At 45.0% G+C, this 137,500-nt stretch overlaps 1 protein-coding gene and 1 long non-coding RNA gene across 2 annotated transcripts; both read left to right on the top strand.

Annotated features, from left to right (window-relative positions):
* The first annotated feature begins 9,186 nt into the window (after positions 1-9,186).
* LOC120041967 lies at positions 9,187-23,433 on the top strand. Its single transcript, XR_005475996.1, has 3 exons — positions 9,187-9,370; positions 19,985-20,130; positions 21,928-23,433. It is a non-coding gene; the product is annotated as an uncharacterized LOC120041967 (long non-coding RNA).
* Positions 23,434-50,764: 27,331 nt separating this feature from the next.
* On the top strand, positions 50,765-101,744 carry LOC120041966 (alpha/beta hydrolase domain-containing protein 17C). The gene is made up of 3 exons (XM_038986841.1): positions 50,765-51,633; positions 85,978-86,157; positions 96,476-101,744. Exons 1-3 carry the CDS (start codon positions 51,149-51,151, stop codon positions 96,693-96,695), a joined length of 885 nt encoding a protein of 294 aa, XP_038842769.1. The 5' UTR covers positions 50,765-51,148; the 3' UTR covers positions 96,696-101,744.
* The last annotated feature ends 35,756 nt before the right edge of the window (positions 101,745-137,500 follow it).

Here is a 137,500-nt window from a genome sequence, read left to right on the forward strand (position 1 = left end):
CTCTGCTAGTCTAGTACAACACACACTCTCTCTGCTAGTCTAGTACAACACACACGTCTCTCTGCTAGTCTAGTACAACACACCACGTCTCTCTGCTAGTCTAGTACAACACACACGTCTCTCTGCTAGTCTAGTACAAACACACGTCTCTCTGCTAGTCTAGTACAACACACACGTCTCTCTGCTAGTCTAGTACAACACACACGTCTCTCTGCTAGTCTAGTACAACACACACGTCTCTCTGCTAGTCTAGTACAACACACACGTCTCTCTGCTAGTCTAGTACAACACACACGTCTCTCTGCTAGTCTAGTACAACACACACGTCTCTCTGCTAGTCTAGTACAACACACACGTCTCTCTGCTAGTCTAGTACAACACACACGTCTCTCTGCTAGTCTAGTACAACACACACGTCTCTCTGCTAGTCTAGTACAAACACACGTCTCTCTGCTAGTCTAGTACAACACACACGTCTCTCTGCTAGTCTAGTACAAACACACACGTCTCTCTGCTAGTCTAGTACAACACACACGTCTCTCTGCTAGTCTAGTACAACACACACGTCTCTCTGCTAGTCTAGTACAACACACACGTCTCTCTGCTAGTCTAGTACAACACACACGTCTCTCTGCTAGTCTAGTACAACACACACGTCTCTCTGCTAGTCTAGTACAACACACACGTCTCTCTGCTAGTCTAGTACAACACACACGTCTCTCTGCTAGTCTAGTACAACACACACGTCTCTCTGCTAGTCTAGTACAACACACACGTCTCTCTGCTAGTCTAGTACAAACACACACGTCTCTCTGCTAGTCTAGTACAACACACACGTCTCTCTGCTAGTCTAGTACAACACACACGTCTCTCTGCTAGTCCTAGTACAACACACACGTCTCTCTGCTAGTCTAGTAAAACACACACGTCTCTCTGCTAGTCTAGTACAACACACACGTCTCTCTGCTAGTCTAGTACAACACACACGTCTCTCTGCTAGTCTAGTACAACACACACGTCTCTCTGCTAGTCTAGTACAACACACACGTCTCTCTGCTAGTCTAGTACAACACACACGTCTCTCTGCTAGTCTAGTAAAACACGCACGTCTCTCTGCTAGTCTAGTACAACACGCACGTCTCTCTGCTAGTCTAGTAAAACACGCACGTCTCTCTGCTAGTCTAGTAAAACACGCACGTGTCTCTGCTAGTCTAGTACAACTCACACGTCTCTGCTAGTCTAGTACAACACGCACGTCTCTCTGCTAGTCTAGTAAAACACGCACGTCTCTCTGCTAGTCTAGTACAACACGCACGTCTCTCTGCTAGTCTAGTACAACACGCACGTCTCTCTGCTAGTCTAGTAAAACACGCACGTCTCTCTGCTAGTCTAGTAAAACACGCACGTCTCTCTGCTAGTCTAGTAAACACACACGTCTCTCTGCTAGTCTAGTAAAACACCACGTCTCTCTGCTAGTCTAGTACAACACGCACGTCTCTCTGCTAGTCTAGTAAAACACGCACGTCTCTCTGCTAGTCTAGTAAAACACACACGTCTCTGCTAGTCTAGTAAAACACGCACGTCTCTCTGCTAGTCTAGTAAAACACACACGTCTCTGCTAGTCTAGTAAAACACGCACGTCTCTCTGCTAGTCTAGTAAAACACGCACGTCTCTCTGCTAGTCTAGTAAAACACGCACGTCTCTCTGCTAGTCTAGTAAAACACACACGTCTCTGCTAGTCTAGTAAAACACGCACGTCTCTCTGCTAGTCTAGTAAAACACGCACGTCTCTCTGCTAGTCTAGTACAACACGCACGTCTCTCTGCTAGTCTAGTACAACACGCACGTCTCTCTGCTAGTCTAGTACAACACACACGTCTCTGCTAGTCTAGTTAAACACACACGTCTCTGCTAGTCTAGTACAACACACACGTCTCTCTGCTAGTCTAGTACAACACACACGTCTCTGCTAGTCTAGTAAAACACACACGTCTCTCTGCTAGTCTAGTTAAACACACACGTCTCTCTGCTATCTAGTACAACACACACGTCTCTCTGCTAGTCTAGTACAACACACACGTCTCTCTGCTAGTCTAGTACAACACACACGTCTCTCTGCTAGTCTAGTACAACACGCACGTCTCTCTGCTAGTCTAGTAAAACACACGTCTCTCTGCTAGTCTAGTACAACACACACGTCTCTCTGCTAGTCTAGTAAAACACACGTCTCTCTGCTAGTCTAGTTAAACACACACGTCTCTGCTAGTCTAGTACAACACACACGTCTCTCTGCTAGTTTAGTACAACACACACGTCTCTGCTAGTCTAGTAAAACACACACGTCTCTCTGCTAGTCTAGTTAAACACACACGTCTCTCTGCTAGTCTAGTAAAACACACACGTCTCTCTGCTAGTCTAGTAAAACACACACGTCTCTCTGCTAGTCTAGTACAACACACACGTCTCTCTGCTATCTAGTACAACACACACGTCTCTCTGCTAGTCTAGTACAACACACACGTCTCTCTGCTAGTCTAGTACAACACACACGTCTCTCTGCTAGTCTAGTACAACACACACGTCTCTCTGCTAGTCTAGTACAACACACACGTCTCTCTGCTAGTCTAGTACAACACACACGTCTCTCTGCTAGTCTAGTACAACACACACGTCTCTCTGCTAGTCTAGTACAACACACACGTCTCTCTGCTAGTCTAGTACAACACACACGTCTCTCTGCTAGTCTAGTACAACACACACGTCTCTCTGCTAGTCTAGTACAACACACACGTCTCTCTGCTAGTCTAGTACAACACACACGTCTCTCTGCTAGTCTAGTACAACACACACGTCTCTCTGCTAGTCTAGTACAACACACACGTCTCTCTGCTAGTCTAGTACAACACACACGTCTCTCTGCTAGTCTAGTACAACACACACGTCTCTCTGCTAGTCTAGTACAACACACACGTCTCTCTGCTAGTCTAGTACAACACACACGTCTCTCTGCTAGTCTAGTAAAACACACACGTCTCTCTGCTAGTCTAGTACAACACACACGTCTCTCTGCTAGTCTAGTACAACACACACGTCTCTCTGCTAGTCTAGTACAACACACACGTCTCTCTGCTAGTCTAGTACAACACACACGTCTCTCTGCTAGTCTAGTACAACACACACGTCTCTCTGCTAGTCTAGTACAACACACACGTCTCTCTGCTAGTCTAGTACAACACACACGTCTCTCTGCTAGTCTAGTACAACACACACGTCTCTCTGCTAGTCTAGTACAACACACACGTCTCTCTGCTAGTCTAGTACAACACACACGTCTCTCTGCTAGTCTAGTACAACACACACGTCTCTCTGCTAGTCTAGTACAACACACACGTCTCTCTGCTAGTCTAGTACAACACACACGTCTCTCTGCTAGTCTAGTACAACACACACGTCTCTCTGCTAGTCTAGTACAACACACACGTCTCTCTGCTAGTCTAGTACAACACACACGTCTCTCTGCTAGTCTAGTACAACACACACGTCTCTCTGCTAGTCTAGTACAACACACACGTCTCTCTGCTAGTCTAGTACAACACACACGTCTCTCTGCTAGTCTAGTACAACACACACGTCTCTCTGCTAGTCTAGTTAAACACGCACGTCTCTCTGCTAGTCTAGTAAAACACGCACGTCTCTCTGCTAGTCTAGTACAACACGCACGTCTCTCTGCTAGTCTAGTTAAACACGCACGTCTCTCTGCTAGTCTAGTAAAACACGCACGTCTCTCTGCTAGTCTAGTACAACACGCACGTCTCTCTGCTAGTCTAGTAAAACACGCACGTCTCTCTGCTAGTCTAGTAAAACACGCACGTCTCTCTGCTAGTCTAGTACAACACGCACGTCTCTCTGCTAGTCTAGTAAAACACGCACGTCTCTCTGCTAGTCTAGTAAAACACGCACGTCTCTCTGCTAGTCTAGTACAACACGCACGTCTCTCTGCTAGTCTAGTACAACACGCACGTCTCTCTGCTAGTCTAGTACAACACGCACGTCTCTCTGCTAGTCTAGTAAAACACGCACGTCTCTGCTAGTCTAGTACAACACACACGTCTCTCTGCTAGTCTAGTACAACACACACGTCTCTCTGCTAGTCTAGTACAACACACACGTCTCTCTGCTAGTCTAGTACAACACACACGTCTCTGCTAGTCTAGTACAACACACACGTCTCTCTGCTAGTCTAGTTAAACACACACGTCTCTGCTAGTCTAGTACAACACACACGTCTCTCTGCTAGTTTAGTACAACACACACGTCTCTGCTAGTCTAGTAAAACACACACGTCTCTCTGCTAGTCTAGTTAAACACACACGTCTCTCTGCTATCTAGTACAACACACACGTCTCTCTGCTAGTCTAGTACAACACACACGTCTCTCTGCTAGTCTAGTTAAACACACACGTCTCTCTGCTAGTCTAGTACAACACACACGTCTCTCTGCTAGTCTAGTACAACACACACGTCTCTCTGCTAGTCTAGTACAACACACACGTCTCTCTGCTAGTCTAGTACAACACACACGTCTCTGCTAGTCTAGTACAACACACACGTCTCTCTGCTATCTAGTACAACACACACGTCTCTCTGCTAGTCTAGTACAACACACACGTCTCTCTGCTAGTCTAGTAAAACACACACGTCTCTCTGCTAGTCTAGTTAAACACACACGTCTCTCTGCTAGTCTAGTTAAACACACACGTCTCTGCTAGTCTAGTACAACACACACGTCTCTCTGCTAGTCTAGTACAACACACACGTCTCTCTGCTAGTCTAGTACAACACACACGTCTCTCTGCTAGTCTAGTACAACTCACACGTCTCTCTGCTAGTCTAGTAAAACACACACGTCTCTCTGCTAGTCTAGTACAACACACACGTCTCTCTGCTAGTCTAGTACAACACACACGTCTCTGCTAGTCTAGTTAAACACACACGTCTCTGCTAGTCTAGTAAAACACACACGTCTCTCTGCTAGTCTAGTACAACACACACGTCTCTCTGCTAGTCTAGTACAACACACACGTCTCTGCTAGTCTAGTTAAACACACACGTCTCTGCTAGTCTAGTTAAACACACACGTCTCTCTGCTAGTCTAGTACAACACACACGTCTCTCTGCTAGTCTAGTAAAACACACACGTCTCTCTGCTAGTCTAGTACAACACACACGTCTCTCTGCTAGTCTAGTACAACACACACGTCTCTCTGCTATCTAGTACAACACACACGTCTCTGCTAGTCTAGTACAACACACACGTCTCTCTGCTAGTCTAGTACAACACACACGTCTCTGCTAGTCTAGTAAAACACACACGTCTCTCTGCTAGTCTAGTTAAACACACACGTCTCTCTGCTATCTAGTACAACACACACGTCTCTCTGCTAGTCTAGTACAACACACACGTCTCTCTGCTAGTCTAGTAAAACACACACGTCTCTCTGCTAGTCTAGTACAACACGCACGTCTCTCTGCTAGTCTAGTACAACACGCACGTCTCTCTGCTAGTCTAGTAAAACACGCACGTCTCTGCTAGTCTAGTAAAACACGCACGTCTCTGCTAGTCTAGTAAAACACGCACGTCTCTGCTAGTCTAGTAAAACACGCACGTCTCTCTGCTAGTCTAGTAAAACACACACGTCTCTCTGCTAGTCTAGTAAAACACACACTTCTCTCTGCTAGTCTAGTTAAACACACACGTCTCTCTGCTAGTCTAGTTAAACACACACGTCTCTCTGCTAGTCTAGTAAAACACACACGTCTCTCTGCTAGTCTAGTAAAACACACACGTCTCTCTGCTAGTCTAGTTAAACACACACGTCTCTCTGCTAGTCTAGTAAAACACACACGTCTCTCTGCTAGTCTAGTACAACACACACGTCTCTCTGCTAGTCTAGTAAAACACACACGTCTCTCTGCTAGTCTAGTACAACACACACGTCTCTGCTAGTCTAGTAAAACACACACGTCTCTCTGCTAGTCTAGTAAAACACACACGTCTCTCTGCTAGTCTAGTACAACACACACGTCTCTCTGCTAGTCTAGTTAAACACACACGTCTCTCTGCTAGTCTAGTAAAACACACACGTCTCTCTGCTAGTCTAGTAAAACACACACGTCTCTCTGCTAGTCTAGTAAAACACACACGTCTCTCTGCTAGTCTAGTAAAACACACACGTCTCTCTGCTAGTCTAGTAAAACACACACGTCTCTCTGCTAGTCTAGTACAACACACACGTCTCTCTGCTATCTAGTACAACACACACGTCTCTCTGCTATCTAGTACAACACACACGTCTCTCTGCTAGTCTAGTAAAACACACACGTCTCTCTGCTAGTCTAGTAAAACACACACGTCTCTCTGCTAGTCTAGTAAAACACACACGTCTCTCTGCTAGTCTAGTAAAACACACACGTCTCTCTGCTAGTCTAGTAAAACACGCACGTCTCTCTGCTAGTCTAGTAAAACACACACGTCTCTCTGCTAGTCTAGTAAAACACACACGTCTCTGCTAGTCTAGTAAAACACACACGTCTCTCTGCTAGTCTAGTAAAACACACACGTCTCTCTGCTAGTCTAGTAAAACACACACGTCTCTGCTAGTCTAGTAAAACACACACGTCTCTCTGCTAGTCTAGTACAACACACACGTCTCTCTGCTAGTCTAGTACAACACACACGTCTCTCTGCTAGTCTAGTACAACACACACGTCTCTCTGCTAGTCTAGTACAACACACACGTCTCTCTGCTAGTCTAGTACAACACACACGTCTCTCTGCTAGTCTAGTACAACACACGTCTCTCTGCTAGTCTAGTACAACACACACGTCTCTCTGCTAGTCTAGTACAACACACACGTCTCTCTGCTAGTCTAGTACAACACACGTCTCTCTGCTAGTCTAGTACAACACACACGTCTCTCTGCTAGTCTAGTACAACACACACGTCTCTCTGCTAGTCTAGTACAACACACACGTCTCTCTGCTAGTCTAGTAAAACACACGTCTCTCTGCTAGTCTAGTAAACACACACGTCTCTGCTAGTCTAGTAAAACACACACGTCTCTCTGCTAGTCTAGTAAAACACACACGTCTCTGCTAGTCTAGTAAAACACACACGTCTCTCTGCTAGTCTAGTTAAACACACACGTCTCTCTGCTAGTCTAGTACAACACACACGTCTCTCTGCTAGTCTAGTACAACACACACGTCTCTCTGCTAGTCTAGTACAACACACACGTCTCTCTGCTAGTCTAGTAAAACACACACGTCTCTCTGCTAGTCTAGTACAACACACACGTCTCTCTGCTAGTCTAGTAAAACACACACGTCTCTCTGCTAGTCTAGTACAACACACACGTCTCTCTGCTAGTCTAGTACAACACACACGTCTCTCTGCTAGTCTAGTACAACACACACGTCTCTCTGCTAGTCTAGTAAAACACACACGTCTCTCTGCTAGTCTAGTAAAACACACACGTCTCTCTGCTAGTCTAGTTAAACACACACGTCTCTCTGCTAGTCTAGTACAACACACACGTCTCTCTGCTATCTAGTACAACACACACGTCTCTCTGCTAGTCTAGTACAACACACACGTCTCTCTGCTAGTCTAGTAAAACACACACGTCTCTCTGCTAGTCTAGTTAAACACACACGTCTCTCTGCTAGTCTAGTACAACACACACGTCTCTCTGCTAGTCTAGTACAACACACACGTCTCTCTGCTAGTCTAGTACAACACACACGTCTCTCTGCTAGTCTAGTACAACACACACGTCTCTCTGCTAGTCTAGTACAACACACACGTCTCTCTGCTAGTCTAGTACAACACACACGTCTCTCTGCTAGTCTAGTACAACACACACGTCTCTCTGCTAGTCTAGTACAACACACACGTCTCTCTGCTAGTCTAGTACAACACACACGTCTCTCTGCTAGTCTAGTACAACACACACGTCTCTCTGCTAGTCTAGTACAACACACACGTCTCTCTGCTAGTCTAGTACAACACACACGTCTCTCTGCTAGTCTAGTACAACACACACGTCTCTCTGCTAGTCTAGTACAACACACACGTCTCTCTGCTAGTCTAGTACAACACACACGTCTCTCTGCTAGTCTAGTACAACACACACGTCTCTCTGCTAGTCTAGTACAACACACACGTCTCTCTGCTAGTCTAGTACAACACACACGTCTCTCTGCTAGTCTAGTACAACACACACGTCTCTCTGCTAGTCTAGTACAACACACACGTCTCTCTGCTAGTCTAGTACAACACACACGTCTCTCTGCTAGTCTAGTACAACACACACGTCTCTCTGCTAGTCTAGTACAACACACACGTCTCTCTGCTAGTCTAGTACAACACACACGTCTCTCTGCTAGTCTAGTACAACACACACGTCTCTCTGCTAGTCTAGTACAACACACACGTCTCTCTGCTAGTCTAGTACAACACACACGTCTCTCTGCTAGTCTAGTACAACACACACGTCTCTCTGCTAGTCTAGTACAACACACACGTCTCTCTGCTAGTCTAGTACAACACACACGTCTCTCTGCTAGTCTAGTAAAACACACACGTCTCTCTGCTAGTCTAGTACAACACACACGTCTCTCTGCTAGTCTAGTACAACACACACGTCTCTCTGCTAGTCTAGTACAACACACACGTCTCTCTGCTAGTCTAGTACAACACACACGTCTCTCTGCTAGTCTAGTAAAACACACACGTCTCTCTGCTAGTCTAGTTAAACACACACGTCTCTCTGCTAGTCTAGTTAAACACACACGTCTCTCTGCTAGTCTAGTAAAACACACACGTCTCTCTGCTAGTCTAGTAAAACACACACGTCTCTCTGCTAGTCTAGTAAAACACACACGTCTCTCTGCTAGTCTAGTAAAACACACACGTCTCTCTGCTAGTCTAGTACAACACACACGTCTCTCTGCTAGTCTAGTAAAACACACACGTCTCTCTGCTAGTCTAGTAAAACACACACGTCTCTCTGCTAGTCTAGTAAAACACACACGTCTCTCTGCTAGTCTAGTAAAACACACACGTCTCTCTGCTAGTCTAGTACAACACATACGTCTCTCTGCTAGTCTAGTAAAACACACACTCTAAACTATTTTTCCTTCTCTCCCTATCCAGTCCACTAAGGCCCAGTCCAGTCCGTTTGGGATAGGCTCCGGCCACAGTTACCAAGGAGACCCATCTTCCTATAGCCCCCTGTCCTCCCCGGCCACCTCATCGCCCAGCGGCAACGCCTACTCTGGACTGGCCAACCGGAGCACGGCGTTCGGTAAGCACCAGCCAATCACAGCAAAGCATTCCATCAAAAAGATGTTCGTCTCATTCTCTTCCAGGATTTATCCAATCATGTTTGATCAGTGATAACATCAAAGGGTGTGTGTACACATACTCCGGAATGCTGGCCTTCTAGGCAGAGTTGCAAAGAAAAAGCCATATCTCAGACTGGCCAATAAAAATAAAAGATTAAGATGGGCAATACAGACACTGCACAGAGAATCTCTGCCTAGAAGGCCAGCATCCCGGAGTCGCCTCTTCACTTTTGACATTGAGACTGGTGTTTTGCAGGTACTATTTAATGAAGCTGCCAGTTGAGGACCTGTGAGGCGTCTGTTTCTCAAACTAGACACTCTAATGTACTTGTCCTCTTGCTCAGTTGTGCACCGGGGCCTCCCACTCATCTTTCTACTCTGGTTAGAGACAGTTTGCGCTGTTCTGTGAAGGGAGTAGTACACAGCGTTGTACGAGATCTTCAGTTTCTTGGTAATTTCTCACATGGAATAGCCTTTATTTCTCAGAACAAGAATAGACTGACGAGTTTCAGAATGAAGGTCCTTTGTTTCTGGTAATTTTGAGCCTGTAATCGAACCCACAAATGCTGATGCTCCAGATACTCAACTAGTCTAAAGAAGGCCAGTTTTATTGCTTCTATAATAAGAACTACAGTTTTCAGCTGTGCTAACACAATTGCAAGGGTTTTCTAATGATCAATTAGCCTTTTAAAATGATAAACTTGGATTAGCTAACACAACGTGGCATTGGAACACAGGAGTGATGGTTGCTGATAATGGGCCTCTGTACGCCGATGTAGATATTCCATAAAATAATCTGCCGTTTCCAGCTACAATAGTAATTTACAACATTAACAATGTCTACACTGTATTTCGGATCAATTTGATGTTATTTTAATGGACCAAAAAATGTGCTTTTCTTTCAAAAACAAATACATTTCTAAGTGACCCCAAACATTTTAAATACTGTTTATATATATACTGTTTATACCCTGCTAGGTTTTCAAAATTCCAGTAATGTTCCGTACATTCCCAAGTTTTCCAGAAATCCTGGTTGGATGATTCCCGGATTTCCTGCTCATTACCTCTTGATTCCAGGAACCTTCCAATCGGGATTTCTGGAAACCTTGGGATTTTGGGGAAAGTTACTTAACCAAACCTGGGTCCTAACTTACAAACCTGGGTCCTAACTTACAAACCTGGGTCCTAACTTACAAACCTGGGTCCTAACTTACAAACCTGGGTCCTAACTTACAAACCAAACCTACAGGTTTTGGTGCAGACTTTGTTCCTGCCAAGCACTTGCTCACCTGACTCTTCTCTGATGAGTTGAGCCCAGAGCCTGGGACAGCCTGTATCTTTCATGATTGGCCACTTGGGATCATGTTGAGGCTTTCACAGTGTTCTCTTGAAAAAGCCTGAAAATAGTAGGAATTGGAAATGTCTGTTCTTGTCCTCATAGCCTGTGTCTGTGTGGTAGAGGCTTGGTTGAACGTACGTGCGTGCGTGCGTGCGTGCGTGCGTGCGTGCGTGCGTGCGTGTGTTACATCTGGTGAAAGGCATGTTTTTTCTACTTGTCAGGTGTCGGCCCGTATCATCAAACTGTCTACGTTCTTCTATAGTGACATACCAGCTTACCTCTTAACATTCTGTTTGACATTCTAACATCCCTGTGGGACAACAGTGGGTCTTCATTAATGTGCCATGTTTCTCTCCTCTTAACGCTTCACTGGCTAAATCTGCTATACGTATATTTAACATCCACACACACCACGTTTAACACACACACACACCACGTTTAACACACACACCACGTTTAACACATCCACCACATTTAACACACACACACCACGTTTAACACATCCACACACACCACGTTTAACCTCTCTTTTACTTGTTGTAAATCCAGCCACAGTGTCCGATTTCAAAAAGGCTTTACGACGAAAGCAAACCAAACGATTATGTTAGGTGAGTGCCTATTCACAGAATAACACAGCCATTTTTCCAGCTAAAGAGAGGATTCACAAAAAGCAGAAATATAGATACAATTAATCACTAACCTTTGATGATCTTCATCAGATGACACTCATAGGACTTCATGTTACACAATACATGTATGTTTTGTTCGGTAAAGTTCATATTTATATCCAAAAATCTGAGTTTACATTGGCGCGTTACGTTCAGTAGTTCCAAAACATCCGGTGATTTTGCAGAGAGCCACATCAATTTACAGAAATACTCATTATAAATGTTGATGAAAATACAAGTGTTATGCATGGAACTTTAGATGCACTTCTCCTTAATGCAACCGCTGTGTCAGATTTCAAAAAAGCTTTACGGAAAAAGCAAACCATGCAATAATCTGAGGTCGGCGCTCAGAGCCCAATCAAGACAAAAATATATCCGCCATATTGTGGAGTCAACAGAAGTCAGAAATAGCATTATAAATATTCACTTACCTTTGATGATCTTCATCAGAATGCACTCCCAGGAATCCCAGTTCCACAATAAATGTTTGTTTTGTTCGATAAAGTCCATAATTTATGTCCAAATACCTCCTTTTGTTAGCGCGTTTAGTACACAAACTCAGGAGGTGCGGGCAAGTCCAGGCGAAAGTTCAGACGAAAAGTCATATTACAGTTCGCAGAAACATGTCAAACGAAGTATAGAATCAATCTTTAGGATGTTTTTATCATAAATCTTCAATAATGTTTCAACCGGAGAATTCCTTTGTCTGTAGAAATGCAATGGAACGCAGCTAACTCTCACTGAGCTCGTGGCACTCTGCCAGACCCCTGACTCAAACAGCTCTCATTCCCCCCTCCTTTACTGTAGAAGCATCAAACAAGGTTCTAAAGACTGTTGACATTTAGTGCAATATGACCCCATAGACACTGTATATTCGATAGGCAATTACTTGAAACACTACAAACCTCAGATTTCCCACTTCCTGGATGGATTTTTTTCTCAGGTTTTTGTCTGCCATATGAGTTCTGTTATACTCACAGACATCATTCAAACAGTTTTAGAAACTTCAGAGTGTTTTCTATCCAAATCTACTAATAATATGCATATCTTAGCTTCTGGGCCTGAGGAGCAGGCAGTTTACTCTGGGCACCTTATTCATCCAAGCTACTCAATACTGCCCCCAGCCATAAGAAGTTAACACATCCACACACACCACGTTTAACATATCCACACACACCATGTTTAACACACACACACACACACACACAACCTTTAACACATCCACACACACCACGTTTAACACATCCACACACACCACGTTTAACACACACACAGCCATTACCCCTTTTACCCCATGACTTCAGATCGGGTGAGAGGATCCCAGGCACGCCAAATGAGGTTACCCAAACATGTGTGTACACACACACACACACACACACACACAGGAATGTGAAAACATTGTGAACATATCCTTTAGGGTGATTTTAGAAGTGAAGTGTTGACAGTACAGTGTACGTCCATGTCTTTTGGGATATGTTATGTAAAGTAAGATCATGTTTTAGCAATGTACCATCTCCACAAAGGAAACCTGATAACATACCTAAACCTCTCCATGTGGGCTGTGCACTGACTATCTCTGTTGGACTAGTCATTCATAGGGTAGAGGTTAAAGGTCAAAGCTAAATGTACTATGTGCTGGGGTTGCCTTGCAGTCCAACCAAGCGGAATGGAATCCACACCAGATATTCAGCAGCTACAGGGGGAAAGCAGAGTGTTTTTGATGACAGATGTTGCTGTCGTTACATATGAGATATTAAAAATGGAAAAGAACAGACGGCAGCACTTTCATAACCCTCTCCCCCTCAGTCGTCCAGAATCTGTCCAGGCTATAATTTACTGTTGGAGCAGAACATCTAGCTTGTGCATTTAAATACTGTATTAGAATGTATTAGTAGTAGTGACACATCTCAGGGCGTCATAGATCTCTCTGTCCTCTCTGTCTCTCTCCCTATTTCTCTGTCCTCCCTCTTTCTCTCTCCCTCTTTCTCCTCCCTCTTTCTCACTCTCCTGTCTTTTTCTTAATCTCTCTCAGCTGGGGGGAATGGGTGTCTGGTCTAGCCATGACCATCTGATGAGCTTTTAATGGACAATCATTACACTAATGGACTAGTTCTCTATCCTTCTGTCTCTTTCTGTCTTTCTAACACACATACTCTCCCTTTGTCCTTCTGTCTCTTTATTTCTCTCTCTCCTCCGGGCTAGTCTTGGTGCAGAGACAGAGGTGAGGAGAGATATATTAAGAAATAGAAGTGAATTACAGCCGATCTGTTTCTCAGCACTTCTCATTTCCTCTGTCGTTGTGTGTTTTGTCATTTCCCTTTATTGTTGCGTTTGTTTACTTTGTCAGTCATTTACCGATTTGTTTCCATTCTATAAACAAACAATCATCCCTCTGCTCACCTGACTAATCGTTCCTCTCCTCCTTTATTTCTGCTCGCGTTCCTCCCTCCCCCCTCATTATTTACGGCAATAAGCTGTCAAGGTTCCGTGTGCTGAGGAGTGTGTTTATGATCATCTCTCTCAGCAGCAGGATATGCGTTATGCTAGGGGATATATTGTAGAGATTATCAATCTGCCTCTGTTTAATGTGGAGACCCCCCACCCACCCACCTCTCTCTCTCTCTCTCTCACACACACACACACACACACACACACACAGAGAACTCATAGCTCTGAAATCATCCCCCTACAGGGTGTCATGCAGTGTGTTAGTGCACCAGACAGTATTTGTCTCCCTGTGTGTCTGTCTGTCTGTCTGGCTCAGTATGTGTCTGTCTGTAGAGAGGAGAGAGGAAATGAAGTGGAACGACTGCTGCTGTGTTTCTCACTTGTGAGAGTGTGTGAGGTCATCACAGTGGGACACAGTCAGGCTGCTCGTCAATGCTCTGTGTGTGAGGTCATCACAGTGGGACACAGCCGCTCCTCAAAGCTCTGTCTGTGAGGTCATCACAGTGGGACACAGCCACTCCTCAATGCTCTGGGTGAGGTCATCACAGTGGGACACAGCCCCTCAATGCTCTGTGTGAGGTCATCAAAGTGGGACACAGCCAGGCCGCTCCTCAATGCTCTGTGTGTGAGGTCATCACAGTGGGACACAGCCAGGCCGCTCCTCAATGCTCTGTGTGTGAGGTCATCACAGTGGGAAACAGCCAGGCTGCTCCTCAATGCTCTGTGTGAGGTCATCACAGTGGGACACAGCCCCTCAATGCTCTGTGTGAGGTCATCAAAGTGGGACACAGCCAGGCCGCTCCTCAATGCTCTGTGTGTGAGGTCATCACAGTGGGACACAGCCAGGCCGCTCCTCAATGCTCTGTGTGTGAGGTCATCACAGTGGGAAACAGCCAGGCTGCTCCTCAATGCTCTGTGTGAGGTCATCACAGTGGGACACAGCCCCTCAATGCTCTATGTGTGAGGTCATCAAAGTGGGACACAGCCAGGCCACTCCTCAATGCTCTGTGTGTGAGGTCATCACAGTGGGACACAGCCAGGCCGCTCCTCAATGCTCTGTGTGTGAGGTCATCACAGTGGGAAACAGCCAGGCTGCTCCTCAATGCTCTGTGTGAGGTCATCACAGTGGGACACAGCCAGACTTCTCCTCAATGCTCTGTGTGTGAGGTCATCACAGTGGGACACAGTCGGGCCGCTCCTCAATGCTCTGTGTGTGAGGTCATCACAGTGGGACACAGCCGCTCCTCAAAGCTCTGTGTGTGAGGTCATCACAGTGGGACACAGCCGCTCCTCAATGCTCTATGTGAGAGGTCATCACAGTGGGACACAGCCGCTCCTCAATGCTCTGTGTGAGCTCATCACAGTGGGACACAGCCTCTCCTCAATGCTCTGTGTGTGAGGTCATCACAGTGGGACACAGCCAGGCCGCTCCTCAATGCTCTTTGTGTGAGGTCATCACAGTGGGACACAGCCAGGCCGCTCCTCAATGCTCTGTGTGTGAGGTCATCCCAGTGGGACACAGCCAGGCCGCTCCTCAATGCTCTGTGTGTGAGGTCATCACAGTGGGACACAGTCGGGCCGCTCCTCAATGCTCTGTGTGTGAGGTCATCACAGTGGGACACAGTCGGGCCGCTCCTCAATGCTCTGTGTGTGAGGTCATCACAGTGGGACACAGCCGCTCCTCAAAGCTCTGTGTGTGAGGTCATCACAGTGGGACACAGCCGCTCCTCAATGCTCTATGTGAGAGGTCATCACAGTGGGACACAGGCAGACTTCTCCTCAATGCTCTGTGTGTGAGGTCATCACAGTGGGACACAGCCAGGCCGCTCCTCAATGCTCTGTGTGTGAGGTCATCACAGTGGGACACAGTCAGGCCGCTCCTCAATGCTCTGTGTGTGAGGTCATCACAGTGGGACACAGCCGCTCCTCAAAGCTCTGTGTGTGAGGTCATCACAGTGGGACACAGCCGCTCCTCAATGCTCTATGTGAGAGGTCATCACAGTGGGACACAGCCGCTCCTCAATGCTCTGTGTGAGAGGTCATCACAGTGGGACACAGCCTCTCCTCAATGCTCTGTGTGTGAGGTCATCACAGTGGGACACAGCCAGGCCGCTCCTCAATGCTCTGTATGTGAGGTCATCACAGTGGGACACATATCTCACTGTCTTTAATATTCCAGCTTGGAGGAACATGTAACTTAGATATCTCACTGTCTTTAATATTACAGCTTGGAGGAACATGTAACTTAGAAATCTCACTGTCTTTAATATTACAGCTTGGAGGAACATGTAACTTAGATATCTCACTGTCTTTAATATTACAGCTTGGAGGAACATGTAACTTAGAAATCTCACTGTCTTTAATATTACAGCTTGGAGGAACATGTAACTTAGAAATCTCACTGTCTTTAATATTACAGCTTGGAGGAACATGTAACTTAGATATCTCACTGTCTTTAATATTACAGCTTGGAGGAACATGTAACTTAGATATCTCACTGTCTTTAATATTCCAGCTTGGAGGAACATGTAACTTAGATATCTCACTGTCTTTAATATTCCAGCTTGGAGGAACATGTAACTTAGATATCTCACTGTCTTTAATATTCCAGCTTGGAGGAACATGTAACTTAGATATCTCACTGTCTTTAATATTCCAGCTTGGAGGAACATGTAACTTAGAAATCTCACTGTCTTTAATATTACAGCTTGGAGGAACATGTAATTTAGAAATCTCACTGTCTTTAATATTCCAGCTTGGAGGAACATGTAACTTAGATATCTCACTGTCTTTAATATTCCATCTTGGAGGAACATGTAATTTAGAAATCTCACTGTCTTTAATATTCCAGCTTGGAGGAACATGTAACTTAGATATCTCACTGTCTTTAATATTACAGCTTGGAGGAACATGTAACTTAGAAATCTCACTGTCTTTAATATTCCATCTTGGAGGAACATGTAACTTCGATATCTCACTGTCTTTAATATTCCATCTTGGAGGAACATGTAATTTAGAAATCTCACTGTCTTTAATATTCCAGCTTGGAGGAACATGTAACTTAGATATCTCACTGTCTTTAATATTCCAGCTTGGAGGAACATGTAACTTAGATATCTCACTGTCTTTAATATTCCAGCTTGGAGGAACATGTAATTTAGATATCTCACTGTCTTTAATATTCCAGCTTGGAGGAACATGTAACTTAGATATCTCACTGTCTTTAATATTCCAGCTTGGAGGAACATGTAACTTAGATATCTCACTGTCTTTAATATTCCAGCTTGGAGGAACATGTAGTTTACATGCCCCCAATACATCATACCACATACCTCAGTTTATTACCCAGTATGAGTTCTGCCTGTGGATTATTCCTGATGTGTGGCCCAGATGGCACCCTATTCCCTATATAGTGCACTTTATAGGGCTCTGGTCAAAAGTAGAGCACTATATACAGTTGAAGTCAGAAGTTTACATACACCTTAGCTAAATACATTTAAACTCAGTTTTTCACAATTCCTGACATTTAATCTTAGTAAAAATTCCCTGTCTTAGGTCAGTTAGGACCACCCCTTTATTTTAAGAATGTGAAATGTCAGATGCTCTGTAGAGAGAATTATTTATTTCAGGTTTTATTTCTTTCATCACATTCCCACTGGGTCAGAAGTTTTAAATTGTTTAACTTGGGTCAAACGTTTTGGGTAGCCTTCCACAAGCTTCCCACGATAAGTTGGGTGAATTTTGGCCCATTCCTCCTGACAGAGCTGGTGTAAATGAGTCAGGTTTGTAGGCCTCCTTGCTCACACACGCTTTTTCAGTTCTGCCCACACATTTTCTATGGGATTGAGGTGAGGGCTTTGTGATGGCCACTCCAATACCTTGACTTTGTTGTCCTTAAGCCATTTTGCAACAACTTTTGAAGTATGCTTGGGGTCATTGTCCATTTGGAAGACCCATTTGTGACCAAACTTTAACTTCCTGACTGATATCTTGAGATGTTACTTCAATATATCCACATCATTTTCCTCCCTCATGATGCCATTTATTTTGTGAAGTGCACCAGTCCCTCCTGCAGCAAAGCATCCCCACAACATGATGCTGCCACCCCCATGCTTCACAGTTGGGATGGTGTTCTTTGGCTTGCAAGCCTCCCCCGTTTTCTTCCAAAAAATGGCCAAAGAGTTCTATTTTTGTTTGATCAGACCAGAGGACATTTCTCCAAAAAGTACGATCTTTGTCCCCATGTGCAGTTGCAAATCGTGGTCTGACTTTTTTAATGGCGGTTTTGGAGCAGTGGCTTCTTCCTTGCTGAGCGGCCTTTCAGGTTATGTCGATATAGGACTCGTTTTACTGTGGATATAGATACTTTTGTACCTGTTTCCTCCAGCATTTTCACAAGGCCCTATGCTGTTGTTCTGGGATTGATTTGCACTTTTCGCACCAAAGTACGTTCATCTCTAGGAGACAGAACGCATCTCCTTCCTGAGCGGTGTGACGGCTGCGTGGTCCCATGGTGTTTAAACGTGCGTACTATTGTTTGTACAGATGAACGTGGTACTTTCAGTCGTTTGGAAATTGTTCCCAAGGATGAACCAGACTTGTGGAGGTCTACAATTTTTTTCCTGAGGTCTTGGCTGATTTCTTTTGATTTTCCCGTGATGTCAAGCAAAGAGGCACTGAGTTTGAAGGTAGGCCTTGAAATACATTCACAGGTACACCTCCAATAGGCTAATTGACATCATTTGAATCTATCAGAAGCTTCTAAAGCCATGACAATTTTCTGGAATTTTACAAGCTGTTTAAAGGCACAGTCAACTTAGTGTATGTAAACTTCTGACCCACTAGAATTGTGTTACAGTGAATTATATGTGACAATGTGTATGTAAACAATTGTTGGAAAAATTACTTGTCATGCACAAAGTAGATGTCCTGACCGACTTGCCAAAACTATAGTTTGTTAACAAGAAATGTATGGAGGGGTTGAAAAATTAGATTTCATGACTCCAAGTGTATGTAAACTTCTGACTTCAACTGTGTACTAGGGTCCCAATAGGGAGGCCCAGCTAGGTCTGTGTCTTTGTGCAGTGGTTGGACTGGAGACTGGTGCTGTATCACTTCATGGTGATTCTACAGTCACAGTATTGTCCGTTAGGAACACCTACGTGAAATATCAGACACCTTGGGTACACTCATCAAATCAATACATTTATGAGTAGGATGTCTTCCTCGTTACAATGGCTCTGACACATTAGTGGTACAGAAACACACCCCAAACACTGATTTCTATTTGATAAATGACATGTCTCTCTAGGAAGCCAACAGCGCGTGGCTCCCTCTCTGCTCCTCTCAGATAAGGATTTATTGACTATTCATGTCAAGACTTCAAAGCTGTTTATGACGTCAGCAAGATAAAACATTGGTTTTACAGCCTTACTAGCTACTGCATAACTTTCCCCTGTCGTGGTATGTAAGTGTTTTATGGGATAGGGAGGTGTGTGTGTGTGTGTGTGTGTGTGTGTGTGTGTGTGTGTGTGTGTGTGTGTGTGTGTGTGTGTGTAGTACATGTCCACATACATGAATGCAGACCTGCATGTTGGTGCTGGCATCCAGCTCTCCAGAAACATTCCTAACAGCAGCTCTAACCTCTCCCCTGAGGGAATATGTATTATTCCCTATATAGTGCACTACTTTTGATCAGGGCTGTCTATATATAGCACTATATAGGGGACAGGGTTCCATTTGGCATGTAGACATGTATTAGTGTTGGTCCTGTAGGGAACAGAGATGACGATATCCTATCTGAACACCAAGGGTGGTGAAGGGTCACCTCACACTAACACAATGTGTTGCTGACTGCTCACTGTGTCTCTCCTCCTCCCCCCGTCCTCCCTCTCTTCTTTCTCCTCCTCCCCCCCCTCCCTCTCTTCTTTCTCCTCCTCCCTCCCCTCCCTCTCTTCTTTCTCCTCCTCCCTCTCTTCTTTCTCCTCCTCCCCCTCCCTCCTCCCTCTCCCCTCCTCCCTCTCTTCTTTCTCCTCCTCCCCTCCCTCTCCCTCCCTCTTCTTTCTCCTCCTCCCTCTCCCCCCTCTCCCTCTTCTTTCTCCTCCTCCCTCTCTCTCTAGATGTGTCAGGAGAGGGCAGTCAGAGTGGGGGTCAGTTCCAGGGTCGGCCCAGTGAGGTCTGGTCCCAATGGCAGAACCAGCACCATGGCCAGCAGGGAGGAGAGCCACACTCACACCCCAACCCCTCCCAGACAGAGGTGTTCCAGGTAAGAGACACGCCCTAACCCCTCCCAGACAGAGGTGTTCCGGGTAATACAGACACACGCCCTAACCCCTCCCAGACAGAGGTGTTCCAGGTAATACAGAGACACACCCTAACCCCTCCCAGACAGAGGTGTTCCAGTTAAGAGACACACCCTAACCCCTCCCAGACAGAGGTGTTCCAGTTAAGAGACGCGCCCTAACCCCTCCCAGACAGAGGTGTTCCAGGTAAGAGACACGCCCTAACCCCTCCCAGACAGAGGTGTTCCAGGTAATACAGAGACACACCCTAACTCCTCCCAGACAGGTGTTCCAGTTAAGAGACACACCCTAACCCCTCCCAGACAGAGGTGTTCCAGGTAATACAGAGACACACCCTAACCCCTCCCAGACAGAGGTGTTCCAGGTAATACAGAGACACGTCCTAACCCCTCCCAGACAGAGGTGTTCCAGGTAATACATAGACACGTCCTAACCCCTCCCAGACAGAGGTGTTCCAGTTAAGAGACACGCCCTAACCCCTCCCAGACAGAGGTGTTCCAGGTAATACAGAGACACACCCTAACCCCTCCCAGACAGAGGTGTTCCGGTTAATACAGAGACACACCCTAACCCCTCCCAGACAGAGGTGTTCCAGTTAATACAGAGACACACCCTAACCCCTCCCAGACAGAGGTGTTCCAGGTAATAGAGACACGTCCTAACCCCTCCCAGACAGAGGTGTTCCAGGTAATACAGAGACACGTCCTAACCCCTCCCAGACAGAGGTGTTCCAGTTAAGAGACACACCCTAACCCCTCCCAGACAGTGGTGTTCCAGGTAATACATAGACACGTCCTAACCCCTCCCAGACAGAGGTGTTCCAGGTAATACAGAGACACACCCTAACCCCTCCCAGACAGAGGTGTTCCGGTTAATACAGAGACACACCCTAACCCCTCCCAGACAGAGGTGTTCCAGTTAATACAGAGACACACCCTAACCCCTCCCAGACAGAGGTGTTCCAGGTAATAGAGACACGTCCTAACCCCTCCCAGACAGAGGTGTTCCAGGTAATAGAGACACGTCCTAACCCCTCCCAGACAGAGGTGTTCCAGGTAATACAGAGACACGTCCTAACCCCTCCCAGACAGAGGTGTTCCAGTTAAGAGACACACCCTAACCCCTCCCAGACAGTGGTGTTCCAGGTAATACATAGACACGTCCTAACCCCTCCCAGACAGAGGTGTTCCAGGTAACAGACACACCCTAACTCCTCCCAGACAGCGGTGTTCCAGGTAATAGAGACACGTCCTAACCCCTCCCAGACAGAGGTGTTCCAGGTAATACAGAGACACGTCCTAACCCCTCCCAGACAGAGGTGTTCCAGTTAAGAGACACACCCTAACCCCTCCCAGACAGTGGTGTTCCAGGTAATACATAGACACGTCCTAACCCCTCCCAGACAGAGGTGTTCCAGGTAACAGAGACACACCCTAACCCCTCCCAGACAGAGGTGTTCCAGTTAATAGAGAGACACACCCTAACCCCTCCCAGACAGGTGTTCCAGGTAACACAGAGAGACACTAACTCTTCCAGGTATCATGCACACCAATCCCAAGCTCCAATATCCTACAGTAATCCATGTGTGTGGGAGGCGGGACGAGAGGTCACCTTGGACGCACTGGGCTTCAATGGCTGATTTCCTCTCCTTCCCTGGCCTGAGCCCAGTGTACACAGTGCTGTCTGATATGGCTCCACATGAAAGTCTGTGTCCCTGATCCTGACCTTTCCTCTCTCCCTCCCCGTCTGTCTCTCTGTAGGACATGTTGCCGATGGCAGGAGACCCAACACAAGGAACAGCCAACTACAACATTGAAGACTTTGCTGATCTGGGCATGTTCCCTCCCTTCTCCGAGTAGAACCCTTTAACGTTCTATCAATGGAACACTGCTCTGTTCTTCCACTAGAACCCTCTGATAGTGGAAAAGAACACAATGTGCTGGTTCCTTCATGGCTCCCCAACCTCACACACACCCTTTATCACACACACACTTTATCACACAGTGAATGTCCAGATGCACCCTCTCATAAACACTCTGACACCTCTTTCCTTTACGAGAAGAGAGTTGCTTCTATACAAGACTGGGACATTGCTAGTGGTGTACTGACCTTTTCCTTTGTAATAATGTCTTCATTCACTTAAATGATGCCTGTTCTTTTAACAAAGGCTTGTCAATTTAAAGGTGCAATCTGTAACGTTAATTTCCCCTAGTGGCATCTTGAAGTACTACAAAATATGCCAAGAAGCAGTAAAAAATACAAAGCCTAGAAAATTCACCAGTGCAGATCCCCCCCCCGCATTCCGTTTGCAAACAATTGCAGAGGCAGGCAGCACTTTTGGGGGGCAAACAAAAATTACAGATTGCACCTTTTAAGCTGCCAATATCCACTTTGCACTCCATTTGAAGTCTACTCTGCCAAACTGCTCCGGGCCAAGAGACACTCACCACGCTGATCAATGTTGGTACCATCGATACGTATTATCATACAGTATGTCACTGCTGCTCCTCCCTCAGTATTACATTAAGCTTTATGCTGTAAATTATACCTATATGTAGTGATGTTCATAACACCTAGATAAAACCTATGGAAGTCTAGAAGGATTCTGTGTAGAAAAAATACAAATAAAGATTTCACTCACCGGCAAAAGTCGCTAAGCTACAATGCTTAAGTGCACTTCATCGAAGCTAACCGCTAAAACTCACCAGCTTGCTAAAAAGGGAAAAACCGCCATACCGCCAAAGCAACGCAGTACAGTATATATACTAGTTTAGTGTATCCTTGTGGCTCTCGCTACTTTATAACTTTATTATATTATTCTCTTTTCTGATTATTAACAGAGACTGAATTCTACTTTATAGCGAGGGAACTTTTACATGATAGATTGTGTACCGTGTCTCTGGTTAATGACTGATGGGACAGAATGATAGATTGTGTACTGTGTCTCTGGTTAATGACTGATGGGACAGAATCTACAACTGGAATCCTTTTGCTAAAAAAAATCTAAAAATGTATGTTTTTGTAAATAATGTGATTTTTATGTTGACTCGTTACTTTTACACAGTATACGTTGTTTTTTGTGTAGGTTTAATCAATGTGTGCAATGTGAGTACATATTTAACTATCGGTATTTAGTTTAGTCTTAATTGTACATTGAGTTTAAGGAACCTGTATAAAATTGTGTAAATGTTACCCATTATTTTTGTTTAACACATTTTTGTGCTTGTGAAAATAAATGTTTATTGGTTACGTGGCTTCTAATCAAAGAAGTGTTTCCGGGCAGATTTTTGTGTCATGGAATATAGTGTATAAATAATAAACACAAAACCATAAAGTGCAAGAAGAACATTGGAGAACACAGAGGAAACATGGTTTTATTTCTAATTGTTCCAGACAAGTAATAGTGTGCCATTGTTTGAGACACATCCTTGTCCGGTGTTTTTGTAATGGAGACAATCTCCAATCTAGTCTAAAGATTAGATTTACCAAGGGATATTTTAGGTCTGTCTCTACTGTAGGTTTCCATTTCTTGTCAAAACATATAGTCATGAGAAGATGTGTGTGTGTTTATCACTCATTCATTGGAGTCCTCCCGAGCCCTGTCCTAGTGCCAGTAGCAACAGTGTGCCCTTCCTTTCTGGGAGGAATCAGGGTGGACGTGAGGGAGGTGCTGAGTTGGGATCTCTCCCATAGTTCACAGTCTGAAGGTGTGTGTGCTTGAGTACTTACTTGTGTGTGGTGATTTCACAGGCATCTCCCTCTGTCTTTCCACACTATCACTTCACACAAGACAAGATGGGTGTGTGTCTGTTTTACTTTAGGTGGATGTGGTGGACTTACCAGGACATCTGCAGAAAGAACATCAAAATGGCTGTTTCAATAGTAAAATGGCTACCTCTTCCTTTCTCTTTCACGAACACACTGAGATGACTAGATATGAGGCAAAAAAAATAAACTTTTAAACAATGCTGAACTTGAAAAAGGAAGTGACACAGTAAGAAAACCTTTTAATAACCATAAGGTTACTCGAATCCCCAAAGCTGACAAGGAAAAAATCTGTCGTTCTGCCCCTGAACAAGGCAGTTAACCCACTGTTCCTAGGCCGTCACTGTAAATAAGAATTTGTTCTTAACTGACTTGCCTAGTTAAAAAGGTTAAATAAATAAAAAACAATTAAAATGACCAAAAATGCAGTTTACCTTATGCAGAAAGAATGTGTACACCCCTGCCTTTACCATCACCTACAATGGCTAAAATGTGGATCTGGTGCACGAATACAGGTGCAAATGATTAGGAAATCATTAGAGAGTACCTTGGGAGTGTACAGCCTTCCATAAAGATTAGAAACTTGGTTTGGTCTTAACCATATGGGTGTATGGTAACACATCAGCCAAGATCAAAAGACCTCAGAGGCCCTCCGAAGAAAGATTACTGATGACCATGAGTCTGGGAGGGTTTACAAATCCATTTCCAAGCATTTCGAAGTACATCGTTCCACTGTCCGACAGATCATCTACAAATGGAGATAATTCCAGACCACTGGCAACCTACCTGGTACAGGTCGTCCCACCAAATTCAGCCCAAGAGCTGACCCGAAAGATCCTCATAGAAGTCTCTAAGAACCACAGGGTAACATCAAGGGATCTACAGGCCTCTCTTGACACAATGTCAAAGTGCATGAGTCAACTGTCAGAAAGAGACTGCACAAACTTGCCCTACATGGGAGGTCAGGAAGGAAGAAGTCTGCTCTCAAAATAGAATATCAAGACCAGAGTGACGTTTGCCAGACGACACCTGGGTAAAGACCAAAACTACTGGAACAATGTGCTCTGGACAGATGAGTCAAAGGTGGAGTTGTTTGGCCGCAATTCCAGACGCCATCTTTGGCGAAAACAAAACACTGCCTTTGAACAGAAGAACCTCATACCAACCGTAAAGCATGGAGGCGGTGGAATTATGGTTTATGGCTGCTTTTCTGCCTGAGGGCCTGGCCAACTTGCCATCATTTAGTCAACCATAAATTCCATATTGTACCTGAGAATTCTTGAGGAGAATGTGAGGCCATCTGTCAAGAAGCTGAAGCGAACATGAATCTTGCAACAGAACAATGATCCAAAACACACAAGCAAAGCTACAACAGAATGGCTCAACAAGAACAAATGGAGGGTTATGGAATGGCCGAGTCAAAGCCCAGATCTGAATCCTGACGAAATGCTGTGGGGGAACTTGAAGCGGGACGTGCATGCAAGAAATCCCTCGAACATGACACTGTTAAAGCAGTACTGTAAAGAAGAGTGGGGAAAAATCCTCCCAGTCGATATAAGAGACTGATAGACAGTTACAAGAAACGGCTACATTGAAGTTATTTCAGCCAACACCAGCTATTGAAGCTAGGGGTTTACTTTAAAAAAAAAAACTTATTTAAGATATTTTTTTTAATGAATAAATGATTGCAAAGTATAATCTTTCAGTTAAATTAGGTTAAATTATCTTTATCTGTCAGTGTTGAAGTGAAGATTACATATCCATCTGTCCAAATACAAATACTTTCCAGGGGCTGTACTTATTTTCCCTGCTGTATTTAGAGTTTGTCAGCTTTACGAACGCATGCGATGCTAGGGTCCTGCGTCCACCATAGTTGCCGAAACTTTGCTTGAAAGAATGGTCTGAGAGGAAAATATTGGAGATGGCACACTGAAAAGGGTTTCAGTGTGAGCGGGTTTTATGGGAGGATTCAATAACACTTCACAGGAGATGGATGTGTGTGTTTTCAGGTGGCTCTAGTGTATTTAACCTACTTGGACCTTGTTCTCCTGACACCAGTGTAACTACTCTACTGAATCTGGTTGCTTTCAAAATACACATCCTGACATGTTACTGTACAGCTTGAATGATAGACCCTAGTGTGAAGACAGTGGAACCTTTTGCTCGTTGTGAACAAGCTAGCTTGCTAACGTCATGTACAATGTGTGTCTTGCAAATCGTATCCTAAAGGTGATATTTTCAGGTCTTTTGAAAGCAAAATGTATTTTGGAGAACTGTCACAAACACCAGGGAACCGCAACAGGGTACTGAATTTATATGTGAAAATGACCTCGAGGGTCTGGAGAGACAAATTTGTGACATACAGTGATTTCAAGGTATTCATATCCCTTGACTTATTCAAGCAATCAATCACATTTATTTATAAATCCCTTTTTAAATCAGCATGTCACAAAGTGCTATACAGAAACCCTGCCTAAAACCCCAAACAGCAAGCAATGCAGATGTAGAAGCACGGTGACTAGGAAAAACTCCCTAGGAAGAAACCTAGAGAGGAACCCGACTCGGAGGGTTGGCCAGTCCTCTTCTAGCTGTGCCGGGTGGAGATTATAAGAGTACATGGCCATTTAAGGCAGATTGTTCTTCAAGATGTTCAAATGTTCATAGATGACCAGCAGGGTCAAATAATAATCACAGTGGTTGTAGAGGGTGCAACAGGTCAGTACCTCAGGAGTAAATGTCAGTTGGCTTTTCATAGCCACGCATTCAGAGGTCGAGACAGCAGGTGCGGGAGAGAAAGTCAAACAGCAGGTCCGGGACAAGGTAGCACATCTGGTGAACAGGTCAGGGTTCCCTAGCTGCAGGCAGAACAGTTGAAACTGGAGCAGCAGCACAACCAGGTGAACTGGGGACAGCCAGGAGTCATCAGACCAGGTAGTCCTGAGGCATGATCCTAGGGCTCAGGTCCTCCGGGAGGGGAGGGAGAGAGGGAGAATTAGAGGGAGCATACTTAAATTCACACAGGACACCAGATAAGCCAGGAGAATTACACCAGATATAACAGACTGACCCTAGCCCCCCGGCACAGACTATTGCAGCATAGATTCTGAGATGGGTGGGTCAGGGGACACTGTCGCCCCGTCCGACGATACCCCCGGACAGGGCCAACCAGGCAGGATATAACCCCACCCACTTTGCCAAAGCACAGCCCCCACACCACTAGAGGGATATCTTCAACCACCATCAAACCATCATGGTCACCTAATCATCCCCAGCCTCTCCCCTGTAACTATTCCCCAGGTCGTTGCTGTAAATGAGAACGTGTTCTCAGTCAACTTACCTGGTAAAATAACGGTAAAATAAAAATAAACTTACTACCCTGAGACGAGGCTGAGTATAGCCTATGAAGATCTCCACCGCGCGAGTCCGAGGGGGCGCAAAACCGGACTCAACCCACTCAAGTGACGCACCCCTCCTAGAGATGACATGGAAGAGCACTAGTAAGCCAGTGACTCAGCCCCTGTAATAGGGTCAGAGGCAGAGAATCCCAGTGGAGGGACAGGACAGCAAGGGCAGTTCGTCGCTCCAGTGTGTTGCCGTTCACCTTCGCACCCCTGGGCCAGACTACACTCAATCATAGGACCTACTGAAGAGATGAGTCTTCGGTAAAGACTTAAACATTGAGACTAAGTCTACATCTCTCACATGGATAGGCCGATCATTCCATAAAAATTGAGCTCTATAGGAGAAAGCCCTGCCTCCAGCTGTTTGCTCGGAAATTCTGTTTGCTAATTCCACATTTTACAGCCTGAATTCAAAATGGATTATATTTATTTTCCTCACCCATCTACACACAATACCCCATAATGACAAAGTGAAAACATGTTTTTAGAAATGTTTACACATTTATTGAAAATTAAATACAGAAATATGTTATTTACATAAGTATTCCAAACCCAGAGTCAATACATGTTAGAATCACCTTTGGCAGCGATTACAGCTGTGAGTCTTTCTGGGTAAATCATTTTAAACACTATTATTGTACACAGTAAGTACATGCAACTTACGTTAACCAAATGACTCTTGAACGTATTTAGGCTTGACATTACTAAGGGGTTGAATACTTAGACTCTAGACATTTCAGCTTTATTTTGTATTAATTTGTAAAAATGTCTAAAAACATAATTCGACTGACATTAGGGGGTATTGTGTGTAGACCAGTGACAAATCTTAATTGAATCCATTTTAAATTCAGGCTGTAACACCACAAAATGTGTAATAAGTCCAGGGGTAGCCTAGTGGTTAGAGCGTTGGGCCAGTAACCGAAAGGTTGCTAGATTGAATCCCTGAGCTGACAAGGTAAACATCTGTTGTTCTGCCTCTGAACAAGGCAGTTAACCCACTGTTCCTAGGCCGTCATTGTAAATTAGAATGTGTTGTTAACTGACTTGTCTAGTTAAATAAAGGTTAAAGATAAATACTTGCTGAGGGAAGTGTAGCTGCACTGTCCTGACTTATCTGGGGCCTCTTCCCTAGGAAGCCCTGCAATGGTGGCTTGAGTGCAGGATACAAGATGGAAGGCTCCTTTTCTTCAGTCCAGGCCTCCAGGGCCGGACAAATCATTGACTTGAATGGGGATGTTCTATTCCTTCTATTTATATGCATGTAATCCTATCAAATAGGCGAAATCCGGATAGATAACTTCTGAAAAACTGGGCCCAGGTCATCAGAAATACTGCTGAGTTGCATCTTTCTCTCTGTTCAGAGAGTAATTCAAACCTGGCACATCAAGTGGGTGGAATCTTCCACCCACCATTATGAAATTAACTAGCAGGGAGGGGGGGAAGAAAAGCAGTGAAGGCCTGTAACACCAGGCTGGGGTTAACCGTGAGGTTAGCATTAACTCTGAGGGATCCAGGTAGATCCTCACTGAGATTGCAATATCACAGTGTCCGCGGTTCTAGATGACTACATTGGCCACGTTCCAGGCTGACTACATTGCAGACGCATGCCAGATCTCACAACGACTGGATAGGTGTTTAACATATCAGCTAACCACATCATGTGATATAGCAATCTGATTCCCAACTGCGCAGTCTGACGTGGCACACAACCATTGTTGATGCAATGCATGTAGTTGGCCTGGAACGTGATCAATACAAACTGAAATCCATGGGCATGACCGTGGTCACGTTCCAGGCTGATTATTGTAGTCATGTTGCACGCAGAAACCAATGGTTGTGTGCCACGTCATCAACTGTGCAGTCAAGCATCAGATTGCTATAGCATACCATGTGGTTAGCTGATACAGTATGTTTAACACCTATCAAGGCGTTGTGAAATCTGGCAGCCGACTGCAATGTAGTCAGCCTGGAACGTGGTCAATAGAGTAGGCCTATCAAAATACAAAGACAATTGATGCAGATAAGGGATATACACAACAAAAAAAAAAGTGCAGTGGGCTAATTAACCATGCTCTGGTGCTGAGTAATGTTTCCTGAGACCTGAAGACTTGCGTTAGCCCGTTGAGCTAACACAGCCATCGGGGCGCTAACACAGCCATCGGGGCGCTAACACAGTCATCGGGGCGCTAACACAGTCATCGGGGAGCTAACACAGTCATCGGGGCGCTAACACAATCATCGGGGCACTAACACAGCCATCGGGGAGCTAACACAGTCATCGGGGCGCTAACACAGCCATCGGGGAGCTAACACAGTCATCGGGGAGCTGACAGAGTTATTGGGGCGCTAACACAGCCATCGGGGAACTAACACAGCCATCGGGGAGCTAACACAGTCATTGGGGCGCTAACACAGTCATTGGGGCGCTAACACAGTCATCGGGGAACTAACACAGCCATCGGGGAGCTAACACAGTCATCGGGGAACTAACACAGCCATCGGGGAGCTAACACAGCCATCGGGGAACTAACACAGCCATCGGGGAGCTAACACAGTCATCGGGGAGCTGACAGAGTTATTGGGGCGCTAACACAGCCATCGGGGAGCTAACACAGCCATCGGGGAGCTAACACAGCCATCGGGGAGCTAACACAGTCATCGGGGCGCTAACACAGCCATCGGGGCGCTAACACAGCCATCGGGGCGCTAACACAGTCATCGGGGCGCTAACACAGCCATCGGGGCGCTAACACAGCCATCGGGGAGCTAACACAGTCATCGGGGCGCTAACACAGTCATCGGGGAGCTAACACAGCCATCGGGGCGCTAACACAGCCATCGGGGAACTAACACAGCCATCGGGGCGCTAACACAGTCATCGGGGAGCTGACAGAGTTATCGGGGAGCTAACACAGCCATCAGGGAGCTAACACAGCCATCGGGAGCTAACACAGCCATCGGGGAGCTAACACAGCCATCGGGAGCTGACAGAGTTATTGGGGCGCTAACACAGTCATCGGGGAGCTAACACAGTCTTGTGTCTCTCAGGAGACCTGTGTTTGAACCCTAGTCTTTCACACTTCAATGAGAATTTTACATTGAAAGGGCTTTTTTGTCCAGGACTAAGCTCAATCTGTATCCGGGAAACCAGACCAAAGTGTATTGTTAATTAGAGTGTGTGGAATGTGTGACCTCCAAAGCACAGCCGAAGCAACACGATTCCCCAAGTAAACAGGTTGTTGGTGTTTTGGAGTTTGTTGTCGTTGTCCGTGCAGAAGAGCGTGATTCAAGCCTGTCAGCACACAGACGCAAAACCCAGCCCTGGCAAACACGGCAGATTTCACACACACACACCACGGCGGATTCCAAATCTCATCTCAGTGGTGATTGCAGGGCCTGGAGCAGAGAGCTGTGTGAACGACATGCCTTTCTAAAGCACAGCATTAAGAATACTTCAGCATGACTCTTTCAAATAAACACCAGGCTACCAGCTATGAGGTTATGACAATCAGGCATGATAGACTGTGGTAGACGCCAGACAAACACCAGTGCATGTAGCTACAGAAAGACCACGCCCCTAGTTAGTTATCTCTCTCAGAAATGTTTCAGAGCTTAGCAGATGTCAGATAGGTATTTACAGGCTAATCTTAGTGCGTGTCATGTCAGGTAGGAATGCAGGCCAGGAGAGCCATTTATAATTGACTACCTGTACATTCAAGACCTCGTAAATAGATTCTGGAGAGGTGTTACCAAGTGAGCTTGCCAGCGTGCTTGCGGTGTGTGTGAAACTGAGCTGACAGAGAGAAATCAGAGAAATCAAAGCATATGGATGACATCATCTCACACATGCACTGTGGACAAACATTGTCTCTTAATAAAGGTAACTGTTGATTTACTATACATGATGAGGGAGATATCATACTGGATGTAGTTATTTCTTTCTCGTAAGCAGTTTTTCCTGGTCAGGACACATGGTCATAACTAGGTCCTGGACTGTTTCCTGGTCAGGGCACATGGTCATAACCAGGTCCTGGACTGTTTCCTGGTCAGGGCACATGGTCATAACTAGGTCCTGGACTGTTTCCTGGTCAGGGCACATGGTCATAACTAGGTCCTGGACTGTTTCCTGGTCAGGGCACATGGTCATAACTAGGTCCTGGACTGTTTCCTGGTCAGGGCACATGGTCATAACTAGGTCCTGGACTGTTTCCTGGTCAGGGCACATGGTCATAACTAGGTCCTGGACTGTTTCCTGGTCAGGGCACATGGTCATAACTAGGTCCTGGACTGTTTTCTGGTCAGGGCACATGGTCATAACTAGGTCCTGGACTGTTTCCTGGTCAGGGCACATGGTCATAACTAGGTCCTGGACTGTTTCCTGGTCAGGGCACATGGTCATAACTAGGTCCTGGACTGTTTTCTGGTCAGGGCACATGGTCATAACTAGGTCCTGAACTGTTTCCTGGTCAGGGCACATGGTCATAACTAGGTCCTGGACTGTTTCCTGGTCAGGGCACATGGTCAGGAAAACCTGGCGCTAAAAATAACACACTAGTAACAACATCTCTGTCCTGATGGACGGTAAATCATCAGATCTCCTTCCGGTGAGAGAAATCATCTCTGTTTTGTTCAGCACAGCCCAAACCCTGGCCAATAACACTGAGTTTTGTGCTGAAAGGATACTACTTCATATTCAGAAGGAATGTGTGGGAATTGTATATTCTGCAGGGTACTTTTCTACATTCCTCTCACTGTCAGATTACAACCTTGCTAAAAAAAACATTTCCTTTTCCAGAGGGGTGTGTGGGGCCCAGGACCAAGTTTGGGAAACCCTGCCGTAGGACATCAATTATAACTGGTGTTACCCACTTCTATAAATCAGCCGCATTGTAGTGTTTCGTGGTTGAGTGCTTTTACAGCACAGGTACATGAATATGATGGTTTCCTACCACACACACACACACTGAGGGGCAGGAAGGAAAGGGCGCTCATTGGCTAGGAGCTTTACCCTCAGGCAGAATGTGTGACTTTGTTTCCTTGTCATATCTCTCACAGGAAGAGAGGCTTTAAAGAACAATTCTTTGGGGATGAACGGAATGAATTAGATTCTGCTTGTTTCGTATTTTTCTCACGTCGAGAGCCAGAGGCAGATTCTGGAGTCTTTTATGTCTTTTTCTGTGCATTCAACTGTTAAAGGTTCTACAGTGTATTTAATATGATGCCTAAAGCATTTCACTGCTGTCTTATTCAGGTGTTTGTAGCTTCAGGACATTAAAACTAGTACCATTAGTAACATACTTGTGTACTTTATCCAATCAGTGTAACACCTTACCAGCAGCTAGGCTACTAGCTGAGGCTGAATACAACAATCTGCTGAAGTCACCAATGACCATTTGCCTAAGTAAATAAATATAATTTGTCATTTTAACGTCAATTGGATGATTTACACTAAAGGTTATTGAGTTAAACTCATTCAATTAAAGTCAAACCTCTGTCTTTTAACCCCAGGGGAGTGAGGTTGCTGAAAGCAGGAATCCTCCCCCGGCCTTCTATCCTGATCGGCCCAGGCACCGGCTGGACTGAACCCGAGGAGGTATGCAGGGCTGGTGTCTGCCAGGGGCCTTCTGGGGGTCAAATCTCCTCCAGCTGGGAGCCTATCAGTGTGGGAAACCGTGGGGGTCAAATATGTGCGTGATTGCATGTCAAATCAAAGTTTATGGGTCACGTACAGAGATTCCTAGATGTTTTCTCAGGTGCACTGAAATGCTTGTGTTTCTAGTTCCAACAGTGCAGTTATAATACCTAGCAATACAAAACAATACACACATAATCCATAAAGTAAGAATAAAGAAATTAAGAAATATCAGAACGAACAATGTCAGTCTGGAATATATACACACACACACACACACACAAACACGACCAAAAGTATGGGGACACCTGCTCGTCGAACACATTCTCATTTAAACCACTCCAGCCGACGCTTGGGATTGCACATGGTGATCTTAGGCTACTTGGCCATGGAAACCCATTTCATGAAGCTCCCGATGAACAGTTCTTGTGCTGATATAGCTTCCAGAGGCAGTTTGGAACTCGGTAGTGAGTGTTGCAACCGAGGACAGACGATTGTTACACGCTTCAGCACTCGGAGGTCCCGTTTTGTGAGCTTGTGTGGCCTACCACTTCGCGGCTGAGCCGTTGTTGCTCCTAGACGTTTCCACTTCACAATAACAGCACTTACAGATGACCGGGGCAGTTCTAGCAGAGCAGAAATGTGACGAACTGACTTGTTGGAAAGGTGGCATCCTATGATGGTGCCACGTTGAAAGTCACTGAGCTCTTCAGTATGTGCTATTCTACTGCCAATGTTTTTCTATGGAGATTACATGGCTGTGTGCTCGATTTTAGCCATGCTGGTTAAGTGTGCCTTGAATTCTAAATAAATCACAGATAGTGTCACCAGCAAAGCACCCCCACATCATTACACCTCCTCCTCCATGCTTCACGGTGGGAACCACACATGCGGTGATCATCAGTTCACCTACTCTGCGTCTCACAAAGACACAGCGGTTGGAACCAAAAATCTCAAATTTGGACTCATCAGACCAAAGGACCGATTTCCACCGGTCTATGGAACATTGCTCGTGTGTCTTGGTCCAAGCAAGTATCTTCTTGTTATTAGTGTCCTTAAGTAGTGGTTTCTTTGCAGCAATTTGACCATGAAGGCCTGATTCACGCAGTCTCCTCTGAACAGTTGATGTTGAGATGTGTCTGTTACTTGAACTCTGTGAAGCATTTATTTGGGCTTCAATTTCTGAGGCTGGTAACTCTAATGAACTTATCCTCTGCAGCAGAGGTAACTCTGGATCTTCCTTTCCTGTGGCGGTCCTCGTGAGAGACAGTTTCATCATAGCGGTTGTTGGTTTTTGCGACTGCACTTGAAGAAACTTTCAAAGTTCTTGACATTTTCCGGATTGACTGACCTTCATGTCTTCAAGTAATATTGGACTGTCTTTTCTCTTTGCTTATTTGAGCTGTTCTTGCCATAATATGGACTTGGTCTTTTACCAAATAGGGATATCTTCTGTATACCACCCCTACCATGTCACAACACAACTGATTGTCTCAAACTCATTAAGATGGAAAGAAATTCCACAAATTAACAAGGCACACCTGTTAATTGAAATGCATCCCAGGTGACTACCTCATGAATCTGGTTGGCAGAATGCCAAGAGTGTGCAAAGCTGTCATCAAGGCAAAGAGTGGCTACTCTGAAGAATCTCAAATATAAAATATATTTTGATTTGTTAACACTTTTTTGGTTACTACATGATTCCATATGTGTTATTTCATAGTTTTGATGTCTTCACTATTATTCTACAATGTAGAAAATAGTAAAAGTAAAGAAAAACGTTGAATGAGTAGGTGTGTCCAGACGTTTGACTGGTACTGTTTATAATGTGTGTACATGAATAGAAAAGGTGTGTACAGCACTAGTTATAGAGGATGAGCCATGACTAGATTACACTATATACATAGAAAGTGGGTTAAACAGTATGTAAACATCATTAATGTGACCAGTGTTCAATGACTATGTACGTAGGGCAGTAGTCTCTAAGGTGCAGGGTAGAGTACCGCGGGTGGTAGTTGGTTAGTATCAGTGACTAAGGTCCAGGGCAGGGTACTGGGTGGAGGTCGACTAGTGGTAACTGTTTAACAGTCTGATGGCCTGGAGATAGAAGCTGTTTATTAGTCTCTCTGTCCCAGCTTTGATGCACCTCTACGGTCTCCTCCTTCTATATGGTAGTGGGGTGAACAGGCCGTGGCTCAGGTGGCTGAGGTCCTTGATGATCTTCTTGGCTCCTGTGACACTGGGTGCTGTAGATGTCCTGGAGAGCAGGCAGTGTGCCCCCGATGTTGCGTTGGGCTGACTACACCAACATCTGGATAGCCCTGCGGTTGCGGACGGTGCAATTGCCATATCAGGCGGTGATACAGCCCGACAGGATGCTCTCAATGGTGCATCTGTAGAAGTTTGTGAGGGTCTTAAGGGCCTAGATGAATTTCTTCAGCCTCCTGTTGCGCCTTCTTCACCACACTGTGTGTGTGAAGGGACTATTTCATCTCTTCAGTGATGTGCACGCTGAGGAACTTTAAGCTGTTGACCCTCTACTGCGACCTTGTCGATGTGGATGAGGGCGTGCTCTCTCCGTTGTCTCCTGTAGTCCACAATCAGCACCTTCATTTTGTTGACGCTGAGGGAGAAGTTATTTTCCTGGCACCACTCCACCAGGGCGTTTGTGTGTGTATGTGTTTGTTTGCGTAATGGAGCATGTGTTGACTCTTCAGACGATAAGCGTGCAGCTTGCCTGAGAATGGACTCCCATAGGCCCATTAAGGCATCATTCCTACAGAAAATGAATCCGTCTCGATCTAAGTGCAGATGCTGGCGCCCAAATCCACCCCCCTGCAAGACATCTCAGATCAAAAAACAATGGACTTTGGCTGCTTGTCTAGGAGTCATTGAGTGTGTCTTTGCTCTTCTGTGGGAATGAGGGCTTTGATAATGGAAGTCTATTATCGGGGCAAGAACGTCACATTCAGTACTGTTGTTGCGCTAGCATAGCTGTAGACTGTAGTCTGATGACCTCAGATTGTTGTTGTTGTTCCGGGGGGTGATAATAGCCGTAAAACATCTCTTCTCCATCTCCCCAGTGGGTAAAGTATCATTTGTCTTGGTCCCTTTGATCGTTAAGTGCCGCAGAATGGATGTTTCCTCTCTCTAGCTGAAATCAACACTGTTATTTAACTCTGAGGATTTTAGATGAAGTCCCTCAGTGGTTGGTAGTGATGTGATTGTGGAGCGTGTGTGTGAGCGTCTGAATGTTTGTATGCTCTGTATGTGTGTGTGCCTGAGAACGCTTCTCTTCCCAGAAGGAGTGAGTCAGGTACTGTTGAGTAATCAGCTGAATTGGCTCCCTCCATTGTTGATGTGAATACTGTGTGGCTATGGTGAAGGAACCAGGTTATATTAGTGTCTTTGACGTTGCCTGAACAAAAGCCTTGGGAGAGTCCTGGTCAATTGCGAACGTAAGCTACCCGGTGACTTCTCCCTGTTTGCTCAAAGCCCTTTTTATTGCACCATCTGGGTGCGTCGGCTACTGTCTTGTTATGCTAATACAAGAGCTTACGTCCCAAATGGCACCCTATTCCCTATATAGTGCACTGTTATGAAACACAGCTGACCAGCCCTTGTCAAAAGTAGTGCACTATATAGGGAATAGGGTGCCATTTGGGTTGCAATCTAGGATATGGCAATGAAAGGATTTACGGTCCCCAGCATTGAGTGAACCGGAAATTGGAGTTTAGTTTTTGGGCAGGGATTTCCCCCTGGCAGACGATAGGGAGAGGGAGGGAAGCAAACACATACAGGAAGTAGATGCTGATAGAGTTGGCAGAGAGAAGAGGTACGGGATGGGAGTGCTGATGCACAAAGCGGGAAGCTGGCTAGAGTGTGAAAGGCGTTATATCCTCATTGTGCCCTCTGAAAGAACAAGCTATGGTTATGACACACAGCCGGTTATGACATGTTATGACACACAGCCGGTTATGACATGTTATGACACACAGCCGGTTATGACATGTTATGACACACAGCCGGTTATGACATGTTATGACACACAGCCGGTTATGACATGTTATGAAACACAGCCGGTTATGACATGTTATGAAACACAGCCGGTTATGACATGTTATGAAACACAGCCGGTTATGACATGTTATGAAACACAGCCGGTTATGACATGTTATGAAACACAGCCGGTTATGACATGTTATGAAACACAGATGGTTATGACATGTTATGAAACACAGATGGTTATGACATGTTATGAAACACAGATGGTTATGACATGTTATGAAACACAGATGGTTATGACATGTTATGAAACACAGATGGTTATGACATGTTATGAAACACAGATGGTTATGACATGTTATGACACACAGCTGGTTATGACATGTTATGACACAGCTGGTTATGACACAGCTGGTTATGACATGTTATGACACAGCTGGTTATGACATGTTATGAAACACAGCTGGTTATGACATGTTATGAAACACAGCTGGTTATGACACAGCTGGTTATGACATGTTATGAAACACAGCTGGTTATGACATGTTATGAAACACAGCTGGTTATGACATGTTAAGAAACACAGCTGGTTATGACATGTTAAGAAACACAGCTGGTTATGACATGTTATGAAACACAGCTGGTTATGACATGTTATGAAACACAGCTGGTTATGACATGTTATGAAACACAGCTGGTTATGACATGTTATGAAACACAGCTGGTTATGACATGTTATGAAACACAGCTGGTTATGACATGTTATGAAACACAGCTGGTTATGACATGTTATGAAACACAGCTGGTTATGACATGTTATGAAACACAGCTGGTTATGACATGTTATGAAACACAGCTGGTTATGACATGTTATGAAACACAGCTGGTTATGACATGTTATGAAACACAGCTGGCTATGACATGTTATGAAACACAGCTGGCTATGACATGTTATGAAACACAGCTGGCTATGACATGTTATGAAACACAGCTGGTTATGACATGTTATGACATATAGCTGGTTATGACACAGCTGGTTATGACACAGCTGGCTATGACATGTTATGACACACAGCTGGTTATGACATGTTATGACATATAGCTGGTTATGACACAGCTGGTTATGACACAGCTGGCTATGACATGTTATGACACAGCTGGTTATGACATGTTATGACATATAGCTGGTTATGACACAGCTGGTTATGACACAGCTGGCTATGACATGTTATGACACACAGCTGGTTATGACATGTTATGACATATAGCTGGTTATGACACAGCTGGTTATGACACAGCTGGCTATGACATGTTATGACACACAGCTGGTTATGACATGTTATGACACACAGCTGGTTATGACACAGCTGGCTATGACATGTTATGACACACAGCTGGCTATGACATGTTATGACACACAGCTGGTTATGACACAGCTGGTTATGAAACAGCTGGCTATGACATGTTATGACACACAGCTGGCTATGACATGTTATGACACACAGCTGGTTATGACACAGCTGGCTATGACATGTTATGACACACAGCTGGTTATGACATGTTATGACACAGCTGGCTATGACATGTTATGACACACAGCTGGCTATGACATGTTATGACACACAGCTGGTTATGACATGTTATGACATATAGCTGGTTATGACACAGCTGGCTATGACACAGCTGGCTATGACATGTTATGACACACAGCTGGTTATGACCAGTGGAAGGTAAACGCACTTAAACGAGCCCACCTTTTTATTTTGTGCGTATGGTTAACCCACCTTTTGCAGAAAAGTGCAAAGTATAGCGAAGTATAGGGAGCTTTACTTTACTCACCCCGACCAGCGTTTTCCCACCTTTTTATTAGCACTACATCACTAGTTATGATAGTCTCCTTATCACACTCTCCACAGTATGTCTCTTCCTTTGTCTCTCTCTCCCTATTTTTGACATCTTTCTCATTCTCTCTCATGTCTCTGGCCTCTCACTCCCCACCCATCTCTTTTTCTCTGGGCACTTGCTCCCTCACCTCCATTAAACCTGTAATGGATTTAACGAGGTGGCGATACGAAATGATGAACTAGTCAACCTCACATAAAACCTCACATAAAAACCTACTTTAAAGTTGTTTGGCGTAAGAACAAAGTCTCGTTGTTGCAGTCTAGTATTTGTCTAGTCAATTTAATAGATATGGCGCTGTACACATTTTAGTGGTAGCCATTGTAGGTCTAGCATGAAAATAATGTTTGTTTAAAGTTGAGAACTCTTCCAGATATTGCTGTCATAAGGATGACGCTCTTAAAAAGTCCTTTGTTTAAGACTGAAAGTCAGACAGCCATTTTAGCACCACGTGTTGATATGCATTTGCAGTGATTGTGTGTCTGGGTGACTGTTACCAAATCCTTTGGGCTGGGGTGTGAGTGGTGAATTGGTGTAAGTACAGGCCTTAGCACCAACCAGAGTAGCCTCTAGACTTCCAAAATAAAGGATCTTATGAAAGAATGTGTTCCTTTAAAAATACATTCTGCTTCGTTTGATTACACTTACTGTTTCAAATGTAGAGTTCTCTTCTTCTCACGTCTACCACAGGCACAGCTGAGTATATGGACATGAGATACCATCAGAATAAAAATACTGCAATGTGTCAAAACATGGGATGGATTATTGTGCAGACAGCTTGGCAGCAAGAGGTCTGTTATAGCAGAAATTCAAGACGGTGATCGTTGTCCCTGCTTGTGACCGGACTTTAACCCAACCCTCCATACTCATCGGCCTCAGAGACAGATCTAAACCGCTCTCTCTCATAGCTGGAATCAGATCTGTTAAAACAAATATTCACTCCAGGTTAAAAAGTTGCCCTTTGGCACTGATCTAGGATCAGCTTACCCCTCTCGACATCCAACCCTTAACCACTAAGGGGACACTCAAAACTGGCCTAAGATCAGTCTCATACTACTCTGCAAACAAATCATATGGAGGGGAAGCCATGCCATGATCTTCCCAGTTGGGTAGAGGCAATGATCAGCAGGCTGTCTTTGTATCTTATTTGTCTTGGGATAGACAAACCCTTGTTCTGTCTTAAGGGCAGAATTTCACAACTAGAGGGCAGCTTGTGCAACTGAACCAACTTGCCGCCCACCAGTACACATTTTCATTGTAGCCCCGGACAAACACTCCTCATTCAACTCACTGATGACTTAATGATTAGTTGACGGGTTGAATCGGGTGTGCTTGTCCGGGGCTACAGTACAAATGTGTACTGTTGGGGGAACTCGAGGACTGGAGTTCAGAAACACTGTTCTAATGCATTTGATCAGCTGATTTTCATAATAAAATGTCCTAAGAAAAGGAACTCTACAGTTGCTTCATCCATTTTTGGACTTCTGAAGCGATGCAATGTACCCATTGATTCTTGAAGAATATAACTTATGCCTCATGAACTTAGTTCAACTGTCATACCCCATCAGAACCCAGAATATAAGCTTGTTTCACTCCAATGTTTGAAAAACAAAGTAAATGTAAAAACACCATATAGCCTATCATTTTGATATTATGGATCGTCGGTCCTTGCATCCATAACTCTGTATGAATCTGAGAGTGGTTCCATTTCTCCAGCCCTAACCATCATCTTTTTAACGAAACAGGGGTGGGGAAAATGCTTTGTTATTGTTTCAACTGCTGATTTTTGCTTTAAACCGGGCATTACTAGCACGTATTAAACTAAATGTTTCATCTCTAATGGCTTTGCTAATGAGGCTTTTGTAAACTTGAAATGTGTGAACTTGTTCAAATGTCTTACTAGTGCTTTTGCTCAAGTGCAGTGTGTGACATGCACTTTGCTCAGGGCCCAGATCGTGTTACATGATATGAAACAAGGGACATGGTGGCCAATCTGGCCATTGCTAATTTCTCCCAGTTTCTCCCACACTGAAACTAAGAGAAAGACAACATCTGATAACTACTAGGACTCAGAGCAACGTGCCTGCAAGATGATCAGGGTTTAATCTGACATTCATTTCTCTGGTTCATCTTTCATCCCAGGATGATGATGATGTGTATTGCCACTGTCTGAGGTTAAAGATCTGCTTCGATTGGACAACTAGACATTTGATAGTTAAAATGATCCCTGTCCGTCTCCTTCCATTTATTTGAGAATGCGCTTCAACGTATACAAACAAGAGGAACATAGGGCAGAGGATGAAAGAGGTGTGTGCGTTGTGCATACCTACCTAGGGATGATGAAGGGCAGATGATGACGAGGAGAGTAGGTTCATGACATTCTAGGATGCTTCTCTTTTAACATGTGCATGACTGAGTGACTGGTAGATGCCTAGACTAGAGAACACACTGTAACATGTGTGTGACTGGTAGATGCCTAGAATACAGAACACACTGTAACATGTGAGTGACTGGTAGATGCCTAGAATACAGAACACACTGTAACATGTGAGTGACTGGTAGATGCCTAGACTAGAGAACACACTGTAACATGTGAGTGACTGGTAGATGCCTAGACTAGAGAACACACTGTAACATGTGAGTGACTGGTAGATGCCTAGACTAGAGAACACACTGTAACATGTGAGTGACTGGTAGATGCCTAGACTAGAGAACACACTGTAACATGTGAGTGACTGGTAGATGCCTAGACTAGAGAACACACTGTAACATGTGAGTGACTGGTAGATGCCTAGACTACAGAACACACTAACATGTGAGTGACTGGTAGATGCCTAGACTACAGAACACACTAACATGTGAGTGACTGGTAGATGCCTAGACCACAGCACACACTAACATGTGAGTGACTGGTAGATGCCTAGACTACAGAACACACTAACATGTGAGTGACTGGTAGATGCCTAGACTACAGAACACACTAACATGTGAGTGACTGGTAGATGCCTAGAATACAGAACACACTAACATGTGAGTGACTGGTAGATGCCTAGACCACAGAACACACTAACATGTGAGTGACTGGTAGATGCCTAGACTACAGAACACACTGTAACATGTGAGTGACTGGTAGATGCCTAGACTACAGAACACACTAACATGTGAGTGACTGGTAGATGCCTAGAATACAGAACACACTGTAACATGTGAGTGACTGGTAGATGCCTAGACTACAGAACACACTAACATGTGAGTTACTGGTAGATGCCTAGAATACAGAACACACTGTAACATGTGAGTGACTGGTAGATGCCTAGAATACAGAACACACTAACATGTGAGTGACTGGTAGATACCTCGACCACAGAACACACTGTAACATGTGAGTGACTGGTAGATGCCTAGACCACAGAACACACTAACATGTGAGTGACTGGTAGATGCCTCGACCACAGAACACACTAACATGTGAGTGACTGGTAGATGCCTAGAATACAGAACACACTAACATGTGAGTGACTGGTAGATGCCTAGACCACAGAACACACTGTAACATGTGAGTGACTGGTAGATGCCTAGACCACAGAACACACTGTAACATGTGAGTGACTGGTAAATGCCTAGACTAGAGAACACACTAACATGTTATTTATATGGTGCATATGGGTATCAGTGGAGGCTGCTGAGGGGAGGGCGGCTCATAATGGCATCAAACACATGGAAACCATGTTATTACCAGCTATTACCACGAGCCCATCCTCCCCAATTAAGGTGCCACCAACCCCCTGTGATGGGCACATGCCTCCACTTTACAGCTGCATGGGGCTCTACATGGGAATTGAAGTTATGCTTATCTCCTCTGAATATTAAACAGATGGGTTGGAGCAATCGGCACTTTATACTCCACTTAATTTCCCAGGCAGCCGAGTGGTTTTCAGACAAGTCCCAGGCCACGTCTCTCTGCACCCTGCCAGCTTTAAGCACATTAGTCTATCTGGTCATGTGCTTCATCCTTCTAGCTATGATAAATCCAGCCCAGTCTCGACTCCATATGGTTATTACTGATTGTGGCAGTGTGTCCGAGTGAGTGTTTGAGATTGCACAACTGTGTGTTTGTGTAACATTGGTGGATCCCCACCAGAGGGATTCTATGATACTGCAGAAACACCACTCCCAACACACACGAGAAAAGGATGCAAGTTGCAACCTCTATGGCAGGGGTGTCAAACTCATTCCATACAGGGCCTGGTGTCTGCAGGATTTGGGTTTTTCCCTTTCAATGAAGCCTTAGACAACCAGGTGTGGGGAGTTCCTTACTAATTAATGACCTTAATTCATCAATCAAGTACAAGGGAGGAGCGAAAACCCGCAGACACTCGGCTCTCCGTGGAATGAGTTTGACACCTGTGCTCTATGGTATTCAAATATGCTTTCATGCTAATTCACATTTCCACTTACCAGGAATACTTGTGTTAAGAATTAACTACAATTCAGGTGAGAGGACTAGACTTGAATGCAACACTTTAACTAGTTGCCTTATACACAGATCCCTAGCAACTCAACAAGCACCAGCTGCTACTAATTGCCAATCAGCCTCCTCGCCTGTTTGCAACATTTTAAGTAGTTGTCTTGACCGCAGCTCCTCAACAAGCACCAGCTGCTACTAATTGCCAATCAGCCTCCACACTCACCTTAATCACCACTGCCTCCCTACCTAAACCTGACCAAACTAACATTCCTCCTCTTTGCTCTGTAGTGCATGTCAAGTTACTAGCCTTATCAAGTTGTGCATCCCATCTCCACCTTCTAGCTAGTATCTCTTAGGTTCTTCCACAGATCTCCGGATTGCCATCACCACAGCAACCTAACGACGATGTCTACCTTAGACTCCAAGCCACACTCTACAGAGTCCACTGATCAAGCATGAGCTGCCCAATTCTGTACCACCATGTAAATAAAATTCAAAACCAAATAAATCCTTAACTTCGACCACACCCTCCCCAACCCCATTAAACGTTATCTATGTCATGCTGAAACACTCCACCCTTAGAATTGTTCAGCATATCAACAACCATTTGAACAGTAACATGTTACCTCCAATATCTATTTTCCCGTCTCCACAATAGCATTCAACCTGGCATTTTTGCTTTCCACAACCCGAGTCGTATTGATAACCTTACCAATAAAAGCTATGAAGTCAACTTTATTCATTATCAAAGTGTCCTTTGACACCGCACATTCATGAGGACAACATTTCTGAACAGGCCTTGAAACCATGCCAAGACCACTTGAAGCACCAGCCTCTACAGTAGGTCCACTTACTACAAGTACATCAATGTAAACTCCAATCTGACAGTAGGTCCACCTACAAGTACATCCATGTAAACTCAGTCTGACAGTAGGTCCACCTACTACAAGTACATCCATGTAAACTCAGTCTGACAGTAGGTCCACCTACTACAAGTACATCCATGTAAACTCAGTCTGACAGTAGGTCCACCTACTACAAGTACATCAATGTAAACTCCAATCTGACAGTAGGTCCACCTACTACAAGTACATCCATGTAAACTCAGTCTGACAGTAGGTCCACCTACTACAAGTACATCCATGTAAACTCAGTCTGACAGTAGGTCCACCTACTACAAGTACATCAATGTAAACTCCAATCTGACAGTAGGTCCACCTACTACAAGTACATCCATGTAAACTCAATCTGACAGTAGGTCCACCTACTACAAGTACATCCATGTAAACTCAGTCTGACAGTAGGTCCACCTACTACAAGTACATCCATGTAAACTCAGTCTGACAGTAGGTCCACCTACTACAAGTACATCCATGTAAACTCAATCTGACAGTAGGTCCACCTACTACAAGTACATCCATGTAAACTCAGTCTGACAGTAGGTCCACCTACTACAAGTACATCCATGTAAACTCAATCAGTCTGACAGTAGGTCCACCTACTACAAGTACATCCATGTAAACTCAATCAGTCTGACAGTAGGTCCACCTACTACAGGTACATCCATGTAAGCTCAATGAGTCCACTGTAGTTCTACCAATCTGTTTTACGGCCTCTGCACATGATACATCATGAATGATCCTATATCTCTGAGCCTCTCTCTACACCTGGCATCCACCAAATGCTGCACTGTGTTCTCCCCCACAATTACAGCACTTAACCTTCACATTGCTTCCACATTCACCATAATCACACTTGGCACATCTTTTCTTTCCTTTACCCTGAGCAGCTACATGTCCTATTATTTGACATTTAAAACACTGCAGTGCATGTGTGACAAATTCTCTAACATTGAAACAAAGGAATTCTATCTGTACTTTTCCCAGCAAGACTTTCTCAAACCTCAGCATCACTAATAAGCTTCACTTATTTGACCCTCTTTCCTACTGATCAACTTTTTGGCCTCAATCACTCTGTCCCCCTTCACATTTCCTTTAATATCTGTAGCCAGATCTGTTTTTTTTTTTTTACCTTTATTTAACCAGGTAAGCCAGTTGAGATCAAGTTCTCATATACAACTGCGACCTGGCCAAGATAAAGCAAAGCAGTGTGACAAAAACAACAGAGTTAGACATGGGATAGACAAACATACAGTCAATAACACAATAGAAAAATCTATATACAGCGTGTGCAAATGTAGAAAGGCAATAAATAGGCCATAGTGGCAAAATAATTACAATTTAGCATTAACACTGGAGTGATTGATGTGCAGATGTGCAAGTAGAGATACTGGGGTGCAAAATATAAAAAATATAACAATGTGGGGATGAGGTAGTTGGGTGGGCTATTTATAGATGGGCTGTGTACAGGTGCAGTGATCGATAAGCTGCTCTGACAGCTGATGCTTATAGTTAGTGAGGGAGATGTAAGTCTCCAGCTTCAATGACTTTTGCAATTCGTTCCAGTCATTGGCAGCAGAGAACTGGAAGGAAAGGCAGCCAAAGGAGGTGTTGGCTTTGGGGATAACTAGAGAAATATACCTGTTGGAGCGCGTGCTACGGGTGGGTTTTGCTATGGTGACCAGTGAGCTGAGATAAGGCGGGGCTTTACCTAGCAAAGACTTATAGATGACCTGAAGCCAGTGGGTTTGACGACGGATATGTAGCGAGGGCCAGCCAACGAGAGCATACAGGTCGCAGTGGTGGGTAGTATATGGGGCTTTGTTGACAAAACAGATGGCACTGTGATAGACTAAATCCAATTTGTTGAGTAGAGTGTTGGAGGCTATTTTGTAAATTACATCGCCGAAGTCGAGGATCGGTAGGATAGTCAGTTTTACGAGGGTATGTTTGGTAGCATGAGTGAAGGAGGCTTTGTTGCGAAATAGGAAGCCGATTCTAGATTTAATTTTGTTCTGGAGATGCTTAATGTGAGTCTGGAAGGAGAGTTTACAGTTTAACCAGAAACCTAGGTATTTGTAGTTGTCCACATATTAAGTCAGAACCGTCCAGAGTAGTGATGCTAGTCTGGCGGGCGGGTCCGGGCAGCAATCGGTTGAAGAGCATGCATTTAGTTTTACTTGCATTTAAGAGCAGTTGGAGGCCACGGAAGGAGTGTTGTATGGCATTGAAGCTCGTTTGGAGGTTTGTTAACACAGTGTCCAAAGAGGGGCCAGATGTATCCAGAATGGTGCCGTCTGCGTAGAGGTGGATCAGAGAATCACCAGCAGCAAGAGCGACATCATTGATGTATACAGAGAAGAGAGTCGGCCCGACAATTGAACCCTGTGGCCCCCCCATAGAGACTGCCAGAGGTCCGGACAACAGGCCCTCCAATTTGACACACTGAACTCTATCAGAGAAGTAGTTGGTGAACCAGGCGAGGCAGTCATTTGAGAAACCAAGGCTGTTGAGTCTGCCGATAAGAATGTGGTGATTGACAGAGTCGAAAGCCTTGGCCAGGCCGATGAAGACAGCTGCACAGTACTGTCTTTTATTGATGGAGGTTATGATATCATTTAGGTCCTTGAGCGTGGCTGAGGTTCGCCCATGACCAGCTCGGAAACCAGACTACATAGCGGAGAAGGTACGGTAGGATTCAAAACGGTTGCTTATCTGTTTGTTAACTTTGCTTTCAAAGACTTTAGAAAGACAGGGTAGGATGGATATAGGTCTAACAGTTTGGGTCTAGAGTGTCTCCCCCGTTGAAGAGGGGATGACCGCGGCAGCTTTCCAATCTTTAGGGATCTCAGACAATACGAAAGAGATGTTGAACAGGCTAGTAATAGGGCTAGCAACAATTGTGGTGGATAATTTTAGAAAGAGAGAGTCCAGATTGTCTAGCCCAGCTGATTTGTAAGGGTCCAGATTTTGCAGCTCTTTCAGAACATCAGCCATCTGGATTTGGGTGAAGGAGAAGCGGGGGGGGCAGCTTGGGCAAGTTGCTGCGGGGTGTGCAGGGCTGTTGGCCAGGGTAGGGGTGGCCAGGTGAAAAGCATGGCCAGCCGTAGAAAAATGCTTATTGAAATTCTCAATTATCGTGGATTTATCAGTGGTGACAGTGTTTCCTAGCCTCAGTGCAGTGGGCAGCTGGGAGGAGGTGCTCTTATTATTAATTAAGATGGTGAGCAAAGCACTTAAAGAACAACCCGGCATCCTCTACTGACAGGATGAGGTCAATATCCTTCCAGGATACCCGGGACAGGTCGATTAGAATGTCCTGCTCGCTGAAGTGTTTTAGAGAGCGTTTGACAGTAATGAGTGGTGGTCGTTTGACCGCGGACCCATTACGGACGCAGGTAATGAGGCAGTGATCGCTGAGATCCTGGTTGAAAACAGAGGTGTATTTGGAGGGCAAGTTGGTCATGATGATATCTATGAGGGTGCCCATGTTTACGGATTTAGGGTTGTACCTGATAGGTTCCTTGATAATTTGTGTGAGATTGAGGACATCTAGTTAAGATTGTAGGACTGCCTGGGTGTTACGCATATTCCAGTTTAGGTCACCTAACAGTACGAACTCTGAAGATAGATGGGGGCAATCAATTCACATACGGTGTCCAGGGCACAGCTGTGGGGTGGTCTATAACAAGCGGCAACAGTGAGAGACTTCTGGAAATAACTGTTTGGGCACAGACGTGGATGGTATGACAGAACTCTTCAGGCTCTCTCTGCAGTAGATTGCAACTCTGCCCCTTTGCCATTTCTATCTTGACAGGAAATGTAGTTGGGTATGGACATTTCGGTGGCCTTCCTAAGCCAGGATTCAGACATGGCTAGGACATCAGGGTTGGCTAAAGCAGTGACAATAACAAACTTAGGGAGGAGACTTCTGATGTTAACATGCTTGAAACCAAGGCTTTTACAGTTACAGAAGTAAACAAATGAGTGACATGGGGAGTAGGTGTAGTACTGGAGGCTACAGGGCCTGGGTTAACCTCTACATCACCAGAGGAACAGAGGAGTAGGATAAGGGTACGGCTAAAGGCTATAAGAACTGGTCATCTAGTGCATTGGGAACAGAATAAAAGGAGATTTCTGGGCGTGGTGGAATAGATTAAGAGCATAGTGTACAGACAAGGGTATGGTAGGATGTGATTACAGTGGAGATAAACCTCGGCATTGAGTGACGAGAGGTTGCGTCTCTGGGGGCACCAGTTAAGCCAGGTGAGGTCTCCGCATGCGTGGGACAAAAGAGCTATCTAAGGCATGTTGAGCGGTACTGGGGGCTCTACAGTGAAATAAAACTAACCGAAACAGCAGCAGACAAGGCATATTGACAGAGGCATAAAGCAATCACAGGTATTGGTAGGGAGAGCTAGGACAACAGCTAAATGGCGATGAATGGGCAAAGGGGGTCAGTTAGGTACACACAGGGCCTGAGTTCAAGGCTGGGGCCGACAGATAAACAAAAAGAGGTAGTGTTAATTAACAGTCCAGCAGGTATCAGCTGTGTAGCCGAGGGATCATAAGGGCTAATGAGCAGCAATAGAAGAGTCAAGAAGCCGTTCGGTAGTCGCTACTATGCTAGGCAAGCGGGAGACACGGCGTTCAGAAAGATAGCGGGCCAGGAGATGGGTCTTCGGCGACATCGCAACGGAAAGGCCTGTTGAAACCACAATCGGACGATTACGTCGGCAGACCAGTCGTGATGGATCGGCAAGGCGTCGTGTCGACAATAAGGGGTCCAGGCCAATTGGCAAGATATTGAGACCCCGGTGATGACTCCCCTCAACCTAGAATAAGCACCAGGTCTTTTAATCTTCTCATTAAGCTTTCCCATTTTCAGAATCTTCTCTTGCTGAGCCTGGCTATCACACAATATAAACAATCAACCATTTCCAATGAACCAAGCTAATTTCACTTCACCTACCCCTTTCTCTATGGCATTAGTTAGTTGGATAGGGTGTAAGGCCCTGTAGTCATATCAAACACCATCACCACTCTTGCTTTCTACTTTGGCCCTCTTTACTAGATGCTCCAATGCATTCTGTATCACGATCTGTCTTCTTCCTATGTTGTTACGTACACCTCTTGGAGGGAACACAACACCCTGCTACATCTCAACTCCCCATGGAGTGAAAGTAGTAAGTGATTGTAGGTGCAGATAAGGATGACAGAGGCAGAGAATATGACCATTTACAGGGAATTTATTTCCTTAACACAATAATGTGGGGGAAAAGGGGTTAGACAGAACCAAAGCAAAGAAAGTAAAAGTTAGAGTTCCCTCTCCTACCTACCCACTACTTACCTAACCTTTTAGCACCTCCTGGCACGCTAACCAAAATACAGGGGGTGGTCTGCCAAGGTCTTACCTAGTGTGCATAGACAGTAAATACTACAGGTTATGTATGCCTGCAGGCCTCTTGCCTAAGTACTCCCAAGATGCCTTCTTCCCCCCTGGGAACAAACACAGAATAATTACTAACATTAAGTGAAAAATGTCAATAATCAAAAACACAGTCCTATAGGGATTAAAACCACAAAAAAAAACACTAAGTCCTACCTCAGAAATTGCAGCTACAAAATACCTTCAACAAAACTGTCACTGGGACACAACCAACACAGAACATCAAAGACGCTCCCTTCTTTTGATAAAGGAACACTGGCTTTTATCCAGCTGGAGAAGGAGTTGGTAATTGAAAACAGCTGTTTCCCCTGACGAGAGGGAGGGTTCAGAGCTCCAATCATCGATGGGGCCAACCAATCAGCTGCTTAAAATCCAGGAAGCCTTCCTGAAATATACACATACAAACACATACAAATCCAAAACACAGAAACTGGGGAAGGTAACATATGTCTTTCCACTACCGACCATTCTGGTCATTGACCCTTATCCTCCCGCTCCATAACATCAGAACTGACACCCATATGGTTGCGTCACCAACTTTTTCTCCATTTCGTCCACACTACTCGCTGCCCTTTCCGACCTCGAATCTGTATGTCAGACATTTACTAGCCTTTAGTGCTGAGCATTAAGCAACATTTGGGGGTGGGTGATCACAACCAAACTGACAGGTGCATATACCGCCACCTATCATTCTCACATGCATTCCATTTTCTCAATTAATATTCTAAACCTATTTAAATTTCTGGTCCTTAAACTGTCCGTTTTCTTTTCACAGCAATTTGCATGTTTCTTTTCAACCCAATGGATCTACAACTAATGTGCATTTATTCAGATGCAATTACAGGAAAAGCAACACTCTTTCCATTCAAACTGTGGTTTCAGGCAAACGATTGTTGTAGCTAGCATGAACAAAGCTGTTGCATGATTGCATATGCATTAGAGAAAACACTCATATTTCAACAATAGCCTACTATCAAGTAAGTGACTGCATAATATGCATATTATTGCTACTACGGTTCTGTCATCAACATGATTTTGACGAAAAAGTGCGAAAGGATATCCGGTTCGACCGGAAATCTTATATTTGGCGTTACTGCTGAAAGATATGGCTGCATACATTGTATTAGCCTGCTAACTCGACGTTTACGTTTGACATAAGCTTAATTCTTCGACCAACGTTTTGAAATTGTATGATAACAAGCAAGTTATATCGCTTCTGTAGACACAAAAAAATCGTTAACTATGTTAACGACTTTCTGAGTTTTGTAAATCACGTTAGCTACCAAGCTATACAAAGGAGAAACCAGTTAGCCAGCTACTAGCCTAGTTAGTACTAGGTGGCTAGCTAGTTTAGCTCCTTACGAAGTGTTTTATTGTTATTTTGTTACCAGCTAGATAAAAAAAACATAGCTGGATACATTTGCTGGTGTTACAAAGAAAAAAGCGTCTATCGAGCCTCAATGCCCGAACAAGGCCCAAGGATGAATGGTTTTTCCCTCGGCGAACTATGCTGGCTATTCTGTTGCCCGCCCTGTCCCAGTCGCATCGCATCCAAACTAGCCTTTCTCCCTCCCGAACCCACGTACTCCGTACATACCGATGCTAACGGGACAAGTAGCCTGCATCTATCCGAGCGAGCAGACTGGCAGTACTCCCAACGCGAACTGGACGCTGTCGAGGTGTTCAACACCAGAACCAGTCGGGGAAACCGGCTGGGTTGCATGTTTGTACGATGCGCACCCAACAGCCGGTACACGTTGCTCTTTTCCCACGGTAACGCAGTGGACTTAGGCCAAATGTGCAGTTTCTACATCGGCCTCGGTTCGAGGATAAACTGCAACGTCTTCTCGTATGATTATTCGGGGTACGGTGTCAGCAGCGGGAAACCGTCAGAAAAGAACCTGTATGCGGACATCGAGGCTGCCTGGCAGGTGCTAAGGAACAAGTGAGTATAGCACTAGCCTATACAGCCAGTGTCAACAAGCTAACATGCAAGCTACATAGCTAGTTGGGTTTATTGTATTGGGCTTTGTTAGTTAGCTAACGTTTGCTAGCTACCGTACTCCATTTCTATGGCTGCTCCCCCCCCTCCATATTTGATTACTATGACAACCACTATAACATGCCTACAGAGCTTTTTTATTTATTTGTCTACACAGCTGAGAGCAGAGCATTAGCTATTCATTTATATGGCTGAGAGGACTGGTAACATTAGATTCTGTGCACACGTTTAGGTGGTAGCTAGTTGCATAGTGATTTGATACTTCGCACATATTCAATTGATTTTGTGGCATGCTACTCTGAACATGTCCAGAAGCTTCCATGTTTAAACTTTGATGATCTGTGCAGGCCAGACAACTCCTCTTGAAGCCCACACTGGAACTTTAAACATTAATTTACAATAGTTTGCGTCTTATACTTAATCAGATAAAACCTTCTGAATGAGTCCAAAAACGTTGATCTTCCAGAAATCATAAAAACGATGCTTATGGCAGGGTCAGGGCAGGACGGACTGCCTGGCGTGCTGTGTCATTTTAGTAGCTAGATTACTGAGAGACAACCGCCAACTCCCAGCTTCCTTTCGTTGTTTACTTGCTCTTTATCCTGACAGGCTGTTAGTTCCTTCAGTTTCAGGTAATGTGACTGTCTGTCACATAACTCTTCAATGTAGGCCTATGCCTAGCACAGGAGGCTGGTGGCACCTTAATTGGGGAGGACAGGCTTGTGGTAAAGGCTGGAGTGGAAGCAGTGGAATGGTATCAAACACATGGTTTCCAATATTATAAGCCATCCTCCCCTCAGCAGCCTCCACTGATGTCTTGGTGCTGCCCACGGGACTTAACTCCCAAATTAAGTAGGAAGTAAAGGAGGCCTGGTGCAACTCTGCTGCCGGCACCTTTTCAGTTCCACATTCAATATTCAAGACAACGACAGTGGTTGGATAAAGCAGAAACTTATAGGCAGCCATGTTGCTAGTCTTAATGATTATCCACCAGAAAAGAGACACAAAACGGTTATTTCGCCCCTGCCCACCCGTCCAGCATCACTACTCTGGACGGTTCTGACTTAGAATATGTGGACAACTACAAATACCTAGGTGTCCGGTTAGAGAGGAAACTCTCCTTCCAGACTCACATTAAGCATCTCCAATCCAAAATTAAATCTAGAATCGGCTTCCTATTTTGCAACAAAGCATCCTTCACTCATGCTGCCAAACATACCCTCGTAAAACTGATCATCCTACCGATCCTCGACGTTGGCGATGTCATTTACAAAATAGCCTCCAACACTCTACTCAAAAAATTGGATGCAGTCGATCACAGTGCCATCTGTTTTGTCACCAAAGCCCCATACACTACCCACCACTGCGACCTGTACGCTCTCGTTGGCTGGCCCTCGCTTCATACTCGTCGCCAAACCCACTGGCTCCAGGTCCTCTACAAGTCTTTGCTAGGTAAAGCCCCGCCTTATCTCAGCTCACTTGTCACCATAGCAACACCCACCTATAGCACGTGCTCCAGCAGGTATATTTCTCTGGTCAACCCCAAAGCCAATTCCTCATTTGGCCGCCTTTCCTTCCAGTTCTCTGCTGCCAATGACTGGGACGAACTGCAAAAATCACTGAAGCTGGAGACTCATATCTCCCTCACTAACTTTAAGCACCATGTGTCAGAGCAGCTCACAGATCAATGCACCTGTACATAGTCCATCTGTAAATAGCCCATCCGACTACCTCATCCTCATACTATATTTATTTATTTATTTTGCTCCTTTGCACCCCAGTATCTATACTTGCACATACATCTTCTAATAGGTGAAATAAAAAATTAAAAAAATTAAAGGGGTGCCGGAGCATCTGCCTTCCTATGCAAGAAGTGCCCTTTTGATTGGTGCCGTTTTTATAAACTAATTACTTTTAACATTTTATTTTTAGTCTCTTCTCAATTTGAAATGCAACATTGCCTGTCAAACTAGATACTTTCTCATGAACTCATTAATCTTGATAAAAGTCCCCTCCCTTCTGCCACCACGCGCTTGTCCTCATCGCATGCACCAGCTTCCCACCTGCGCCGGGCAGCGAGTTTGAAATGAATACTGCTTATAGGTTACTTTGGAACTGCTGACATATGTTTGTCCAACTGTGTAGTGAGATGAGGTTAGATACACTTTGAATGCCTGGTGGTTTCACTTAGTGATGCACCGATATGACATACCGATATCCAATATTTTCCTTCCCAAAAAAACTATACCTATATTTACAATTGTAGCTGCCTTTTAGCGTTCTAGTGCAGTTTAAATAGTTGAAACACACACACACACTGACGAAAAAGTTATTTTGTTGGCATTTACGTATGTCCCCTTTACCAGTAAAACATAATCAAAATCTATCTTTCACTTACTTGCTGTGCTGTTTCATTGTTCATTTGTTCATTCTCAACCAGGATTTCATCATACATTGTCAAGCAGTGAAGTTTCAGCTCTGTCTGTCTGTGGCCTCTCTTCCTCAGTGCGCAATGTCACTGTGTCCGTTTCCATCTTGTCCAGCTGTGTCTGTAACATTTCACATAAATCCTGTTTCTTGTCTGCGTCGAAGTAGTGGTCCTTGTACCTAGCATCAAGCATGGTGGCGACACAGGAAAGAGGCTCAGAGAGAATGCCACGAATCGCTTGTTCACAGCCTCGAGTACTTTTGCAAGTTTTAACTGCCGATACAGACCGTGGGGTTTTGTTGAGCAGGCGTTTCAATGCCATGACAGAGGGTATTCCGTCTGCTACATACGCAGTTGATTAGCTTATTTCTTGAGTCCGTTCAAATGGCGCTAGGAGTGTGTTCATGTTTCCAAGTTTCAAACATGTTCCCAAAAGCCATTGAAATGGCAGCAGTGGTATGAGAACCAGCACATTCTTGAGCATGCAATATGGCTTTCCTCAGTACGAAATCCTCAACGACCCACTGTTGCTGTCAGACTCAGCATGCTCATGGGGCTGACATCGCTGGTCCAAATGTCAGCCGAGAAGCTAATGGCAGTAACATAGCAAGTAACTCATAGATGTGAGTTTCAACAATACTGTGTAACTCTGGTAGAGCAACATCTGAAAAATAGCGCCTACTTGGTAGTGTGTACCGGGGCTCGACCAGTCGGCGAAAGCCTACATCATCCACGACAGAACGGTTGATTGTCAAGGGAAATGAATTCCGTTATCTTGGCGTTAATGGATTTTTCCTTTTGAGTTGTCTCGCTGAAATGTCCTTACTCTTTCAAATGACTGCTCGACTTGAACTTGTTTAGTTGTTGGAAGTCTGCGCTTAGTATTTTTCAGATTTTGTCTGTGTAGCGCTGTGTTTTTTGTGGCGTCATTACGTTATCTAGGTATGCACGTCAGCTTTGACATCGGTTTTGCATATAGGCATTAAACTAGACATCGGGCCGATGATGATTTTGGCATTTTTAGCTAATATCGTCCGATTCCGATATGTTCACCGATATATCGTGCATCCCTCATTTCACTAGCTGACCAATCTCACAATGTGTGTTAAGCTCTTAGGAATATTTTTTTCACCTTATCAGTTATTTTAATACATTACTGTGCATTTTCTTGGAACCATTAGTGTCCCTAAAAAATTGAAGTATAAGCTGTATTAATGAAGTCGATTAATTCTATAGGCTACATTTAACAGTGACTCCAGGCTTGATCACTCAAGTGTGAGTCTTTACCAGTTCAAAGCCAGGGAGAAAAGACTTTCAATTCAAACCGTGATCCTTATTAGGTCGAGGAATAACCATTTTGCGAAATTGCACCTTGTGTATTCTACTATTACAACTTTCAAGAGTAAGTTTAACCACCACACACACACACACACACACACACACAGACATTTTGCCAACCACGGATCCAGACTCTAGCTAACCACCATATACTAAAATATCCACACCAGCCACTAGCCAGCCAACCATATATCATGACTTAGAATATTAGGAATATTAGGCTACATTATGAAGATATTATTTAACATCATTGTAGATAAATCATAAACAGTAAAATTATTATAGGTCTAGCTAACTAGCAGATTTACATTCATCGTCATCAACATCAATGTTCAGCTGATAGCCTACCCTCTTTTCCCCATGTCAATCATGTTTTTGTGCCACACTGGGCGGCAGGTAGTGGTTAAGAACATTGGGTCAGTAACAGAAAGGTCATTGGTTCTAATCACTGAGCAGACTAGGTGAAAAATCAGTCTGTGCCCTTGATCAACCCCCTTAACCCCAATTGCTCCTGTAAGTCTGCTAACTGACTCGAATGTAACGAACTAGCTTGTGATTGTGTTGCATTAATAAATAGGCCGATGCTAAAAAATAACTAGCCGCTGAAGCAGTTTGTACAGTATGTTATACATTTCTACATATGAATTCTGAAAGTATATATTTTTTATATGGTGCTTTTTATTTTTAGAACCTGTCCCCTGAAAGGTCTGTGCACGGTCCTGCACACCACCAGTGTTCAACAAAGGAATAGGGGCCTTGGACTAGCTCCTTTTGTTATTTCCAACAGTTTTCAAGTTACCTTTTCTTATTGGGCTATTGTCGCTTGGCAGCAGTTGTCAAGCAAAGTGGTGTCAAACCATTTTCCCTGGACGTGTTTGACACAATCAGCCTTTTCAGGAGAATGTCAGCTGTAATTGAGTGAGCAAATGAATGGCTCTATAAAGTGGGCTGCTGCTGCCCTGACGTGCTTCAGGAGAAGCCAGTGTGACACGTTGAGAGCCTGCCTTCAGTGCCTGGTGATAAAGCCCCCTTCAGTCACAATGGCCTGGTGATAAAGTCCCCTAGTGTGGGAATGCACGTGTGTTTGCAATTGTGTAAGCCTTTCATCATTCCTCTCTTAAACAGCAGTTTGAGTGATACATGTTTGCCTGCCTGAAGGCAGGACTGTATCAGTATCAACTTCCCACCACTATTTCAACTCGTTTAATTTGCATTCTATTCCGCTGCCTTCCGATGGGTAATGGCAGGAGCTTCTCCATCATAAACCTCACAGCCATCCTGTCATTGGGATCTGCCACCATATTTGTTATATTGTGTTTATTGTACTTATCAGTTCAGTGCAACTGTGGCATCTTTACCAGTGTTGCAGCCGACTTCACGTCATGCAATGCTCTGTGAGCTTTCTTTGGCCTTATGTTTTAATACAGCTATGATTACGGAAGAACAAATTACTTACACACTGTAATTCATTTTGTTTGCTCGCTGTCACACACTGATCAATAATCCTGGCGCTGAACCTCTTCCCTCAAATGAACATGAATTAAAAATAGGATCACAGAAGAATAACACGTACTCCAGCCAGGCCATCTCATCTCCCATTCCAAACACGTCTCTAATTAAAACTGGATTTGACAGATTGTCTGAATGCCATTGAAGGGAGAGCCTTTAACAACTCCTCCTTTTGTGCATTAAACATGAAAACATTTTATTATGCCCTGAACCTCCTGAGCTGCCTGCCCATGCATGAAAACACTGTTCATCATTTCTCTGCTCTTTGGGGTGGCTGCCGTACCTGCGGAAAATATTTATGTTTATTCAATATCTTTTTAATCACATTTGGTGGGAAACCATTAAGATTGTGCCTGGAAACAAACACGTGCGCACGCACACAACCAATTTGATTTCTTAGAAATGAAAAAGGCCTACCTCGGGCTACTCTCTTGAATTGGACAAAGTTGACTAGTGTTCAGTTATTCAGATAGCTACATCAATACTGCTCATTAACGGCTCACTTGATGTGGTGTGTCTCATTCCTGTTGTGGTTGTAAAGCCTCAGCTGAGGAGAGCCCATATCCCAACCACCCTGCCTGTAACACACTGACTTCACATCTCTCGGATGCCGTTGATTTAAAGGGATAGTTAACCCAAAATATCAGTCTGTCTGCAGGTTTTAGACTTAAAGGGGTCTGTTGTGTCGATCCCACTATATGCGTTCAGAGAAATCCGCAGGCCTCGGTCCCATTTGAATTGGAAAGATTGTCAGTGGCACCATATTATTCCATTTCATTAAATGGTGCCCATCTTTCCCACTGTTTGACTTGAGACTATTTTTTAGGTATATGTGAATGCATCTGTCATTCTTTTATACAGGGGTAGGTGGTGAAGTAGGCCTATCCCTTGAAGCAGGGTGCAGGGTTTGGTTTTTGCCCCGGCACTACACAGCTGATTCATCAAGCTTTGATTATTTGAATCAGCTGTGTCGTGTTAGGGCAAAAACCAAAAGGTGTAGTTTGGGAAACCCTGCCTTGAAGTATGCCATGCAGTTAGTTGGCACTATTGTATAGGCTAGGCTTAGGTTAGCCTACGTAATGAGACCAATATACTAGGGCTGGACGGTATACCGGTATTGATGCACAGACTGGTTTGGGTGTTTACTTTACTTTCTATAATGGTATTTCAATGTTTGGTTTGTTAAATGTGATACGCCATTTTGTTTTTATAGTTTACTCCACTACTTGAGTCGTCTCTCTCCCTCTCTCACCAACCCCGCCACCTGTCACTCAAGGAGTGCAGTTGTTGATCGACCATGAGATCATTTGCTGACTGTTCACTCTTCAGTCTGCATGATCAATGCACTGATGCAACAATATGTTGATGACAACGATGCTGCTTTCCACTTCGCTTCTTAATATAAATCCACAAATGCAATTTATAATGACACCTAGTTTGTGTATCTTACTGTCTGCAAACAGCTTGTCTTTGCGTAGCAAGTTGTGGCTACAATAAATCGTTAGCCGCTAATTGCTAGTTAGATGAAATGTACTGAGTCAGCGAAAACATAGCTAGCTAATACAGCCTGATACCTGTGCTGGTGTAGGCCGAAAATCAGAGAGGAATAGGCAAAGCATGAATATGTTAACTACATGAAGTAAGATAACATTTTAATGTAACCAAAGATTATAGGGTCCCACTCCCCTGGGAAACACTGACCAACAATTTGGTTCCTACCCTGTCGCAGTAACGCCTGCATTGAGAATCTATTAGTATTGTAATTCCTAATTCTATGAACGCCTCCATGGCTTTTTCATTGCTTGTCACATCAAACAACACTCTTATTCAGTGCCCAATACATTTTAACTTTAGAATTTGAATAATCATTTGATTTCCATGATTCCAACAGTTCACCTAAGTATATTGATCTAAATCGCAATTGCAATATTTGGTTAAAAATAAGGCCTTTTTTTTTGCCCTGCCTTATAAAGTGCAGAAAGCATTCACACCCCTTTTCCCACATTTTGTTGTTGCAAAGTGGGATTAAAATAGATTTTAAAAAATTCTCGCAACAACCTACACAATTATTCAACGTCAAAGTGAAAGAAAAGTTCTCACATTTGTAAAAAAAAATTTTAAAATAAAATTGTTTTACAAATTATCTTGACTAAATAAGTATTTCACTTCTTGCCGCACGGATCCCTTTAGCGGGATCATTTTCGTAAACAACCGCTGAATTGCAGAGCACCCCAAAAAATATATATGTATATTTATAATCATGAAATCACAAATGAAATATACCAAAACACAGCTTAGCTTGTTGTTAATCCACCTATCGTGTCAGATTTTGAAAATATGCTTTACAGCGAAAGCAATCCAAGCGTTTGAGTTTATCAATCACTAGACAAAACAGTAAGAACAGCTAGCCTCAAATTAGCTTGGTCACGAAAGTCAGAAAAGCAATAAAATTAATCTCTTACCTTTGATAATCTTCGGATGTTTGCACTCACGAGACTCCCAGTTACACAATAAATGTTATTTTTGTTAGATAAAGATTAGTTTTATAACCAAAAACCGCCATTTGGTTTGCGTATTATGTTCAGAAAACCACAGGCTCGTTCCGGTCCTGAAAGGCAGACGAAAATTCCAAAAAGTATCCGTAATGTTCGTAGAAACATGTCAAACGTTTTTTATAATCAATCCTCAGGTTGTTTTTAACATGCATAATAGATCATATTTCAACCGGGCGGTAACCTATTCAATACTACAGAGAAAGAAAATGTTGAGCTACATCTCTCGCACGCAGGTGTAACAGTATAACTTTAAACCGTCCCCTCGCCCCGACACGGGCGCGAACCAGGGACCCTCTGCACACATCAACAACTGACACCCACGAAGCGTCGTTACCCATCGCTCCACAAAAGCCGCGGCCCTTGCAGAGCAAGGTGAAACACTACTTCTAGGTTTCAGAGCAAGTGACGTAACTGATTGAAACGCTAGTAGCGCGTACCCGCTAACTAGCTAGCCATTTCACATCCGTTACACAGGAACTAATCAAAGGACACCTGATGCGTTTTGAAAAATCTCGCAAATTTTTCTAAATAAAAGCTTGAAACTATGTCTAAAGCCTGGTCACAGCCTGAGGAAGCCATTGGGAAAGGAATCTGGTTGATACCCCTTTAAATGGAGGAGGGGCAGGCAACGGAACAGGGATTTTTCCAAATAAAAGGAACTTCCGGGTTGGATTTCCTCAGGTTTTCGCCTGCACAATCAGTTCTGTTATACTCACAGACAATATTTTGACAGTTTTGGAAACTTTAGAGTGTTTTCTATCCTAATCTGTCAATTATATGCATATTCTAGCATCTGGACCTGAGAAATAGTCCGTTTACCTTGGAAACGTTATTTTTCCAAACATAAAAAGTCTGCCCCCTAGCTGAAAGAAGTTAACCCTGAGTCAATACATGTTAGAATTGCCTTTGGCAGCTAGTCTTTCTGGGTAAGTCTCAGCGCTTTCCACACATGGATTGTGCAACATATGCCTGTTATGTTTTTAATTTCTTAAAGTTCTGTCCAATTAGTTTGTTGATCATTACTAGACAACCATTTTCAGGTCTTGCCATAGATTTTTAAGCAGATTTAAGTCAAAACTGTAACTCAGCCATGCAAGAACATTCACTGTCTTCTTGGTAAGCAACTCCAGTGTATATTTGGCCTTGTGTTTTAGGTTATTGAAAGGTGAGTTCATCTCCCAGGTTCTGGTGGAAAGCAGACTGAACCAGGTTTTTCTCTAGGATTTTTCCGGTGCTTAGATCCATTCCGTTTCATTTTTATGCTGAAACTCCCCAGTTGATAATGATTACAAGCATACCCATAACATGATGCAGCCATCACTATGCTTAAAAATATGGAGAGTGGTTCTCAGTAATTTGTTGTATTGGATTTACCCCAAACATAACAAAATGTTAGTTGCTATGCCACATTTTTTGCAGTATTGCTTTAGTGCCTTGCTGTAAACAGTATGCATGTTTTGGAATATTTTTAGTCTCTTCAGGCTTCCTTATCACTGTTATTTAGATTAGTATTAAAGAGTAACTACAATATTGTAGATCCATCCTCAGTTTTCTCCTATCACAGCCATTAAACAAACTGTTTTAAAGTCACCATTGGCCTCATACTGAATTCCCTGAGTGGTTTCCCTCCTCTCCAGCAACTGAGTTAGGAAGGATGCCTGTATCTTTGTAGTGTCTGGGTGTATTGATACACCATCCAAAGTATAATGAATAACTTGCTCAAAGGGATATTCACTGTCTGCTTTTTTATTTTTGCCCTTTGCGAGGCATTGGAAAACCTTCCTGGTCTTTGTGGTTGAATCTGTGTTTGAAATTCACTGCTTGACTGAGGGACCTTACAGATAATTGTACGTGTGGGGTACAGAGATGAGGTAGGTATTCACAAATCATGTTAAACACTTATTGCGCACTGTGAGTCCATGCAACTTAGTATATGATTTGTTCAGCAAATGTTTACTCCTGAACTTATGTAGGCTTGCCATAACAAAGGGGTTGAATACTCAAGACATTTCAGCTTTTCATTTTTTATTATTTAGTAAAAATATCAAAAAACATAATTCCACTTTGTCATTATGGGGTATTGTGTGTAGGCCAGTGACATAGTCTAAATGTAATCCATTTCAAATTCAGGCCCTAACACAACAAAATGTGGAAAAAGTCCAGGCGTGAGAATATTCAGTCCAATCAAAGCTACTGTAGATATAACGCGATTTGACGTTGTTTTATCTGTGGCCAATGACCTTGAGCCTTCTTGGATGGACACTTGTAATCGAAGTCTATGGCAGAACCCAAGGACTCACATTTTTTATGTCTACCCTTACTAAATGCAGGTAAAGTAGTGTCCCCATGAGTGACAGAACACTGAGCCAATCACGGTGCAATGCTGAGCTAATCACCGTGCAATGTTCCTATTTTCTGCTGGCCTGCCCCACCACCACAGAAAGCACTGAGCTTGGGTGAAACACCTGCATTTTGTAGTTGCCTTACTCAAGAAAACAAAAAAGAGACCATGTTTGTATGCGGCTTTATTAACTCAATGATATATATTTTTACATTGTTTGCAAACTGATATGTGACACGTATTGCCAAAATAACAGGCAAGACAGGCAACCCCCCCCCCCCCCCCCCATGTATTTTCTGCCCCACCTGCCCTGAATGACAGGTCGCCATTGTGTTGTGAGACGAGCCTGATGCTGCTCACCTTGCATCGCACACCGTAATATTCTCTCCAAGCTACAGTCATATTAATGTCATGTCAGTTTGAATAGGCCTCTGTCCTCGTGCATGATACGGTTATTTTCAACACAGCTAAGGGCAGTCACAAAGTTAAGGGACAGATTCCTCAAATGTCATTGCTATCAGAGGGCAATGAAAAGAAAGCAGAAAAACCCTCCTTTATTGGTTTCATTCTTTTATTACTACTTGTCTTTCTTTCTCTGTCATCCCTCACTGTTGCCGGGGTAACGCTGGCGGGAGTGGAGGTGTGCTCCGGCATAGATGAAGTGTGGTTTCCCCCATGCCCTGAGACAAGATTACTGCCCCATTTAGAGGAGATGGCTGAATGCTAGGGAAGGGCCAGACACAATATCCCCAAGCTTCCGGAAATGATTTGGTCTGTTATAATACCCTACCTGTAGAATCAATTCAAATCCAACCTAATGTAGGCCTTCTGAACATGAATGCATAGGGTTTTGCCAGCTGAACATGCAGGTTACTCAGTGCATTAAAAGTACTGATCAGAAAGTGAGGATGAAGTTTTCATGATGTCAGATCATATACCAGAAGTCCACAGCATGGCCTTAATATATGTTCTGTGGCTGCATCTGAAATGACACCCTGATCCTATTATAGGCTGGACCAGGGTTTCCCAAACGTGGTCCTGGGGCCCCCCCTGGGTGCATGCTTTGGTTTTTGCCCTAGCACTACACAGCCTATTTAAAATAACCAACTCATCAAGCTTTGATTATTTGATTCAGCTGTGTAGTGGTAGGGCAAAACCCAAAACGTGGGTTTTGGACAGAGTTTAGGAAACCCTGGGCAAGTACACTACATTTGTTTTTGCCTGGGTTGCTTGGCGCTCTGCCCAAAGGAGTGCACTATAGGAAATGAGGTGCCATTTCAGACGTATACACTAATATAGGCCTTCTGATTTCGACTGGTCTACCTAGCTAGCACAAGATGGGCGACCTCAACCTCTCTAGCCTTGGTAATGCTCTGCAGGCAGGTGTGATATGTTTGTCCGGATTACCACAGGAGCTGCTTTGTAAATGAGGTCACCCTCTGCATTAATCTGCCCTCCGGTACAGTACTATAAAGTCCTGTGGATGCCATACCCTGCCTAGTAACACACCCTCTGCATTAATCTGCCCTCCGGTACAGTACTATAAAGTCCTGTGGATGCCATACCCTGCCTAGTAACACACCCTCTGCATTAATCTGCCCTCCGGTACAGTACTATAAAGTCCTGTGGATGCCATACCCTGCCTAGTAACACACCCTCTGCATTAATCTGCCCTCCGGTACAGTACTATAAAGTCCTGTGGATGCCATACCCTGCCTAGTAACACACCCTCTGCATTAATCTGCCCTCCGGTACAGTACTATAAAGTCCTGTGGATGCCATACCCTGCCTAGTAACACACCCTCTGCGTTAATCTGCCCTCCGGTACAGTACTATAAAGTCCTGTGGATGCCATACCCTGCCTAGTAACACACCCTCTGCGTTAATCTGCCCTCCGGTACAGTACTATAAAGTCCTGTGGATGCCATACCCTGCCTAGTAACACACCCTCTGCGTTAATCTGCCCTCCGGTACAGTACTATAAAGTCCTGTGGATGCCATACCCTGCCTAGTAACACACCCTCTGCATTAATCTGCCCTCCGGTACAGTACTATAAAGTCCTGTGGATGCCATACCCTGCCTAGTAACACACAGGCTGCATTTCATTCCAGATAGGTTTTTCTCCTTGCTTGCTCAACGTTTCCAAGATGGTCGTGCCATGTTATTGTTGAAATAGTGGTGAAGAGACACTTGACGTACACATGACGCAGAGCTGTAGTCGTGACTCACTGTTGTGCTCTGCCTGACCCCCTGAGGTTACAGGGAGACAGAATTTACAGTGCTCGTTACACGCCATGTTGGCCTTCTGCTTTATGGGCTTGAAGTACATGTCTGTAGGTCGTAAATCTCCTTCTGTATCTTCACATCACGACTCACCATCACCCCTGGGACTGTCTCTGGGACAGGTTGGGGATGGGAGAGAAGGGACAGTGTTACCCTGGTTAACCTGTAGGTGGTGTTTGATCATCCTAGTGTAGGCCTAGCTGATGCAGGGGTATGAGGTAATAACATGGCTATATGCAGGTAGTACCAGTACCAAGTCAATGTGCCTGTGTATGAGGTAATAACATGGCTATATGCAGGGAGTACCAGTACCATGTTATTACGTCATAACCCTGCACATTGACTTGGTACTGGTACTCCCTGCATATAGCCATGTTATTGTTATTCACTGTGCATTTATTCCTTGTGTCACTAAATGTTTCATTTGTTACTTTTTATTTTTAACACTGCATTGAAGGACCCGTAAGCAAGTATTTCACTGTTAGTCTACACCTGTTGTTTACGAAGCATGTGACAAATAAAATTGGATTTGATGTCCTATTGAGAGCCTGACAAATAACCCGCCTTGTTGCTAAGCTACATGTTGTAAACTAAGTATAGGTTCAGATATGGAACCATATTTCTTGTCCAGTTTGAATCCCTGTAATAAATCATATACAAAGGGCTGCTAATTGTTGCCAATAAATGAAAATGATGAATAAGCAGACCTTAAAATCCCTCAACTTCACCTGGCCATGCACATCTTCTCTACACCAGCTCTAGAGTCACAACTTCACCTGGCCATGCACATCTTCTCTACACCAGCTCTAGAGTCACAACTTCTGGCCATGCACCTCTTCTCTACACCAGCTCTAGAGTCACAACTTCTGGCCATGCACCTCTTCTCTACACCAGCTCTAGAGTCACAACTTCTGGCCATGCACCTCTTCTCTACACCAGCTCTAGAGTCACAACTTCACCTGGCCATGCACCTCTTCTCTACACCAGCTCTAGAGTCACAACTTCACCTGGCCATGCACCTCTTCTCTACACCAGCTCTAGAGTCACAACTTCACCTGGCCATGCACCTCTTCTCTACACCAGCTCGAGAGTCACAACTGGTTTTGTGGAGGAACCCTCCTTCTTTCTTAACATGCACATCAATAAACAAGCTAGTGTATGCTAATGTCGCTCATTACAGTTCTCACACAGCCCCATCATTTAGGCTTAGCCCCATGCTGCACCTCTGTTTACGTGCAGCTAATAACATTGCACTAAATTATTCATTGGTGGGAGGCTTAGCTTTATCAATCCCGCTGAATTCATTTGACCCTTTTCCCCACCCATAAAGCACGTGAACATTGAACTATATCCACGAGGGGATTAAGTCATTACGGCAAAATAATTGAACTATTTAAAAAAGGGGTCTGGAATGTACGTTGTGCCCAGTTTCTAATCCTCCACAGCTGTCAACATGTTAGGGCGATTTGGAACAAGGATCAATCAAACACTCACTGTCGTGTTGGCAGTGTCTTCTCTGAAGCCCTCGGTGGTGCGTCATGGTCTCTTTGTGCTCCAGGGACTAAGGACTTGAGAGAGCATAGCCCTACACCAGTTGTTTCATCCTCCAGAGGGGATGTGCTTTTTAATGCTCCTTTTCTACAAGCGTTAAGGATTTTTAACACCATGCCTCTTTTGTGTTTTCAGGCAAATAGGGTCAACGGGCCAAATGGTTACAATGTGGGTGAAGTGCACCAGAGTACTCCATAAATGCTTGGTCTGTACCCTTGGCTGATCCCGGACCTACTGCTCCCTCAGGATGCTCATCCTGTCTCTTCCCTGTTCCCTTCCTACCGTGGCGGGGTCTGGCTAGCCTCATAGCTATGCCTGGTGCTCTGTGGGAGAAGCAGATTCTAGTATGGACAGTAGAGTACAGGCCAAGCTAAAGAGAGGCTGGGTTGCATTTGATGGTAATGCGCCCACATCCAGCAGACTGTCCAGGTGCAGGCTGTAGGCTATTAGACCATGTGACCTGACATGGGAAAACTCCAGGGCCTGGCTTAAAGATATTCTTTGAAAATAAAGGAAAAGACGAAACTCTGAAATCCTCAATACAATGCAGGTGGAGTATCAGTTTCAACGCAGCACCCTTCCGCCCCCCGGGGGTGGAGTATCAGTTTCATCGCAGCACCCTTCAACCCCACGGGGGTGGAGTATCAGTTTCAACGCAGCACCCTTCCGTCCCACGGGGGTGGAGTATCAGTTTCAACGCAGCACCCTTCCGCCCCCCGGGGGTGGAGTATCAGTTTCAACGCAGCACCCTTCCGCCCCCCGGGGGTGGAGTATCAGTTTCATCGCAGCACCCTTCCGTCCCACGGGGGTGGAGTATCAGTTTCAACGCAGCACCCTTCCGCCCCCCGGGGGTGGAGTATCAGTTTCATCGCAGCACCCTTCCGCCCCCCGGGGGTGGAGTATCAGTTTCAACGCAGCACCCTTCCGCCCCCCGGGGGTGGAGTATCAGTTTCATCGCAGCACCCTTCTTTCCCACGGGGGTGGAGTATCAGTTTCAACGCAGCACCCTTCAGCCCCACGGGGGTGGATTATCAGTTTCAACGCAGCACCCTTCCGTCCCACGGCGGTGGAGTATCAGTTTCAACGCAGCACCCTTCCGTCCCACGGGGGTGGAGTATCAGTTTCAACGCAGCACCCTTCAGCCCCACGGGGGGTGGAGTATCAGTTTCAACGCAGCACCCTTCAGCCCCACGGGGGGTGGAGTATCAGTTTCAACGCAGCACCCTTCAGCCCCACGGGGGTGGATTATCAGTTTCAACACAGCACCCTTCCGCCCCACGGGGGGTGGAGTATCAGTTTCAACGCAGCACCCTTCCGTCCCACGGGGGTGGAGTATCAGTTTCAACGCAGCACCCTTCCGTCCCACGGGGGTGGATTATCAGTTTCAACGCAGCACCCTTCCGTCCCACGGGGGTGGAGTATCAGTTTCAACGCAGCACCCTTCCGTCCCACGGGGGTGGAGTATCAGTTTCAACGCAGCACCCTTCCGTCCCACGGGGGTGGAGTATCAGTTTCAACGCAGCACCCTTCCGCCCCACGGGGGTGGAGTATCAGTTTCAACGCAGCACCCTTCCGCCCCCCGGGGGTGGAGTATCAGTTTCAACGCAGCACCCTTCCGCCCCCCGGGGGTGGAGTATCAGTTTCATCGCAGCACCCTTCAGCCCCACGGGGGTGGAGTATCAGTTTCAACGCAGCACCCTTCCGTCCCACGGGGGTGGAGTATCAGTTTCAACGCAGCACCCTTCCGTCCCACGGGGGTGGAGTATCAGTTTCAACACAGCACCCTTCAGCCCCACGGGGGTGGAGTATCAGTTTCAACGCAGCACCCTTCCGCCCCACGGGGGTGGAGTATCAGTTTCAACGCAGCACCCTTCCGCCCCACGGGGGTGGAGTATCAGTTTCAACGCAGCATCCTTCAGCCCCACGGGGGTGGAGTATCAGTTTCAACGCAGCACCCTTCCGCCCCCCGGGGGTGGAGTATCAGTTTCAACGCAGCACCCTTCCGCACCACGGGGGTGGAGTATCAGTTTCAACGCAGCACCCTTCTTTCCCACGGGGGTGGAGTATCAGTTTCAACGCAGCACCCTTCCGCACCACGGGGGTGGAGTATCAGTTTCAACGCAGCACCCTTCTTTCCCACGGGGGTGGAGTATCAGTTTCAACGCAGCACCCTTCAGCCCCACGGGGGTGGATTATCAGTTTCAACGCAGCACCCTTCCGTCCCACGGGGGTGGATTATCAGTTTCAACGCAGCACCCTTCCGTCCCACGGGGGTGGAGTATCAGTTTCAACGCAGCACCCTTCCGCCCCACGGGGGGTGGAGTATCAGTTTCAACGCAGCACCCTTCAGCCCCACGGGGGGTGGAGTATCAGTTTCAACGCAGCACCCTTCCGCCCCACGGGGGGTGGAGTATCAGTTTCAACGCAGCACCCTTCAGCCCCACGGGGGTGGAGTATCAGTTTCAACGCAGCACCCTTCAGCCCCACGGGGGGTGGAGTATCAGTTTCAACGCAGCACCCTTCAGCCCCACGGGGGGTGGAGTATCAGTTTCAACGCAGCACCCTTCCGCCCCACGGGGGGTGGAGTATCAGTTTCAACGCAGCACCCTTCCGCCCCACGGGGGTGGAGTATCAGTTTCAACGCAGCACCCTTCCGTCCCACGGTGGTGGAGTTGACCAGTTGCGTGTGGTTTGAGCCTAGATGTTGATGGGCCTTTGTGCCTCATTTCTGTGCACTCTCCACAGCCTGTGACCAGTTCTCAGAGCTGTCTAGGTGGTCTCTGCCAGTCTGTTTTCCAGTGAATCGTTTGAATCATGACATGAGTAAAGACCTCACACTCCTGTCCCTCCCACTGATGGACACCTCTCCTCTTCTCTCACCTCTCCTCAGGCTGGCCATCCCAGTGCCTCAGGCATCCATGGACATATGACCTGGCCAGTTCTGAACCTCCTCTGTCCTCCAAAGAGAATACCTACTCATGCTGTTTAACACGCTGTTAATGAGCATCTTTAACCCAGCATGTATTCCTATGTGATAACATGGTAATATTATTATTTTTCTTAAATAAGACATGGGGACATTGAATGACAATTGGTGCATAAGATGAGTAGCTAGATGGAAACACAGGGCAATAGGCTGAAATGTGGCTAAAACCCAGATACAGAAAATAACTAGTGTAAAAGAATCAAATAAAAACTCAATTACGACAACACAATGAAAACAAAAACAGCCAATATACAGGAAAGGACAAAATGGTAGGAAATTAAAAAACTAAAATCTCACATTCATTATTAATGCATTGAGAACGGCGAATGGGCTTGTAGAATGCCAAGGCTAGGTCTCGCTAAATGTCATCAGAAGTTCAAATTAAATTGTCTGTACCGCCGAATACCCGAGGCCCTTGCCCCTTTGTCCTCTCCACGTAGCTTACATCCTTGGAAATGTTCTCTGAACACATTTGCACATACTGTAGGCTGCACCATGGTTTAAAGTGGCTTCCTCTCCTCGTCTTCTCCTTCATCTGACAATTTGAGGGTTGAAAGTATTGTTGGTAGTGTCTACTTGGAATTGGCATGAGTACAAATGAAGGCAAGGAGACGAGAAAAACGAGAGAACTACTTGAGATGCATGCCTGGAATCTGAATAACAACCAATAAGATCCTCTCTTCAAACAACAGTGCTCAACTCCAACTTCTTCTAACAAACGATTCTTCCAATTAAACATGATTTATTGTGATAAAAAAACACCAAAGAAATTCACTAGTATGGGTGAGCTGGTATTTGCAGTTGTATTTACACAACAAGTTTGGTTTCGTGATGTTTCAAGTCCAGTCTGAGGATTTAATTCACCTCAGAGCTGGGGTATTTTCAGGGTAAACTGTAAAGACTGGCAACCGGAGGGAAGTTTCTGCCTGAAAACATCTGGAAATGTTTGTTTTGGCTCCCATGAGCCGTTTCGCAAAACTGAGACGACTGTATATAAGGCGCTTTATCTCGCTAACACACTTCTCTCGCGACACAAAACACTCTTTTAGTTCATGTCCAAGGCACTTAGGGCTTGCTTTCATTATTTCTGCTGCCTGTTAACTCGCTCTTCTTCTGGTTCTAGTGAATGCTCGAGTTCAACTCGCTGCTGGCTTTTTGACTTCCAAGGTTAAGGAGGTTGATTTCAAGTCTGTATATTTGGCATGCTATGATGATTAGTCTACTGTCATAAGGATTCAGCAGCCCACAAGTGAGGACTTTTTGAGTGAGCACTTCTTTGCAATTTCTTGACTTGACAAGGTTTCCCAGTACAACTGCTTTCATTCTTGCTCTGCTCTCTCTCTCTCAGCCTAACTCTTTCTCTTTCTCTCTCACCATTTATGGTAAAAAATATGACGTGTACGGGGGAATGCAAACCTAGCCTATATATATTGGGCACATTTCAGTGCTGGCCTGGATGTCAAGCTAGCCCCATTTTTTCCATTGAATCTCACCAATGGATGTTTGTTTATGGAAACATGGCATCCGCACTGGGCTTGACTACTCTTTTGAATATCTCTTTTCCTCTCTAGTAGTTCTCTCTCTGTAGCTTTCCTTCCATTTAGTGCCTCTGGTGTTTGGACAAGTGTTTTCACTAAACACTTTATTTTCCCTCACTCCACATGTCACTGCTTCTCCAAGCGGTGGGTTATGATCAATTCCCTGATTAGCATGGAATAAGAGAATGTTCTTGTTTTTGTCCAGTTTAAACGCAATTCAATTTCCTGTCCATTTTTCTCTCTCGAGCAAATGGCCCTTTTTCCAGTCATACTTTGGCAGTGGATGTCTTTTTAAATTCCACATCTGAAATCACAACTCGGTGTGTCTCAGTGACTTTTTGACCTGTTTATCTTAATGCCTGACCTTTACTCAGGTCAGGGGTCATTATTCCTCATATTGGAGACCCACATGGTTTGTTTGCAGGCATTCTTTATTTTCTTCTAACCCGGTTCTAATATACCTCATTCAACTAGGCTTGAATATTCACTACATTGGTGTTAGAATGGCATCTGATATGGTATGTTAATACTGGGCTGGAACAAAATCCTGTACACCTTGTTGCTTTCTCCAGAACTGGGAGAACACTGCCTTAGGGACCACAATAACAGCCGTGTCTGCAAACAGAGATGTCCAGCCTGTGATGCCTTAGCAGGGGAAATTAAAAGGGAAGTGGACTTGTCTCACCCTTTAAACATCCCTGGTTAATAAATGCCTGCATAAAACTTAAAGCGTCAATCAGCAGTTGAAACGATAACAAAGCGTTTGCTAAAAAGCTGAGGGACGGGGCTGGAGAAATGGAACCACTCTCAAATTCATAGACGGCGCTATGGATGCAAGGACTGACCATCCATGATATTAAAATACTAGTTTTAACCATGTTTTGAGGTTATACAGTTTTTAGTTTTTACATTTACTTTGTTTACAAACATTGGAGTAAAGCTTATTGTGGGTTCTGATGGGGTAGGACAGTTGAACTAAGCTCCTGAGGCATTTCTACCTTATATTCTTTAAGAATCAGTGGGTCCATATTATTAATTTATAAGTCCATTTTTTTTGTAGCTAATGCAGCTTGCCTCTAAGGCTAAAACCATTAACTTTTCCTGCTGGATGGAACAGTTAGATTTGGCTCGGGATCTTGTTATTAAAGCGCTCTTGGCTGATGGCTGAAAAGCATTCAAACTCCTCTGTTTGTGTTTATTTCTTGGTTACACTATTTTCCTCACTCACCTTCTTGCTCTCTCTAGCTGCCTCTCTCAAACACACAAACATTGTAATTTCAACTATCGTGGGTCCGTGACTCGTGTCCTGTAATATAGGTATCTTATTGATACCGGCTCAGTTTCCTGCAGTTGGCTGCCTAGTGATTGCAACATTGGAATTATCCGATGTGAATAGTTGGCAACGATGTTTAGTTTCCAAGTGCTACTGAATAAGCTCAACTGAAATGCACCAATTACTCATGATCCACATTACTCTATAGCAATCCATTCCAAATCTTTATACTATACATGACAGGGCCGGCATATGTTGATCTGGCCTAGGGCCGCAGCAGAACTGCTAGGACCAGGCCTGAATAACACAATTTGCCTCTAATTTACTTGCTTTTGCAGCGGACCTTTGCCTGCTCAAAGTGAGCCGCTGCTGTTGGGAAGTCCAAACTGTCCAACTCCTTGGAGTAGCTTAATGTGCATCAGCCTCGTTACTGTGTCTTCGAGAAGGAGCGATCTGGAAGCCATCGGCCTCGTTACTGTGTCTTCGAGAGAGCGCGCTCTGGAAGCCATCTTTACTCTGTTTTGGAGAAAGAATCCCCTCTCGGGCTCAGTCCCTTATGGGAACCTCACATCTTTTGCGTGAGTGAAAATAGAAACACACATGAATTTCCCAGCAGCCTGAGGATTCATTAACCCATGCAGTATATTTGCCTTTGAAGTTAGAGCATGTTGCCTGGCATTTCCATCAATTGATAAAAAGCATTAGGCATTGGGCCGGCAACATTTTGGCTGACTTGATCGGCTTTTCATTTATTTTTTGGGTCCAAAAGCCAGCATTTACTGGCTAACGGAATCCCTGTGGCGCACATCCTCAAACACACATACACACACACACACACCCAATCGCACACCTCCTTCAACCCTCCGCCTCCTTAGCTGGGCCTAATTGTACAGCGTCATTTCATGGGTAAATTTACATGCACCTACTCACCTTCCACATATTTAGCCATGCCTAACTGTAAGGCATGTTGCGTGTTACATCTTAGCTTGTGGAGAGTTGTGTAAGCCTTTGATTCACCCCCATGCATTCCACACTTTCTTGGAGTTCTCAGAGTTCATTCTAAATGGCCCAACAAAGCAGAACGTGACGTTGAGGGCAGTGAACACGATGTACAGCACTCCCTTCCTCTCTGCCTTGCCTGCCTTTGTACGCACGCACACACACACACACACACGGGGTTCGCAGCTGTTTTGTCTCCTCGGCAACTTTCGCCATCAAAGGGGACTAGCCTTTCGAAACCTTTGTAAGGCCCAGCCTTTAGGTCACGTATAAAATGTGTTTCCATTTTGTCGGCAGACTTCACCGCATACCTGACACACAGCACCCCGAAGATCGGGTTCCCTGAGGTTTGCTCTCGCCATGGGAAAGCTTGCCAAGAGTGGAGGAGGAGGAGGAGTGGGAGAATGAAATGTAGGGCTGTCCTCTCGCTACCTCTGTCCTCCACCCATCCATCCCTTATTTTTATCTCAATGCTCTAGCTTGAGTTTTTATAGGGCAGAACTGATGCCTGAAGTGTGTGTGTCAGTGTACCAGGCAGACAGCTGACCCGGCCGCAGCACTGGCAGCCAGGCTTTAGTGACAAATGATCCTCCCCTATTCGGCCTGCTGCCTCCCACTACGAGCCTGGAAACTAAGCTATATAGCAACGTAGCTTAGCTACATACAGTGTATATATAAGTATAGCTCTGTACACACGTCTGGATTTAACTACACAGTTCTCCTTTCACTGTGTAAACTCATCTCAACTCTAACTGATGTGCTGATAAGAGTAGATGTTTGCCAGTTGGATTTGATAAGGGTTAAGTATATCAGTGTTTGGTAAATAGGAATTACAGTCTCTAGAAGCTTATTTCATGACATCCTCTGTAGCTCAATTGGTAGAGCATGGTGCTTGCTACTGCAAGATAGTGGGTTCAATTCCTGGGACCATCCATACATAAAATGTATGCCAGCATGACTAAGTCGAGTCGGGCTAAAAGCCTCTGCTAAATGGCATGTATTATTATATTGCATTGTTTACGTATTACATTATAAACTTTTTGTTATGGCGTGTTGTTGTACAGTGATGTTAGATAGGAGGAGGTATCATCTCCTTGTTGTACAGTGATGTTAGATAGGAGGTATCATCTCCTTGTTGTACAGTGATGTTAGATAGGAGATATCGTCTCCTTGTTGTACAGTGATGTTAGATAGGAGGTATCATCTCCTTGTTGTACAGTGATGTTAGATAGGAGGAGGTATCATCTCCTTGTTGTACAGTGATGTTAGATAGGAGGTATCATCTCCTTGTTGTACAGTGATGCTAGATAGGAGGTATCATCTCCTTGTTGTACAGTGATGTTAGATAGGAGGTATCATCTCCTTGTTGTACAGTGATGTTAGATAGGAGGAGGTATCATCTCCTTGTTGTACAGTGATGTTAGATAGGAGGTATCATCTCCTTGTTGTACAGTGATGCTAGATAGGAGATATCGTCTCCTTGTTGTACAGTGATGCTAGATAGGAGGAGGTATCGTCTCCTTGTTGTACAGTGATGTTAGATAGGAGGTATCATCTCCTTGTTGTACAGTGTTAGATAGGAGGAGGTATCATCTCCTTGTTGTACAGTGATGTTAGATAGGAGGTATCATCTCCTTGTTGTACAGTGATGCTAGATAGGAGGTATCATCTCCTTGTTGTACAGTGATGTTAGATAGGAGGTATCGTCTCCTTGTTGTACAGTGATGCTAGATAGGAGGTATCATCTCCTTGTTGTACAGTGTTAGATAGGAGGAGGTATCATCTCCTTGTTGTACAGTGATGTTAGATAGGAGGAGGTATCATCTCCTTGTTGTACAGTGATGTTAGATAGGAGGTATCGTCTCCTTGTTGTACAGTGATGCTAGATAGGAGGTATCATCTCCTTGTTGTACAGTGTTAGATAGGAGGAGGTATCATCTCCTTGTTGTACAGTGATGTTAGATAGGAGGAGGTATCATCTCCTTGTTGTACAGTGATGCTAGATAGGAGGAGGTATCGTCTCCTTGTTGTGCAGTGATGCTTGATAGGAGGTATCGTCTCCTTGTTGTACAGTGATGTTAGATAGGAGGTATCATCTCCTTGTTGTACAGTGATGTTAGATAGGAGGAGGTATCATCTCCTTGTTGTACAGTGATGTTAGATAGGAGGAGATATCGTCTCCTTGTTGTGCAGTGATGCTAGATAGGAGGTATCGTCTCCTTGTTGTACAGTGATGCTAGATAGGAGGTATCGTCTCCTTGTTGTACAGTGATGCTAGATAGGAGGTATCATCTCCTTGTTGTACAGTGATGTTAGATAGGAGATATCGTCTCCTTGTTGTACAGTGATGTTAGATAGGAGGTATCGTCTCCTTGTTGTACAGTGATGCTAGATAGGAGGTATCGTCTCCTTGTTGTACAGTGATGCTAGATAGGAGATAGCGTCTCCTTGTTGTACAGTGATGCTAGATAGGAGGAGGTATCGTCTCCTTGTTGTACAGTGATGTTAGATAGGAGGTATCGTCTCCTTGTTGTGCAGTGTTAGATAGGAGGTATCGTCTCCTTGTTGTACAGTGATGTTAGATAGGAGGTATCGTCTCCTTGTTGTACAGTGATGTTAGATAGGAGGTATCGTCTCCTTGTTGTACAGTGATGTTAGATAGGAGGTATCGTCTCCTTGTTGTACTGTGATGTTAGATAGGAGGTATCGTCTCCTTGTTGTACAGTGATGCTAGATAGGAGGTATCATCTCCTTGTTGTACAGTGATGTTAGATAGGAGGTATCGTCTCCTTGTTGTACAGTGATGTTAGATAGGAGGTATCGTCTCCTTGTTGTACAGTGATGCTAGATAGGAGGTATCATCTCCTTGTTGTACAGTGATGCTAGATAGGAGATATCGTCTCCTTGTTGTACAGTGATGCTAGATAGGAGATATCGTCTCCTTGTTGTACAGTGATGCTAGATAGGAGGTATCGTCTCCTTGTTGTACAGTGATGCTAGATAGGAGGTATCGTCTCCTTGTTGTACAGTGATGCTAGATAGGAGGTATCGTCTCCTTGTTGTACAGTGATGCTAGATAGGAGGTATCGTCTCCTTGTTGTACAGTGATGCTTGATAGGAGATATCGCCTCCTTGTTGTACAGTGATGCTAGATAGGAGATATCGTCTCCTTGTTGTACAGTGATGCTAGATAGGAGGTATCATCTCCTTGTTGTACAGTGATGTTAGATAGGAGGAGGTATCGTCTCCTTGTTGTACAGTGATAGATAGGAGGAGGTATCATCTCCTTGTTGTGCAGTGATGTTAGATAGGAGGAGGTATCATCTCCTTGTTGTGCAGTGATAGATAGGAGGAGGTATCATCTCCTTGTTGTACAGTGATGTTAGATAGGAGGTATCGTCTCCTTGTTGTACAGTGATGTTAGATAGGAGGAGGTATCATCTCCTTGTTGTGCAGTGATGTTAGATAGGAGGAGGTATCATCTCCTTGTTGTGCAGTGATAGATAGGAGGAGGTATCATCTCCTTGTTGTGCAGTGATGTTAGATAGGAGGTATCGTCTCCTTGTTGTACAGTGATGTTAGATAGGAGGTATCGTCTCCTTGTTGTGCAGTGATGTTAGATAGGAGGTATCATCTCCTTGTTGTACAGTGATGTTAGATAGGAGGTATCATCTCCTTGTTGTACAGTGATGTTAGATAGGAGATATCGTCTCCTTGTTGTACAGTGATGTTAGATAGGAGGTATCGTCTCCTTGTTGTGCAGTGATGTTAGATAGGAGGTATCATCTCCTTGTTGTGCAGTGATGTTAGATAGGAGGAGGTATCGTCTCCTTGTTGTGCAGTGATGTTAGATAGGAGGAGGTATCGTCTCCTTGTTGTACAGTGATGTTAGATAGGAGGTATCATCTCCTTGTTGTACAGTGATGTTAGATAGGAGGTATCGTCTCCTTGTTGTGCAGTGATGTTAGATAGGAGGAGGTATCGTCTCCTTGTTGTACAGTGATGTTAGATAGGAGGTATCATCTCCTTGTTGTGCAGTGATGTTAGATAGGAGGAGGTATCATCTCCTTGTTGTGCAGTGATGTTAGATAGGAGGAGGTATCGTCTCCTTGTTGTGCAGTGATGTTAGATAGGAGGAGGTATCGTCTCCTTGTTGTACAGTGATGTTAGATAGGAGGTATCATCTCCTTGTTGTACAGTGATGTTAGATAGGAGGTATCGTCTCCTTGTTGTACAGTGATGTTAGATAGGAGGTATCGTCTCCTTGTTGTACAGTGATGTTAGATAGGAGATATCGTCTCCTTGTTGTACAGTGATGTTAGATAGGAGGAGATATCGTCTCCTTGTTGTACAGTGATGTTAGATAGGAGGAGATATCGTCTCCTTGTTGTACAGTGATGTTAGATAGGAGGAGGTATCGTCTCCTTGTTGTACAGTGATGTTAGATAGGAGGAGGTATCGTCTCCTTGTTGTACAGTGATGTTAGATAGGAGATATCGTCTCCTTGTTGTACAGTGATGCTAGATAGGAGGTATCGTCTCCTTGTTGTACAGTGATGCTAGATAGGAGATATTGTCTCCTTGTTGTACAGTGATGCTTGATAGGAGGTATCGTCTCCTTGTTGTACAGTGATGCTTGATAGGAGGTATCGTCTCCTTGTTGTACAGTGATGTTAGATAGGAGGTATCATCTCCTTGTTGTACAGTGATGTTAGATAGGAGGTATCGTCTCCTTGTTGTACAGTGATGTTAGATAGGAGGTATCATCTCCTTGTTGTACAGTGATGTTAGATAGGAGGTATCGTCTCCTTGTTGTACAGTGATGTTAGATAGGAGATATCGTCTCCTTGTTGTACAGTGATGCTAGATAGGAGGTATCGTCTCCTTGTTGTACAGTGATGCTAGATAGGAGGTATCGTCTCCTTGTTGTGCAGTGATGTTAGATAGGAGGAGATATCTTCTCCTTGTTGTACAGTGATGTTAGATAGGAGGAGATATCTTCTCCTTGTTGTACAGTGTTGTTAGATAGGAGATATCTTCTCCTTGTTGTACAGTGATGCTAGATAGGAGATATCGTCTCCTTGTTGTACAGTGATGCTAGATAGGAGGTATCGTCTCCTTGTTGTACAGTGATGCTAGATAGGAGGTATCGTCTCCTTGTTGTGCAGTGATGTTAGATAGGAGATATCGTCTCCTTGTTGTACAGTGATGTTAGATAGGAGGTATCGTCTCCTTGTTGTGCAGTGATGTTAGATAGGAGGAGGTATCATCTCCTTGTTGTACAGTGATGTTAGATAGGAGGAGATATCTTCTCCTTGTTGTACAGTGTTGTTAGATAGGAGATATCGTCTCCTTGTTGTACAGTGATGCTAGATAGGAGATATCGTCTCCTTGTTGTACAGTGATGCTAGATAGGAGATATCGTCTCCTTGTTGTACAGTGATGCTAGATAGGAGGTATCGTCTCCTTGTTGTACAGTGATGTTAGATAGGAGGTATCGTCTCCTTGTTGTGCAGTGATGTTAGATAGGAGATATCGTCTCCTTGTTGTACAGTGATGTTAGATAGGAGGTATCGTCTCCTTGTTGTGCAGTGTTAGATAGGAGGAGGTATCATCTCTTTGTTGTACAGTGATGTTAGGATGTATCATCTCCTTGTTGTACAGTGATGTTAGATAGGAGGAGATATCATCTCCTTGTTGTGCAGTGATGCTAGATAGGAGGTATCGTCTCCTTGTTGTACAGTGATGTTAGATAGGAGATATCGTCTCCTTGTTGTACAGTGATGCTAGATAGGAGGTATCGTCTCCTTGTTGTACAGTGATGCTAGATAGGAGGTATCGTCTCCTTGTTGTACAGTGATGTTAGATAGGAGGTATCGTATCCTTGTTGTACAGTGATGTTAGATAGGAGATATCGTCTCCTTGTTGTACAGTGATGCTAGATAGGAGGTATCGTCTCCTTGTTGTACAGTGATGCTAGATAGGAGATATTGTCTCCTTGTTGTACAGTGATGCTAGATAGGAGGTATCGTCTCCTTGTTGTACAGTGATGCTAGATAGGAGATATTGTCTCCTTGTTGTTCAGTGATGCTAGATCGGAGATATCGTCTCCTTGTTGTACAGTGATGCTAGATAGGAGGAGATATCGTCTCCTTGTTGTACTGTGATGTTAGATAGGAGATATCGTCTCCTTGTTGTACAGTGATGCTAGATAGGAGGTATCGTCTCCTTGTTGTACAGTGATGCTAGATAGGAGGTATCGTCTCCTTGTTGTACAGTGATGTTAGATAGGAGGAGGTATCGTATCCTTGTTGTACAGTGATGTTAGATAGGAGATATCGTCTCCTTGTTGTACAGTGATGCTAGATAGGAGGTATCGTCTCCTTGTTGTACAGTGATGCTAGATAGGAGATATTGTCTCCTTGTTGTACAGTGATGCTAGATAGGAGGTATCGTCTCCTTGTTGTACAGTGATGCTAGATAGGAGATATTGTCTCCTTGTTGTTCAGTGATGCTAGATAGGAGATATCGTCTCCTTGTTGTACAGTGATGCTAGATAGGAGGAGATATCGTCTCCTTGTTGTACAGTGATGTTAGATAGGAGGTATCATCTCCTTGTTGTACAGTGATGCTAGATAGGAGATATCGTCTCCTTGTTGTACAGTGATGCTAGATAGGAGGTATCGTCTCCTTGTTGTACAGTGATGTTAGATAGGAGGTATCGTCTCCTTGTTGTACAGTGATGTTAGATAGGAGGTATCATCTCCTTGTTGTACAGTGATGTTAGATAGGAGGTATCATCTCCTTGTTGTGCAGTGATGTTAGATAGGAGGTATCGTCTCCTTGTTGTGCAGTGATGTTAGATAGGAGATATCGTCTCCTTGTTGTACAGTGATGCTAGATAGGAGGTATCGTCTCCTTGTTGTACAGTGATGTTAGATAGGAGGTATCGTCTCCTTGTTGTACAGTGATGTTAGATAGGAGGTATCATCTCCTTGTTGTACAGTGTTAGATAGGAGGTATCATCTCCTTGTTGTACAGTGTTAGATAGGAGGTATCATCTCCTTGTTGTGCAGTGATGTTAGATAGGAGGTATCGTCTCCTTGTTGTGCAGTGATGTTAGATAGGAGATATCGTCTCCTTGTTGTACAGTGATGTTAGATAGGAGGTATCGTCTCCTTGTTGTGCAGTGATGTTAGATAGGAGGTATCATCTCCTTGTTGTACAGTGATGTTAGATAGGAGGAGATATCTTCTCCTTGTTGTACAGTGTTGTTAGATAGGAGATATCGTCTCCTTGTTGTACAGTGATGCTAGATAGGAGATATCGTCTCCTTGTTGTACAGTGATGCTAGATAGGAGGTATCGTCTCCTTGTTGTACAGTGATGTTAGATAGGAGGTATCGTCTCCTTGTTGTGCAGTGATGTTAGATAGGAGATATCGTCTCCTTGTTGTACAGTGATGTTAGATAGGAGGTATCGTCTCCTTGTTGTGCAGTGTTAGATAGGAGGTATCATCTCTTTGTTGTACAGTGATGTTAGGATGTATCATCTCCTTGTTGTACAGTGATGTTAGATAGGAGGAGGTATCGTATCCTTGTTGTACAGTGATGTTAGATAGGAGGAGGTATCGTATCCTTGTTGTACAGTGATGTTAGATAGGAGATATCGTCTCCTTGTTGTACAGTGATGCTAGATAGGAGGTATCGTCTCCTTGTTGTACAGTGATGCTAGATAGGAGGTATCGTCTCCTTGTTGTACAGTGATGTTAGATAGGAGGAGGTATCGTATCCTTGTTGTACAGTGATGTTAGATAGGAGATATCGTCTCCTTGTTGTACAGTGATGCTAGATAGGAGGTATCGTCTCCTTGTTGTACAGTGATGCTAGATAGGAGATATTGTCTCCTTGTTGTACAGTGATGCTAGATAGGAGGTATCGTCTCCTTGTTGTACAGTGATGCTAGATAGGAGATATTGTCTCCTTGTTGTTCAGTGATGCTAGATAGGAGATATCGTCTCCTTGTTGTACAGTGATGCTAGATAGGAGGAGATATCGTCTCCTTGTTGTACAGTGATGCTAGATAGGAGGTATCGTCTCCTTGTTGTACAGTGATGTTAGATAGGAGGTATCATCTCCTTGTTGTGCAGTGATGTTAGATAGGAGGTATCGTCTCCTTGTTGTACAGTGATGTTAGATAGGAGGTATCATCTCCTTGTTGTACAGTGATGTTAGATAGGAGGTATCATCTCCTTGTTGTGCAGTGATGTTAGATAGGAGGAGGTATCGTCTCCTTGTTGTGCAGTGATGTTAGATAGGAGGTATCGTCTCCTTGTTGTGCAGTGATGTTAGATAGGAGGAGATATCGTCTCCTTGTTGTGCAGTGATGTTAGGAGGTATCGTCTCCTTGTTGTGCAGTGTTAGATAGGAGGAGGTATCGTCTCGTTGTACAGTGATGTTAGATAGGAGGAGATATCGTCTCCTTGTTGTGCAGTGATGTTAGATAGGAGGTATCGTCTCCTTGTTGTACAGTGATGTTAGATAGGAGGAGGTATCGTCTCCTTGTTGTACAGTGATGTTAGATAGGAGATATCGTCTCCTTGTTGTACAGTGATGCTAGATAGGAGGTATCGTCTCCTTGTTGTACAGTGATGTTAGATAGGAGGTATCGTCTCCTTGTTGTACAGTGATGCTAGATAGGAGATATTGTCTCCTTGTTGTACAGTGATGTTAGATAGGAGGTATCATCTCCTTGTTGTACAGTGATGTTAGATAGGAGGTATCGTCTCCTTGTTGTGAATTGATGTTAGGAGGTATCGTCTCCTTGTTGTGCAGTGATGTTAGATAGGAGGTATCATCTCCTTGTTTTACAGTGATGTTTGATAGGAGGAGGTATCATCTCCTTGTTTTACAGTGATGTTTGATAGGAGGAGGTATCGTCTCCTTGTTGTACAGTGATGTTAGATAGGAGGAGATATCGTCTCCTTGTTGTACAGTGATGTTAGATAGGAGGAGATATCGTCTCCTTGTTGTACAGTGATGTTAGATAGGAGGTATCGTCTCCTTGTTGTACAGTGTTGTTAGATAGGAGGTATCGTCTCCTTGTTGTACAGTGTTGTTAGATAGGAGGTATCATCTCCTTGTTGTACAGTGATGTTAGATAGGAGATATCGTCTCCTTGTTGTACAGTGATGTTAGATAGGAGGTATCGTCTCCTTGTTGTACAGTGATGTTAGATAGGAGGTATCGTCTCCTTGTTGTACAGTGATGTTAGATAGGAGGTATCGTCTCCTTGTTGTACAGTGATGTTAGATAGGAGGTATCGTCTCCTTGTTGTACAGTGATGTTAGATAGGAGGTATCGTCTCCTTGTTGTACAGTGATGTTAGATAGGAGGCATCGTCTCCTTGTTGTGCAGTGATGTTAGATAGGAGGCATCGTCTCCTTGTTGTACAGTGATGTTAGATAGGAGGTATCGTCTCCTTGTTGTGCAGTGATGTTAGATAGGAGGTATCGTCTTCTTGTTGTACAGTGATGTTAGATAGGAGGCATCGTCTCCTTGTTGTGCAGTGATGTTAGATAGGAGGTATCGTCTCCTTGTTGTGCAGTGATGTTAGATAGGAGGTATCGTCTCCTTGTTGTGCAGTGATGTTAGATAGGAGGTATCGTCTTCTTGTTGTACAGTGATGTTAGATAGGAGGTATCGTCTCCTTGTTGTGCAGTGATGTTAGATAGGAGGAGGTATCGTCTCCTTGTTGTGCAGTGATGTTAGATAGGAGGTATCGTCTCCTTGTTGTACAGTGATGTTAGATAGGAGGAGGTATCGTCTCCTTGTTGTACAGTGATGTTAGATAGGAGGAGGTATCGTCTCCTTGTTGTACAGTGATGTTAGATAGGAGGAGGTATCGTCTCCTTGTTGTACAGTGATGTTAGATAGGAGGAGGTATCGTCTCCTTGTTGTACAGTGATGCTAGATAGGAGATATCGTCTCCTTGTTGTACAGTGATGTTAGATAGGAGGAGGTATCGTCTCCTTGTTGTACAGTTATGTCATGTTGGGTCAGATATCTCCTAGGAGGAGGACGACGGTGGTAGTCTAGGTCAGATATCTCCTAGGAGGAGGATTACTGTAGTAGTCTGGGTCAGATATCTCCTAGGAGGATGATGACGGTGGTAGTCTGGGTCAGATATCTCCTAGGAGGAGGATTACTGTAGTAGTCTGGGTCAGATATCTCCTAGGAGGAGGATTACTGTAGTAGTCTGGGTCAGATATTTCCGAGGAGGATGACGACGGTGGTAGTCTGGGTCAGATATTTCCTAGGAGGATGATGACGGTAGTAGTCTGGGTCAGATATCTCCTAGGAGGATGATGACGGTATTAGTCTGGGTCATATCTCCTAGGAGGATGATGACGGTAGTAGTCTGGGTCAGATATCTCCTAGGAGGATGATGACGGTAGTAGTCTGGGTCAGATATCTCCTAGGAGGATGATGACGGTAGTAGTCTGGGTCAGATATCTCCTAGGAGGATGATGACGGTAGTAGTCTGGGTCAGATATCTCCTAGGCGGATGATGATGGTGGTAGTCTGGGTCAGATATCTCCTAGGAGGAGGAGGAGGACTGTAGTAGTCTGGGTCAGATATCTCCTAGGAGGATGACAACGGTGGTAGTCTGGGTCAGATATCTCCGAGGAGGATGATGACTGTAGTAGTCTGGGTCAGATATCTCCTAGGAGGAGGATTACTGTAGTAGTCTGGGTCAGATATCTCCTAGGAGGATGATGACGGTAGTAGTCTGGGTCAGATATCTCCTGGAAGGATGATGACGGTAGTAGTCTGGGTCAGATATTTCCTAGGAGGATGATGACGGTAGTAGTCTGGGTCAGATATCTCCTAGGACGAGGATGACGACGGTGGTAGTCTGGGTCAGATATCTCCTAGGAGGATGATGACGGTAGTAGTCTGGGTCATATCTCCTAGGAGGAGGATGACGGTGGTAGTCTGGGTCAGATATCTCCTAGGAGGAGGATGACTGTAGTAGTCTGGGTCAGATATTTCCTAGGAGGATGATGACGGTGGTAGTCTGGGTCAGATATCTCCTAGGAGGATGATGACGGTGGTAGTCTGGGTCAGATATCTCCTAGGAGGAGGGTGACTGTAGTAGTCTGGGTCAGATATCTCCTAGGAGGAAGATGACGGTGGTAGTCTGGGTCAGATATCTCCTAGGAGGAGGATGACTGTAGTAGTCTGGGTCAGATATTTCCTAGGAGGATGATGACGGTGGTAGTCTGGGTCAGATATCTCCTAGGAGGAGGATGACTGTAGTAGTCTGGGTCAGATATCTCCTAGGAGGAGGATGACTGTAGTAGTCTGGGTCAGATATTTCCTAGGAGGATGATGACGGTGGTAGTCTAGGTCAGATATCTCCTAGGAGGAGGATGACTGTAGTAGTCTGGGTCAGATATCTCCTAGGAGGATGATGACGGTAGTAGTCTGGGTCAGATATCTCCTAGGAGGATGATGACGGTAGTAGTCTGGGTCAGATATCTCCTAGGAGGATGATGACGGTAGTAGTCTGGGTCAGATATCTCCTAGGAGGATGATGACGGTAGTAGTCTGGGTCAGATATCTCCTAGGAGGATGATGACGGTAGTAGTCTGGGTCAGATATTTCCTAGGAGGATGATGACGGTATTAGTCTGGGTCAGATATTTCCTAGGAGGATGATGACGGTAGTAGTCTGGGTCAGATATCTCCTAGGAGGATGATGACGGTAGTAGTCTGGGTCAGATATTTCCTAGGAGGATGATGACGGTATTAGTCTGGGTCAGATATTTCCTAGGAGGATGATGACGGTATTAGTCTGGGTCAGATATTTCCTAGGAGGATGATGACGGTAGTAGTCTGGGTCAGATATCTCCTAGGAGGATGATGACGGTGGTAGTCTGGGTCAGATATCTCCTAGGAGGAGGATGACTGTAGTAGTCTGGGTCAGATATTTCCTAGGAGGATGATGACGGTGGTAGTCTGGGTCAGATATCTCCTAGGAGGAGGATGACTGTAGTAGTCTGGGTCAGATATCTCCTAGGAGGAGGATGACTGTAGTAGTCTGGGTCAGATATTTCCTAGGAGGATGATGACGGTGGTAGTCTAGGTCAGATATCTCCTAGGAGGATGATGACGGTAGTAGTCTGGGTCAGATATTTCCTAGGAGGATGATGACGGTAGTAGTCTGGGTCAGATATCTTCTAGGAGGATGATGACGGTAGTAGACTGGGTCAGATATCTCCTAGGAGGATGATGACTGTAGTAGTCTGGGTCAGATATCTCCTAGGAGCATGATTACGGTAGTAGTCTGGGTCAGATATTTCCTAGGAGGATGATGACGGTAGTAGTCTGGGTCAGATATCTCCTAGGAGGATGATGACGGTAGTAGTCTGGGTCAGATATTTCCTAGGAGGATGATGACGGTATTAGTCTGGGTCAGATATTTCCTAGGAGGATGATGACGGTATTAGTCTGGGTCAGATATTTCCTAGGAGGATGATGACGTTAGTAGTCTGGGTCAGATATCTCCTAGGAGGATGATGACGGTGGTAGTCTGGGTCAGATATCTCCTAGGAGGATGATGACGGTAGTAGTCTGGGTCAGATATCTTCTCGGAGGATGATGACGGTGGTAGTCTGGGTCAGATATCTCCTAGGAGGAGGATGACTGTAGTAGTCTGGGTCAGATATCTCCTAGGAGGATGAGGACGGTAGTAGTCTGGGTCAGATATCTCCTAGGAGGATGATGACGGTAGTAGTCTGGGTCAGATATTTCCTAGGAGGATGATGACGGTAGTAGTCTGGGTCAGATATCTCCTAGGAGGAGGATGACTGTAGTAGTCTGGGTCAGATATCTCCTAGGAGGATGAGGACGGTAGTAGTCTGGGTCAGATATCTCCTAGGAGGATGAGGACGGTAGTAGTCTGGGTCAGATATCTCCTAGGAGGATGATGACGGTAGTAGTCTGGGTCAGATATCTCCTAGGAGGAGGATTACTGTAGTAGTCTGGGTCAGATATTTCCTAGGAGGATGATGACGGTAGTAGTCTGGGTCAGATATCTCCTAGGAGGATGAGGACGGTAGTAGTCTGGGTCAGATATCTCCTAGGACGAGGATGACGGTGGTAGTCTAGGTCAGATATCTTCTCGGAGGATGATGACGGTGGTAGTCTGGGTCAGATATTTCCTAGGCGGATGATGATGGTGGTCGTCTGGGTCAGATATCTCCTAGGAGGATGATGATGGTGGTAGTCTGGGTCAGATATCTCCTAGGCGGATGATGACGGTGGTAGTCTGGGTCTGATATATTAACCTTATTTTGTTTCTTTCCTTTTTTTATCACCCCCTTTCCTTCATCTCCTTGTCCACAACTCGTTCTGTCTATTCCCCCCATCTTCTCTCTTCTAACCCCTCTCTCCTAATCTCTCGCCTAACCCCTCTCTCCAGGTATGGAGTGGCCCCAGAGAACATCATCCTGTATGGCCAGAGCATCGGCACGGTACCCACGGTGGATCTGGCAGCGCGCTACGAGTGTGCCGCCGTCATCCTGCACTCACCTCTTATGTCCGGCCTGCGAGTGGCCTTCCCTGACACGCGCAAGACCTACTGCTTCGACGCCTTCCCCAGGTGGGTTATTATGGGGTGAGATGGGGTAGTAGTGGGTCGGTGGAAGTAGATGGAGTCTAGGGACAGAGGGATGGGATGTTGGATGTGTTAGCTTTCCTGGCCTGTTGTCTTTGACTGACTGACAGTTGAAATACAGCCATGTGCCACAGCCCGGATTTTGGGTAGGTAGTGTTATCTCTCTCCTGCAGGGTGCTGATTTGATTTGATTTGGATCTCTTTTAGTCCTCATTTGGACTAATCTTCCAAGAGTCCTTATACATTAAAATACAATTTATAATATGAACACATTTTCACATATAACACACTATTACAAACATACATAATGACCCAATAAATACTCAATCTAAAGAATATTGATTCTTCATCTACTATAGTCCCACAACATTTTTATGTATTATATTTAAATTGTTTTAAAATAATGTTTAAATGTATATATTGAAAGGTTTCTAGTTTGCTCAGTTAATTTATTCCATTTCTTTATTGCTCTAAATCGAAATGTTATTTTGCCTATTTCTTTTCTGTCTGGATAACGCATAGATGGTAGACAATCTATTCCTAGTATTTACGGAATGTCTGTCTCTTACCAACTGAATACCGTTGTGAATAGAACTTGGCCGTTTTAAATTATGTATATTATGAAATAAAATAAGCATGTTTTTTCCAATTATTTTGTCGATTGATGACCAACCAAGAACATTGAGCATGACTCCAACAGAAGAACCACATCTCCACCTTAAAACAATCCTTGCTGCTTTGTTCTGTGCATTCTGCAGCCTCCTAACTTCACTTGATGATGCATTTCCCCAGACCACAGAACAGTAGTTCACCTGACTCTCAATTAATGCTTGTGTTATTTGCTGAAGAATTTGTCCTGGTAAATATTTAGCTATCCTTCTGATTATGCATGCTGTTTTAATACTTTGTTTTACATAGATTAGTTATTTGAGACGACCATGATAAGCAGTTGTCTAGCTGCACTCCCAATAGTTTGATTTCTGCCACTTCTTCAATTTGTACTCCTCCCATACTTAATTGTATCCCATGCTGTTTTGGCCTTTTCCTAGTTGAACAGACCAACATAACTATGGTTTTCTTGGTGTTTAAAACAAGTTTGTTTTGGCAAACCCACTCCCTAATATTCTCCAAATCTCCTTGTAAAGCCTGTTGAACCGATTGTCTTGCTGCATAAATTGTAGTATCATCTGCAAATATAGTAGCTTGAGTTTCAACTAAGGCATAGGGAAGGTCGTTGGTATATACACTGCTCAAAAAAATAAAGGGAACACTTAAACAAAACAATGTAACTCCAAGTCAATCACACTTCTGTGAAATCAAACTGTCCACTTAGGAAGCAACACTGATTGACAATAAATTTCACATGCTGTTGTGTAAATGGAATAGACAAAAGGTGGAAATTATAGGCAATTAGCAAGACACCCCCAATAAAGGAGTGGTTCTGCAGGTGGTGACCACAGACCACTTCTCAGTTCCTATGCTTCCTGGCTGATGTTTTGGTCACTTTTGAATGCTGGCGGTGCTTTCACTCTAGTGGTAGCATGAGACGGAGTCTACAACCCACACAAGTGGCTCAGGTAGTGCAGCTCATCCAGGATGGCACATCAATGCGAGCTGTGGCAAGAAGGTTTGCTGTGTCTGTCAGCGTAGTGTCCAGAGCATGGAGGCGCTACCAGGAGTCAGGCCAGTACATCAGGAGACGTGGAGGAGGGCAACAACCCAGCAGCAGGACCGCTACCTCTGCCTTTGTGCAAGGAGGAGCAGGAGGAGCACTGCCAGAGCCCTGCAAAATGACCTCCAGCAGGCCACAAATGTGCATGTGTCTGCTCAAACGGTCAGAAACAGACTCCATGAGGGTGGTATGAGGGCCCGACGTCCACAGGTGGGGGTTGTGCTTACAGCCCAACACCATGCAGGACGTTTGGCATTTGCCAGAGAACACCAAGATTGGCAAATTCGCCACTGGCGCCCTGTGCTCTTCACAAATGAAAGCAGGTTCACACTGAGCACGTGACAGAGTCTGGAGACGCCGTGGAGAACGTTCTGCTGCCTGCAACATCCTCCAGCATGACCGATTTGGCGGTGGGTCAGTCATGGTGTGGGGTGGCATTTCTTTGGGGGCCGCACAGCCCTCCATGTGCTCGCCAGAGGTAGCCTGACTGCCATTAGGTACCGAGATGAGATCCTCAGACCCCTTGTGAGACCATATGCTGGTGCGGTTGGCCCTGGGTTCCTCCTAATGCAAGACAATGCTAGACCTCATGTGGCTGGAGTGTGTCAGCAGTTCCTGCAAGAGGAAGGCATTGATGCTATGGACTGGCCCGCCCGTTCCCCAGACCTGAATCCAATTGAGCACATCTGGGACATCATGTCTCGCTCCATCCACCAACGCCACGTTGCACCACAGACTGTCCAGGAGTTGGCGGATGCTTTAGTCCAGGTCTGGGAGGAGATCCCTCAGGAGACCATCCGCTACCTCATCAGGAGCATGCCCAGGCATTGTAGGGAGGTCATACAGGCACGTGGAGTCCACACACACTACTGAGCCTCATTTTGACTTGTTTTAAGGACATTACATCAAAGTTGGATCAGCCTGTAGTGTGGTTTTCCACTTTAATTTTGAGTGTGACTCCAAATCCAGACCTCCATGGGTTGATAAATTAGATTTCCATTGATCATTTTTGTGTGATTTTGTTGTCAGCACATTCAACTATGTAAAGAAAAAAGTATTTAATAAGAATATTTCATTCATTCAGATCTAGGATGTGTTATTTTAGTGTTCCCTTTATTTTTTTGAGCAGTGTATTAAATAAAGAAGTGGCCCAAGGCAGCTGCCCTGCGGTATTCCACCGTTTAACACATGAGGGGAAGAAAATGAACCATTGATATAGGTGGACTGTTTCTTGTCAGTTAGATATGACTGTACCCAATTCAATGCTACCTCCTTAAAAACATAATGCATTAATTTTGTCAAAATTATTTCATGATCCACTAAATCAAATGCTGCACTGAAATCTAAAAATAGTACACCCACAAACTTGCCATTATCCATAGCATTGAGCCACTGGTCAGTCATGTCAACCAATGGAATTGTTTTTGTGATAAGCATGCTGATTGGCTGAAATCAGATCATTCTTTTCCATGTAGTCCCACATTTGTCTACTCACAATACCCTCCAATATCTTACTGACTGTAGGGGGTAGACTAATTGGTCGACTATTGGCAGGAGTAATGGGTTCTTTGCAGTCTTTCGGAATAGGACACAGTTTCGCATGCTTCCATACATTTGCAAACATCCCCTTTTCCAGTGACCAATTAAATATGTATCTCAGTGGAACTGCAATCTGGGGAGCAGCATAGCGAAACAAAACAATTGTCCATAAGATCATAACCTGTAGATTTACCATCAGGTAATGACTTCAATAGGTTTAACACCACCTCCACTGACACCATTTGCAGACTAAAAGAGCAGATCTTGTTGCTCATAATATGATAATCAATCCATTGGACAATAGCTTGTTTGGAAGAATGTATGTTTACATTGTTGCTCAGTAATTTTATTTTATTTGTAAAAAAATCTGCAAAATGATTGGCAATATCAACTGGTTTTGTTATTATTCTCCCGTCAACCTCCACACTAGATGAGCATGATGAGATAAGGTAAGCCCTTAACTGTGTTCCATACCTTTTTAGAATCATTTTTACAATCAATAAAAGCATTGTTGTAAAATAACTTTTCTTTCGATTCAATTTAACTGCATAATTACGTAGTGTTCTATAATTCTGTTCATCAATTTCTAATTTTGACTTGGCTGCGAAGACTTTTGCCATATTTCTTTGAGAAAAAGCCTCACCCAGTTCATCATCAATCCATGGAGATGGACGGGCACCAACTATACTCTTTCTTATAGGGGCATGATGGTCCATTACCTCAGTGAGCAAATCAATAAAACATTCTGTAGCGTGATTTAAATCATCCTCTAGATAAATCAGCTCCCAGGGTACACCAGCCAAATCATTTAGAAATAGCTCATGATTAAATGTTTTAAAATGTATTTTGACCATAATCCTAGGGGGTTTCTTTGGAACCTTGGTGTTCATGGTTATGGTCACAATATTATGGTCTGTCCAGCCCACTGGCATTGATCTGGCTTTCAAGCATTGCAATGGTATATTACAGAAAATCAGATCAATGCATGTGTCTGAACGGTGACCCAACTTAATTGAAGATCTTGTAGTATCATTAACCATTTGTTTCAAACCACAGTTCTTGGCATATCTCATCAATTTTGTTCTATTCAAATTATTGTGCTCCTTCCAATTTATATTAAAATCACCCAAGATAAATACATCTCTGTTGCTATCTGTGGCCTGGTCAAACCCAGTGCATAAGTCATCCAAATAGGACACCTTAGAGCTAGGAGGTCTATACACACATCCTACCAATATGGGTGCCTGGTGAGGCAGATGTACTTGAGCCCATAGTGCCTCTATTTGACATACATTAAGGTCCATCCCTCCTCTTAAAAGGTATATGATTCTGAATATACAGTGCTACACCCCCACTATTCCTGTCCCTTCTCAGTAGACTATATCCTTGAATGTTAATTTGCCCATCATTTACAGATGCATCAAAATGCGTTTCGGTCCAAGCCAAAATATGAATATTATTTATGTTGACCAAGTTAAAAAACCTTGTGTATTTTGTTAGGAAGGCTACATACATTAACCTGAGCTATATGCAGCTCTTTCCTTATCAAGTGGAGATCAATAGAGCATGTATTCGTTTTAGTTGAAGTTGCCATGATACACTACAACACACAAACTCACATTTGAACATTAAATGAAAATAGTCAGGGAGTTACTCTAGAGTCCTGATACAATTGCCCGTTGATATAAAGTTTATCCATCACCATGGAGACTCGTTGATTCAGGCAACGCTTTTCCTTCATGATGGGATATAGTTTTTTTCTCCTTTGATCTCAGTGGGGAAGTGATCATTCATTCCAAAATCAGTGTTTTTGAGTTCTCTCCCCATGTTCTTTGTCATGTCCTTTTGCTTAAATTTGTCAAAACATGCAATAATAGCCCGTGGCCTATTTCCAGAGACCTTACCTATTCTATGGACTCTGGAGAATGTGGCATTACGCACAACATCAGTGGGCAGTTTTAGTTGAGTTGACATAAAGTGTCGGACTGTGTCCTCACAGCCTCTGCTGTTGTCATTCTCCGGTATCTCTGAGAATATGAGATTGTTCCGCATTGATCGACACTGTACATCAAGCAAGGTTTCTTTAAGTTCTTGGTTCTCCCTTTGCACCACCTCCACCTTGCTATGAATAGAGTCTACAGTACCTTTCAGCGCCGTGTTCTCTTTCCTTAGATCATCAATCTGACGTTGGCTGAATTCTAGACTGGCACATAATGCATTGATGTCCTCTCGTAATATATCCAAGATATGAAGTTTGGCAAGCCTTTCATTGATGGATTTTAACAAGTCAACATCCATATCAGTAAACCACTCCCCACTCGCCACAGGGGATGGTTTGGTTCCATCGTTGATACCTATTGGCCAACCTGGTTTTAGTTTGTTTTGTTGATTGTGTTGGTTGTCCTTAACAATGCTTGAATCCTCCGAAACCAGCGACATGTTTCTTTGAGTTCGTAAGTATCTTTCGTAAATGAATCGTTCAAGCTCTTCAATGGATTCTGAATCATCCAGCGTGTTTACAGGCAGAGTTAAACACACAAACAAACTGTTCAGCCGCAACTGAAAACCGCTGGTTGAAAGTCTCCGAGTGCATTGGTTTTCTTTACAACAAATCCTCTCGTGATGTGTGAGTCACTGTTCCGTCCATGTAGTTGTTGCCTTTTGTTGATAGTGCTGTTAAGGTGGAGAACATCGGCGAATGAGGGAATGTTAAGGTGCAGCGGTAGGTACGTAGGTAGGTAGTAACTTGCCATGCTAGCTAGCTATGAAAGGATGGCGGCTGGGCTCACAGACCTAGTGGAAAAATAGGACTCCCAGGTCTCGGTCTCTGGCCTCTATCAGATGCCTGTATTATCCATAGGGTTTGTATTGTGTGTCCCCTAGTCATATTCCATGAGCAGCTACTTCCTGTAATGTGCTGCTTTATTGTAAAGGGTCGGAAAACTAGAAAATAAGTCTTGGTTATCAGATGGAGAACAAGCTATTAGGATGAGAAATACTGTACATTTGGTGCAGGTGGGAGGAACAGATAGCATCAAACTGTTATCAACCCTCAGCCCTGACACCTGTGGAACAATGGCATCAAACTGTTATCAGCCATGAGAACTGTGGGACAGCGGGCAGAAGAGGGGGGGTGGAGAGCAAGCAGAAGGGGGGGGGGGGTGGAGAGCGGGCTGAAGTTGAATCTGCAAGTGGCTCTCCTAAGCTGGTACTGCTGTAGAGGACTGCTATAGAGGCCTACAGGTAACTGCCAAAATAATGGAAACACTTGAGTAAATGAGGGTTCTGTGGTCTCGGTTATGGTGTGGAGTGCATTATCCTGGCATGGTTTAGGACCTCTCATCCCCTTAGAGGGTCTCTGTTACAGTGCCTTGCAAAAGTATTCATCCCCCTTGGCATTTTTCCTATTTTGTTGCATTACAACCTGTATGAAAGATTAGTGGAATCTGTGTGGGTAGCTGGACAAGTAGGATGACTGACAGTGAAGGTGAACAGGTGATCACGGGTCAGGTGACAGGAATGGATGAGACTGAGGCAGGAATTCCTTTAACCATAAAGTGCTATACTTACTGAGTAGTCTGCTGCATAACAAAGGAAACAGAATAACATGTATCCAATCAAATTCATAACATGTATCCAATCAAATTCATAATCACAAAGATCAAGTCATAACAATCATTCATTATTAACATAATTAGGAAATTCAACAATCCAGTTCATTAAGAAGTCAATAGGAATCATCCTTGAGTCATTTATGCTCTTAAGGAAGAGAAAATGGTGAGATCGGGCGATGGCGATTTCCTCCTATTATGGAGTTGAGATCTGTCGGATATTTCCACCTGACCTAATTAAAGCACCCCTGGCCCAGCTGAGCAAGTGGCCATGAATTAAAAGATTCTTCCACCAACTCCATGGGCCTTTTCTACACTGTAATTTAAATTGATTTCTATTTGGATTTCATGTCATGGACATACACAAAATCGTCCAAATTGGTGTAGTGAAATGGAAAAAATAACATGTTTCAAAAAATTATATAAAATAAAAACTAGAAAAGTGGTGCGTGCATATGTATTCACCCCCTTTTCTATGAAGCCCCCTGTTGCAAGCAATTACCTTCATAACTGGCATAATTAATTAAATAAAGTCCACCTGTGTGCAATCTAAGTGTCACATGATCTCAGTGTATATATACACCTGTTCTGAAAGGCCCCTGAGTCTGCAACACCACTAAGCAATGGGCACCACCAAGCAAGCGGCACCATGAAGACCAAGGAGCTCTCCAAACAGGTCAGGGACAAAGTTCAGGGTTGGGTTATAAAAAAATATCCTAAACTTTGAACATTCCACGGAGCACCATTATATCCATTATTAAAAAATTGAAAGAATATGGCACCACAACAAACTTGCCAAGAGAGGGCCACCCACCAGAACTCACAGACCAGGCAAGGAGGGCATTAATCAAAGAGGCAACAAAGAGACCAAAGATAACCCTGAAGGAGCTGCAGAGTTCCACAGCGGAGACCGGAGTATCTGTCCATAGGACCACTTTAAGCCGTATACTCCACAGAGCTGGACTTTACGGAAGAGTGGCCAGAAAAAAGCCATTGCTTAAAGAAAAAAATAAGCAAACACTTTTGGTGTTCGCTAAATAGCGTGTGGGAGACTCCCCAAACATATGGAAGAAGGCACTCTGGTCAGATGAGACAAAGATTTAGCTTTTTGGACATCAAGGAAAAAGCTATGTCTGGCACAAACCAATCACCCCGAGAACACCATGTTTTTCATCGGCAGGGACTGGGAAATTGGTCAGAATTGAAGGAATGATGGATGGCGCTAAATACAGTGAAATTCTTGAGGGGAAACCCGTTTCAGTCTTCCAGAGATTTGAAACTGGGACAGAGGTTCACCTTCCAGCAGGACAATGACCCTAAGCATACTGCTAAAGCAACACTCAAGTGGTTTAAGCGGAAACATTTAAATGTCTTGGAAAGGCCTAGTCAAAGCCCAGACCTCAATCCAATTGAGAATCTGTGGTATGACTTAAAGATTGCGGAACCCATCCAACTTGAAGGAGCTGGAGCAGTTTTGCCTTGAAGAATGGGCGAAAATCCCAGTGGCTAGATGTGCCAAGCTTATAGAGACATACCCCAAAAGACTTGCAGCTGTAATTACTGCAAAAGGTGGCTCTACAAAGTATTGACTTTGGGGGGGTGAATAGTTATGCATGCTCAAGTTTTCAGTTTTTTTTGTCTTATTTCTTGTTTCACAATATAAAATATTTAGCATCTTCAAAATGGTAGGCATGTTGTGTAAATCAAATGATACAAACTCCTGAAAATCTATTTTAATTCCAGGTTGTAAAGCAACAAAATAGGAAAAATGCCAAAGGGGGGTGTGAACTTTCACAAGCCACTGTATGGTGTGGGCTGCATTATCCTGGCATGGTTTAGGTCCTCTAACCCCTTAAAGGGCCAGATAAATGCCAATATATGCATGACTGTGAGTGTGCCTTTGTTGTTAGTCTCTGAACCCTTTGAGATTATAGTCTTATTCCACCTGGAATGTGATGATCCTTCTTTAAAGCTACAATGCAGACATCACATAATTTCTGGGTAACAATTAAGTACCTTGCTGTGATTGTTTTCAATTCAAATGGTCAATAATAGCATGGCAAAGAACAATTTCTGAAGCAAGAATTCTGCTAGCACAGTCAGTGTGTTTAAGGGAGGGGAAAACTGAAAACGACCTGTAATTGGGGAAAGAGGTTTGGAAGACTCATTGATATTTAGACTAATTTTTCGCCTGGTGATGTCACCAGTCAGGTTAGAACTCCAACTCTTACACTAAAAGGGCATTGTCCGCAATGTTACTGTATTATTCCAACCTCATAGTTTGTGTGTGTGTATACATGCATACATACATTAATACCAAAAAGTATGTGGACAGCTGCTCGTCAAACATCTCATTCTAAAATCATGGGCATTAATATGGAGTTGGTCCCCCCTTTTCTGCTATAACACCACTCTTCTGGGAAGGCTGTTCACTAGATGGAACATTGCTGCGGGGACTTGCTTCCATTCAGACATGAGCATTAGTGAGGTCAGGTTCTGATGTTGGGCGATTAGGCTTGGCTCGCAGTCATGCTGAAACAGGGAGGGCCTTCCCCAAACTGTTGCCACAAAGTTGGAAGCACAGAATTGTCTAGAATGTCATTGTATGCTGTAGTGTTAAGATTTCCCGTCACTGGAACTAAGGGGCCTAGCCCGAACCCTTCTGTGAAGGGAGTAGTACACAGCATTGTACGAGATGTTCAGTTTCTTGGAAATTTCTCGCATGGAATAGCCTTCATTTCTCTGAACACGAACAGACTGACGAGTTTCAGAAAAGTTCTTTGTTTCTGGCCGTTTTCAGCCTGTAATCGAACCCACAAATGCTGATGCTCCAGATTCTCAACTAGTCTAAAGAAGGCCAGTTTTATTGCTTCTTTAATCAGAACAACAGTTTTAAGCTGTGCTAACATAATTGCAAAAGGGTTTTCTAATGATCAATTAGCCTTTTAAAATGATAAACTTGGATTAGCTATCACAACGTACCATTGGAACACAGGAGTGATGGTTTCTGATAATGGGCCTCTGTATGCCTATGTAGATATTCCATAATAATTCTACCGTTTCCAGCTACAATAGTCATTTACAACATTAACAATGTCTACACTGTATTTCTGATCAATTTGATGTTATTTTAATATATATATCATATGTGTATATATATCATATGTAGTGCACATAAGGTGCGCACACCCCCTCTGTATGATGTGTAGTTAATGGTTTGGCAGCGTGCTGTGTGGAGTCAGTCTCTCCACCCCTGCTGTTACTGCACTGCTACAAGACAGATGGATACATACTAATGCCCCCAAGGAGGTCCATTTGTCTTAATGTGTTTGTCTTCCCCACTCTCTCCCTTTTTTCTCTTTCTCTCCCTTTTCTCTCTTTCTCTCCCTTTTCTCGCTCTGCTGCTCGCGCTCTCGCTCTGCTGCTCGCGCTCTCGCTTTGTTAAAGCATTGGTAAAATGTAACCCCTTCTCTCCCCCCAGCATCGACAAGGTGTCCAAGGTGGCGTCGCCGGTGCTGGTGATCCACGGCACGGAGGATGAGGTGATCGACTTCTCGCACGGCCTGGCAATGTACGAGCGCTGCCCGCGTGCTGTGGAGCCCCTGTGGGTGGAGGGCGCTGGGCACAACGACATCGAGCTCTACGCCCAGTACTTGGAGCGACTCAAGCAGTTCATCTCCATCGAGCTGCCCACATCCTGATCTCCCTTGGCCTCCTCCACTAAAACCTAGCGGGGGGCTGCGTATCAAGTCTAAAATGGCTTCCTTTTTTCTTTCCTTGATCTGTGCAGAGAGAAGTGAATTGGTGGACATTTGATACCTGAAATCCACCATGTTGGTTTGTATTGTTTATCGGTGCAGATGTTGGAGAGGAGGAAGTGTTGAGATGCTTCCCCCAGGGCTTAACCAGGTCAGGCTGAGCTGAGCCAGGCCAAGGCATCCCCGGCGCTCATATGTGGACAGGTCCCAGGTCTCTTTGCCAAGGAGATAGGGCCCGCTCACTATTTGCACTTGCTCTTCAATCTGGATCTCGATTTGATTCTCCTTCTCTCTGTCTCTCTCTCTGTCGGTGGGGATGTGATAAATTCCCTCTGCGATCTTGTTCTCTATTTCATCTGTTTCTCTCTTTTATGCTCATGATTGATTGACTTTGTATTCTTTTCTACCTGATGAAGAACAATCTGTTTTGCACCTCAGATACATGATTAATGTTCTTGCTTGTTTGTGTTTGTTAAAAATTGTTTTGTCTTTTTATTTTTTTATTTTATTCAGGGTGAATTCAAACGAATGCACTTTTATTGTGCAGATATTTTCAGGTAATCATACTGTATGTTCTGATGTAGGTTTTTTGTTATCTTATTGACATTCCATGTGTTTCACTACACAGAGAAACTCATTCCCATCTTGTTTTCAAGGCCAGTGTGTGACCGTGTGGTTGAAAAACATCATTACCCAGCTCACCCATGGGTGTCTCACCTCTGTAACAGTGCTCTTGTTAACTGAAGGTAATGTGGTAAGTAGGGCCAGGTGTTTTTCCTCAACTAGGGTTTTCCAGTGACGGACACCACCTGACCCTAATGATGACACTTGACCATGTATCAAATAAAAACACACCTACAATGTACTGTAATTGAACCTGTGTCCCAGGACTGAATCAGCCCCTGACCTCGCGGCCTGGATTTGAACACCCCTATGCGGAATCCCAAATCAACCCCTAGCCAGTACTGTCTCTAGACACACCTGATCAGCCCCTAGCCAGTACTGTCTCTAGACACACCTGATCTACCCCTAGCCAGTACTGTCTCTAGACACACCTGATCAGCCCCTAGCCAGTACTGTCTCTAGACACACCTGATCAGCCCCTAGCCAGTACTGTCTCTAGACACACCTGATCAGCCCCTAGCCAGTACTGTCTCTAGACACACCTGATCAGCCCCTAACCAGTACTGTCTCTAGACACACCTGATCTACCCCTAGCCAGTACTGTCTCTAGACACACCTGATCTACCCCTAGCCAGTACTGTCTCTAGACACACCTGATCAGCCCCTAGCCAGTACTGTCTCTAGACACACCTGATCAGCCCCTAGCCAGTACTGTCTCTAGACACACCTGATCAGCCCCTAGCCAGTACTGTCTCTAGACACACCTGATCAGCCCCTAACCAGTACTGTCTCTAGACACACCTGATCTACCCCTAGCCAGTACTGTCTCTAGACACACCTGATCTACCCTTAGCCAGTACTGTCTCTAGACACACCTGATCTACCCCTAGCCAGTACTGTCTCTAGACACACCTGATCAGCCCCTAGCCAGTACTGTCTCTAGACAACACCTGATCTACCCCTAGCCAGTACTGTCTCTAGACACACCTGATCTACCCCTAGCCAGTACTGTCTCTAGACACACCTGATCAGCCCCTAACCAGTACTGTCTCTAGACACACCTGATCTACCCCTAGCCAGTACTGTCTCTAGACACACCTGATCTACCCCTAGCCAGTACTGTCTCTAGACACACCTGATCAGCCCCTAGCCAGTACTGTCTCTAGACACACCTGATCAGCCCCTAGCCAGTACTGTCTCTAGACACACCTGATCTACCCCTAGCCAGTACTGTCTCTAGACACACCTGATCTACCCCTAGCCAGTACTGTCTCTAGACACACCTGATCAGCCCCTAGCCAGTACTGTCTCTAGACACACCTGATCAGCCCCTAACCAGTACTGTCTCTAAACACACCTGATCTACCCCTAGCCAGTACTGTCTCTAGACACACCTGATCTACCCCTAGCCAGTACTGTCTCTAGACACACCTGATCAGCCCCTAGCCAGTACTGTCTCTAGACACACCTGATCTACCCCTAGCCAGTACTGTCTCTAGACACACCTGATCAGCCCCTAGCCAGTACTGTCTCTAGACACACCTGATCAGCCCCTAGCCAGTACTGTCTCTAGACACACCTGATCTACCCCTAGCCAGTACTGTCTCTAGACACACCTGATCTACCCCTAGCCAGTACTGTCTCTAGACACACCTGATCTACCCCTAGCCAGTACTGTCTCTAGACACACCTGATCTACCCCTAGCCAGTACTGTCTCTAGACACACCTGATCTACCCCTAGCCAGTACTGTCTCTAGACACACCTGATCAGCCCCTAGCCAGTACTGTCTCTAGACACACCTGATCAGCCCCTAGCCAGTACTGTCTCTAGACACACCTGATCAGCCCCTAGCCAGTACTGTCTCTAGACACACCTGATCAGCCCCTAACCAGTACTGTCTCTAGACACACCTGATCTACCCCTAGCCAGTACTGTCTCTAGACACACCTGATCTACCCCTAGCCAGTACTGTCTCTAGACACACCTGATCTACCCCTAGCCAGTACTGTCTCTAAACACACCTGATCTACCCCTAGCCAGTACTGTCTCTAGACACACCTGATCAGCCCCTAGCCAGTACTGTCTCTAGACACACCTGATCTACCCCTAGCCAGTACTGTCTCTAGACACACCTGATCTACCCCTAGCCAGTACTGTCTCTAGACACACCTGATCTACCCTTAGCCAGTACTGTCTCTAGACACACCTGATCTACCCCTAGCCAGTACTGTCTCTAGACACACCTGATCTACCCCTAGCCAGTACTGTCTCTAGACACACCTGATCTACCCCTAGCCAGTACTGTCTCTAGACACACCTGATCAGCCCCTAGCCAGTACTGTCTCTAGACACACCTGATCAGCCCCTAGCCAGTACTGTCTCTAGACACACCTGATCAGCCCCTAGCCAGTACTGTCTCTAGACACACCTGATCAGCCCCTAGCCAGTACTGTCTCTAGACACACCTGATCTACCCCTAGCCAGTACTGTCTCTAGACACACCTGATCAGCCCCTAGCCAGTACTGTCTCTAGACACACCTGATCAGCCCCTAGCCAGTACTGTCTCTAGACACACCTGATCAGCCCCTAACCAGTACTGTCTCTAGACACACCTGATCTACCCCTAGCCAGTACTGTCTCTAGACACACCTGATCTACCCCTAGCCAGTACTGTCTCTAGACACACCTGATCTACCCCTAGCCAGTACTGTCTCTAGACACACCTGATCTACCCCTAGCCAGTACTGTCTCTAGACACACCTGATCAGCCCCTAGCCAGTACTGTCTCTAGACACACCTGATCTACCCCTAGCCAGTACTGTCTCTAGACACACCTGATCTACCCTTAGCCAGTACTGTCTCTAGACACACCTGATCTACCCCTAGCCAGTACTGTCTCTAGACACACCTGATCTACCCCTAGCCAGTACTGTCTCTAGACACACCTGATCTACCCCTAGCCAGTACTGTCTCTAGACACCCGTGTAGATCTGAAAGGAGCAGATTTAAGCAGTATTCATGTTTTTCTGCCTTGCTGTTCGGAGGATTTTTTACCATAATGCTAAGACCTATCCATTTATTTCAGATCTAGAGGTATGTCTTGGGCGTAGGAGTTGATTTGGCACCAGTGTACATGTTTTTCTTCAGAAGTTTTCCGTGAAGCCATTTTGTTCGTCTGTTCAGAATTAAGATTGAGTTTAATGTAAATGCTTTGGGTTGCTTTCCTTTCATTTCAACACTACAAATAAAGCCTTAAGTCTGTGGACATTTCACCCTAACATTCCTGTCGACTTGAGTTGGTGAGTCTCATGGTCTGCAGGGGGACTGACTGCTGCTATCGGTTCGTTTGGAGGAATCTTCTCAATCACTGTGAAAATATGTTTTGGGGTAATACTGATCAAAAGGTACTTCACCTAATGCAATCTCAATGAGTCTTCACATGTAGATGAGAGATTTTTGAGCCATCTCACCACCATTTGCAGATTCTGGCTGTATCCCTTTGGGGGTAAGGGGGATTCCCCCCAACAGACCCTTTCCCTGATCCCCATCTCGTTTCACTCCAAAGAACTCTGCAAGTGTCACCAAGACTACGTTTTGGAAGAAACACTGCATGCAAACAACTTTTCATAAAGGACATTTTGAGTGTAGCGAGTGAAGAAGCCAGAGGAATCACTGGGTTGGAAGTATTCTGCAAATGTTCTCAGCTGTAAAAAAGAAGAGAGAAACACTACACTGCTCACGGAGTGTCCTTTTTGAAGGAGGAGGTAAAATTGAAGGATATGTGCATAGCAACTTGTGATTAACGTTTTGACTGAACAGTGTATTGCTGTGGGGTGATGGCTGTATTTTGCGGTCGTGGTTGGGTTTTCGTGTGATGAATAAAAGATTCTAGTGTTTTCTCGTCATAACTTACTAAGGGGCCTATGTTTTGACACAACGAGCCCTTTAACTTAACATCTAGTTTTTTCTGCTTGTCTTTTTAAAGAACGAAAAACTGCTTTAGTCCCATTTATTGTTTTGATACTGACATTTTTACAATGTTATTTTCCAGTAAATGTTGATAGATTTACACTCTAATGCTGGTTTGTCAGAACCATATGTAATGTATCTATATCCTCTATACATAATATAAAACATTGATTTAAGGGCTATTCTAGCCTACTTGAGTTTAACACTGGAGTCACAGTATGCAAATCTAATGCATAAAAAAACTAGTGGGTACAGAGGTTTCTTAGTGTTAAACTCACAAAGAAAAAGCCTTAAATGTGCCGTGCTACAGATTGTCATTCATGTTGGCTGTGTTGCTTTCTGGCAACACAGTGGATGTTTTAATGCTTAATGGAATAAAGAATGCATGGAATTACATATACTTGTCTGTTCTATTGTTTTTAAACGTATTGTCTCAATCTTCTACTGTGCTGATGTTCCTGTCAATGTTCTATTGTTTTTAAACGTATTGTCTCCGTCTTCTACTGTGCTGATGTTCCTGTCAATGTTCTATTGTTTTTAAACGTATTGTCTCCGTCTTCTACTGTGCTGATGTTCCTGTCAATGTTCTAATGTTTTTAAATGTATTGTCTCCGTCTTCTACTGTGCTGATGTTCCTGTCAATGTTCTATTGTTTTTAAATGTATTGTCTCCGTCTTCTACGGTGCTGATGTTCCTGTCAATGTTCTATTGTTTTTAAACGTATTGTCTCCGTCTTCTACTGTGCTGATGTTCCTGTCAATGTTCTATTGTTTTTAAATGTATTGTCTCAATCAATCAATCAAGTTTATTTTATATAGCCCTTCGTACATCAGCTAATATCTCGAAGTGCTGTACAGAAACCCAGCCTAAAACCCCAAACAGCTAGCAATGCAGGTGTAGAAGCACGGTGGCTAGGAAAAACTCCCTAGAAAGGCCAAAACCTAGGAAGAAACCTAGAGAGGAACCAGGCTATGAGGGGTGGCCAGTCCTCTTCTGGCTGTGCCGGGTGGAGATTATAACAGAACATGGCCAAGATGTTCAAAAATGTTCATAAGTGACAAGCATGCTCAAATAATAATCATGAATAATTTTCAGTTGGCTTTTCATAGCCGATCATTAAGAGTTGAAAAACAACAGGTCTGGGACAGGTGGCGGTTCCATAACCGCAGGCAGAACAGTTGAAACTGGAATAGCAGCAAGGCCAGGCGGACTGGGGACAGCAAGGAGTCACCACGCCCGGTAGTCCCGACGTATGGTCCTAGGGCTCAGGTCCTCCGAGAGAAAGAAAGAGAGAAGGAGAAAATTAGAGAGAGCCAAGATTTTCAAAATGTTCATAAATGACAAGCATGGTCAAATAATAATCAGGAATAAATCTCAGTTGGCTTTTCATAGCCGATCATTAAGAGTTGAAAACAGCAGGTCTGGGACAGGTAGGGGTTCCGTAACCGCAGGCAGAACAGTTGAAACTGGAATAGCAGCAAGGCCAGGCGGACTGGGGACAGCAAGGAGTCATCATGCCCGGTAGTCCTGACGTATGGTCCTAGGGCTCAGGTTCTCAGAGAGAGAGAAAGAAAGAGAGAACGAGAGAATTAGAGAGAGCATACTTAAATTCACACAGGACACTGGATAAGACAGGAGAAGTACTCCAGGTATAACCAACTGACCCTAGCCCCCCGACACATAAACTACTGCAGCATAAATACTGGAGGCTGAGACAGGAGCGGTCAGGAGACACTGTGGCCCCATCCGAAGATACCCCCGGACAGGGCCAAACAGGAAGGATATAACCCCACCCACTTTGCCAAAGCACAGCCCCCGCACCACTAGAGGGATATCTTCAACCACCAACTTACAATCCTGAGACAAGGCCGAGTATAGCCCACAAAGATCTCCACCACAGCACAAACCAAGGGGGGGCGCCAACCCAGACAGGAAGATCACGTCAGTAACTCAACCCACTCAAGTGACGCACCCCTCCTAGGGACGGCATGAAAGAGCACCAGTAAGCCAGTGACTCAGCCCCTGTAATAGGGTTAGAGGCAGAGAATCCCAGTGGAGAGAGGGGAACCGGCCAGGCAGAGACAGCAAGGGCGGTTCGTTGCTCCAGAGCCTTTCCGTTCACCTTCACACTCCTGGGCCAGACTACACTCAATCATATGACCTACTGAAGAGATAAGTCTTCAGTAAAGACTTAAAGGTTGAGACCGAGTCTGCGTCTCTCACATGGGTAGGCAGACTGTTCCATAAAAATGGAGATCTATAGGAGAAAGCCCTGCCTCCCGCTGTTTGCTTAGAAATTCTAGGGACAATTAGGAGGCCTGCGTCTTGTGACCGTAGCGTACGTATTGGTATGTACGGCAGGACCAACTCGGAAAGATAGGTAGGAGCAAGCCCATGTAACGCTTTATAGGTTAACAGTAAAACCTTGAAATCAGCCCTTGCCTTAACAGGAAGCCAGTGTAGGGAAGCTAGCACTGGAGTAATATTGTAACGACCCGGTATTGTGTTCTGTGTTTGTGGGTGTGTTATGGTTCTCATGGCTACTAGCAGGGGTTAAATATGTCAGGACAGATGGAAAGGTTGGGGGGGTATGATGGGTAATCCCGCGGGATTTGGAAATGCATAAAGAGGGATTAGTGTCTCATATCTCTCTCTTCTGTTCGGGCCTTGATCTGTTCCTATGAGAGTGACCCTTAACTCGACATGTATAATTGTGTACGTTCGGCATTTAGCGGCGTGGGCTGTGGCCTGAACAATAGCCCAGTTTAGGAATAAACCTGTGTTCTAACCTGTACATCTAGAGTCCGTCTCTTTTCTCTTTAATGACCCAGCCGGGTCATTACATTGGTGTCAGAAGTGCTTTCGAACTACGGGATCGAGACTAGGCGAGTTAGCTGTTCAGTATAGGCCGGGTTGGCTTTAGCGTGACTCGCATCTACGGTCATGATGCCTGGGGCGAGGCGGAAAATTAAGGAAGAGTCGGACAAAGTGTCCGTTGTGGGCTCGGGGGTACCCGGTCGGGAGGGTCAGGCGGCGACTGCCGTAGAGGGGCTTGAGAGCCACTTGGCGGGAGTTAAATTGTCAGTCAGCAAGATGGCAGAACTGGCGGGTTTTCCTTCACATCGCTCGAGAGCAGACGTCACGGCGACGGGGATATCGACGTCACCGGGTGCGGAAATGGCTGGGCCTGCTTATGTAAACAGAGATGGCAGCGACCTATTGCCATTAGCCACGGTAGCGGCTAAACTACCAAAGTTCAATGGACAAGGTAAATGGGAAGTTTTTTTCACTCAATTCGAGTTGTTGGCTAGAGCCGGGAGGTGGTCTGACGAGACGAAAGCGTTACAGCTTGCCCTGAGCCTGGCGGAGGAGGCGTCGGAATGCCTGCTAACGCTAGCCCCGGACGATAGGGGCGACTACGGTGCGCTAGTGGAGGCATTGGGGGGCCGTTTCGGCAGCGACGCGCAGCCCAACATGCTGCGGATTGAACTGTGTAACAAAAAGAGACTTCAGGGGGAATCATTAAAGGCGTTGGCAAGTGGTATTCTGAGCCTGACCAGGCGGGCTTATGCAACTATGCCGATTGGGGTGCAAGACGAGCTGGCACGGGACAGTTTTATTAGAGCGCTCTCTTCCACCGAACTGGGTAAGCATGTTCAGATGGCGGACCCACCATCTCTGCGGGCTGCAGTGGAGATAGCCAGGAAGAGGGAGCTGATCTGGGGTGAGGGAGTGAGAGTGGAAGTCACCAGTCAACCAGAGGTGAGAGCAGCGGTGGCTGGGGTGCCAGGGGTCACAAAACCAGAGTGGGTTGACGAGTTGGGCGGGCTAGTCAAGACTGCTTCGCTTGTCATGGAGAGGGGCTCCAGGCAACGTCGCAGTGTCAGCTCAACTCCTATTGTCTGCTGGGGTTGTGGCCAACCTGGCCACATTCAGCGGGAGTGTGGCAGATTCCCCCGCTACCAGGGAAACGACAACGGGTTCTCGCGCAGGGGGCAGCGCGGGCCCACCCCCCCGCCCCCGAACCCACTGTAAGCAAAGGAGGTACCCAGCAGCGCAGACAAGAGGGTGGGGACCTGCTCCCCCAGGGTGTAGCTGCCGCCGTGTTTCCTAGTCCGGTAGTTGTGGTGGGACGTACCACCGTTGGGGACTTCTGCAATGTCATCGTCAAGGTAGAGGGGGTGGAATGTTTGGCCCTGGTCGACACGGGCTCTACAGTAACCCTGGTGAGACCGGACATACTACCTGTTGGGGTGCGGGTGGAGCCGACCCTTGTCCAGCTACGGACTGTCACGGGGGAGCTAGCCCCCATGTTAGGGAAGTGTCAGCTATCTGTGACTGTGGGGGGGAGAACTGTGGGGTGTCCGGTGTGGGTAGCAGCGGTGCAGGACCCCTGTATACTGGGAATGGACTTTTTGAAAAACTGTGGGGCTCAGTTGGACTTAGCGTCAGGCACTTTGAGGCTGTCGGGGGGGCCCACAGTGGGAATGTCGCCTTCGGGAGGGCCAGCAGGGGGCAGGGCTGTCCCTCCGTCTTCCTCCAAGCTTGCAGAAACTCCACCGGTCATCCCGGCTGCTCCCTTGGTCGTTGTGCCATCCCAGCAGCTGTCTCCGGCGGCGACGGCCTTCACTCCCCATCATGGTGCAAGCACAGGCAGCCCAGTAGCCCAAAACACACTGGCTCCTTCAACCCATCAGCCCGACGGGGGGAAGGAGGAAGCTATCGACGCCGTCGAGGCTGTGTGGCTGAAGAACTGTCAGGGTCTGGATGAGGGACAACAGAGACAGTTAAAGCAGCTGCTGTTGGACTTTAAAGATAGCTTCGCTTGGGGGGAAGATGAGGTAGGACAAACGCACCTAGTTCAGCACGAAATAGACACTGGGGACGCCCGACCCATTAAAATTCGGCCCCGTCGTATTCCCCTTGCCAGGAGGGAAGCAGCAGACACAGCTATTGTTGACATGTTGCGGGCTGATTTCATTGAGCCATCAGATAGCCCATGGTCCGCGCCGGTCGTCATGGTGCCTAAGAAAGGGGGTAAACTTAGGTTTTGTGTTGACTACAGGGGCCTAAATTCTGTCACCACTAAAGACTCTTATCCCCTACCGAGGATTGATGAGTCGCTAGACCACGTGAGAGGGTCCTCGTGGTTCTCCTCCCTTGATCTGCGTAGTGGCTACTGGCAGGTGCCCCTCTCGCCAGGGGCACGTGAAAAAACGGCCTTCTCCACAGATAGGGGCCATTGGCAGTTCAAGGTGCTGTGCTTCGGGCTCTGTAATGCTCCTGCCACCTTTGAGAGGCTCATGGACAGAGTGCTGGCGGGGGTTCCGAGAGACGAGTGTGTTGTGTACCTAGACGACATATTGGTGCACGGCACATCGTTTGAGGGGGCACTGGGGGCAATTAGGCGAGTGTTGGAGAGAATCTCGGGGGCGGGGCTAAAATTACATCCGGGAAAGTGCCATTTCATGCAAAGGGAGGTGGCGTTCCTGGGGCATCAGCTGGGTGGTGAGGGCATCAGCACGATGCCAGACAAAGTAGAGGCTGTGAGGGGGTGGCCAGTTCCAGGGGGGAAAAAAGAGGTTAAGAGCTTCCTGGGGCTGGCATCCTACTATCGTAGGTTTGTGAAGGGGTTTGCGGGGGTAGCGGCTCCTTTGAACCACCTTCTCAAGGAGGACACTGTTTTTCAGTGGACCGAAGAGCACCAGCGGGCGTTTGAGGCCCTCAAACGGGCCCTGATGGAGGCCCCTGTCCTGGCCTCACCAGACCCGAACCGTCCGTTCATCCTGGACACCGACGCAAGCAATGAGGGTTTGGGGGCTGTGCTGGCTCAGCGTGGTCCTGATGGGGAACACGTAGTAGCTTATTACAGCAGAACTTTTGATAAGGCTGAAAAACGCTACTGCGTGACAAGGAGAGAGCTTTTGGCTGTCGTGGCAGCAGTACGCCATTTCAAGTACTACCTGGGGGGCCTGCCGTTTGTGGTCCGGACGGATCACTCCGCCCTGCAGTGGCTTCTCTCCTTCAAGGAGCCAGAGGGTCAGATTGCCCGCTGGCTGGAGGAGCTACAACCCTACGACTTCCAGGTGGAGCACAGAGCCGGCCTTCGCCACAGCAATGCAGACGCCTTGTCCCGCCGCCCGTGTGCTGAGGATGGCTGTGGGTACTGCGCCAAACGGGTGGAGCGAGAGAGAGAACTGTGCAGGGAGGAGGGAGTCACCGCCACGGTGAGTCAGCTGAGTGTGACAGAGTGCCGGGAGCTTGAGGCTGTGGACGTTGGGGAGTGGAGGCGTCGCCAGGAGGAGGACGCAGAGCTGCGTCCTGTGCTGCGGTGGGTGGAAGAGAGAAGACGACCGCCGTGGGGGGACGTAGCCCCTCTATCACCAGTCACCAAAGGACTGTGGGCTAAATTCACAGTCCTTAGAGTGGCTGAGGGAGTGCTCCAGAGGGGGTGGAAAAAGCCAGCGACTGGAGAAATTACGTGGCAGGTAGTGGTGCCCAAAAGGCTGCAGGGGAGCGTGTTACAGCAGCTTCATGGGGGAGTAGGCGCAGGGCATTTTGGGGTCTCCAAAACGTTAAAGCGCATGCGTAAAGGCTTCTATTGGGCCAGGCACAGGAGGGATGTTGAGGACTTTTGTAGGCAGTGCGACGAGTGTGCTGCTAAAAAAGGACCTCCAGGTCAGTCACACGCCCTCCTACAACAATTCCCAGTAGGGGAGCCCATGGAGAGACTGGGGGTAGACATAGTAGGGCCGTTTCCAACCACAGACAGCGGTAACAGGTGGATTCTAACCGCTATGGACTACTTCACCAAGTGGCCGGAGGCTTACGCTCTCCCAGACCAGGAGGCGGGGACAGTAGCTGATGCGTTGGTGGGGGGAATAATCAGTCGGTTTGGGGTGCCACAGTCTATTCACAGCGACCAGGGGAGAAACTTCGAGTCACGGGTGTTCTCAGAGTTGTGTAGACGGTTAGGCGCGGAGAAGACGCGCACTACTCCGCTTCACCCCCAGAGTGATGGGCTGGTGGAAAGATTCAACAGAACATTAGCACAGCAGCTGGCCATCGTTACCTCAAAACACCAGAGAGATTGGGACACCCACTTACCGTTTATTCTTATGGCGTGTAGGTCGGCTGTTCAAGAATCGACTGCATGCTCCCCAGCACTACTAATGTTAGGTCGTGAGTTGCGCACCCCAGCCGAACTGACGTTTGGCCACCCTCCTGATAATGACGACCGGGTTTTGCCTGGCCCGAACTATGTGTGTCGTCTGCAGAACCGGTTAGAAGCGGCTCACACCTTCGCAAGAGAGCAACTCGAGAATGCAGGGGTGCGCCAAAAGCGCCACTACGACTCGCGCGCTAGGGGGAGGCACTTTGGAGCGGGAGAATGTGTGTGGCTTCACAACCCCACGCGCAAGAAGGGGCGGTGCCCAAAGCTGGACAGTGCATGGGTGGGGCCGTGTCTGGTGATAGAGAGAGTGGGGGAGGTGACGTACCGGGTGGAGGACCCTCCACGGAGCAGGAAGGTGGTGGTCCACCGGGATCGATTGGCACCCTACAGAGGGAGGAAAACGGTAGGGAATGGGAGTGAGGTCTCTGATGTGAGCCCACGGGAACAGTCTAACGAGGAGACTCTAGCGCAACCTGAGCCTGGGGAGGGGGCTGCTTCTTCGGAGGGCGCTGGAAATGACATTGGGGCAGAGGAGTGTTCTGGGGGTTCACCGGTGAGAGTCACGGGGAGGCCCAAGAGACTGATGCGACCTCCGGGTCGTTTTAAGGATTTTGTTGTGTAACCCTAGGGGCTAGGGTTTAGAAAGGGGGGGGCTATGTAACGACCCGGTATTGTGTTCTGTGTTTGTGGGTGTGTTATGGTTCTCATGGCTACTAGCAGGGGTTAAATATGTCAGGACAGATGGAAAGGTTGGGGGGGTATGATGGGTAATCCCGCGGGATTTGGAAATGCATAAAGAGGGATTAGTGTCTCATATCTCTCTCTTCTGTTCGGGCCTTGATCTGTTCCTATGAGAGTGACCCTTAACTCGACATGTATAATTGTGTACGTTCGGCATTTAGCGGCGTGGGCTGTGGCCTGAACAATAGCCCAGTTTAGGAATAAACCTGTGTTCTAACCTGTACATCTAGAGTCCGTCTCTTTTCTCTTTAATGACCCAGCCGGGTCATTACAATATGATCAAATTTCTTGGTTCTAGTCAGGATTCTAGCAGCCGTATTTAGCACTAACTGAAGTTTATTTAGTGCTTTATCCGGGTAGCCGGAAAGTAGAGCATTGCAGTAGTCTAACCTAGAAGTAACAAATGCATGGATTAATTTTTCTGCATCATTTTTGGACAGAAAATTTCTGATTTTTGCAATGTTACGTAGATGGAAAAAAGCTGTCCTTGAAACAGTCTTGATATGTTCGTCAAAAGAGAGATCAGGGTCAAGAGTAACGCCGAGGTCCTTCACAGTTTTATTTGAGACGACTTTACAACCATCAAGATGAATTGTCAGATTTAACAGAAGATCTCTTTGTTTCTTGGGACCTAGAACAAGCATCTCTGTTTTGTCCGAGTTTAAAAGTAGAACGTTTTCAGCCATCCACTTCCTTATGTCTGAAACACAGGCTTCTAGCGAGGGCAATTTTGGGGCTTCACCATGTTTCATTGAAATGTACAGCTGTGTGTCATCCGCATAGCAGTGAAAGTTAACATTATGTTTTCGAATAACATCCCCAAGAGGTAAAATATATAGTGAAAACAATAGTGGTCCTAAAACGGAACCTTGAGGAACACCGAAATGTACAGTTGATTTGTCAGAGGACAAACCATTCACAGAGACAAACTGATATCTTTCCGACAGGTAAGCTCTAAACCAGGCCAGAACTTGTCCGTGTAGACCAATTTGGGTTTCCAGTCTCTCCAAAAGAATGTGGTGATCGATGGTGTCAAAGGCAGCACTAAGGTCTAGTAGCACGAGGACAGATGCAGAGCCTCGGTCTGACGCCATTAAAAGGTCATTTACCACCTTCACAAGTGCAGTCTCAGTGCTATGATGGGGTCTAAAACCAGACTGAAGCATTTCGTATACATTGTTTGTCTTCAGAAAGGCAGTGAGTTGCTGCGCAACAGCTTTTTCTAAAATTTTTGAGAGGAATGGAAGATTCGATATAGGCCGATAGTTTTTTATATTTTCCGGGTCAAGGTTTGGCTTTTTCAAGTGAGGCTTTATCACTGCCACTTTTAGTGAGTTTGGTACACATCCGGTGGATAGAGAGCTGTTTATTATGTTCAACATAGGAGGGCCAAGCACAGGAAGCAGCTCTTTCAGTAGTTTAGTAGGAATAGGATCCAGTATGCAGCTTGAAGGTTTAGAGGCCATGATCATTTTCATCATTGTGTCAAGAGATATAGTACTAAAACACTTAAGTGTCTCTCCCGATCCCAGGCCCTGGCAGAGCTGTGCAGATCCAGGACAGCTAAGCCCTGGAGGAATACGCAGATTCAAAGAGGAGTCCGTAATTTGCTTTCTAATGGTCATGATCTTTTCCTCAAAGAAGTTCATGAATTTATTACTGCTGAAGTGAAAGCCATCCTCTCTTGGGGAATGCTGCTTTTTAGTTAGCTTTGCAACAGTATCAAAAAGAAATTTTGGATTGTTCTTATTTTCCTCGATTAAGTTGGAAAAGTAGGATGATCGAGCAGCAGTGAGGGCTCTTCGGTACTGCACAGTACTGTCTTTCCAAGCTAGTCGGAAGACTTCCAGTTTGGTGTGGCGCCATTTCCGTTCCAATTTCCTGGAAGCTTGCTTCAAAGCTCGGGTATTTTCTGTATACCAGGGAGCTAGTTTCTTATGACAAATGTTTTTCGTTTTTAGGGGTGCAACTGCATCTAGGGTATTGCGCAAGGTTAAATTGAGTTCCTCAGTTAAGTGGTTAACTGATTTTTGTCCTCTGACGTCCTTGGGTAGGCAGAAGGAGTCTGGAAGGGCATCAAGGAATTTTTGTGTTGTCTGAGAATTTATAGCACGACTTTTGATGCTCCTTGGTTGGGGTCTGAGCAGATTATTTGTTGCGATTGCAAACGTAATAAAATGGTGGTCCGATAGTCCAGGATTATGTGGAAAAACATTAAGATCTACAACATTTATTCCATGGGACAAAACTAGGTCCAGAGTATGACTGTGGCAGTGAGTAGGTCCAGAAACATGTTGGACAAAACCCACTGAGTCGATGATGGCTCCGAAAGACTTTTGGAGTGGGTCTGTGGACTTCTCCATATGAATATTAAAATCACCAAAAATTTGAATATGATCTGCTATGACTACAAGGTCTGATAGGAATTCAGGGAACTCAGAGAGGAACGCTGTATATGGCCCAGGAGGCCTGTAAACAGTAGCTATAAAAAGTGATTGAGTAGGCTGCATAGATTTCATGACTAGAAGCTCAAAAGACGAAAACGTCTTTTTTTTGTAAATTGAAATTTGCTATCGTAAATGTTAGCAACACCTCCGCCTTTGCGGGATGCACGGGGGATATGGTCACTAGTGTAACCAGGAGGTGAGGCCTCATTTAACACAGTAAATTCATCAGGCTTAAGCCATGTTTCAGTCAGGCCAATCACATCAAGATTATGATCAGTGATTAGTTCATTGACTATGACTGCCTTTGAAGTGAGGGATCTAACATTAAGTAACCCTATTTTGAGATGTGAGGTATCACGATCTCTTTCAATAATGGCAGGAATGGAGGAGGTCTTTATCCTAATAAGATTGCTAAGGCGAACACCGCCATGTTTAGTTTTGCCCAACCTAGGTCGAGGCACAGACACAGTCTCAATGGGTATGGCTGAGCTGACTACACTGACTGTGCTATTGGCAGACTCCACTAAGCTGGCAGGTTGGCTAACAGCCTGCTGCCTGGCCTGCACCCTATTTCATTGTGGGGCTAGAGGAGTTAGAGCCCTATCTATGTTGGTAGATAAGATGAGAGCACCCCTCCAGCTAGGATGGAGTCCGTCACTCCTCAGCAGGTCAGGCTTGGTCCTGTTTGTGGGTGAGTCCCAGAAAGAGGGCCAATTATCTACAAATTCTATCTTTTGGGAGGGGCAGAAGACAGTTTTCAACCAGCGATTGAGTGCTGAGACTCTGCTGTAGAGCTCGTCACTCCCCCTAACTGGGAGGGGGCCAGAGACAATTACTCGATGCCGACACATCTTTCTAGCTGATTTACACGCTGAAGCTATGTTGCACTTGGTGACCTCTGACTGTTTCATCCTAACATCATTGGTGCCGACGTGGATAACAATATCTCTATACTCTCTACACTCGCCAGATTTAGCTTTAGCCAGCACCATCTTTAGATTAGCCTTAACGTCGGTAGCCCTGCCCCCTGGTAAACAGTGTATGATCGCTGGGTGATTCGTTTTAAGTCTAATACTGCGGGTAATGGAGTCGCCAATGACTAGGGTTTTCAATTTGTCAGAGCTAATGGTTGGAGCCTTCGGCGTCTCAGACCCCGTAGCGGGAGGAGTAGAGACAAGAGAAGACTCAGCCTCAGACTCCGACTCGCTACATAATGGGGAGAACCGGTTGAAAGTTTCTGTCGGCTGAATGAGCGACACCAGTTGAGCATTCCTACAGCATTTCCCTCCAGAAGCCATGAGAAAGTTGTCCGGCTGCGGGGACTGTGCGGGGGGGTTTATACTAACGTTACTATCTGTACTTACTGGTGGCACAGACGCTGTTTCTTCCTTTCCTACACTGAAATTACCCTTGCCTAACGATTGCGTCTGAAGCTGGGCTTGTAGCACAGCTATCCTCGCCGTAAGGCGATCGTTCTCCTGTATATTATGAGTACAGCGACTGCAATTAGAAGACATCATGTTAATGTTACTACTTAGCTTCGGCTGTTGAAGGTGCTGACGAACCATGTCCAGATAAAGCGTCCGGAGTGAAAAAGTTGAATGAGGGAAAAAAGTTGCGAGGGAAAAACTAAAAATATAAACGGTAATTAAAAAGAAAAAAAACAAAACGTAAAGTTGTCAGCTAGCAAAGTAAAGTTGGCAGCAAAACGCACAGCAACAAAACGCACAGCAACACGTCTGCAAATTCAACAGGAAGTTGAATTGTCTCCGTCTTCTACTGTGCTGATGTTCCTGTCAATGTTCTAGCATCCATGAAAGATCATTTACTTTTACCTTTATTTTACACTTGAGTAAATGAGGGATACAAAGTATTTTGAAAGCAGTTGCTTCTACACAGGTGTGGTTCCTGAGTTAATTAAGCAATTCTGTCACCAGATCTCAACTCAATTGAACACTTATGGGTGCAACTCTATATTAGGAAGGTGTTTTTAGAGGCGACTAGGCAACTAGCTCAGTTTACTAAACTCTTGTTGAATAATCGCCTCCGTGGTAGCCTGGGATAGTGTCGTGGAAAATCGGTTCAAACCATAACACTTACAAGAACTTGTAAATTCAAATAGACTTTTAATACAATGTATCACAAGCCGGAACGATCCGCGGATCACACACCTTCCCAGAGCACTTGCTCTCTCTTTATACACATACACACAGATGAGATCATTACATACATTAATTAAATTACTTCTCCTAGGTCATATGCCATCATTATCCTTCATTTCAGGCTTCCTACTTGTTTACGCCCAATAACGCCTGTATCCGCTCTTGATTAGATTATAATGGAGGCAGGACCCTCTTGTCTCCTAAAATTAATATATATCTATCTTACCCTAAGCACTTATGACCTTTACCCTCCATTTTATCTTCATAATGGTGTCCTGGTCTTTCCATAAATGCACTGTAAAGCACGTATGACTTGGGCCATCTGTTAATCTTTGGTTTCCTGTATTTACCAGAATGGCAAATGCACTCGTCTGCCTTTTCCTCCTATTTTCTAATGTACACCAGTCTATTGTTTAATAGTGTGATATCTACCTACATATGTAACAATAACTCCTACAATAGTAAGCTTTATAGCTAGTTACTAGCTTTATTATAGTTACAGTATATCGGGGGGCAGGTAGCCTAGCGGTTAAGAGTGTTGGGCCAGTAACTGAAAGGTCGCTGGTTTGAATCCCAGAGCCGACTAGGTGAATAATCAGTCTGTGTCCATGAGCAAGGCACTTAACCCTAATTGCTCCTGTAAGTCACTCTGGTTAAGAGCATCTGCTAAAATGACATAAAATACAGGGTACTGTAGATTATAGGCAGTACTCTTTCAGTGTTAAGAAATCTCTGTAGTCCAAGGATGGCGAGGGGAAACTTGAAGCCTCTTATGAGAGTATAGGAGCAGCGTGAGTAGTGCGAGAGTGTACACTGGCCAGCTGCCAGGCTTAGGGGCTCCAGGCGAGGAAGGGGAGGTGAGCCAGCAACCTGTTTTACATGTCTGGGTGCCTGCCTGGAGGCCCGGGAGCTGGGGTCTGGGGCCGTGTACAAACAAAGATATGTGTTATTGAAGTGTTTACCTGATATGACTGTTGCCATCTGGGGTCTGAAGCCTTACATAGCAGCTACTATACAGTGCATACGAAGGATTGGTCCTTGGAGCCGAATAGCAGAGGTTTTCCTCTAATTGAAGAGGGAGCCGGATTGGTATGACTATGTTGCGGCTACATACTGTACAGAGCCGCTTGTTCAAAAGTGTCTCATTTGTGTGATGTGGTAGCAGCAAGCACAATTGAAAGTTAGAAGAAAATCTAACATAAAGGACAAGTGAGTTTTCATATCAAAGTTCCAAGATGTGAGAATTCACTGTAGAACTGTATTACATTTGCATTGGGGATCATGATTAAGCACATTGACACTTGATCTGAGAAAACACTAGCCATCCAGTGGACCCAAGTACTGCAACAACTACGTTTGAACAAGGGCATTTGTAGTTTAGTTTATTTTTCTTAATACACATATGGGTAATTCCACGGTTACAGAGGGATGTTGAGACTCCGATTTTTCACTTTAAAATGTATGCCAAACAAAAAACAATGTTTGCAAAGAACAGTGCAGATGCAAACGTTGGTAACAGAAGGACTGCACCAACAGCACAAACTGTCATTCTGTTACCAAACTTTGCATCTGCACTGTTATACGAGTAAATGTGTTTTTGTAAAATGTTCAGTGTAAGTTAAGTCAAGTTGAATGTAAGTTTACAATCATTGGGTTTTGTTTGGCATACATTTTAAAGTGGAAAATCTTGAGTCTCAATGTCACTCTGTTTTTGTGGAATGACCCATATCTAAAAACAAGCTCTGTAGCTGCAGTGACCTATTGAAATGTCCTTACTACTCTCCTCCTCTCCCTCTCACTCCCTCCCTCGCTCGCTATACCATCCCCAAACTAAAGTAGCAGCACAAACATCAAGTTAAATGTAATCATCCCATGCAGATTTTACTGTGCAAGTCCTTCAGTAATCAACGTGTAGGCTAATGAAATATTTAGTCTAATTCCAGCATTCCTCGGATAACGCCAGAAATCTACAAGGATTATTTAGTAGGAAATTACTGATTAACCAGCTAAACCATTTCTGGCTCTTGATAGATTTAAGTGATCCTTTAACCACAGGTTTAGGATCAGTTGATCATCCCCACATTTGAACTTTTAGTTAATTTCTCTTAGAGGTCATGGGCTGGTCACATCCGTACTGTACATGACTTGTGGGATGTGGAAAAGGTCTGGATGTGTGGTAGGGTGATTAAGGTTCCTGTGAACCTTTTTCCCTGGCGCAAGACAATGACCCTGGCTGGCTGTTTCCTCAGACCATCTTCCTCACTGGGAATTCTGTAATTCCCACACTCAGCTGGAATGAACACAGATTACACACACTTCCCCATAGACACAAAGACAAAAACACTCACCTCCTGAAAGATTTACAGAGACACACTTTCCACATACGCACTCCCAGATACCCACACACGTCCTGAAACAGACAGACATCCCACCAAATCCCATGGGCATCCTCAACTAATAATGTAATGTCAAGCCTGAGCAGGGAGTTGTCCACTACCCTCAAGTCAAGTTCTATCTTCAGGGGAAATGTAATAGGCTTTCAGCCTGAGCAGGTTACTAACCTTCATAGAAGAGTGAGTCTAATGATTCAACTGTAATGCTTGGCTTTCCTTTTGTTCCAGTAATCTAACATATTTTTAGACATCCTATTGATTTATCTGTTGTCTTTGAGTTTCTGGCGATTACCCTGAAACTTCTGAAGCAACATCGACCTAAGGGAGTGCACCAGCCAGGTTCCTGATGAGATCTTGAGAAGATGGGGATGGATCGTCTACACCCTCCGAAAAGCCCCTCCATCCCCACCGGGCATAGGCATGCTCTATCCTGGAGCCCACAAGGCCCCTCCATCCCCACCGGGCATAGGCATGCTCTATCCTAGAGCCCACAAGGCCCCTCCATCCCCACTGGGCATAGGCATGCTCTATCCTGGAGCCCACAAGGCCCCTCCATCCCCACCGGGCATAGGCATGCTCTATCCTAGAGCCCACAAGACCCCTCCATCCCCACTGGGCATAGGCATGCTCTATCCTAGAGCCCACAAGGCCCCTCCATCCCCACCGGGCATAGGCATGCTCTATCCTAGAGCCCACAAGGCCCCTCCATCCCCACCGGGCATAGGCATGCTCTATCCTGGAGCCCACAAGGGAAACGGAATAGAGCACGCCCACGCAACACTGTAGCTTGAGGCAATAGAGAATCCTGGAGGCTGGAGAGATACTTACTTAGGAACTAACAGGATTAGGTACAATGTGGAACATAAGGCTTCCACAAGACAGAACTACTGCGGACGATCTTCTGCCTTTATGGAGATGGTGTTCCATGACAGACCACAGCCCTTCATCTCCTTTTCCACTGTTATTCTCCAGGTTTCCTTTTAGTCTGGAGAAAAGTACCTGAAGAAGAGTGGGATTAGGGTTGACAAATTTCAGTACTTTTCCCAAAGTTGCCAGATGTTCCAGAAATCCCAGTTGGAAGATCAGCAGGAAATCCAGAATCCTCCAACCAGGATTTGTGGAAAACCTAGGAATTTGTGAAAATGGCATACATTATGCAACCCTACATGGGATGGAGAGGAGTCATCGATGGCCTATGCTCCCTGCAGGAGTGATGAGCCTGTAAAGTAATTTCAATGTTCTTCCACTTTGTTGTATGTGTAGTAGTCAGATTTTTCCCAATAGACTTCCTTTAGCTTGTGGATATAAATCCAATAACATATTGTTGATGTGGACAGTCTTTCCTAATGTATTTAGGTATTACTCTACACACAAGCATGTGCTCTAGCGTACCTACTGAGAAACAATTTGGAAAAACGAAACTCTATCAATGAACAGTGAGTGGTTCTTCCACCTTGAAGTAGTTGTTCCATTGGTGTCAATGACAGTAACACTAAGGTATATTCAAAGCATGCATATCTCACTGCTAAGCCGTTCTCTGCTCTCTTTCACTCCATCTTGCCTTCCTCTCTATCTCACCCGCTCTCTCTCTCCTCTCTCCATCTTCTCTTTCCCTGTCTCACTCCTCCTTCTCTCTCCCTGTCTCACACCTCCCTCTCTCTCCCCGTCTCACCCCTCCCTCTCTCTCCCCGTCTCACCCCTCCCTCTCTCTCCCCGTCTCACCCCTCCTCTTTGTTGCAGCATTGATAACGTTCTCAGCCTTCATTATCCCAATTCCTTACAATTCTGAAGATGGACCGCTACTGGCACACACTCACCCCATGTCTCAGCGGATGGAGGTCATTGTAGAGGAAATAGAAGCCCTCACCTGGAACTGGCCTCACACTGAGGGAGTTCCTGACAACTGTTGATCAGGCCTCACACTGAGGGAGTTCCTGACAACTGTTGATCAGGCCTCACACTGAGGGAGTTCCTGACAACTGTTGATCAGGCCTCACACTGAGGGAGTTCCTGACAACTGTTGATCAGGCCTCACACTGAGGGAGTTCTTGACAACTGTTGATCAGGCCTCACACTGAGGGAGTTCCTGACAACTGTTGATCAGGCCTCACACTGAGGGAGTTCCTGACAACTGTTGATCAGGCCTCACACTGAGGGAGTTCTTGACAACTGTTGATCAGGCCTCACACTGAGGGAGTTCCTGACAACTGTTGATCAGGCCTCACACTGAGGGAGTTCCTGACAACTGTTGATCAGGCCTCACACTGAGGGAGTTCCTGACAACTTTGGAGCAGGAGCTCCCTATCTGACATGTTTTCCAAAAATGGTGAATGCACTCACTGACTCAGTTGTTCTCTATAGCGACACAACACACTGCCAGAGGAGGGTTGGTAGGGGGGAAGGAGAGGAGGGTTGGTAGGGGGAAGGAGAGGAGGGTTGGTAGGGGGGAAGGAAAGGAGGGTTGGTAGGGGGGTAGGCGAGGAGGGTTAGTAGGGGGAAGGAGAGGAGGGTTGGTAGGGGGGAAGGAGAGGAGGGTTGGTAGGGGGGAAGGAGAGGAGGGTTGGTAGGGGGGAAGGAGAGGAGGGTTGGTAGGGGGGTAGGAGAGGAGGGTTGGTAGGGGGGTAGGAGAGGAGGGTTGGTAGGGGGAAGGAGAGGAGGGTTGGTAGGGGGAAGGAGAGGAGGGTTGGTAGGGGGGAAGGAGAGGAGGGTTGGTAGGGGGGAAGGAGAGGAGGGTTGGTAGGGGGGAAGGAGAGGAGGGTTGGTAGGGGGGAAGGAGAGGAGGGTTGGTAGGGGGGTAGGAGAGGAGGGTTGGTAGGGGGGTAGGAGAGGAGGGTTGGTAGGGGGGTAGGAGAGGAGGGTTGGTAGGGGGGAAGGAGAGGAGGGTTGGTAGGGGGAAGGAGAGGAGGGTTGGTAGGGGGGAAGGAGAGGGAGGAGGTGGATGGAAGGAGGGGTTTCAGGCAACGTTTCATAATCAACTGATTAAAAGTAATTATATAGTTCATAGTCTATTCATAACTCTGTTTATAGCCTTGATCATTTAAACGGGAAATAGGCTAATTATTCAGCAGTGTTTATCCTACTCATCTATCGAGACTTCGGGTTGAAAGAGGAGATTGGAAGGGGGGAAGGCGAGGGAGGAGGGAAGGTGAGGGAGGAGGGGGTAGAAGGATGGAAGGAGGGGGAGGTGGGAAGGTGAGGGAGGAGGGGGTGGAAGGATGGAAGGCGAGGGAGGAGGGAAGGGGAGGGAGGAGGGGGTGGAAGGATGGAAGGAGTGGGAGGAGGGAAGGTGAGGGAGGAGGGGGTGGAAGGATGGAAGGAGGGGGAGGAGGGAAGGTGAGGGAGGAGGGGGTGGAAGGATGGAAGAAGGGGGAGGAGGGAAGGTGAGGGAGGAGGAGGTGGAAGGATGGAAGGAGGGGGAGGAGGGAAAGAGGGGGGTAGAAGGAGGGAATGAAGGGTGAGGGGACACAGGGACCAGTGTTCCTTCTAGTTCCTCTCGATCAGTAGCCTAAAGTAACTCTCTCTCTCTCACACTCTCACTCCCTCTCTCACTCTCTCTCACACACACACACACACATATATGCACAGGAGGTGGTCAGAGTTGTTCAAATTTAGAGATGACACATTGTGTTTCTTCTGTGATTTATCTTTCCTTTGGATTGGCCATTTTCGACAAAATCTTGCATGAAGAGTTATAATTGGACATACATTGCCAGGTGGTTTAAAATGATTTTTGTTTGCAGCTTAAATTTTTTAGGCTATTGGTTTATTTTTGACTCTTTTAACATTTAGGCTTCCCATGCTGTACGTTAAGCAAGTAACTGCGTGAGATCGGCATAGTCTAGTAACTAGAAACCCTGGTCTAGTTGAACACCTGTATAGATAACGTTCTAACACCGTAAATGCCGGGTGCTCAGCCCGGCCATGTGAATTCAAATGCCCTCTCACAACGACACAGGGAGAGAGCGAGGAGGAGAGGGAGATCTGTAACGTTCTCCTATTAGCCGGTGCGACTGACAGCCAACATTTCAGTGAGGATAATCCGTCTCCAGCAACAACAAGGAGGCTAGGCCAAATATGTGCGCCGTATTTAATGAGGACCTCTGACTGTGTGGAAATTACATTACTATAGTATACTTTTTGATTGCGATAGTAGGCCTATCATGCATTTTTGAAAACGCATCGTTGTCTATACTGTGATACAGTATGTTCAAGCGGAGATGGGAGCTGTATAGCAGTGAGGAGCTAGATTTTATGCAAACGCGACTTTTTGGCATTTTACACTTAATTAACTTGGAGCATGCCTCGGTGCCACAGTGTCTCGGTATTAGGTAAACATGACGGGGCCGGCTGCCAAACGCCGGTGATAATTCCCCCAGCACTGTCCCTTGTTCCTGCTCTGAAGTTAGAGTACTAATGTCTGACAGACGCACGGCGTTCTTTAGATCTGGCGGGTCTCACTTTATTCACTTATCAGTCGGTATTGATCAGGCAACGTTTCATAATCAACTGATTAAAAGTAATTCTATAGTTCATAGTTTATTCATAACTATGTTATAGCCTTGATAATTTAAACGGGAAACAGGCTAATTATTGAGCAGTGTTTAGCCGACTCATCTACCGAGACTTCACCTCAGCCGTCCTATCTCGAAATATACACAGCCTGTATACAGTTTCATTGCCCTAATCCCATTTAACAGCGGCCCCTACGGATGAATACTGGGACATATTTTACAGTATTTCCCAGCAGCCCTATTCATCCTGATAGCAGCTGCTTACAGGGATAGGACAGTTCCAATGAGGTGGTCTTTATGTTGCCTAAGGCTATGGCAGTACTCAGCGGGGATTCCTGAAGGCTAACTGGCCGGCTATCCAGACCTGATCCAGACTAAGCTTTTGGTTGACGGGTGGGTTTGACTTAAACAGTGTCTAACCAGAAAGAAGTATGTTAACTTTGGTATTGTCTATAGCAGTGGTTCCCAGACTTGTATAGTCCCGTACCCCTTCAAACGTTCAACCTCCAGCTGCGTACCCCTTCTAGCAGCAGGGTCAGCGCACTCTCAAATGTGTTTTTTTGCCATCATTGTAAGCCTGCCACACACACACACCCTATACGATACATGTATTAAACATAACAATGAGTGTGAGTTTTTGTCACAAACCCGCTGCTCTTTATTTAACCATCTTACATATAAAACCTTATTTGTTCATCGAAAATTGTGAATAACTCACCACAGGTTAATGAGGAGGGTGTGATTGAAATGATGCACATAACTCTGCAATGTTGGGTTGTATTGGAGAGTCTCAGTCTTAAATCATTTTCCACACACAGTCTGTGCCTGTATTTAGTTTTCATGCTAGTGAGGGCGGAGAATCCACTCTCACATACTGTAGGTACGTGGTTGCAAAGGGCATCAGTGTCTTAACAGCACGATTTGCCAAGGGTAGGATACTCTGAGCGCAGCCCAATCCAGAAATCTGGCAGTGGCTTCTGATTAAATTTCGATGAGGCTCTCTTGTTCAGATATTGGTAAGTGGACTGGAGGCAGGGCATGAAAGGGATAACAAATCCAGTTGTTTGTGTCATCTGTTTCAGGAAAGTACCTGCGTAACTGCTCACCCAACTCACTCAGGTGCTTCGCTATATCACATTTAACATTGTCCGTAAGCTTGAGTTCATTTGCACAAATAAATCATACAATGATGGAAAGACCTGTGTGTTGTCCTTGTTAATGCAGACAGAGAAGAGCTCCAACCTCTTAATTATAGCCTCAATTTTGTACCGCACATTGAATTTATTTGTGGAAAGTCCCTGTAATCCTAGATTCAGACCATTCAGGCGAGAGAAAAAACAAGAAACTCGTCATCATGCAAGCGGTCAGACAAATTAAAATTATGGTCAGTAAAGAACTTTAAACTCGTCTCTCAATTTCAAAAAACGTGTCAATACTTTGCCCCTTGATAACCAGCATATGTTGTAAAAGCGTTACATGGTCGCTGCTCATATCATTGCATAGTGCAGAAAATACACGAGAGTTCAGGGGCCTTGCTTTAACAAAGTTAACCATTTTCACTGTAGTGTCCAAAACGTCTTTCAAGCTGTCAGGCATTCGCCTCTCGGTGGATGCTGCAGTGTACCCAAGTGGCGTCAGGAGCAACTGCTTGCATGCCATTACCACTCCACTATGTCTCCCTGTCATGGCATTTGCGCCATCAGTGCAGATACCAACATGAGCAGCAGCTACGTTTGGCTACATTCGGACGGTTAGTGGAATTCCCGCGAGAGAGTAACAGTTAATGTGATTGGATGTTAATTATTTGACTAGGCTACCTGTATTTGACATTGTGTTGTTATTTCGCTGAACCCTAGATGGTTACATTTTATTTTTGGCAGTGAAACAAGGCTAATCAGGCGAGACAAAAAACTCACCCAAATATATAGCACCATTGGAAAATATAAATGGACTGTTTTTTAATAAATACAAAAAAGGTGAATCACATTTTTATTTGGTGTACCACCAACGGCATTGTCCAGTTTGGGAATACCTGGTCTATAGTACCCCCCCCCCCCCCCCCCCCCCCCCCCAAAAAAAATGCTATTGCTTGCTTCATATATGACACCCCTAAAGGTTTTATATGGAACTTTTTTGTAGGGTTCCTTGATCAGAACCCCAGGTTTTATTTTTCACTGAACCTAAATTGGTTCTATATAGCGTCCTTGGGTTCCATATAGCAGCCTGGCCTCATAGAGTAGACGTAACAGCAAAAGTAAATCCTGAAAACTCAAATTAGAATGATATGTTCATTTTGGTATGGTTACATTAAACAGAAGGTATCTTAGGGAAAAGGAGGGTGGTTAGGGTTAGGTTTAGCTAAAAGGGTTAAAGTTAGGGGTAGGGGTAGCTAACATGCTAATAAGTATACTGAACAACTATATAAATGCAAAATGTTAAGTGTTGATCCCATGTTTCCTGAGCTGAAATAAAAGATCCCAGAAATGTTTCAGATGCTACAAAAAGCTTATTTCTCTCAAATTTTGTGCACAAAATGTGTTTACATCCCTGTTAGTGAGCATTTATCCTTTGCCAAGACAATCCATCCACCTGACAGGTGTGGCATATCAAGAAGTTGGTTAAACAGCATCATTACACAGTTGCACCTTGTGCGGGGGACAATAAAAGGCCACTATAAAATGTGCAGTTTTGTCACACAACCCAATGCCACAGATCTCTCAAGGTTTGAGGGAGCATGCAATCGGTATGCTGACTGCGGGAATGTCCACCAGAGCTGTTGCCAGATAATTGAATGTTAATTTCTCTACCATAAGCCACCTCCAATGTTGTTTTAGAGAATTTGGCAGTACGTCCAACTGGCCTCACAACTGCAGACCCGTGTGGCTCAGTTGGTCGAGCAATGGCGCTTGCAATGCCAGGGTTGTGGGTTCGATTCCCATGGGGGACCAGTATGGGAAAAAAGTATGAAAATGTATGCACTCACTGCTGTAAGTTGCTCTGGATGAGAGCATCTGCTAAATTACTAAAATGTAAATGTGTGGGCGAGTGGTTTGCTGATGTCAACGTTGTGAACAGAGTGACCCGCGGTGGGGTTATGGTTTGGGTAGGCATAAACTATGGACAATGAAAACAATTGCATTTTATCAATGGCAATTTGAATGCACAGAGATACCGTGATGAGATCCTGAGGCCCATTGTCGTGCCATTCATCTGCCAACATCACCTCATGTTTCAGCATGATAATTGCAAGGAAGCTGAAAATATCCCAGTTCTTCCATAGCCTGCATACTCACCAGACATGTCACCCATTGAGCACGTTTGGGATGCTCTGGATCGACAGCGTGTTCCATTTCCCGCCAATATCCAGCAACTTCACACAGCCATTGAGGAGTGGGACAACATTCCACAGGCCACAATCAACAGCCGTATCAACTTTTTGCGAAGGAGATGTGCCGGGCTGCATGAAGCAAATACTGGTCACACCAGATACTGACTGGTTTTCTGATCCACACCCCTACCTTTTTCTTTAAGGTATCTGTGACTAACATATGAGTATCTGTATTCCCAGTCATGTGAAATCCATAGATTAGGACCCAATTCATTTATTTAAATTGATGATTTCCTTATATGAACTGTAACTCTATAAAATCTTTGAAATTATTGCATGTTGCGTTTATATTTGTGTTCAGTATAGTTGCAACGTAGCTAAAAAGTAGTGAGTAGTTGAAAAGTTGCTAATTAGCTAAAATGTTAAAGTTTTCTGTGATGAGATTTGAACTCACAACCTTTGGGTTGCTAGACTTTCGCAAACGTCTAGCAACCCCAAAAAGGTTGCGTGCTCGAATCTCATCACAGAAAACTTTTGTATGTTAGCTATTTAGCAACTTTTCAACTACTTACTACTTTTTAGCTACGTTGCAACTACTTAGCATGTTAGCTAACCCTTCCCCTAACCTTAACCCTTTTAGCTAACCCTTCACCTAACCTTACCTTAACCCTTTAACCTAACTCCTAATCTTAACCCTAACCTTAACCCTAACCCGTAGCCTAGCTAATGTTAGCATTTGCCACCTAGAAAATTTTAGCCACAACAAATGGGAATTCGTAACATATCTAAGTTTCGCAAATTTGTAAGAAATTGTATATTTTGCAAATTTGTAACATATTGTACGTTTAAAAAAAATCATAACATAACATATGAATTGTATTTCGCAACATATCATACAAAATGGGAGATGGACAACTACAAATTAGTACATACCATACGAAATCTTACATATTTTACTAAATGGAGCATCTCGAATTTACATGCACAATAATACGAAATGCTCTGAGAGCTGGTTGCAAAGGGTGCCATATATGAAGCAAGCAGAACCCTTGTTGGTTCTATATAGAACCTTTTTTCTAAGAATGTAAACATTCTAGCCTAGTTGACAAGAGACTTTTGAGTTTCAAAGCTCCATTTCATGGTTTCAACCTCCTCAACCATAGCAGGACAGTTACGAAACTCCCATGTTTGACCTGTAAGCTAATGTACAGACAGGAACAAGAGAGAGATGGGAAGGGCGGTATGGAGAGAAATAAGAATGGAGAGGAAAGCATAGAGATGGCGAGGGACAGCAATAGGATAAAGACCGGAGAGAGAGAGAGATGGGTGGGTAGTGAGAAAGATGGGTGGGCGGGTAGTGAGAAGAGGGGTGGGTGTGTGCAGAGGGGACTGGGAGGGGAGTAGAGGAAAGAAGAGAAGGGATGAAGGTGTGGGTCATGCGGATATAGGTGGCAAGGCAGACAGAGGAAATTCCAGTGCACCAATCAAACACTCACACAGTATTTCTACTGGCAGCTCATGTTCCCGAGCACCAAGTCACATCACCAGTAGTGTAGGCTACAATATACATCTCTGAGGAAATCCCACTTTCATGTTTCCATAGCCTAATTAATGCATATTTTAAACACATTTCAAGTTACTGGCCCTGCATCAAAATGCACTTGCAACGTAGGCCTACACATTTGCCTCCAATGATCAAATTCTTTTATACATTTTTCAGTCCTCCTTGAATAGCGCTAAAGTAGGCTTTATAGATTGTATCTATAATAGGCTTCGACAATGGAATGATAGAAATGGCTTAGAAATTAACCGGACCAATGAGTGTGCGGTGGGCGTGTCCTCCTGCCTCTGCTGGTGTAAACAGCGTGTTCAGAAGCGCCAGGCTCGCGCGGAGCGGAGATGAGTGTATAAATACCAGAGTGCCTCTTCTCTCCGCTATACCAGACCTGACACATGACCCAATTGTCCCTGTCACATCTCCCGTGTGTCCTCACCAAGACCGCACTTCCCGAAGGAGTCGACTAGACAACGGTTGGTTTATTCTACAGGTTGGTGCGTCTCTCGATCTCCGTGGAGTTTATAAGCTAACTACTAAACCTTTTGGCGATTTAAAAACAACTCCAGCTCGCCGCGCGCCTCTCTTTTACTCTTCGCTAGGCTCTTACTCTAGTGGCAAAGCCAAAGCCACCGGTGTATCGGTAGTCTAGCCTGCTAATAGGAATACAACAGACTGTTTTGGGTCGTTGTGGACTGTACATGCTGCAGAAAGGAGCGGCCAGTGCCAGCTGTGGCTGTAAGGACCAGAGGTGTTTGTTTTCAAGGTGCGCCTTTTTGCGGTTCGTTCCAGCTCATCTCCTCCCGGTGCCATTCATCAGTGTCAAAATAAATCGGGCTACAAAACATACATGTATCACTATATGTAATTAATGCAATCTACACAATGCCATCCTTATAGACTTTGACGGTGCATGACAGCAACAATGGTACGGTGTCTGTGCGTTAACGACCTTCATGAACCAACACGTTTCACCGGGCAAGCAAGCACAACTCGCGCAAGTGGTAGCATTGTTAAAACCACAAATTCTATTTATAGGGCTGGTTCGTGCATGATGTTGTATAATACGATACTGTGCAGCAAGGGTAGCCTATGTTGTGTATATTCACGCGCTCCGTTCGCATGTGCCACTGTATCTTGCGCTCGCTTCTCGTAACGTGCGCGCCCGGTTTCGCTGCCCTAGGGGGCATCAAGTGCACAGTCATCAGGTATGTGTTTTTTTATATTCTTCCAACAACATTCCGTCATTTTCAACATGTCTATATAGGATTCAAGTTGTATTGCTGATAATAGTTCAGTGTTGTTCAGATTGATGCGCCCATACAGGAACCTATAGCTAATCGGTGATTATATTGAACTCAGTCAGTATTGGTGAGGTAAGAGCAGCGTTAGTTTAGTTTATACTAGCCTATGTACCCAACAGGTTCCTTCATTATCAGGATATGTATGTGGAATGAGTGATGAGCACGTGACAATTGAGGTTTGACTGAGGCTGTAAGGGCATATTGATGATGAATGTAAGACATGCTTAGAATATGACAGCATTTGAGCTGCTCAATAAGTGAATGGATTTCCTGCTGTAATTGAAGTCTTTAGAGGGCTTAGTGGTCAGGGAATACGCAGTGTGCGTGTGTGTCTGTCAGATTTAAGAAAGGGGGAAGATGTTAACCCTGTACTGCCCCCTCCTTCTTTCAGTCGCTCTTGTAAAAGATGCATAGCTAGCAGAGATGACGATGATGATGATATCAAATCTCAGGAAAGGAATGACCCCGACCGGATTTCAAGGCCATAATTGACAAGAGCCCTGCATGAGAAAGAGAGAGAGAGACAGAGAGGGAGGGACGTTTGGAAGCAACAGAGGTCCACATTAGAGCCACAGAACAGGGATTGAAGGAACACCTATTGGAACCATGTAATCAGTATTGGGAATGTCAAAGCATCTCAGAGAAACAGATACCTGGGTTTGACTGACAGCCAGAGATTGACAAACTAATTGGTATATTCAGAATGTACTGTAGGTTTCCACACATAACTCATAACCAAGGAGAGGAGAAGAGAGAGAAAGAAAGGAGAGGATAGTGAGAGAAGAAGGGAGGGGAGGAGAGAAAGGAAAGAGAATAGTGGGGAGGAAAGGAGAATGGAGAAGAGAAAAGGAGGACAAGAGAGGAGATGAGATGAAAGGAGAAGAGAAGAAAGGACAGATGAAGAGAGGACAGATGATGAGAGAAGAGGAGGAGAAAGGACGGATGAAGAGAAGATAGGAGAGGAGAAGAGAGGGATGAACCAGAGTCGTGAGAAGAAAGCAGGAATACAGCAGGTGAGTGCAACCTTTCCTTGCCTTCTTTTGACTTGCAAATATTACTGTGCGTACATGGCCTAAGGGGCAGGTGTGTGTGTGTGATACCCTCTTACCAGGGTCACTCTTGAAGGTATCTGTAGAATGACCAGAATAACAGAGACAACCCCATTTCTCATGAAGTGTATAAAATAGACACTACAGTTTATCATATGTCTGTATGGTGGTGGATGTACACATACTGTAGGTGTGGTGGTGGATACACACATAGACTATATATTACGATGGGTGGAGGAGGGAGAGAGAAGGATACAGAGGAAGAGTGGACGAGATGTCTGGAGAGTGAAGTATAGATAGAGAGAAAGTAGAGGGGAAGAGAGGTGGAGAGGGATCAAGAATGAGATTGAGGAGAGCTATAAAGAGATGGAGAGAGAGGGGCCTACAGTGTAATTATTACTCTAACAGCTACTAGTATCACTCCATATATTTGAGCTTGTTCTGTGGTTTTCTTAGTATAGATATAGAATGACTAGAAAGGACATTCCATTCATATTGTTGTGGCTCATATTGGCTGCAGCAATCAGAATGCTCACTGCATTGACTCATATCATATCCTCATCTCTAAGACTCTCATTGCCTTTCTAAATGCTGTTTGCATGCAGCAATGTGTGTGCGTGCGTGTGCTTGCAATGATATGTAGTGGACCATGACAAATCCAGTGAATTTCAGGCTGGTGCATTTCAACTTGCGTGCTATTCCGTTTTGTTACATCCCTTCCAACTTGTTAGCAGCTCGTCTGTGTTTTTTCTGAGCTATGTTCAATCTGCTAGGTCTATTTCTATGCCGCGTATATTTCAATGTTCATTTGGCTAGGTCTGCAAGGCTCATTCTGCACGTTTTTTATATGTACAGTCTGCCAAGTCCATTTATATGTTAATTCCGCTAGGTGTATTTCTAAGTCCATTCTGCTAGGTGTATTTCTATGTCCATTCTGCTAGGTCTATTTCTATGTCCATTCTGCTAGGTCTATTTCTATGTCCCTTCTGCTAGGTCTATTTCTATGCCCCCTCTGCTAGGTCTATTTCTATGCCCCCTCTGCTAGGTCTATTTCTATGCCCCCTCTGCTAGGTCTATTTCTATGCCCCCTCTGCTAGGTCTATTTCTATGTTCCTTCTGCTAGGTCTATTTCCATGTTCCTTCTGCTAGGTCTATTTCCATGTTCCTTCTGCTAGGTCTATTTCCATGTTCCTTCTGCTAGGTCTATTTCCATGTTCCTTCTGCTAGGTCTATTTCCATGTTCCTTCTGCTAGGTCTATTTCCATGTTCCTTCTGCTAGGTCTATTTCCATGTTCCTTCTGCTAGGTCTATTTCCATGTTCCTTCTGCTAGGTCTATTTCCATGTTCCTTCTGCTAGGTCTATTTCCATGTTCCTTCTGCTAGGTCTATTTCCATGTTCCTTCTGCTAGGTCTATTTCCATGTTCCTTCTGCTAGGTCTATTTCCATGTTCCTTCTGCTAGGTCTATTTCCATGTTCCTTCTGCTAGGTCTATTTCCATGTTCCTTCTGCTAGGTCTATTTCCATGTTCCTTCTGCTAGGTCTATTTCCATGTTCCTTCTGCTAGGTCTATTTCCATGTTCCTTCTGCTAGGTCTATTTCCATGTTCCTTCTGCTAGGTCTATTTCCATGTTCCTTCTGCTAGGTCTATTTCCATGTTCCTTCTGCTAGGTCTATTTCCATGTTCCTTCTGCTAGGTCTATTTCCATGTTCCTTCTGCTAGGTCTATTTCCATGTTCCTTCTGCTAGGTCTATTTCCATGTTCCTTCTGCTAGGTCTATTTCCATGTTCCTTCTGCTAGGTCTATTTCCATGTTCCTTCTGCTAGGTCTATTTCCATGTTCCTTCTGCTAGGTCTATTTCCATGTTCCTTCTGCTAGGTCTATTTCCATGTTCCTTCTGCTAGGTCTATTTCCATGTTCCTTCTGCTAGGTCTATTTCCATGTTCCTTCTGCTAGGTCTATTTCCATGTTCCTTCTGCTAGGTCTATTTCCATGTTCCTTCTGCTAGGTCTATTTCCATGTTCCTTCTGCTAGGTCTATTTCCATGTTCCTTCTGCTAGGTCTATTTCCATGTTCCTTCTGCTAGGTCTATTTCCATGTTCCTTCTGCTAGGTCTATTTCCATGTTCCTTCTGCTAGGTCTATTTCCATGTTCCTTCTGCTAGGTCTATTTCCATGTTCCTTCTGCTAGGTCTATTTCCATGTTCCTTCTGCTAGGTCTATTTCCATGTTCCTTCTGCTAGGTCTATTTCTATGTTCCTTCTGCTAGGTCTATTTCTATGTCCATTCTGCTGGTTTTGTTTTTATATGTACATTCTGCTAGGTCTATGTCTACATAAATTCTTTTAGGTCTATTTCTATGTCCATTCTGCTAGGTCTATTTCTATGTCCATTCTGCTGGTTTTGTTTTTATATGTACATTCTGCTAGGTCTATGTCTACATAAATTCTTTTAGGTCTATTTCTATGTCCCTTCTGCTAAGTATATTTCTATGTCCTTTCTGCTAAGTATATTTCTATGTCCTTTCTGCCAGGTCTATTTCTATGTGCATTTTGCTAGGTCTATTTCTACTGTGTGTGGGTGAGTCACTCTCTGAGACAGAGATTCAGGAGTTCTTGGCACGCATCTGTTGTGGAACACTGGGGAGCACACACACACACATACACACACACACACACACACACATACACACTGCCACCGTGGACGAGGGAGCTGCCAGAGGCCACCATTTACTCCAGGAAACCATCAGGGCTCCAGCATAGTTTCAGAGGGGAAAGTAACACAAACACAGACACACACCTTCCCTCGCTCATGTGTCTGTACAAGCCTTCTGGCTTGGCGAGTTGCTCTCTGCTTCCTCCTTAGGAAAATACCAGTTCTTCATATTATATTGTACAAGGTGCCAAGCAGAAACCAAATGGCACCCTATTTCCTACATAGTGCACTACTTTTGAACAGAGCCCAATAGGGAATTGGGTGCCATTTAGGATGTATCTTCTAGTAGTTTTGGCCTATCCATCAAGCCCTTAATGGGGTGTGAAGTTGTTCTGAGTGGTTGTTGTCCCGTCTCGCCCTGCCAGCCTTGCAGCTAGTTCCCCCTGGCATGTATCTTAGGATTCATCCCAAATGGTACCCTATTCCTACATTGTGCAGTACTTTTGACCAGAGCCCTATGAGTGCTAGTTTAATGGAGTGCAGTATGTAGGGACGAGGGTGTCATTTGGGACGGAGACTGAGGCTAAGGAGTTAATTAATGAAATTAAACAGTGATCGGTCCAAGAAGTGGATAACATGGTGTAAATTGATACCAGGCATTTCCATGGCTTGGCATCTTGCTTTCTCCTCCTCCGCTGGGGGTTATTTTGGTTGGTGTGTGTGTGTGTACATACATGTGTGTGTTATTTTGGGTGGTGTGTGTGTGTGTGTACATACATGTGTGTGTTATTTGGGTGGTGTGTTTGAGGCCTATGGGCTGACTTGGCTAGCCCTAATCTGACCCGGCAGACAGACAGCCAGACAGGTGGACACTGACAGATCTCTCTGTGTCTCTCTGTCTCTCTCTCTGTCTCTCTCTGTCTGTATGTGTCTCTCTCTGTCTGTATGTGTCTCTCTCTCTGTCTGTATGTGTCTTTCTCTCTGTCTGTATGTGTCTTTCTCTCTGTCTGTATGTGTCTTTCTCTCTGTCTGTATGTGTCTTTCTCTCTGTATGTCTCTCTGCCTGTGTCTGTCTTTTTTCTTTCTTTCTTTCTCTCTCTCTGTCTGTCTTTTTCTTTCTCTCTCTGTCTTTCACTCTGCCCTTTCTTAGTTGTCATAATCTGTCACATTGATTTAGAAGTACACTCAGAAAGGCCCTTACAAGGACACTTTGTAGACACTTGGGCCAAAATCCTAACTTTAGGTTCTTGCACGTAACTCAAGATTTCCATACACATCTATTGACATCAATGCAGACCAGTGGTGGCTGGTGGCACTTTAAATAGGAGGACAGGCTCATAGTAATGTCTGGAACGGAATATATGGAATGGTACCAAACACATGTTACCATTCTATTACACTACATTCCAGCCATTACTATGAGCCATCCTGCCCTCATCAGCCTCCACTAATGTTTATAGTAAGTTATGCACATATCTAAGTAAAGCACACAGGCGGCTGGTGAGGGGAGGACGGCTCATAATAATGACTGGAATGGAGTGGTATCAAACATATGGAATCCATGCATTTGATATCATTCCATAGATTCCATTCCAGCCATTACTATGAGCCCATCCTCCCCATTTAAGGTGCCACCAGCCACCTGTGGCATATACATCACAAATTAGGTTTTTGCACATTGTTTGACACAGGACTGTATAGCTACTTTGTACTGTAGTCTGAAAGCGGTTCCACTGTCCAAACAGAAATATCCAATTGGAACTGCGATAGTAGAGTAGTAGACTCATACATTATTTAATAAGACTAGTTTGCATAAATGTGTATGAATGATGATGTGTCCATATGAAATCCTCACATGGATAAAACATTTAGAATTCAGATTTAATAGAAAAACAATATGCCTTAGACTGCGAGCGGCATTCAACAGTTAATTTCCTGTTACCCAAAATGCAAGCCAAGCTATTTAAGTCTCTCCAGTTGGACAGGAACCATATGGATCCTTTTTATCTGCTATTTGTTGTGTGTGTGTGTGTTTTTTTTTATTTGTTGTGTGTGTGTATTTTTTATTTGCTGTGTGTGTGTTTTGGTATCTTAATACAAGCCCTTAGAGGCTTAACACGATAGGCCAAGAATGCTTCATGTCTAATCAGGGTGTTCCTCAGCAGCCATTTGACCTGACATGGTTCTGTCAGACAAGATGCAGACGGCCCGCTCTCCATACTGTCTTAACATCACACCACTGACCTCATGTTCATTACGGCTTATCCTGAGGAGACACACACACACACACACACACACACACACACACACACACACACACACACACACACACACACACACACACACACACACACACACACACACACACACACACACAGTTGGGACATCTGGCTGTAAATGCAAGCCTGACTGCTAATTTGCCAAGAGATGTGTTTGGACAGGCTAGCCTTATTATCCTCACACAGGAGGACTGCTGTGTGTGTGTGTGTGTGTGTGTGTGTGTGTGTCAGGGTTGGACTGGTGATGAGTAATAGAAGTACCCTGGCAACAGGGTACATTTGGATGATTTATCATTAAGGGAGCAACAGGGTACATTTGGATGATTTATCATTAAGGGAGCAACAGGGTACATTTGGATGATTTATCATTAAGGGAGCATTTTGCATGGCAAGTGTTAACATTAATGCCCTCAGAGCAGTCTCAATTCCTCAGGGCATGGACTCTACAAAGTGTCGAAAGCGTTCCACAGGGATGCTGGCCCATGTTGACTCCAATGCTTCCCAGTGTTGTTTCAAGTTGGCTGGATGTCCTTTAGGTGGTGGACCATTCTTGATACACACAGGAAACTGTTGAGCATGAAAAATCCAGCAGCGTTGCAGTTCTTGACACACTCAAACTGGTGCGCCTGGCACCTACTACCATGCCCCGTTCAAAGACACTTAAACCTTTTGTCTTGCTCATTCACCCTCTGAATGGCACACACACACTATCCATGTCTCAAGGCTTAACACCCTTATTTAACCCGTCTCCACGCCTTCATCTACACTGATTGAAGTGGATTTAACAAGTGACATCAATAAGAGATTCCTAGCTTTCAGCAGGTGTTCATAATGTTTTGTCCAGTCAGTGTATATGCCTACTCTCCTCTAGTTTTCAGCAGGTGTTCATAATGTTTTGTCCAGTCAGTGTATATGCCTACTCTCTAGTTTTCAGCAGGTGTTCATAATGTTTTGTCCAGTCAGTGTATATGCCTACTCTCCTCTAGGCTTCAGCAGGTGTTCATAATGTTTTGTTCAGTCAGGGTATACGCCTACTCTCCTCTCGTACATGAGAGACAGAATGTTACATATTCCTGAAATAAGGCATCAACCTCTAGAGCAGGGGTATTGAACTCTGACCCTACGAGGTCCGGACCTCGGTGTCGCAGGTTGAAATCAGTCCCTGATTAGGAAGAATGAAAAAAAAAAAGCTGTGGAACTGGCTTCCAGGGACAGATTTGAATTTGACAGCACAGTGTGTAGGTGTGTGTAGGTGTGTGTGTGTGTGTGTGTGTGTGTGTGTGTGTGTGTGTGTGTGTTGTAATGAGTTAGAGGATGCGATTCTCAGAGCCATATCTCTTGGAAGGAGAGTAATCCTTGTGGAGGATGAGGCAGGTTTGTCAAAGCTGACATCTGTCAGAACAGGAGGGAATAAACTACCTGTCACTACCTAGAGAGGCTGGAGAGATGGAGAGAGGGAGGGGTTGGAAGGGAGAGAGATTGGGTTAGAGAGATGGGGGGAGTAAGAGAGAAGGGGAGATGGAGGGGTTGGAAGGGAGAGAGATTGGGTTAGAGAGATGGGGGGAGTAAGAGAGAAGGGGAGATGGAGGGGTTGGAAGGGAGAGAGATTGGGTTAGAGAGATGGGGGGAGTAAGAGAGAAGGGGAGATGGAGAGAGGGAGGGGTTGGAAGGGAGAGAGATTGGAGAAAATAGAAGGATGGTTTGGAGAGCGATTTGGTTTGAAAGAAAAGAGAAAAAAGATGGGATTGGAGAAAGAGGGAGGGTTGAGGATAGACAGAAAGAGAGAAGGAGACTCTATCATATTCCCTTGATGAAAATAGGAAATTGAGAGAGCTGGTAGAATACCAACAAGTTACTGTCACATCCTGGAGGAGAAATAGGACTTTTTCGATCCAGCCTATCACAAATCATAGGAGACTGATGGATATTCATTTGGTCATCACCAGGTTTCGACTGGTTCCATTTTGGAAAGAAAAACACATTTAACGCTTGAATCAATCTAATACAATGAGAGAATCAAGCTCTCAGGGAATAGACTGTAAGAGAACAAACATCTAAGTAATGGGGAGAGAAATGTAATCTTATTCATTTTCTAGATTTGTTTTCATACAGGACTGAATTGAATAGACAAACAACCAAAATGTGGCTTGTGATTTTCTGTGTTTCAGGAAGACTGTGGGAACAAGAGTGGATCCAGCCCGCTTGACTGTGATGACAAGGTGAGTACACACACACAGATATACACACACACACACACATACACACACATATACAAATGCATCCACAAATACATACACACACAGATAAAGCTGTGTAAGTGCTCCCCGACAGCTTGCTCCCCAGTATTCTGCAAGGCACAGATTCCATGAGTCCATCCCCAGCACTGCATGTTGTTATCACAGTGTGTGTGGATTTGTGTGTGTGTGTGTGTATGTGTGTGTGTGTATCCTCGCCACACCATGTAGTGTAGTGAATAATGGATGTATGAAAGTGAGAGACCTCAGTAGAATGTGACTGCAGGGAGGAATGAACAGAGGGCTGAGTCTTGTCTTTCATCTGCCTGCTACGTGTCAATCTCATCTAGCTGATGGCTGTCGTATGGCACACAGTGTGTGTCTCTCTGTCTCTCTGTCTCTCTCTCTCTTTGTCTCTGTCGCTTTCTCTCTCTGTCGCTCTCTCTCTCTGTTTCTCTCTCTCTCTGTTTCTGTCTGTCTGTCTCTCTCTCTCTCTCTGTCTGTCTATATCTCTATCCAAGGCCGGTTGCAGATGCCATTGTTGGGGTGTGAGTCTGTCTGCCTGTCTGTGTCTCCCCAAGGCTTGTTTCTGATGTTAGCTGGTTGGTTTATCCTAGTAATTCAGCAGTACCAGCCCCAGACGTGTGTCTCGTGTTCTGAATGAATGTAGGAAAGCTGGAGAGGCAGAATTGATGACATATTCTAATTTAGCTGCTCGGATGATAAGTCATGTTGAGGTGATTCTGATGATGCTAATGGCATGTTTAGTGTGTAGTTGTTCACTTCAGCATGTATTACTTATTCAATACTTATATAAGTTAACAAGATCAGTGTGTGTTTTAAGTGAGACCCCAGGGATGTGTATGTCTTCCTGATGTAGTTTCTCCATTCATTGGAGGTGTGTGTGGTTTCAATTAGATTTAAGTCAGCCCAGGACCCATACAGAGTGTATCCTAGCATGGCCTCTTTCTTCCCTACAGGATGTTCATACTTTCAACCCCACTACTCTGAGGGCTTAGGTGTGTGTGTGTGTGTGTGTGTGTGTGTGTGTGTGTGTGTGTGTGTGTGTGTGTGTGTGTGTGTGTGTGTGTGTGTGCGCACATTAGTCTAACAGTATGTACAGGATACAGGATCATGGTATACACCGTCCAATGAAATGCTTCCTTGCAGGTTCCTTCTCCACAATGCAACAACAATAACCAATAATAAAATATAAGAATACTAACATAAAGTAAATGGCTCAGTAGAATAGAATAAACATTTTAACATCAGTATAATACAGGAAGGAAGAATTTCTAGTCCAATATGTACATGTGTTCTGGGCAAGGGGGGATTGGAGGTAAGTGTATAAGCTGAGCAGGTTAATAATAGTCTGGTAAGCAGCAGTTATAATGTGTGTGTATCATCAATGTATACACTGAGTGTACAAAACATTAGGAACACCTTCCTAATATTGAGTTGACGGGTCATGGACTCTACAAGGTGTCGAAAGTGTTCCACAGGGATGCTGGCCCATGTTGACTCCAATGCTTCCCACAGTTGTGTCAAGTTGGCTGGATGTCCTTTGGGTGGTGGACCATTCTTGGTACACACAGGAAACTGTTGAGCATGAAAAACCCAGCAGTGTTGACGTTCGTGACACCGTTCGTGACATACTCAAACCGGTGAGCCTGGCACCTACTACCATACACTGTTCAAAGGCACTTACTTAGATATTTTGTCTTGCCCATTCACCCTTTGAATGGCACACATAGACAATCCATGTCTCAATTGTCCCAAGGGGGAGGGAGAGGGGGGGGGGTCCTTGATGATGCTGCAGGCCTTCCTCAGGCATTGTTTCAAGTAGATGTCCTGGATGGGTGGGAGCACGGTCCCAGTGTGTGTGTGAGAGAGAGCATGTGTGTGCGAGCATGTGGTTGTGTGTATATTTCAAGTTCCCCAGCGCCCGGAGGGCTATGAGATGGGAGAACCCATCCCTCCCAGAACAAGAGCATGAATATAGATAGAACTGAAAAGGGAAGGAAAGAAAGAGAAGAAAATGGAAGAAGAAAGATTTGCTGTCAGGTTATTTGCCTGATATCTCATACCAACCAGGGAGTTCATTCCACAAGTTCAATGTGTTTCAGTGATACATTTTCATAAACACTCAGTTTAAAATGTATTTATTTCTATCCTAAAGCTAAGCTATTGTCAAGGCATTATGTCTTGTGGATTGTTCAATGAAAGCTAGGTTGACAGGTAGACGTATTCCACTGAGGAAGGGATTTAGTTTTGTACTAAATGGTAGGTAGATGTCTTCCTCTTCACTCTCCAATAGAATGA

The sequence above is a fragment of the Salvelinus namaycush genome, unplaced genomic scaffold (assembly GCF_016432855.1).
Source record: "Salvelinus namaycush isolate Seneca unplaced genomic scaffold, SaNama_1.0 Scaffold596, whole genome shotgun sequence".
NCBI classification, from domain to species: domain Eukaryota; kingdom Metazoa; phylum Chordata; class Actinopteri; order Salmoniformes; family Salmonidae; genus Salvelinus; species Salvelinus namaycush.

What these genes read in the sequence shown, in the direction of transcription:
- LOC120041966 (XM_038986841.1), top strand. Translation starts at nt 51,149, where the DNA reads ATGCCCGAACAAGGCCCAAGGATGAATGGTTTTTCCCTCGGCGAACTA. An exon ending in TGGCAGGTGCTAAGGAACAA is followed by an intron (nt 51,634 to 85,977) that starts GTGAGTATAGCA and finishes CCCTCTCTCCAG; the next exon opens with GTATGGAGTGGCCCCAGAGA. An exon ending in TGCTTCGACGCCTTCCCCAG is followed by an intron (nt 86,158 to 96,475) that starts GTGGGTTATTAT and finishes CTCTCCCCCCAG; the next exon opens with CATCGACAAGGTGTCCAAGG.